The 140,444-nt window shown below is 47.1% G+C and overlaps 12 protein-coding genes and 5 pseudogenes across 14 annotated transcripts in view; 7 read left to right on the top strand and 10 right to left on the bottom strand.

The window, feature by feature from the left end:
• LOC136528050 (F-box protein At5g03100-like) overlaps nt 1-2,775 on the bottom strand; it is a 4,698-nt gene extending 1,923 nt beyond the window's left edge. For both annotated transcript variants that reach the window (XM_066520947.1, XM_066520948.1), the window contains exons 1-4: nt 2,536-2,775; nt 2,065-2,391; nt 1,197-1,303; nt 1-64 (exon numbers count right to left, since the gene is read on the bottom strand). The exon at nt 1-64 is cut by the window's left edge and continues 764 nt beyond it. In XM_066520947.1, coding sequence (XP_066377044.1) covers nt 1-64; nt 1,197-1,303; nt 2,065-2,386 — 493 coding nt within the window. In that variant the 5' untranslated portion in view covers nt 2,387-2,391; nt 2,536-2,775. The remainder of the gene's footprint in view (nt 65-1,196; nt 1,304-2,064; nt 2,392-2,535) is intronic.
• Nucleotides 2,776-2,917: 142 nt separating this feature from the next.
• On the bottom strand, nt 2,918-6,622 carry LOC136528051 (translocon-associated protein subunit alpha-like). Its single transcript, XM_066520949.1, has 8 exons — nt 6,430-6,622; nt 5,321-5,482; nt 5,081-5,131; nt 4,289-4,377; nt 4,040-4,117; nt 3,719-3,922; nt 3,290-3,361; nt 2,918-3,199 (listed from the first exon to the last, which is right to left on the bottom strand). The coding sequence occupies exons 1-8, from the start codon at nt 6,500-6,502 to the stop codon at nt 3,152-3,154; spliced, it is 777 nt and encodes a 258-aa protein (XP_066377046.1). The 5' UTR covers nt 6,503-6,622; the 3' UTR covers nt 2,918-3,151.
• Nucleotides 6,623-7,997: 1,375 nt separating this feature from the next.
• Nucleotides 7,998-11,032, bottom strand: LOC136526795 (uncharacterized). Its single transcript, XM_066519388.1, has 3 exons — nt 10,776-11,032; nt 9,764-10,636; nt 7,998-8,421 (listed from the first exon to the last, which is right to left on the bottom strand). Exons 2-3 carry the CDS (start codon nt 10,621-10,623, stop codon nt 8,250-8,252), a joined length of 1,032 nt encoding a protein of 343 aa, XP_066375485.1. The 5' UTR covers nt 10,624-10,636; nt 10,776-11,032; the 3' UTR covers nt 7,998-8,249.
• Nucleotides 11,033-28,990: 17,958 nt separating this feature from the next.
• On the top strand, nt 28,991-31,454 carry LOC136528179 (endoglucanase 18-like; annotated as a pseudogene).
• A 524-nt stretch (nt 31,455-31,978) lies between these two features.
• Nucleotides 31,979-32,935, bottom strand: LOC136528180 (uncharacterized). Its single transcript, XM_066521107.1, has one exon. The coding sequence runs from the start codon at nt 32,850-32,852 to the stop codon at nt 32,304-32,306; it is 549 nt and encodes a 182-aa protein (XP_066377204.1). The 5' UTR covers nt 32,853-32,935; the 3' UTR covers nt 31,979-32,303.
• Nucleotides 32,936-41,268: 8,333 nt separating this feature from the next.
• Nucleotides 41,269-59,381, top strand: LOC136527018 (novel plant SNARE 11-like). Its single transcript, XM_066519614.1, has 10 exons — nt 41,269-41,609; nt 41,863-41,955; nt 46,254-46,347; nt 46,426-46,463; nt 46,641-46,729; nt 46,940-47,019; nt 47,506-47,562; nt 47,662-47,754; nt 47,829-47,903; nt 59,165-59,381. The coding sequence occupies exons 1-10, from the start codon at nt 41,536-41,538 to the stop codon at nt 59,240-59,242; spliced, it is 771 nt and encodes a 256-aa protein (XP_066375711.1). The 5' UTR covers nt 41,269-41,535; the 3' UTR covers nt 59,243-59,381.
• Nucleotides 52,183-53,505, bottom strand: LOC136529766 (uncharacterized mitochondrial protein AtMg00820-like). Its single transcript, XM_066522837.1, has one exon. The coding sequence runs from the start codon at nt 53,009-53,011 to the stop codon at nt 52,421-52,423; it is 591 nt and encodes a 196-aa protein (XP_066378934.1). The 5' UTR covers nt 53,012-53,505; the 3' UTR covers nt 52,183-52,420.
• A 6,659-nt stretch (nt 59,382-66,040) lies between the features above and the next one.
• Nucleotides 66,041-69,769, top strand: LOC136527017 (probable serine/threonine-protein kinase PBL19; annotated as a pseudogene).
• Nucleotides 69,770-77,600: 7,831 nt separating this feature from the next.
• On the bottom strand, nt 77,601-78,779 carry LOC136526551 (ethylene-responsive transcription factor ERF053-like; annotated as a pseudogene).
• Nucleotides 78,780-78,944: 165 nt separating this feature from the next.
• LOC136526549 (separase-like) lies at nt 78,945-111,534 on the top strand (annotated as a pseudogene).
• Nucleotides 98,237-99,493, bottom strand: LOC136528388 (uncharacterized mitochondrial protein AtMg00810-like). Its single transcript, XM_066521345.1, has one exon. It carries the CDS (start codon nt 99,491-99,493, stop codon nt 98,237-98,239), a length of 1,257 nt encoding a protein of 418 aa, XP_066377442.1.
• LOC136528626 (uncharacterized) lies at nt 104,240-105,308 on the top strand (annotated as a pseudogene).
• Nucleotides 111,535-111,920: 386 nt separating the features above from the next.
• Nucleotides 111,921-112,915, bottom strand: LOC136526548 (uncharacterized mitochondrial protein AtMg00810-like). Its single transcript, XM_066519180.1, has 2 exons — nt 112,473-112,915; nt 111,921-112,134 (listed from the first exon to the last, which is right to left on the bottom strand). Exons 1-2 carry the CDS (start codon nt 112,913-112,915, stop codon nt 111,921-111,923), a joined length of 657 nt encoding a protein of 218 aa, XP_066375277.1.
• Nucleotides 112,916-120,795: 7,880 nt separating this feature from the next.
• LOC136529003 (FCS-Like Zinc finger 1-like) lies at nt 120,796-122,146 on the bottom strand. The gene is made up of 2 exons (XM_066522022.1): nt 121,586-122,146; nt 120,796-121,370 (listed from the first exon to the last, which is right to left on the bottom strand). Exons 1-2 carry the CDS (start codon nt 121,792-121,794, stop codon nt 121,139-121,141), a joined length of 441 nt encoding a protein of 146 aa, XP_066378119.1. The 5' UTR covers nt 121,795-122,146; the 3' UTR covers nt 120,796-121,138.
• A 5,458-nt stretch (nt 122,147-127,604) lies between these two features.
• Nucleotides 127,605-128,382, top strand: LOC136526753 (uncharacterized). The gene has a single exon (XM_066519334.1). It carries the CDS (start codon nt 127,649-127,651, stop codon nt 128,225-128,227), a length of 579 nt encoding a protein of 192 aa, XP_066375431.1. The 5' UTR covers nt 127,605-127,648; the 3' UTR covers nt 128,228-128,382.
• A 161-nt stretch (nt 128,383-128,543) lies between these two features.
• LOC136526752 (ras-related protein RABA3-like) lies at nt 128,544-130,339 on the top strand. The gene is made up of 2 exons (XM_066519333.1): nt 128,544-128,673; nt 128,789-130,339. Exon 2 carries the CDS (start codon nt 129,568-129,570, stop codon nt 130,240-130,242), a length of 675 nt encoding a protein of 224 aa, XP_066375430.1. The 5' UTR covers nt 128,544-128,673; nt 128,789-129,567; the 3' UTR covers nt 130,243-130,339.
• A 133-nt stretch (nt 130,340-130,472) lies between these two features.
• LOC136526751 (uncharacterized) lies at nt 130,473-136,211 on the bottom strand. 2 transcript variants are annotated; one of them, XM_066519332.1, is made up of 6 exons: nt 135,702-136,211; nt 135,304-135,604; nt 134,572-134,730; nt 131,529-131,824; nt 130,930-131,058; nt 130,473-130,820 (listed from the first exon to the last, which is right to left on the bottom strand). In XM_066519332.1, the coding sequence occupies exons 1-6, from the start codon at nt 135,900-135,902 to the stop codon at nt 130,812-130,814; spliced, it is 1,095 nt and encodes a 364-aa protein (XP_066375429.1). In that variant the 5' UTR covers nt 135,903-136,211; the 3' UTR covers nt 130,473-130,811. The 2 variants fall into 2 exon arrangements, with proteins under 2 accessions (XP_066375429.1, XP_066375428.1); XM_066519331.1 differs by having other exon boundaries at nt 130,473-131,058; nt 135,702-136,207.
• Between the last annotated feature and the right edge of the window lie 4,233 nt (nt 136,212-140,444).

The raw sequence follows: 140,444 nt of genomic DNA, 5'->3' as shown, positions 1-140,444 counted from the left end.
ACACAAGGGCAGCACGGGCAGCGTCTCGGAGTGGCATTAGGGAATGAATATGACGCCATATATCCTGCATGCACAAGCATGGGCTAAAAGTTAAATTTTGGTAACGATAAACAAGTTTAGATTGCAGTGGTGATTTATTCACACTATAGGGGCCACACAACCCCACAACTAAAATCAAATAAAACTGACATCTAACAAAATCCCGTGAAAAAAATGCTACCTCCATCCCTTAATATTTGATGTTGGTTAGTTCAACATCAAAAATCAATGGAGGGAGGGAGTATACCTACTACTAATGCCTGCTGCTTAAAACACTGCTACCCAGAAACAATATAATGACCTCTAAAAATATTGTCTTATTAGGTTAAAAAAAACAAAATGTGTCTTATAACAACCTGTCAACCTCCTGTTCTCCTACAGGGAAATTTCTGTAACACCCAACCCTCATTCGTCTTAGTTCTATCGATCACCAAGGCCAAATGAAGCTGCAGCACATGTTATATTTGTTGGCCCCATACGTAGACAACGATTCTTCAGCCACCTGGGGGCTGATTTGGTCATGAGCACAAACAAAGTTGGAAAAAGTAATGTTGGAGAAACATTAAGCTTGGTGACAGAGCAAGCTGCAGAGGAGCTCGTATGGACATACTGATGCAGCCACGGCAATATGTAGGCTTAGAAAAGGGGAGGGGGTCGCATGCGGAGGTTGTCGACAGTGGCTCGATCTGCCACTAAAGAATCCCTTCTAATCCACAGGTAGTTAACTAGTCGTAGCAAAAGAAGCATATCTGATAAGAAAAATTGCAACAAGACGCCTACAGGCTCTACTCCTTATGACATACTAATGGCAGTTTTCTGCTAGAGGGTAAACTGGTAAAGGCTGGACAAAGTAGAGGTGTGATGTAGTATAGCACAGCTAACAAAGATGACATTCATCGGTTCATGAGATTTTACAAGCTAGCACAGATCCACGTGTTTATACAGTTAGAGCAGCCATGGTGATGTTTCTTTACTGCTTCAAATATATCAGTGGATAGTCAAATCCTTGATTCCCCACCCAGCCAACTTAAATGTAGTATAAACACTCATGTATATCCAGTAAAGTTACCCAACATGTTCCACTGTAAAGAAATTGCAATGCACTAGTGTCCTCTAGTTATCTGCATATATGGCTTCCATTATCAGCATTACCGTACCTCTGGGAGGTCTGGTCCTGAATATCTCATTTTGTTTCCACCTTTTGGACTGCCATTATCCTTGTGGCTAGATCTCTTCCCATTACCAAATGAAGAAACCAACCCATCTGCAATTAAACACATCTTGGTTATGACAATAGAACAAGAAAAGCACACTGATGCATATGCAGGTGCAATTTGTTTGTCAACCAAATGTTGTGCAACTAAACAGGCTTCATAACCCATCACTTGTGTCAGAGTATGTATGCGTTCTTGGAAGAGATTACAATGTTTCCCAAGTTTTATCAGTTATGTACAGTCCAAATGAACACTGGAGTGGAGTGCACCAACCAGGGAGATGGTGAACCCTAGCCCCAGCCCCAGCCCCCATTGCCCTCCTCCCAATTCCCAGCACCAATCTTATACTGAGCCAAACAAGGTATTGGCATCCATGCTACTTTCCCCGCATGGCCACAAATCTAATGCAATGCTTACTCGCTGTAGTGTTTGGTTGGATACTGAAGAGCACTCTATAAAAAGTTACTATGAATACTGGATGCATGTTTTTTTTTCCTTCTTGAAATCTCCCGGGAACCAAAGTTTCCAATGGAGCCTCCTTGTGGTATTTAGAGTCAAATGAAAACATCAGCTAGCTAGCTTATAGAAGAATATAGAGGAAAGGGGCAGTCTTTCTATGTATCAGCAAAATAATGTTTTGCTGGGCTCGGATATATAGATGTAAAAAAATGTGTTTGGTCTCCTAGTAGGGAAAAAAAGAGTCTAACTTTGTATCCACCAAAGTAAGGATTTTTTTGTTGTTGTTGAAAATGTGCCGTTACAATTGGAACTGTAATGGAAGGAGGGTTTACAAGAGGTGGAGAGGGCTTACTAGGGTCTAGAATCTGGCCAGGCCGCCGACGCCGCTCCCATTGCTGCCGCCGCCGCCGAAAGGAAATGAGGTGATTTAGAGCCAGCAGCCCCATGAAAGGACGATGGCTGGGATTGAGACGGCGGGCGGGCGGGCCGGCCGGCTTCCTGGCTCGCGCGTGCTCAGAATCCTGGCTTCGCCCAGCAAGGTAGCACGGGTAGATGACGAAGAGTCGAAGACCCCAAAATATTCGTGGGGGTGCATATGAGAGGAGAGAGCAGAGCAGCGGGGACGGACGGGAGGTTTCAGGATTTTGCTTGATTCCGTCCCGTAAAATCACCATTAGAGCTGCCCTTAGAAGTTAGAAATCAGTCCGGAGACAGTAAATAAGGATTCAAATAGGAGTAAATAAAGATCCAAATAGCACTTCAGTTTTTTTTTAGATTAATAGCAATTTAGGATTAGCTCTAGTGGATTCAAACAGGTCATTACCTGTTCAAGTTAAGAAAACAGCCGTTGGCAGGCCTATTTCCTACCCGTCTGTGCTTATTGAGGTCTATTTCCTTCCCTTGTTATTGAGGTCATCCGTCATCCTAGTCACTAGTCAGTGAAGGAAGTACTCAAGTCTGTACATTGAGTTCAGCCTGAAAAAAGGAAACCCGTTTGCTATAAACATTTGCTGACTTTGCAATAACGTTTGAGATAATCGACTCGCTGGCTTCGCCTAATGCCATGCGTGACGCAACCATGCAAACCGATGGAGAACAAGCACAAGGAACGCACAAAACAATCTCGGCTTGCCAGGCGGGCTTTCGGCTACACAACCCAAAAAAGGAAAATCCTGGGGTGGTCATGACAGAAAAATGTGAGCATAAGATCAGAAATCCCAGCGGCAACAGCATATACCTTTTTTAACAAAATTTTGTTTGAAGAGAAGTTCCATGTAAAGTACACAAGGTCGAAAATGGTGTCAACAAAGATGCTCGACCACGAAACTACAGTTTTCAGCACCTCCTTTCGCATCTATCTTTCAGCAAAAGTCAATTGTGAAGGGCTACCCTCAAATGCCTCATTCTAGATCCTCAAGGATTAACTAGTCTGGAGAGCCTCAGGTCTGCTTCTTCTTGGATTTGCTTCTCTGCGTAAACGAAGTGCCCTGCAAGGTAAAAGAGGGAAGGCGTGTCAACTCGTCACGGTCTCATTTCATGAAAGAAGTTTTACCCCAGTTTAGTGAGCAAGAACTTACCTCCAGCCACTCATCGATGTTGGCATCAGTTGTTCCGGTTCCGAGCTCCACCTTGGGTGCCTTCTTTGTTTTCTACAAGATATTAGTTAAAAAATGACTTAAAGAGAGCGATATACAAATCAGTGCACGCAATGAATTTGGGTATTAATCAGCGCCAAAACAAGTTGATGATAACTAAATACGAAAATTATGCACCACACAGCATTAGTGTATGATTTCAGTCTGTAGGGGTGTGTAGTCCACCTCTAGAGTAATATTCAACATTACCCCTTCAAGTAAACTTTTGACTATTGAATGTACTGGGATTCAGGTAAATCACAAAGAAACAACCTGAATTACCACCTCACTATGGTTTATTGAATGCTGAACAGCTTATATTTCCTGAAGAAAGGTACAGATTACACTACGAAATTTAGAATACAGGATTACCTTCGAGAGCTGCTGAACCTGGCCATATGCCCACAATCCAAAGAGACCAAGAAGTGCAATTCCAAGGGTGATGAGGAACACAGACTCAACACTGAGTAAGCCTCCAGCCTCAACGACCTCAACAGTGCCATTGTAGAATACATTCTGGTACGGGTGCTGGTCGATCTCATACACTATGTAACCAACCAGATCATAGGCTCCAGGCTGCAAGGGCACAAAACATTAGATATTCATGGTAACAGAAACTGATGCATTGAAGGTAAAAGACACATGAATATCGTGAAATGAAATGTTTCAAAGGTAAAAGAAAATTTAACACACCTGCAAGAACTTGCTCACAACGAATTTATAGGGGAAGGTTGCTTGCACAGAAACAGGAACTGATGCATTGAAGAAATTCTGTAGAAAAAATAAAACAGGTGATAAAAAGTTGTTAATATCATTTAAAAAAGTGCCACAGTTAATTCAAAAAAAAACTGGTCAGATGATGTATATATCAAAAAGTGCCACAGTTACTTCAGCAAGAATAAAAGATGACAAACAATAAGGAGAATAAATTTCTTTCCTAACCTGAACAGTAAGGTTCTGGCCATACATACGATGGTCAAAAGGAAGATGGAGAGTTGAATGAACAGCAACAACATTCAAAGTTGATTCACCTGTAAACAGTGTAAGCAAAGGATGAAAAGCACACACAGGAATTAGCATGGCAACGAAATAGTGAAGGCGATAAAACCATAAGCCCAGAGTACCCAAAAAAGTGTTTTGGGGTGTGTGTGTGTGTGGTGGTGGTGGTGGGGAGATGTGGTTAACTTATAATATGACCAACTAAAAGTGAAAGTATACAATTAAATTTGGGATGAACAGTATAGAAACATCCATCGAACAAAAATCAAACTGGTCTTTTAAGGGCCAACCATGCCTTGCAATCTATGTTCTCCATTTAGTTCAACTACAACCAGGTTTCTTTCAATAGTGACAACAAACATGATGACTACACAAAACTAATAATATACAAACTAGCTGGCCAACATCGAATAACCAAATCGATTTTAGAACCTCATGCTACCACAAATGGAAATGAACATGAACCTGCACTGAGTTACTATGCATTAACAAAACAATACATAGAACACATAAGCATGCAGTTAACAAATTCTGCATGAACAAACAGATGTAAGCAAAGCCCAAAGCAGCTACAAAGCCTTTTGGTCTCAGTCAAGTTGGGGTAGACTAGAGATGGGACTCAACATGAGCCACCAGCAAAAAGGAAAAGTTGTATAGTATATAAATGGGAATTAATGCCAATTTGCTATAGAAAGAGAAAAGAAAGAAAGAAATGGGAGGGAAAATTATGGTTACCGTCATTTTGCAGACCAACTAGTAATTCAGTTTCTTCACCTGCTGGTACAACTGCAACAAAATAAAAAAGGTAGGCATTATTGGTTACTGTGATCATGAGATATACTATATATAATTAAAGGAACATCACATGCTGCAGGTATTCATGGAGTCCAGTTTAGAGTTTATCGCAAGTGATAACTACAGAGACCATGGTGAATTATAAGATAAATAATGGATGCTACTTGAAAGTATACTCACTTTTGCCAGCATTTTTGGGGAAGACAACTACTGTCTCTACACCAGGAGCAGGGGTTAAAGGTCCATCACTGGAAACCTGTGTATCATCACCCACAATACCTAGATCAGCCCCTTCAACAACCTCAGCTGCAGCAGCATCTTCCTCCGATTCAGCTCTAGCAACTGTGCAAAGGGGAGGAAAGCTCAATTCAGTGCAAAAGACATGGTAAGGAAGGAAGGGTGTATGCGGAGTTGTATCAACTGTGGATATGGACAACATGAGACATTTGTTAAACAAGATACAGAAGATAAAACACATTCTATTTGCCAATTCAATAGTTTTACCAATGTTGGGTTGAGCAACAGGATAAAGCATACTTGCAGAGACAGTAACTTTTAGCATTAGCAACAATATCCACTTTGAGCTTCAGGCATAATAAGACCATTATAGCAAAAGTGAGTCAATGATAGAACAGAGACAGAGAACTTATCCTAGCTGATTAAAAGACATGTGGTGCAAGCAGTTCATCATGATGAGTACTTGAAATTTAAACCCATGCTACTCACTTTAATTGTCTAATGTGAACGGTGGCTGCAGCTTCTACTTTCATAAGCATTTGTTAGAGTCGCATAGGATTACTAAAAGGCACTGATGTTGTATTTTAAAAATTTTACCAACTGAAAAATTACAGTCTGCATGACAGCAATGAAACCTTATCGAGAAATTCCGGAAAATTGCAATAACAGCCAATCCTCAGACGATTAGCTAGCAACATGCAAGCACAGATTCACCCAATTGAGGAAGTCAGCATCACATAAACTTCGCCCAAAACTCTGCCAACTAACGCTCCCCAAGACCCCCCAACCCGTCGCATCTAGGACCCCACTCTGTACATCCGACCAACGCGTCCAACCCCTTCAAAACCACCGATCTACCCCCCAACCCAGCACGCCCCCGCAAGTCCCAATCCGCAGCAGCCCAGCCGAGCCCAATCAGTTCCATTTCCGCGCGCCGGAGAAGCGGCGCACACAGATCTAGCGCGGAATTCACGACTAGAGGCCCCACCCCCGTGGCGGATCTGAGTGGCGGGAAGCGAGGAAGAGGGGGAGAAGCGGCGGTTGGCTGTTACCTCGGGCGGCGAAGGGGGAGGCGGCGAGGAGGAAGGCGAGGAGGAGGGCGGTGAGCCAAACCCTAGTCGCCATGGATGGATGGCCGGTGCAGATCGGATCGGATCGCGCGTGTCTGTGCTTGCGTTGCGTGCGCGAAGGGATGGGCGTGCGCGGCGCGGGAAAAAGTAGTTGTAGCAGTAGCAGTAGCAGTAGCAGCCTAGCAGGACAGGACAGGAGACGAGCCAGTCGCCGCGTGAGCACAGCGAAACGAGGTCCACGCACGCAGTTGGATTAGGAAGCCGTCGCAGACAGCTGCTGCCTTTGGGTTTTCCTTCTCCTCGTGTTTGTTACTGGTTGTGTTCAGAACACGAAAAAAAAATCTACTTTCATGAGTTTTTTTTTTCGAAATTAAACGAATCCCTATATAAATTCATGCACGATTTCTATAAAATATTTTGTCCGAACAGGGGATTATGTTCCTAATCCTGTCACCAGGCCATTGTGTACTCCTATTTTATACAACTTCTGTAAAACATCTTCTACATAGAGTAAAAATACAATCAAGATGAAGTGGTCTAGCCTAGCACCTAGATACTATGTTTTAGGACTTGTTTGCTCACGTATCTAGCTTAATCCATATGTGTTGAAGTGGTTTTGGGTGAAATTTAAACTAAATTTAACACCAACCCACTCCGATCCGCGTAGATTGAATGAGGGTTGTGGACAGTGGCGGATGCACGATGCGGGATAAGGGGGGCTAAAACAATGGAGATGTTGTTTTGCACAAAGATTTAATGGTGAAATCAAGCTTTTGCTATAGTAATTAAGCTTGAAATCAAAAAATTAGGGGGAGCTGGAGCCCCCCCTTTGGATCCGCCGCTGGTTGTGGAGAGAAGCACGGAGAAAAAAAAAAGTTATAGACCGTAGAGAAGAAAAAAAAAACGTCGTTAGTTCCTAGTTTCAGCTCATTTTCCATGTAAATAAACAAATTATTATAAGTTGTAGCAAGCAGACCCAGAGCAGGCCACGAGAAATGGAAGATAAAGCAAGACCCAGAGCTCTGTGATCAACCGAATTGTTTACTTTTCAGGGTTCAACAGCATTGCACTCAATTAGCCTGTTCGCTTGTTGGTTTCAGCCAGGACTTATCAATCAGCCAACAGCGTTTTTCTCTCACAATAAATCAGCACCAGTCAGGCTTATCAGCCGAGAAACCGACCAGCGTACAAGCTGAGAAGTAACTCAATAACTCACATTCTCAACCAGTATTGATCAAATGGTGTGTAGCCTAATGTCACACATAATTATAACGTTGGGTACTACATATATAGTGATACAGGAGAACACAGAATACCTAAATTTCAACCTTACTATAGTTACTGCCGGAAATTAGTTTAGCTCAATCCACCGTAGCAATTCTCACCCCCAAAAAAAAAAAAAAAAAAAAAAAAAAAAATGCACAGCTTCACTGCGGTCCACCAATATCATCTTAGGGCCATCGTTGACAGCAACCTGGTTAAAATAGTATCCGGCTAAGGCAAGCACAAAGATACTTGCAGTGAGGTTTTGCGAAGTTAGACAAATGACATCCGGTACTCTACACACCTTGTTCATCATGAAAAAAAAATGTCAGAGTTACAATTCAGCAGAGCATCACACCTAAAGAAACAATTGTTTGCACCAAGAATTACAGCCATGAAACTCAGGCCGCGGCATGAGTTGTATCCCACGGCATCTCTTTCTTTCTTTCTTCTTTCTTTATCACAACAATCAACAATGTAACTGTAATTTGTAAGGTACATCAGTAGGATGAGGGCAGCCGCCTCAGGCCCATCGCCTGCTAGTTGTGGTGATTCAGCGCCATAAACTTGCACTGCTCACTCATCGCCTGGAGCTGCGCCTCCTTCTTGTCAAGCATAGCGCGTAGCCTCACATTCTCCTCCATCACTTTATGGACTTCAGCTTCTTTCTGAGCTTTCTCACTCTCAAGCTGGTTAGTCTTGGCAACTAGTCTGTTCACAATGACAAGGAACTCAATGTCAGAATGAGTACAGTTGAAGAGTTAAAATTGGATGCTGTGTAGCAGAATATAAACAGACTTGCCTGCCAACAGCTATACAGACTTGACTTCGTAAAGTAAAAACTAACAGTTTGGAAGACAAGCCAAAGTACCAAAGCATGCTCTCCATTATATCTAGAAATGTGTTCATGCACATGCAGCAATACCATGGACCTTGCTTTAATGAGGTTTAGAGGAGGAGCATTTCACCAGACTTCTCTGGAGAATTTATGACCACAACAACCTGACTACACCTGTGTCAAGCACCAAAAACAAAGAAAAAAAAGAAGAAAATACACAGAAGACAATGAAGGATCATATGATCTTTTCTTTCTTATCCCCTAGAATGTGACTTCTATTTTTTTTCATCTTTCATATACATGTTCTCAACTAGATGACCAGTTCTGCAAGTGTTAGCAGAAGCTTATTAAATGTAAGATCAGAAACTAAAATCTATCAGGTTCAGAAAGCAGTAGTTTTGTATCGTATCCAGATGCAGACCAGTAAAAGCAGGTTGTTAGACTATCATCCAAATTTGTATGCCTTTAGGTGTGCATCATCTTGATCCTTGAACTAGTACATTTTGGAAATGTGGAGCAATCTTGTTACAATAAAAGAGAATGTGGAGCAAGAAGAACTGGATATGCTACCACATTACCTTATTTTAACACCAGATTTTCTGGGTGTTGACAATCAGATCGAAGAGTATCAATTTTATTAACCATGGAGAAAATAGCATCAGAAATTATTAACCATGGAGAAAACGATGAACATGTGTGATGCAGAGAAGACAGCTGAAGATGTTTTGAGTTCTATGCCCATAGAGTATAGACAATGAGATATTTGCTACTTAGCAAATAATAGGGCTAAGTTGCTAACATAAGCAAGCCCTCTGGGCTGTTGGAAGAACTCATGCCAAAGATTGATTATAAGACAAAAAGAATTAGATACCAATTTATCATTGTGAATGTGGAAAAAACTACAGTTCATGCAGTGTCATTGCGCGTTCTCCTAAACTTCATCAGGCCTACAGAGTCACTAAAACCATCCTGTGTAGCAGCTGCATCATACCGAATTCCTATAATGGCAATGTTTCCGGAATTTTATGTAATGAAAGAGTAGAAACCTCATTGTTGAAACTCTACCTAATGAAAAATGAGACTAAGTAATATTAAGGCATCCAACCAGACCATTTCTTCAAATTCTAGATTGTTCTCTCCCGGTAAATTAGAACTTTGGCAATGCACTCATAAAAAGAACAATAACTAAACACAGCTTGACGGTTGCAAAATTACCTGTCAAAGAGTTTCTCCATTGTTTCAAATTGCTTTTCTGATGAGAGAAGAGTTTCTCTGACACTAACCAGGGTGCTAACATAAGTTCTCAGCGACTCGAAATCCTGCTTTACCCGACTAAGCTCCTGCTCATTTTCAGCGGCGCGCTGTCTCTGTCGAGTGGTCTCCAGCACCATATCCTCAACCCTTTGCCTCATCTCATTCAACATCCCATTCGTACCCACCGCAAACTTCTCCATCTCCTCGACTTTGGCAGACATAATCTCGACCTGCAGCGTCTTCCTCCTGATCTCATCCAACCCCATCCTCACCTTATCTTTCTCATTAGCTGCTTCGGACTCGGCCACAATCACCCTCTTCACAAGCGACTCCATCACATCCGTCACCACGCGGATGGATTTGAGAATGTCGTCCACATCCACATCCCCTCCAGCGGCATCGCCGTGCACAGGAGCAGCAGCAGCACCCTCCGCCGCCGTCCCGTCACCAGAACCTCCCCCGCAGGGCGCAGGCTCGGCGCTGCCCTTGGGCCAGTCCGCCAGCGGCACCCCGTGCCGGTCGACGTACCCGACGCCCTCCTGCTGCCTGATCCCGCAGGAGGTGTGCGCGAGGTGCGGTATCGCCATGATCCTCACCTTGGACTTGAGGTACGCCAGCAGCGTGGCGATGGTCTTCACCCTGCGGCACAGGTGGTCGAGCTCCCTCCGGGAGTCGCCCTCGGAGCACCGCATGCCGACCTTCACCTCCACGAGCCGCTCCCGCAGCGCGTCCACCTGGGACTGCTGCTGCCGCAGCTCCTCCCGCCATTCGCACTCCCCGGCCGGGACATCGCTCCGATCGGGAGCGGCAGGCTGCTCCATGGATTTGACGCCCCTGGGGAAATGGGGGGAAAGCAGACGCGAACGCGCTTGGAATCAAATCGAGAGCATAAACGGATCTGCGCACGACGAATTCGACCCGGCGAGCGTGAATTCGCGCGGGGAACGGGAGGGATTCATCAGAGGGGCCGTACCTTCCGACCGGAGGCGTAGCACGCGGTCGCCGGCGCCCGGAGGCGGCGGATCGGGTGGGCGCCGGCGCCGCTGCGGCGGCCTGTGGTGTGCGTTCGCTTTCTTCGCGCTGGGGCTCAGCGGCTTCGCGACGCTACACGCTAGTTGCTCCTCGTCGTTATCAGCTCATCGCCTTTCCCCTTCCTCCACCCACCCTGATTGATTGGGTTTTGCGCTTCCTTGTTCCTTCTCTTTTCTCTTCTCTTCTTTCTTCTCTGTGGAGGAAAATTCAGTCTGCTCTTCATTGGTCCCCTCCTCTTCGATTTGGAGGTACCTACGTCACTCTCTGGGCCCTTGTGGGCCTGATTTTTTTTAGCACTCCTTGTGGGCCTGATGATGATGATATTTAGTGATGGGCTTCTGTGGACACATTCACGGGTTTTGCCTGAAAATTATAGGGCCTCCTTCAAAGCCATCCGAAATCTTCAGGAAATTGTGTCCACGGGGGGAATCAAAATATTATTACATAATTATTACTCTCTTTATCCCCTCAAAAAAACTTATTACTCTCTTTTAGTCCAGTTTATAACATCTGGTATGCTCTCGTTGTCCTTCCAAATATCCTACTGAAACTTGTGTGACTTTTTTGACTTGCTAGCTTTGGGAAAATACATCAACACTATGTATTCAAATAAATGCACTATCAAGTCATGTTTTGTGGATACTAGAATTGAATTAAACCGGTCTAATGCGGTGTAGATATCGGTGGGTAACTTGTCTGGCTTAGAACAAAATTAAAATGTACTATAATTTAGATTTACGGTAAATTTTGCCAAAATGTGAAACATTAACAACGAACCATTTGCTTTTACGTACTCACCTAGTTTTTTAAGTATATGGGACTTGAATAAGTTAATTATTTAGTTTTTGAACTAATTACTTTATTCTAAGCACAATATAGGTTTAGAAGCGGAGGGAGTAATCGGTTGAACAACAAAAGTTAATCCTAGAGGCGACCCTGTTTGGAATTGCTTGTTTACACATTATGCTACTCCCTCTTTTCCAAATTATAAAGTCACTTTGATTTTTTAGGTATATCGAATTTGCTAACATATATTATGTCTAGATATGTAGCAAATTCGATATATCGTCAAAAAGGTCAAACCGACTTATAGTTTGGAACGGTGGGAGTACTTTTTAAGATATTGACAATGTCAAACATGTTGCTTCTGAGATGACTTAAAATCTAGAACTTTTCCCAAAATGAAATATGAGGCAATAAGATAGAGAAATGAAATGTGAGGCAACCTTTTGTAAGGGGCGAAAGCATCTAGGCCCCTAGTTGGGTTTCGGTGATTAATGACAATACGTAATTACTATGACTAACGTGTGTTTTGCAGAGGCAATTAAGTTAGGTCATGGTAATGGAGATTGATTGGGCAATCATGGTTGTCATGCCCCTACGATGGAAATCGTTTCAGTTTTCAAAGGATGGACGACAAAGTTAGGATGGACTAGTTCTAAGTGTCGTTTGGAGTTGGAGAGACACTTAGAGTAGTTTAGGACTTTGTTTTTCCTTTGGCCGTACTATTAAGGGGTATGGATGGGTAGCTTGATCTAGGTTAGTCTAGTGAGTTAGGTGTGGTGCACACTTGTCAAATCTAGCACTAGGTAGCTCCTAAAAACCCTTAAATCAATTGGAGCAAACTTCATTCATGTATGATTGAGAGTTAGAAGTGAATGAAGGGTCAAATACTGACCGGACACTGGTTCCTGTCGACGAAATATGGTCGGCAGTCTACCTAGGGGTATGCCCAAGGTAGTAGATTATCGGCAGACAGATGCACAAGCCACAAACAAGACGGTGACACAAGACAGACATGAAGTTTTATCTAGGTTCGGCCGCCAAAAAGGTGTAATACCTACGTCCTGCGTCAGATTTATATTGTTGTATGTTAATGACAGATGTTTCTTAGAGGGGTCCCTTGCCCGTCTTATATAGTCCGGGGGCAAGGTTACAGATCTAGAAACTAATCCTAGCCAGTTACAATTGCCATACGTGACCGGATAAGGATTCCTATTCTAACCGACCAGGATCTTGCCTGATCACCAAATCTGCCTTGACTCCTTACGCGGGACTCCAAACAGGTTGGCCGAGCCGCGCGTCGTCTTTTGGTAGACCGGACCCACCGATCCGGGCCGACCCAAGCTTAGCCATAAGGGTATAGGGGTTAATACCCCCATAGCTAGTCCCCGAGCACCATGTATTATGCTACGACACGCCATTTTAACCTTCTCCGATAAGTAAGGCTTGAGTCCTTGACATCTCTGACCACCGTTGTCGCCGGAGAAGTAGGTTGTCCGAAGAATGTATGGTGCTCTTAAGAAAAAAGAAAAAGATTTCTATCCTGGAAAGTGTGCCCACTTGTATTTCTGAAAAGAAATGTAAGTGCGTCTTGAAGCGTCCTTGATCATCAGAGGCATAGGGGTCGAAAACAAACACATTCACCACAAGGTGAAGTGTGCCCACTTAGTCCCTGAGCCTGGTAGTAGGTGACGTAGGCACGTGGTGCTAGGGTCCAAAAAAGAATTCCTAGTTAAGTTGAGAACCCAATTGCCGTATAAGCAATACGAGATGCACCGGCAGGTGCATCGTACCGATGTAGTCCCCGAGCTTGCTGGAAGGCGAAGTATGAGCCTTGTAGCAAGGTCTAAATAAATGTCTCGGAACTGGATGTGAGTACAAATCACATGTAGCCGAGGAGAACAATCTCCGAGCAGTGGTCGGGACAGTCCCCGAGCACGATAGTAATCCTTACAATCAGTCAAAGCGTAGGGATCGATTAAATAAACACATTCACCGCAAGGTGAAGTGTGCCCACTTAGTCCCCGAGCTTGTTAGAAGGCGAAATATAAGCCTTGTAGCAAAGTCTAAATAAATGTCGCTCAACTATATGTGAGTACAAATCACATGTATCCGAGAAGAACGATATTCGAGCAGTGATCAGGACAGTCTCTGAGCACATTAGTAGTCGTATCAGTCCCCGAGCATGGTAGTGATCGGAGCAGTCCCTGAGCACGGCAGTGGTCGGAGCAGTCCCCGAGCACAGCAGTGGTCTGGGCAGTCCTCGATCACGGCAGTGGTCTGGTCCTTCCTTGAGCACAAAACATGTAGCGAAAAAACGAACGCCGCTTGTATTATTATTTGGTGTATTTATTTATCTCTTTACTCTGTCAAGTCTAATCTGACACGTCTGGTCAAAAAAGCAGATGGGTATAGCACATCACTCTGTCTTCTTTCTCTTTCTGGCAAACAGTCGCTTGGCACCTGTATGGAGGTGCGTCAGTGTGGGGCCCTCTCACACTATCAACGAAGAGGCGCGTACACTGGTAACGAAGGGGCGCGTTTATTGGCATAGATCTCGAGGTTGTGAAAACAACCATCTGCGGCGCGTGCGCACGTCTCCCAAGAATCTCAGGCGGACAAAACGACGAAGCTCTTGGTTATTTATAATATAGAACTGGTAAGTTACTTTTTACCGATCCCCATTGTCATTCACCACCGCAACCTTCTCCTTCCTCTTGCTAAACCCTATTCCTCCGAAAATCATCATCAATCGCCCCTCCACCGCATCCACCCCTTTAGCAAGGGCAGATTAATGGCGAAGAGAGACGCCCAGAAGAAAGGCAGAGTCATGGCGAAGGAGTGGTGGAAGACAAGGAGCAATGAGCAGACCATCGAAGACCTCGTCACCATAGGAGTGCTCCACAACAAGGCCCTCGAGGGATGGCGTGCGCTAGAAGGAGAAAGCTTCCCCGATCCACAACCAGGTGAGATTGTGGTTTTCGAGGATTTCTTCAAGCGGGGTTTTGGGGTTCCAGTGCACCTTTTCCTTCAGGAGCTCTGCTTGTATTATGAGATTGGGATTTGCAATCTGCATCCCAACTCAATTCTTCTTGTCTCCACCTTCATCCATCTTTGCGAAGCTTATGGTGGCTTCCAGCCCCATTTCAACCTCTTTCGCCATCTGTTCTGTCTGCGGAAGAAAGGGAGCAGTGGCTCGAAGATAGCCGGAGGCGTATACCTCAATCTGCGTGACGGTATGAAGGCCCAGTATTTGCACTGCCCCTGGAACACCTCACTGGACGAATGGTACAAGAAGTGGTTCTACATCCGCGAAGAGCCAAACACGATCACCCTGTGCGATGTGGGGTTGATTCCAGAGAAGAAGAATAGCTGGTCGAAGAAGCCTGAGCACTTGGAGCAGATCGCAGAACTGCTCGGGATGATCCCATGGGGAAAGCTGGATGGTCCAAGCGTGGTCGGGAACTTCATCAACCGAAGGATCCAGCCCTACCTGAAGAGGGTACATCCTGGCTTCGAGTACTAGGGGAGCATAGATCCAACGAGGACCGAAAAAGAGGCGCTCAACAAGATAGAAGTCAAGGCCAGGATTGGGGAGCTATTCAACCTAGCCGATCCCAATTATGTCAGGTTAAACGACATCGAGCACGCCTTCAAGCTGGCCCGACCTCCCCCAAAGGTAAATGATGCTTCCTTGTACCTGTAGAATTATGTTGTAACAAAAAATTGACTGTTGTCTCCTTTATGTTTCCTAGAGTAATGGTCGTGACCGGGCAGCAGTGTTCGTGTCTCCGCCCCCTGGTGTGGATTGGCCACAAATTGCCGGCCCAACCGCCCAGACCAATGCCAGGACCAAAGACGTCGACTAGGCGGTACTTAGGGTTGGGGAGGATGCAACGGCCAGGGCTACTGGCAAGCGGCTGGCTACCAACAAACATCGTCAGGCCATCTTCCCCCTTTCAAACGATGAAATAGAGGATGCGGACATCTTTCGACTCGTCCCTTGAAAGAGGAGGAGACAAATGGGGTCGATAGAGCAGGGTGGCTCCTCTATGCCAGCAGTGATCGCATCACCGACCACTGCAACACAAAGGACAAGCGGGGGAAGTGTCGAGCACCAAACCCCGGTGCCAGTACCGGTCGTGGAAAAAGACCCAGTGGAACCCGCCGAGCACGTGGAGCAGACGCGGTCGAAGAGATGCTCCTTCGCCATGTCATTCCCTGCTTCCAAGCTATAAGTGTCTGTAACTTTGATGTAAGCTTATAATTTGTATTGAATACTATTGTCTTCTAAACTTTTCTCTAGTATATTAGGTCGGCGTCCACCGAAAATCCCGACCAGCTAGCCGGGTGTGGCACGGCTTCGCCAGTACTGGTGGAAAGAACTGCTCAGCAGCCGGCTGTGGAGGAACCTATAGAATAAATTCTGTCAGAACCTCAGCAGATGAGTGCCCAGACGACAGTCCCTAAACAGCTGGTCGAGAAGACAACCGAGCAAAGTACAAGTGCTTTGAGCACTAACACTGCTAAGGCGGATACCTTGGTGCCAAGGGAACCAGACCAAGCCGAGGAGCAGCAACCGGAGTTGGCACAGAGCACGCTTGCCGATGCTACAGCTCGTGGGAAGCCATAGTGGTCGCGGAGACTACAGACTCCAGACCAGCGCCGCCCCCTGAACAAGAGGCCGAAGAGGACGAAGTCGAAGAGATCCTGGGCCGTCCCTAAGACAAACGACAACATGTATATGTGTCGCGCTGGTGGAACAACGAGTGGGTTATGCATGAAGAAATCCCAGAGGTCGAAGAGACCCTAAAAGTTGAACGAGCGGCAAAGCGTCTGGTGACAGAAGTCTAGGTATGTTTGGCTTGACCACTTGACCCTGTTATGTAGTCGAACTGTCTGACTTAGCTTGTTTATATGCAGGACTTGATGAAGACCGCAAAGTACCGAAAGAGGTGCTTCGACCAGATTGAGTGAATCACGGCGAACAATAGAGAACTGGCGGCCGAGGTGGAACGCTTGTGCCGCCAACTTGAAGCCACCGACCAGGAGAGGACAGAGGGAGAGGCACAGAACCAGAACCTGGTCAGTCAGCTTAATAACAAAGAGCGGGAAAAAACAAGTAAGTTGTCATTTTATCACAGCAAGTGTATGACATGTGTTGTTGCGTTGTTGGTAGTGACAGCTGTAATGTAGGCTTAGTAGCTGAAGTAACCCACCTCCAAGAGGAGAATAGCCGTGTGACCGCAGAGTGTGGTCACCTGAAGGAGGACAATGAGAAACTGGCGCGCAACCAGTCTCAACTCTAGGACCACACCACCAAAATGAAGGAGGAACTGAAAAGTAAGTATTCTAGACCACCTTTCTCATTCTGTTGCCCGCCTTATCTTGTCGTGCCGTTACATTTGATGTCTTGTACGGTGTGCAGTTTTAAAAGTCAATGCCAAGAGGCATCTAGAAGCCATAATGAAAGAGCGTGACGGCTGGAAAGCACGATGCCTCGAGGCCACCGAGGATCAGGACACATGGAAGAACCGGTGCCAGGAAGTGGCAACTGGCATTTTGCCCGTCCTTGACCTTATCGACCTAGCGCTCACAGAGGAAGAGCCAAGGACGCCCCAGCTCGGACTGGTCGAGAGATATAGACAAGCATGGGGATGGTTCCAAGAGTTCATGAAGGAGGCGGGTGAGTACACGGGGGCCCATGTGCTAAGCATGGTGCGTGCCCACTACCCCTTGATCGATCTCAAGCGCCTGGAGGCTAGATACCCAAAGAAGGTAGACCCAGACAAGGCGGAGGAGCTTCAGATGGCCCAGCTAAACCTGTAGTCAAAGATAATTGGTGACATTAACCTGTGTGGAGGTGGGATAGCACCTATACAGGGTACGCCATCAACAAGTCAGCTGGAAACGCCATCAGTTGCAAGCCAACCGACGAAGCCTGCGGTCTCGACCAGCCAGGCATCGGTGGGGCCATCCCCTTCGGCTCGACTAGCACAAGAGTCCCTGAGACTCGAGTAGGACATCAGAAGCAGCGAGCAGTAGGTGTCGCACGCCCCGACTAGCCAATGTAATAGGCTTAGAGCTGTAGAAGGAGGACATAGTTGTGTTATTGTAAACTTGGGCCTCTTTAGGCAAGCTTATAATAACGTAACTGTATATCATTATAAGCTTGTTTGCTTTGTATAAAACGTATTTAAGCTTGAAACTTATATTGGTGTAACTAAGTGAGAACATGTTAACATTCTGTTTAGTTGTACCATTTTGCTCGACACATCATCCCGAAAAGTTTGTGCGGCCCTAGTTTGCCATGTGGTCGGAGTGTGAGGTGCGTGACCTGTGCACACGTAGCCGCGGACAAGTCAAACCAAGGGGGACCTACCGATCACCCATAATGTAGAGAGCGGATCCCATGCACGTGTTGAGAGGAATCGGAGACAGGTCCTGCTCCAAAAATCGTAGAAGGAGTGGTGGTCGACTTTTACTGGCTAAGTTAGAATAACCATAAAATTCAAAGTGACACATTAGAGTGGTTGGAGAAATCATAATAGCTTTATTGAAGTAAATCGAAAGTACAAGAGGGGTACATATCTCAATAGTTAAGCATAGAAACATCTAAGCTTGTCGATGTGCCACGAGTTTGGTACGTCCGTACCGTCCAGGTGAGCTAACCTATAAGACGTTGGTCATGTGACTTCCTTGATCATGAAGGGCCCCTCCTATGGGGTTGCGAGTTTATGGACACCAGCTTGGTTCGTCTTCCACTTCAGGACCAGGTCCCCGACCACAAAGAACCACTCTTTAACGTTCTTGTTGTAGTACCTACGCAAAACAGCAAGGTATTTGGCCGTACATACACAAGAATCGAGCCGCTTCTCTTCTGCGCTATTCACTTCTAGCTCCCATACTTCATTGGCCTTGCCTTCGTCGAAGTTCTCTACCCGTGCTGATCTGAAAGTTATATCTACAGGGAGGACTGCCTCAGCGCCGTAAACCATAAAGTATGGTGAGACGCCGGTGTTACGACTGGGCTGAGTTCTAAGGCCCCAGACCACGACTGGTAACTCTTTGAACCATCTTTCGGGAGCTTTGTCATTTTCTCTATACATCCTCTTGTTCAACGCATCCAAGATCATGCCATTTGCCCGCTTGACTTGTCCATTAGCTCTAGGGTGCGCCACTAAGACGTATTTTACTACTATGCTCCTTTCATTCCAGAAGTCCCAAAAAGCGTTCCCGGTGAACTGAGTACCTAGATCAGTGATGATGCTATTAGGTATGCTGAAACGATGGATGACCTAGTTAAGGAACATGATAGCCTTTTCTGAGGATGCCTGTATCAAAGGCATGTATTCTATCCACTTAGAAAATTTGTCGATCAGCACAAAGACGCATGTAAATTTCCTTGGAGCCGGTTTGAAGGGCCCGATCATATCCAGTCCCTAGCATGTGAAGGGCTAGGAAGCTGGTATTGTCTGGATCTCATGTGCTGGTATGTGGATTCTCTTGGCGAAGAACTAACAACCCTCATAGTGGCGGACTAGCTTCTCGGCGTCGGCTACTGCTGATGGCCAATAGAACCCTACTCGGAAAGCCTTACCGACCAGCGTTCTTGAGGCCGCGTGGTTGCCACAGGAGCCAGAGTGGATTTGATCTAGGAGATGTTTGCCATCCTCCTGGGTTATACACTTCATCAAGATTTCCTCTTTTGCGTTCTTGCGCCATAGCTTGCCATCGACGAGTAGGTACTGCTTACTGCGACGTATCAGGCGCTCGTTTTCTATCCGATCAGTGTAACCACTGCCATCTATTAGGTACTTGATGAAAGGTATTCTCCAGTCAGACTCATGAGTGGTCGGAGGCGGCTCAGTGGTGCTCGGCGTCGGAACCGTAGCCACCAATTATTGGTCTGGAGGCTTGTCTGCCATGGAATCTTCGTCTTCGATGGAAGGCGTGAGCAGGTCTTGGATGAATACGCCATGTGGGATTTTGGCTCGGGATGATCCTAACTTGGACAGCGCATCCGCTGCTTGATTCTTGTCCCGAACCACGTGTATGTACTCGATGCCATAGAACCTGCCTTCTAGCTTTCTAACAGACTTGCAATATGCATCCATCTTTTCGCTGGTCGTGTCCCAGTCCTTATTAAGTTGGTTGATGACTAGAGCCGAGTCTCCGTAGACATAGAGACATTTAACGCCAAGCTCAACCATAATGCGTAGACCATGTAGGCATGCTTCGTACTCGGTGGCATTATTAGACGCTAGGAAATAAATCCTGAGAACGTACCGGAGCTGCTCCTTGGATGGTGAAACGAAAAGGACTCCTGCTCCCGCACCATCAATGTTGAGAGAGCCATCAAAGTACATCGTCCAATACTCGTCGGATCCCAGAGAGGTAGGCGTGCTTAAGTCTGTTCACTCAATGATGAAGTCAACAAGTGCCTGAGACTTGATTATAGTACGGCTTGCAAATTCCAAGGAGAAGGGGCATAGCTCCATTGCCCATTTAACGATGCGCCCATTCGCATCCTTGTTGCTAATGATGTCTCGCAGCGGATACTCAGCCATGACCACCACATGATATCCGTCGAAGTAGTGTTTCAACTTTTAGGATGTTATCAGTATGGCGTAGATCAACTTCTGAATCTGTGGGTACCTGGTCTTGGACTCATTGAGTACCTCACTGATGAAATAGATTGGCTGTTGTACCTTATAGACATGGCCGGGCTCATCGCGCTCAACCACCACGGCCATGGAGACCACTCGATTAGTAGCCGCAATGTAAAGCAGGAGTGTTTCGTCTTCTCTTGGAGCAGTGAGGACCGGAGGTGATGTAAGGTATTGTTTCAGCTGTGTGAAAGCAGCGTCTGCTTCCTCCAACCACTCAAACTTTTTGGATGCTTTGAGTAGTTTAAAGAACGGTAATCCTTTTTCACCTAATCTTGATATGAAACGGCTGAGGGCGGCCATGCATCCGGTAAGCTTCTGAACATCCTTCACCTTTTTGGGCGGCTTCATGTCCAAGACGGCTTTGACTTTCTCTGGGTTAGGGCGTATGCCATCATGACTGATGACATTGCCGAGTAATATGCCAGAAGGAACACCAAAGATGTATTTCTTTGGGTTTAACTTCCACTAGAACGTGTTAAAGGCTGCAAAGGTGCATTCTAGGTTGTCAATAAGGGTATGTGCTTCCTTGGTTTTGACAACTATATCATCAACATAAGCCTCGACGAGGTCGTCTTTTATCTCGTCTTTGAGGCAAGCTTGTATAGCGCGTTGGTAGGTAGCCCTGGCGTTCTTGAGCCCAAACGACATGGTCGTATAGCAGTAGGCGCCGAAGGGCGTGATAAAAGATGTCTTGATCTGGTCGTCCTTTTTAAGAGCGATCTGGTGATAACCAGAGTAGCAATTGAGAAAGGAGAGCAGCTCGCAACCAGCGGTTGAATCTACGACCTCGTCTATGCGAGGTAAGCCGAAGGGGTCCTTAAGGCAATGTTTGTTGAGATTAGTGTAATCAACGCATATTCTCCATTCATTATTCTTTTTGCATACAAGAACCGAGTTGGCTAACCACTCCGGATGATACACTTCTTTGATAAATCCGGTTACCAAAAGCCATGTAACTTCTACCCTAATCGCCTCCTTTTTGTCGCGAGCGAACCATCATAGCTTCTGCTTGATAGGTTTGGCCTTGCCATTGACATTCAAGGAGTGCTCGATCAAGCTCCGAGGTACACCGGGCATGTCAGCAGGTTTCCATGCGAACACATCCATGTTGCTCCTCAAGAACCTAACGAGCATGTCTTCCTATTTGAGATCTAGGTTGGCCCCGATAAGGGCCGTTTTGCTAGGATCACCGTCGACCAGCTGGATCACCTTGTGCTCCTTGGACTTGATGTTCTTGCGTGGAGCCTCGAGCTCCGGGATCTCCAGGTGGTCGGTCGAGGTCTTCTTGGCATTGAGCATGGTCTCAGCCATGCGAATAGAGAGGTCATGAGCCTCTGCTATTTTGAAACTATCGTCTTCACAGGTATAGGCTACATACACGTTGCCTCGGAAGGTTAGAACTCCTTTCTCGGTAGGCATCTTGAGCACCAGATACCTATAATGAGGTATGGCCATGAACTTGGTAAGCGACGGTCGACCAAGAATAGCATGGTAGGTGCCATCGAAGTCAGCGACCACGAAGTTGATGTAGTCAGTGCGGAAGTGGTCTGAGGTCCCAAACTACATAGGTAGCATGATCTGTCTGAGAGGTGTAGAGCTCTATCCGGGGAGAACACCCCAAAACTGTGCCTCATACGGCTTGAGGTCCGCCTGAGCTATCTTTAGGGCGGGCAGACTGTTCTTGAATAGTATATCGATGGAGCTACCACCGTCGATCAGTACTCTGTCAAACTAAACCTTGTTGATACAAGGATTGAGGACTAGGGGAAAACGCCCTAGCTCAGGTATTGCGGCCCATTGGTCCTTTCTGCTGAAGGAGATTTCGTGGTGAGACCACGGAGGGAGCCGCGGATCGATGAGGAGGTTGTCGGTGTTGGCCACGTTCAAGCACACACGGGCGAGCAGCTTGCGTTCTCGTTTGGTCTCGATAGACACTTTGCCTCCGATGATGGTGTGTACGTGATCGTTTGGCTTGACGTACTTGTGACGAGGGTCCGCATCGTTGTTGTCGTTATCCTTGTTGCGCTGTTCCCCTGCGTTGTTAGGCTTATTGGACGTATCCGGAGCCTATTGACGCGTGTAGATAGACTTGAGAACACGGCAATTCTCCATGGTATGGTTTGACTTAGGATGGAGCTGGCAGGGCCCTTTCAATGCTTTGGCGTAGTCGTCTTCATAGTTACGACGTCCGCCACCCTTTTTAATGGTGTTGATCTCACTGTCGTCTTCCCGAGCATGCTTGCTCCTGTAATCGTCACGGCGGTTACGTCGCTGATTACGTTGGTTGTGGTGGTCACGGGAGTCGTTGCGTTGGTTGCGGTGGTCAAAATTGTTGTTCCGACCACGGTTGGCGTGGTAGGCGTCACGGTGTGGGGGGTGGTTAGAACGTGGAACCCTTGCTGCTTCTTCAATAATTATCTTTTTAGCATCGTCGGCGTCTGCATATTTCTTAGCGGTGGCCAGGAGCGCTGTAACCGATTCAGGTCTCTTGTAGAGGAGCTTATCCCTTAGGGCGTCGTGGAAGCAGAGGCCAGTGATGAAAGCCTCGATTGCCTCATTGTCGGAGATTGATGGGACCTTGATACGCATCTCCGAGAAACGCCGGACGTACTCGCGCAATGGCTCATCTTTCTGATCTCGAATCCATTGTAGATCATATTTGTTTCCCGGTTGCTCACAAGTTGCAATGAAGTTGTCGATGAAGGCTTGCTTGAGCTCCTGCCAAGAATCAAAGTAGTTCATCGGCAAGCTGACCAGCCATTGGTGACCTGCATGGCCAACAGCGACTGGGAAATAGTTAGACATGACGTGCTTGTCAGTCATGGCTGATCGGCACGCAGTTTCGTAGAGCATGACCCATAATTCAGGGTTTTCCTTGTCGTCGTACTTCTGAAGTTTCTCGAGCTTGAAATTCTTGGACCATATGACTTGGCGAAGGTGTGGAGTAAACTGTTTCAAACCCGACGGGCCGTGGGCAGTGTCATATTCCATACGGCGATAACTTTCGTGGGATGCTCGATCATCGGCTCTCTGGTTGATGCGAGCGCGTAGATCGCGTCCACCGAGGTAATGACGGAGATCGTTATTGCCATCGCGGCGATCTCGATTGCCATCTGGATTAGCCCTATGACCGTGGTTATCGCGGCGATTGTCGCGATTGTCTCAGCGGTTATCATCCTGGATGTCGCGGCGGTTGTCGTCCCGACAGCGGTTTTCATCCTGGCCACTATCATGGCCACCGTTTCTGCCTTGACGGTTGTCTGATGGGTCGTTGTTGCGCGAGCCACGTTGGTTGAGTGGCTGTGAGCGACTTGGGTGCTGGCGGCTGTGGCTTGACTCGACTAAGATGGATGGAGCCCGGGCTTGGTTTACAATCTCTGCGGTCTAGGCCATAGCAGCCGTCAGATAGGCTTGTATTTCATCACGAACTGCTTGGGTTTCTGGGGTGTTGGGTAGCCGTTGCATTGTCGCCATAGCGACGGCTATGTTGGCGCTTAGAGTCCTGATGACCTATTTGTCCCCCACCCTGTCGAAAGCATCGTTGAGGTCACGTGGCAGGACCCTTATGCATCATGCCTCCTGGTCTGCTTCAGCTTCAATTTGTCAGTGATTAAACCGGTCAATATTGCTAACAACATGGATCAAGTCCCCTCGTCTTGGCGGGAAAGACAGGAATTGTGAGAACCCCGGGGCATGGTTTGGGATATCTAGATCATATTTGACGCCTTCATCTTCGTGATGCTGAAGCTCGGTGTGGACAGATGTATTAGATACGATGCCAGACGAGGAGCTGGAGTCGCCCTCTTGGACTGTGTGGATGGATCCTTCTTGATAATCTTCAATCCGGATCATGTTGATGAAGTTGCGTGGCTTCGGCCGAGATCGGTATATAAAACATAGATCCAAGCGGCGTTGTAGGTTGTACGCATAGCTGGAGGCAACATTTCATAGGCCGTAGGGCTGGACCTGGTGGTTCTCCGTCGAGGCTTCATACTCGGAGAGCCGAAGACCCGTCGCGAAGGCTGGCCGGCGATGAGTGGAGCGCCCTTTAGGAGTAGATATGACCACAAGATCTGTACCAAGTCGTGTAGGACGACTGGTCCGAGCTGGTTGGATAGATCTATTGTGGGAAGCGGTTACCTGCTCATTAGGTTGACTTTGAATCGTACTTACCAGAGCTAGGGTTTCAGCGAGTTTGGTGCCAACCCGATCGATGGAGTCGAGTAGGTCAGTGTCGTCGATCTGCTTCCCTTTGTAGCGAGAAAGTGGATGACGAGTTGTCGGTGTGGCTGAAGATGATGCAGGCGTGGTCGGAGCCAGATATACCATGGTCAGAGCCGTATCCGTCGTGGTCGGAGCCGTATCCACCATGGTTGGAGCTATATCTGCCGTGGTCAGAGCCGTAGCCGATGCAGGTGAAGCAGTGGTCGGCGTAGACTGAATCCACGCCTCCTTTGGGGTCATGGCGATGAAGTCATCAGAGCCGGTGGTCCAGGTGATCTGGCCAATGGTGAACGTGAGGCCGTTCGGCGTAGCCATGGAGCCAGAGTTGATGACCATCTTGTTTGCTTGGAGAGCAGTACGCACACCTTCTACCTGGCGCACCACTGTCGACAAAATATGGTCGGCAGTCTACCTAGGGGTATGCCCAAGGTAGTAGATTGTCGGCAGATAGATGCGCAAGCCACAAACAAGACGGTGACGCAAGACAGACAAGAGGTTTTATCTAGGTTTGGCCGCCAAGAAGGCGTAATACCTATGTCCTGCGTCAGATTTGTATTATTATATGTCAATGAGAGATGTTTCTTAGAGGGGTCCCCTGCCCGCCTTATATAGTTCGGGGGGCAAGGTTACAGATCTAAAAACTAATCCTAGCTAGTTATAATTGCCATACGTGGCCGGATAAGGATTCCTATTCTAACCGACCAAGATCTTGCCTGGTCGCCAAATCTGCCTTGACTCCTTGCGCGGGACTCCGAACAGGTTGGCCGGGCCACGCGTCATCTTTTGGTAGACTAGACCCACCGACCCGGGCTAGCCCAAGCTTAGCCATAAGGGTATAGGGGTTAATACCCCCACAGTTCCGGCGTGACCGAACGCTGGCGCAGAGTTCAGTCAGTTCATTTGATCAAGGTGAAATCGTCTGGCGTGATCGGACGCTGAGAGGTGAGTGACCGGACGCTGGGTGCCAGCATCTGGTCGACTCCAATAAGGTTCCAATAGGGAAAATCATGACCAGACGCGTTCGGTCACAACTTAAACACTGGAAGTCGGGGAGAACTGGCCGGAGCGTCCGGTCACCCCGCAGAGGCACATAACGGTTTATTTTGAACACGGGTGTATAAATACTTCCTCATTAGTGAAGGGGGTACTTTTGCTCATTCCAACAGCTGAGAAACACCCTTGAGAGTGCCAAGAAGAACAAGGTCCTAGTGAGGTGATTGAGATTTGAGAATCCAAGAGTGAGACCTCATTAGTGAAAGCAAGAGTAGCAAAGTGTGTATCCACCCTTCTCATTAGGCTTGTCGTGGTCAAGTGAGAGTTCGTGCTTGTTACTCTTGGCGATCGCCATCACATAGACAGATTGGTGGTGATTGGGAGCTTGGTGATCATCCGGTGGAGCTTGTGGATGACCCAACTCAAGTTGTGAGCGGTTGTGGGTGATTCAACGCGACAGAGTGTCAAAGAATCAACCCGTAAAGAGCACTTGATCCTTGCACGGATCAAGGGGGAGCTACACCCTTGTGCGGGTGCTCCAACGAGGACTAGTGGGGAGTGGCGACTCTCCGATACCTCGATAAAACATTGCCGTGTTCCTCCTTCTCTTTTTACTTTGAGCAATTTAATTCTTCTCTTTTTACTTTGTACAGTAGAACATTAGAAACACTTTCTAGGCACAAGGGGTGAAGTTGGGCTAACCGTAGGGTTTAATTATTGCAAAGAAATTTAGAATTAGTCCAATTCACCCCCCCCTCTTGGGCATCTTGATCCTTTCAAGGGGAGCCAAGATCCGGCCATGTAAGCCAGCGTGGGAGATGTGGAGGAGAAAAGCCATTATGCCATATGGTTAGTTTTCTGGATCGAGCTTCTTCAATAAGTGGGTGTTATCAAAAGTTGGCGAAAAACTAGTTTCTCTTAAAATTTAAGCTTTTTCAAACTGAGTCTCTATAGTTTTTATATATACTGGTAACAGTTGACGTTCGAATATCCTGAACAAACCGTAAAGAGTTGCTAAATCACATGCGTCTAATTTTTACTTTCTTTTCAGGCAATGAACATCATCCACCTAATCTAAATCCTATGATCAGTAGTCATCCTCATTCTTAAGACCGAACACCCTTCTCTCTTGCTGTTAGTTCATCTTCGCTTTGAGGCACCTATAGGATAGGATATGTGCTATAGTAAAAAACAAAAGAAAAAAAAGTTGTACTCCAGTGTCACTGTGGGCCCTAGCTAATCTCAACCGCACATAGTTTGACGGTGAATCGTCTCGTTTAGGTGTCAAGATTCGTGCTCGTGCGTAACTGCAAGTCTACAACTGCAAGGTGGCCCCTGGTGTTGCCATGCACCCCAAAAAAAGGAACCATAAGCAAAGCAACTGATCTGTGATCGATCGAGGAGACGGTCATGCACGGACGGAGCGCAATGGGGGCCAAACTAGGCTCCGGCCCCCCTTGTCCAAAACAAAATTCCCAAATATTGTTCAGCCCACGAAGCCCAATAGCAAGATAGCCCAACAACGAGAGCAGAATAGTTGAGCAGAGTGCCTGACTCAGTGACTCGGGGACTCGTCCGAGACTCCGACCTCCACCGCTCCGCCAGTCCGCCACGGTGTCGCACCGCGCCACCGCCGGCCCTAGCCGAGCAGGCACCAGCACACCAGCAGGGGCAGTCGCTCTGCCTCTCGACTCGTCCTCCCTCCATCCGGCGGTCCTGCAGGGTGTAGGCTGCAGCGCAGCAGCAGTGGTCGCTGGCTCGACGCCTCGTCGGCTCGTCATCGCCAGGTTAAGTTTTCTTCTTCGATCTCCAACTCCAATCTTTTGCTCTATTTCTTTTTCAGGTGGTTTTGCTAGATGCTTGGTTGAAATAAAGAATAACTAGATGCAATTTTTTTATTAGGTAGCAACAATGGTTCATGTGAAAATTGCGTCTCTCCATTCTTTTTACAAAAGAAAATGAGATGAATCAGATGTTGGGGAAGAGGAAGATCAAGCTCCTCCAATGCTTCAGCTAGGTGATTTGGAACCCTAAAGGCAAGAAGGAAATGAGGAAGCAGCAGCAGCTCAGTTAGATGAATTGGATCATCTGAGGCAAGGAGAATAAGAAGCTGCAGTTGCAAATGAGTTAGATGATTCAGAGCAACAAAGACAAGAAGTCTAGGAAGAAGCAATTGGAATAGCAGAAGAAGAAGATACGGAAGGAGCTGAAGCTGAGGAAGAAGAAAATCAAAGAAATGAACACATCATGTTTCGAGGCATTGAATTCTTGGAGAGAAATCCTGCATTGCGTCCACAAATTTGGCAATATCCAAATGACCAGAGAGATCAAGTGCGGCGAGCATACTTGCAGTTAGGTCCCATGCAACCATTATTGAAGAAATGCTAGAAATAACTGAACAACTTGGCCAAGCTTTACAAAAGAAATCACAAGATATAGTAAATGATATTCGCCTTGTGCAAACCACAAAAGTACTTCTTGAGAAAATGAGATCTCATGATGGATGGGAAACTTTTTTTTATCAAGTTGTTGAGTTTTGCAAGAATCATGACATTCTTATTCCAAATATGGAAGAAACATACATTTTTGCGTGGTGGACGTGCTCGTCGTCAACCTGAACATTTTACTAAGGAGCGCTACTATCGAGTGGAGGTATTTCGTGCAACCATTGATACCCAGTTGGCTGAATTAAACTTGAAGTTCAATGAGAAGGTGATGGATCTTTTGTCCATTAGTGTTACACTTGTACCAAGAAATGGATTTGCAGATTTCCAAACAAAAGAGATATGCAGAATGGTTGAGAAGTACTACCCGTTGGATTTCAATCAGCAAGAAATGATTGGGTTAGAGCGTCAGCTAAACCATTTTATTATTGATACTTCTACCAATGAAGACATGAAAAATATTTCTATCTTGGTGAACCTATATCGAGGCTTTGTTAAGACAGGACGTCATAGAATCTTTAACTTGGTTGATAGATTGATTTGTTTGCTTGTTACTCTCCTAGTTTCAACAGCTACTGCAGAACATATTTTCTTTGTCTTGAAGATCGTCAAGACAAGGCTGCGCAACAAGATAGAAGATCAATATCTTGCCAACAGTTTGTTTGTTCAGGTCAAAGGTGAAATTATAGAACACTACACCTATGATGATATAATCTTAGATTTCAAGGATCCGAAGAACAGAAGAGCAGACTTTTAGGATTTGATAGTCTTATGACGTTGGACACATATTTTGACATGGCTTGTTTAATAGTTTGTGGTCACTTGTATTTTGTGAAATGTGACCTAGCTATAAATATATTTAACTAGCTAGTTTTAGTCCATAACTTGGTTAATAGTAGTCTGACAGTCTCTGTAGTCACTTTATATGTAATTAGTTAAATTTATCATAGTATATATGGTTTTATTTCTGATCTCAACATATTTCACTTGTGTTTTTGTCCCCCCCCCCCCCCCCCCCCCCCCCGGCGGCGGCACGGGCACGTCCTGCCTGCCCGCGCGCAAAGTTGGTTACCCGGCCCATTACCTGGCCACGCGCGCGCACGTACGTGGCGGCTACCCATTCGTTACCGGCGCGCGTGGATGGTCGGTTGATGCAGCCGAGGGGATCGTGCCCGGCCGCGGATGGCCGTTGTTGTCCTCCTTCCTGTCGTCGTCGTCTCTCTCGCGGTCGCGCCGCGCCTCTGAATAATCGGCGATCTGGTGGTGGCGGGGAAGAGCTCCGCGGCGGGCGACCAATAATGGCGCGGCGGTGCTGCGGCTGCAGCGTGCGGTGCTGCTGCTGGCTCCTGGTGCTGACGCTGCTCGCGCTCACGGTCACGGCCGCCGTGGTGTTCGCTCGCTACAAGGACGGCGGCAACGTCTTCCCCATCCCTGGCGTGCCGGACCCCAAGTACGCCGAGGCCCTCGCCGTGGCGCTCCGCTTCTTCCAGGTCCAGAAATGTACGTGCCAATCAATGCCGATGCCATCCTCCGTCGACCTCATCGAATCTCTGCATCATCTAATGTCTTGATCGATCGATGAACCAGCCGGGAAGCTGGTGAACAACACGATCTCGTGGCGAGGGGACTCGGCGCTGCGCGACGGCGAGGAGGCCAAGCTGGACCTGTCCAAGGGCATGTACGACGCGGGCGACCACATGAAGTTCGGGTTCACGCTGGCGTTCACGGGCACCATGCTGTCGTGGTCCGTCCTCGAGTACGGCGACGCCATGCGCGCCACCCAGCAGCGCGACGCCGCCATGGACGCGCTGGGATGGATCATGGAGTTCCTCGTCAACGCGCACCCCTCCGACGACGTGCTCTACATCCAGGTGATCGACATGGTCTCGCATGCATGCGTCCCTACGATCTCGCATCTCATCCTCCTCCTTCCTACAGTCCTGGTCACGTCCAGGTGAATCGGATCGATGCTGACACGAACCTGACCTGCTGGCTGGCCGGCCGGCAATGTCGTCATTAATTGATCAGGTGGGCGACCCGAAAGCGGACCACAAGTGCTGGGAGCGGCCGGAGACGATGTCGGAGAAGAGGCCACTGACGAAGATCACGGCGAAATCCCCCGCCAGCGACGTGGCCGCGGAGACGGCGGCTGCCATGGCCGCGGCGTCGCTGGTGTACAAGCCCGCCAACGCGACGTACGCGTCGTCGCTCCTGGACCACGCCGAGCGGCTGTTCGCGTTCGCCGACAAACACCGGGGCTCCTACACGCGCACGTTCCCGAGCTCAGCGCCTACTACAGCTCCACGACGTACCAGGACGAGCTCCTGTGGGCGGCCAGCTGGCTGTACCACGCCACTGGCAACCACAGCTACCTGAGCTACGCCACCGGCAAGAACGCCGACGAGTTCGCCGACCTCGGCAACCCCAGGTACTTCAGCTGGGACGACAAACGCGCCGGCACCGAGGTAGGCAAATCTTGTTTACTTGTAATTGTAACTTCTTTCTTTAGATGATGAAAAGAACGTTCATTCTGATTTGAAATCTTTGCAACATTTTGCCTTGAATGCACGAACTGCAGGTTCTCTTGTCAAGGGTGAGGTTCTTCGCTGCAGATGGATCTGATGCCGGACAAGACGAGGTGCTTGGGTCGTACAAGGACACTGCCGAAGCCGTCATGTGCATTCTCCTACCGGAGTCGGACACGGCCGCTTTCAGAACAGAAGGTAACCGAAATGTGCAGAGCACACGGTGATTTTGGTTGGTAAATTTTGTAGATTTGACAGCTGAAGCAACCGTGCAACCTTGTAGGGGGGTTGCTGTACGTGGCGGAGTGGAACTCCCTGCAGCACCCGGTGGCGTCGGCGTTCCTCGCCAACGTCTACAGCAACTACATGGCGACGTCGGGGAAGTCGGGGCTGACCTGCAGCGGCAAGAGCTTCACGGCGCTGGACCTGCGCAAGTTCGCCAAGTCGCAGGCGGACTACGTCCTCGGCGACAACCCCATGAAGCTGAGCTACCTCGTCGGCTTCGGCGACAGCTACCCGCAGCGGGTGCACCACCGCGGCGCGTCCATCCCGGCCGACGTCGACACCGGCTGCGACGACCAGGAGTGGCTCAAGTCGCCCGAGCCCAACCCGAACGTCACCACCGGCGCGCTGGTCGGCGGGCCGTTCAAGAACGACTCGTTCGTCGACGACAGGGAGAACGTGCAGCAGAACGAGCCGACTACGTACAACAGCGCGCTCGTCGTCGGCCTGCTCTCCGGCCTCCTCTCCACCGCCCCCGTGGCCAAGTCCCTCTCGTGATCCGGCCTGTTTGCTTCTTTCTAGCTAACCGACTGTGAATGTAAATGTGAATGTGATCCGGCTTCAACAGATGTAGTACGTCTTTGATTTGTTCTTCTGACAAAAGCAGCCAGCAGTCACTGCTAATTAATTACTATGGAAGTGCTGATGTCAAACTGTTCAGTGAGTGTTAAGTGCTAGGATGTCGTGTTAGCATGGAAATTTGCATAAGAAAGGGTAGAAATCACAGGAAATTACTTCTAGTTGAACATTTGCTTATGTAGACAAACCTCTGTGCTGTGATCTGACTACAACTGATGGAGTTTATTCTTCTGACTAAGAAGTTAGCAGACACTACTAACTGTAGATGATATATATGGAACTGCTGATGTCATGCTGATCAATGAGCGTTAGGTTGTTGTGGTAGCATGGAAGAATTCAGAGATTTGCATAAGACAGATTTAAATAGAAATCACTAAGAATTACATCTAGTTGTCCATTTGCTGCCCATAATGGGCTTTTGAACTCAAATTCTGTTCTGAAAATTTCTGTCTTCATTACAAGAACGGCAGCAGCAAGACCTCTTGATCTCAGTTTCTAAAACTCAATTGAAGAGCATACCGAAATGGATTTCTTGCCTATACAAAACCAAAGTAATGGAAGAATTCAGAGATTTGCAAAAGAGATATATAAATAGAAATCACTAGGAATTGCATCTAGTTGTCCGTTTGCTGCCCATGATGGGCTTTTCAACTCAAATTCTGTTCTGAAAATTTCTGTCTTGATTACAAGAGCGGCAGCAGCAATGCAGCATGGCCTCTTGATCTCAGTTTCTCAAACTCAATTGAAGAGCATACCGAAATGAATTACTTTCCTATATAGAACCAAAGTAAATCAGGAATTCATCAGTGCCATGCCTTGAAGCTCCAAGAACTGCGCATCTGCAATTCACACTGCCAGCAAAAGATCGAAACTTTTGCACCAAAATTCGCGCCCTCTTCTTCCTCAATAGTTCCATATCTTACCAATCCGCTACGCTAGCTCTACCTAGTGCACTCTCGCGTCGTCCTCACGGCGAGCCGCCGAACACGGCGGTGGGCGGCAGCGGCGGGGCGTCGAGCTGGTAGAGGCCGAGCGAGGGGCCGACGAAGCGGAACAGGATCCAGGCGCCGACCATGATGAAGATGGAGGCGTAGGCGAACTTGTTGAGCCAGAAGAGCAGGCCCTTCTCCCCGACGTAGAGCTCCGTGGCCTTCTCGCCCACGCTCATCTCCTCCCACTCCTTCCGCCTCTCCTTCTTCTTTGGCGCAGGAGACGACGACGACGACGCGGCGGGCTTCCTCTTCGGCGTCACCACCACCTCCGGCGGTGGGGAGTCCAGCTGAACTCGGCGGGCCTGGTTCCTCGCCTTGAGGCGGTCCTTGACGCCGGTGGGCTTGGCAGCGGCCGGCGGAGAGGTCCCGGTGGCCGTATCCGCAGCGGGGGTGGGTTCGCCGGAGCTGCCACCGGATGCGGAGTTGCGGATGGAGACGAGGCGGCGGCGAGGGTGGAGGAGATGGGGCTTGGAGGGGCGGTGGAGGAGGAGCGGGAGAGGGGAGGGGAGGAGGAGGTGCTTCATGGCGGAGATCGTCGTGGTCACTGGTCTGTGCAAGTCTGGAGTTGGTGCCGTTTTTTTGTCGATGAGGTTTGGGTGGCAGGTGGCTGCGATGGCAGCCGCCAGTGGATGGAGCATAGACGATGATTTTAAAGGCAATAAAATATCTTCGTGCTTTTGTGTTTAGATTTAAAACCAGTGCATACCATGCAAATTTCTCACGCAGAGGTGGCGAGAATTTAGAGATTTAAAAAAAAATTGGATAGGAGATTATTGAAACAATGGTGAGTAGCTAGTGAACTCTCTTGAGGGTTAATGACAACCTTCGGAATTTCTCTTGATAAACACATGTTGTACATGCTTTAATTTGTTTTTGTGACCAATCTCGTTCTATGTGACATGTGATCAGCAATAAGCAGCCTATTCGGTTGGCTGGTTCGTATCGTTGCTGATTCGTGAAGAAGTACTGTTGGCTGGTTTGTGTGAGAGAAAAATACTCTTCTGGCTGAAAATTTACGATCGTTTACGACAAGCCACAGCCAAACGAACAGGTTGAAGAAACCAAAAAAAAAAAAAGCGCAGCCACAGTCAGTCATCCGAACAGGCCAACTGGGATGAGCAAATGAGAGAGAAGGTGCAGTAACCCAATGTTTAGTAACCCAATGTTCAGCCTGTTTGTTCGATCGTATTTGGCTTATAAGCTCTGACTTATCAGTCAACGAACAATATTTTTCTCTCACACCAAACCAACCAACAGTACTTTCAGCCATGGCTTATAAGCCAAACCAGCCCAAACGAACAGGGCGGTTATAGACGCGCACTCACCCTATGGCCAACCATATGAAGCGTATTTGGCCAAACATAGAAAGCAAGCGGGAACGAAGGTGTTGATGAGCTAAAGAGTGACCGTTTGATGCGAGTGGCTTAGGTGTTCATGATATGAAAGAACGTCAAATTGGCCCTGCTTGTTTGGAGGAATTTAGAGGAATCTGGATGAATCTGGAGGAATTTGTGAGAGCATGAATAGTGTTTTTCAACCAGCCGAACGGCGCCATTATACAGAGCGTGATACATTCATGACATGAAAGAACGTCAAATTGGAGTTAGAAGACTAGAGGCTAAACCAGCTTGGTTTGTATTGGTGGCTAATGATGTGGAATTTAATGGATTTTTATGGGCAGTGACAGTGTGACACTAGAGTAGGCGACCAAATGAATCTCTCTTTGAAAATGGATTTTAATCAAAGAGGCCCAAATCAATTATCTAAACACTAAAAATAATTTATCCTATGTTTTTCTTTAACTTTGAGACAGGCCATAGACGTTTAGTGAAATCTATAAGGGTCCATTTGGTTGTAGATATTAGAGGGGCTAGAATTGAATTGGGTTCAATACCAAAGCAACCATGGTATTGAAATGGCCACAATTCGAATATTATTGTTTGGGTGACAATTGAATTGGGTTTTGAAATCCTAGCAAGTAGCTCAAATCCGTTTCCTGTTTGGATGCAAAAGCATGGAATTGAAACACTGGGTAGCTTGATATTGGCCATGGTGGACGGAGGTTGGCACCGACCACCACGGCGGGCCATGGCAGGGCGAGCTCGACCACGGCCATGGTGGGCGGATCTCGGGCTCGGCAGCCGCGGCCATGGGGGAGCTCGATCCTAGCCAGGCGGCCAGATCTCGGTAGCCGCAGCCATGGGGGAGATCGACCCCGGCCATGGCGGGCGGATCTCGACGGGCCATGGCAGGGAGAAGAAGAGGCACGCCGACCATGGAGAAGAAGGGCTCCGCCGGCCATGGACTAGAAGATGCAGCACCGGCCATGGACTAGAAGAGGCAGCGCCAGCTATGGAGAAGAAGGGTCGTGCCGACATCGGGGAAGAAGCGACGTAGCGGGGAGCGCCCTGCACATTAGGGTCGCTGGCGTTGGGGGCACCGGGGAAGTAGCAGCGCAGCGGGGCTCCCTCCGCATCGGGCCCCCGTGCATCGGCGAGCGCCGGGGAAGGAGTCGGGGGCCTCCGTGGTCCATGCGTCGGGGCACAGTGGAGGAGTCTAGGGCTTCCGTGCGTCGGGGTGTTTCTGAATGCCGCACAATACGAAGGCCTTGGGCTTGGTATTGGAGATGAAGAGGCACAGGTATAGCCAATATCGATTGGTATTGGGTTGGAATTCTAATTCTGAATTCTTAGCCATCGAAAAAGTGGAATTGGTAGGTTCACAATACCAATCCAAATTAAAAGTGAATCAAGCCCTTTAGTGGGTTTTGGATGATTGAATAACAACGTGATTAAAGGTTTAACCTCTTTGCTAAGTGTTGGACAGGAAATGGGTTATCTCACAGGTAATTGTTGAAAGCCAAAATAATGTGTTGTTGTATATGTAATCTAGTTTAAGCACAAGACAACAATGCAAATGTAATTATGCAAGGCTTATTTATTGTGGGATTTCGGTAATTCTTATGAAAGCAAGCTCATTGACAAATGATTAATGAGACATGAGGGATTGCATATGGAATGGTCTCACATTCTAAACCTTGCTACATTCAAAGATATCTATACAAATGATCTTAATGAATGATTCAACACCAAGTGTGACTTGATGGCTTGATATGGTGAAGATAGCAAGGAAAGGCTTCGAGGTACCAAGCAAGGTTGAAGGGTAAGCGACGGCTTGACGACCGAGGAACCTAGCTAGGGTGAAGAAGAAAGTACTTGCATTTAGTTGAGGTATCAAATCAAACCATGACGATCACATTGAAGTGGAGAATAAAAAATCTTGGATGAATTGTTGGAAGAGACTTGACGCATTTGAAGTTAACTCACATTTGTTGAATGGAATCAAGTCACATGTTCAAGATGGCTATGCTCAAGGAGAAAATCAAAATTGACATGTTGACACCCTCACTTGATGATGATTGAAAGTTATGGCATGTGGTTCAAAGGAAATCAACTCGAGCGATTCAACTTCAGTTTTCATTTGATCTTGAGTTAATAGGTATGCTGTACTATTAAGAGGGATGCATCATGTTGAAAGATACTTATTCATAAGTGCTCAAGCCAACCTATGTGAAGTTCGTGTGTTTGCGAGCCAAAAGAGCTAACCTATTTTTTGCTGAGTCTGGCAATAACTGGACATGTCCGGTATTTGTCCAGCCAAAGCAACCTTTCTCGGTGTTCTCAGTTTGGTTCGTCGGGAGTTCCGGCAAACATCGAGAGTTCCGACGCCTCACACGCGCCACTGACTTAGTGACCGTTGGCGGTGTGCAGGCAATATCGGACGTGTCCGGTATTTCAACGGCTAGAAAACGGCTAGTTTTTGAGTGGGTCTATAAATACCCCAAGCCTACACCTTTGGAGGCTGTTGATTCTGCTGACTTTCAGACATGTTTTTGAGCTTTGAGAACACTCTCCAACCCTCTCTTAGTGAGTGATTGATTCAAACTTGCAAAATCCATCTTGTGGGTTGAGTGAGATTCAAAATTTGAGAGCAAGCCACCCTTGAGCGCTTATGTATATTTGTCGATCTCGTGATTTGCATTTGTTACTCTTGGACTCTTCGGTCCTAGGCGGCTAGGCGTCGCTGGAGAGCACCCAAGAGCTTGTTGTGTGCCTCGAAAAGTTTATAACGATTCGATTCCACCGCCGCAAGGGAATGAATCAACTAGTGGAAGGAGAAAAAGTTGTTGGAAAAGACTCCGGCTAGAGTGGCCTTTGTGGTCCTCTAGAGCTGATCTTTGTTGGGTTGCTCGTAGCCCCATCAACAGAGAGTAGGTCTCGATGGAGGCCGAACTTCGGTAAAACAATTCTTGTGTCTCGATCTCTCTTTTCACTTGGCATTTGTGATGTACTTGTGTTACTTGAGCGTGTTGACAGGTTACTAAGAGGTGCCAGCAACTTGGTTTGAAAAGAGAAGTCAATCAGAGCAAATCGGGAGCTGATCCAGCAAACCCGTGAATACCGGACGTGTCCGGTTTTTGGGGCTTGTGCTATTTTTATTCCTTCTCAGTTCTAATCCTTGTGTTGCAGGCTTGTGGCTCCTAATTTTATTTATCACTTGTTATTTACTCAGTGGCTAACTCACGAGGGATTTATTTCTTTGATTAGGAGTTTTCAACCAACACTAATCGTTTTCGCATTTTGAAGGGTTGAATTTTAGAAACGCCTATTCACCCCCCTCTAGGTGGCATCCTCAGTCCTTTCACAAATCCAGAGGCCCAATATCTACATCCAAACGGGGTGTAACGATTGTTTCCTCATATGTATATGGATCATTTCTTTTCTTTTTCTCCTAGCTCTCACATGTCTCCTTCTCGTTGAAGCTCAAAAACAAGATTAACTTCCAATTTTGTTCCTCCGCCTCATTTCCATTTTCTTTTCTTCTTGTACCTTTATCTCCCACATTCATATTCTTCAAGCAGCGTGCACATTTGTTGTTGCCTTTTGTTTTTGTTGTTAGTTGTTCGTGTGTGTAAGAGGGGGCTTAATCCCCCTTAGATTTGTCCTGTGTTTGAACTTAGCCAGTACCATTGCGTCGACACTTTGGTTGTAGCCTCATGCATAAGATATATCCACACCAGCAGAAAAACCGCATAGCCTCAAGTTGTATGGCAATATGGAAATATTGCCGGAATGGGTCAAAATTCTCCAGCACATAGTGAAGTTGAGATTAGAGGTCACTGGAGTGCCGGAGCATGATGTTGTTACGGATTTTATTGGAAAAAATACAAAGCTAGAGATTCTAGGTCTATCTGGATCATCATTGCAGGGTGAAGAACTTTGTTTCCATCCTCAATAGACTGGAGTTGCTTTTAAAAGCACCATGGTACTGTAGTTGCTTTTAGAAGCACCATGGTGCTCACGTTTATAGAAAGAAGGATCAAATCAGTGAAGTTTGAACTAAGAGCAATGTCTCGAGCATTTGGAGGTTGCGGGTGGAACAAATAAGGAAATTTTCTTTTACTAGGTTTATGTCCATGTGTTGCAGCGAGAGAAAAAAAAGTTAAGGAAATTTTCTTTTACTAGATTTATGTCCATGTGCTGCAGCGAGAGAAAAAAAAAGTTTGTTTTTTTCTATTGTGGTTGGGTGATTTTTTTTGTTGGCACCTAAATCTGTACCTTTAACTTCCACGCTATTGTGGACCTTTATTGATGTTGGTGTTGGTTTACGTCAGAGGAGGGAGGGGGCTTACGACAAGGTGAAAAAGTGAACCGTGCACATTGTAGCGATCGAACCGTGTGTGTTAAACTCAAAATCGCATACAGCAGATGCATTGAACCATGGCGAATAAACAATCAGCTACTGCGTTCCGTGCATGTTCACAACGTTATTAGGACCGGACCGGAAATCGAACCGACAAGGCCATCGGTTCACTGGTCGAACCGTCTAGAACCGGTTGAACCGTCGGTTCAATTGTTTTGAACTGGACGAATTGAACCGGCCACAAAAACTTTGAACCGGTATATATATATATATATATATATATATATATATATATATATATATATATATATATATATATATATATAACTCTCCGCTCCAGTGCTCCACGAGCACTGAGTCTTATAGTACAGTAATAACAAGAATGTTGTACTCCAAAAATACAAGCCACGTACATCTAACTTGGTTATGACATATCACAATTCAAAAACCCAGCTAAAATCCACAATGAAAGATGAAAGTTGCAGCTAGCTCAAGCAACAGCATGCCGTATATATTTTGGTGAATGCCTCAGCATACAGACTACAGAGATATAGATACATAGAAGAGCTGGACCTCAGTTTGACGACGGCGGAGATGGGGGTGAGCGCTGACGACGGCAGGCACGGGTGCTGCGACGACGGCGGGGGCCAAGCTCGTCTCCTCGACGGCTGCGACGACGGCGCGGGCGGGGCACAACTGCCCCGTCGCTGCAGGATCCGCCCGCCAAGGCCGCTCCCTGCGCCGCTGCTCGCCTCGGCCGCGGCTCGCTGAAGCTGAATCCGCCGCCCCAGATGACTGCCTGTGCGCGCGCCGCTCCTAGGAGGCAGGACTGCAGGAGCAGATCAGCAGAGCCGCCGCCGCCGCCCAGAACGCACGCAAGCAGTACCACCGCCCAGAACGCAAGCAGCGACGCGAAAAGGATAACGTGATTTTTTCCTTCCCACAGCCGGCAAACAACCCTAAGGACCCATTTACATCAATGCCCCTAAGTAGATAAGGCTGCACTGAGTGCACAGAGGGGTATTTTTGGAAAAAAAATCAAAACCCACCGGTTCGCTAGGAACCGCCCGGTTCAGCGGTTCGACAAAAAACCGGCCGGTTCAACCGGTTTATAGCGGTTCGATTGCACAGACGGTCTGTGAAGTGAACCGGACCGGTGTAGGCTTTGGTTCGGTCTTTTACCGGTCCGACCGCCGGTCCGGTCTGGTCCTAATAACATGGGTTCACAAACCAAAACCTAAGCATCTCAGCCAAGTAAAAACTGACACGTAGAGGGAGGAATGAATTTTTACTTAGTTTTCTCATTGCTTTAGTGGAGTGGTGGGTCCCATCCACCGAACTCCACACTGTCAGCCTGTTCGGTTGGCTGGGATCTCGTAAACGATCGTAAATTTTTAGCCGGAACAGTATTTTTCTCTCACACCAAACCAGCCAGTAGTACTTCTCCACAAAACAGTAACGATCCAGCCTAGCCAAACGAATAGGCTGTGTGAAGACCGCACCTTCTGACACCCTGATAAGTTTGCAGAGCAAAATCGATTTTACATTGGAGCTGCCCTTATGTCCATGTTCAAATAGCTAGTACCATTGCATGAACACGTTGGCTGTATAGCCTGTTGCATTTTTAGATTTTACGAAAATTGAGATGCACGTTACGTGCTTAGACCCCCATTTACTCATGGTTTAACAAATAATATGTTTGAGCATAGGATACAACACTGTCAAAGTAAAACGAACCTTGATGTACTTGATCGTCTTTCAAGGGTCTTCTTATAATATGGTGGCTTCCCTAATACTAATTTCATCTGGCAAAGATTGGCATTCAAGCTTTGTCCTAAGTCAAACAATCTTAATATGTTTTACTAAGTATATATAGAAATACCAATATTTATGAATCCATACAAATATCATCAGATTCATCACAAAAACATTTTTTCATAGTAATTATAATTATATTTAGTGTTATATATGTTGATAATCTTCTTTGCAAACAACTTGTTAAGGTACCCTACCTCATAACAAAACTAGGGCGTCACTTAGACGAAGGTTGTGTGTGCGTGCTTGTGAAGTTTTGATAGGTAAGATCATACTCAACATAGTCATTGGTCTATTACAATGAAGTTTGACCCAACAATGGACATCGATGTAAGGGCTACTATGAGACCGATTGAGAGGAAAAGAATGATTAGGATAAATTACTAGGCTATATGCACTAAATGTTGCATCAAGTTTACTAGCTATACTATACTCCCTCCGTCCCATTGAGTTTGTCACTCAGGAACCAGGATTGTGAGGAGGACACGGTTTTCAAACGACAAACTTAATGGGACGGAGGGAGTAATGATCAAGAAACAACCATGGATATGAGGGAGTTAATGCTAAGCTGGATTGGTATATTCCAACAAGGCAATAGCACATGTCCATCATCATAAAAAAAATACCAAAACTTTGAGATTTAGGCCCGTTCGCGTGTCCTTAAATCTAGCTTCATCCACTTCTTTTTTTTTCATCCGGAACAGTGTTTTTCTCTCACAAATTCCTCCAGCATTCCTCCAAACCATCCAAATTCCTTCAGAATTCCTCCAAACGAACAGGCCCTTAAACTCACAAAAGAACACGAAACAAAGGGGATGTGAGAGCCAGACATTTCCTCGCAATTGGACAATTATATGTCCTCATTGATGTTGAAAAAAAACTTATCAGGCAAGTCACCTAATGTTATTCATATAGAGTTTCCATGAGTACTCTTACCTCTTCGTCAGTAACAAAATTCGAGTGCATAGGAGCAAGAATCTCGTAGCAATTCTAAGAGCATGTATGGGTTACGAGTATTGTTTGCATTTGGGTAGATAGTGTTGAAATAACCTTCTGCCGTGAGTGAGCCGTGAGGTGCTTCAGTTTCACTTCGGTACCGTTTAGTTCTACTTCATTTTGCAAAATTTTTTAAGATTTTCCGTCACATCGAATCTTTAGACGCATGCATGAAGCATTAAATATAAATAAAAAATAAAACTAATTACAAAGTTTAGACGAAATTCACGAGACGAATCTTTTAAGCCTAATTAGACTATAATTAGACACTAATTACCAAATAACAACGAAAATGCTACGGTACCATTTCGTCAAAAATTTTGCAAACTAAACACGCCCTTCAACTGAGCAGCTGCTTTGCTGCACCGGATGACGATCGTACGGACAGGATACTCTGACGAACGGACCTAGTCATTGACGAGTCAAAGGAGGGATGCCGGCTGCGAATGCGGATGTGTGAATCCAACGAGGAAGATCCTCCGTAAAGCGAAAGCAAAACCAAACAAACAAGCCAGAGAGTCTAGAGCCAAGGCGCGGCGTGCCTCCTCTCCGACTGTGGTGGGGTTTGGCAGGGAGCTCGAGGTTGAGGGGACGGGGACCTGATCCTTCTTTCCGTTCGGATTTCGCTTTCTCCCGTGGGGTCTCGGTTGCTGGTCCGGTTGCCCTGACCCGAAGAGGGAGGGGGAGGAGGACATGGATTTGGCGTCGGTTAACGAGGAGCTGGCCGAGATCGACGGGCAGATCGGCGACATCCTCCGCGCATTGCAGTAAGCTCACACCATTCGGCTTGCTCCGGTTTAGCTTGCTCGTAGAGTCGTAGTTTGCTTGTGCCGCCCACGCATGGTCGCCAGATCTCAGTTTGCTTGCTGCGGTTTCGGTAGTGGGCATTAGTTTGGAGACCCGATTGTTGACCTTTAGGGTGGAAGAAAAAAAAGGCTTGCGGGTTCTACTACTTGACCTCAGTAGAAATGGTAGCATATATAATGTGATTGGCTGATGCTTTGCTTGATTTGTCTGCAGAAATGGGTTCCAGAAGCTGGAGAAGATCAAGGATGCCAACCGCCGCAGCAGGCAGCTGGAAGAGCTTACTGACAAGATGCGAGATTGCAAGAGGTTGCTCAATCTCTTATTCTCTTCCATTCCCTTTCAGTACTACTCTATATAGCTTTTAGCATCGTCCCTTTGGTAACACAGAGAAGGTCGAAAGGCTAAATGCAAGTAATGCTGATGGAATTAAAGATGAGCAACGGGCCAGCACGGCACGGCCCGAGCCCGGGCCAGGCACGGCCCGATCGGGCTCGGGCCCTTTTGGCCCGTCGGGCCACCGGGCCGTGCCTGGTGGATGGCCCAGGCACGGTCCGTGGGCCGAATATCGGGTCGTGCCAGCCCGTGTAGCCCGTAGCCCACTGGTACATCGGGCCAGCCCATAGCCTGTTATACAGTAAACACTATATTTCAAACAGCACAATCACAGGTTCAAACTTCAAACAATCACAGGTTCACATATTCATATTCAACAATCACATAAACACCAGATGACAAAAGATTTAAGCTGTTTGTGCAATGCCGCCTCATTAAAAACCTTTCTAGGTAAAACTCACACCTCGTGAGATAAAACCCTAGAAAGAAAAAGAGTACGGCCAGCTCAATAAATTAAAATGTTCAAATTGTTCAAAGTTATTACAATCTAGCTAGCTCAAATGTCTCAACTCTCACAACTCACAGCCTCTCAGGCTCTCAGCTCTCAGCAGTCAACCATCACCAACAGGGCAGTAGTAGATGATCCACCAGCTTCATCATCAATGTACTGCTCTTTGAAGTACTCTTCTAGCTCTTTGTCCTCCACAATGTGCTGCCCACTGGCTTCACCTAGCTCCTAGTCTTTGACACAGATTAGCATCTCCACGCTGTCTGCGCCCAATCGCCGTCGCTGCTCCTCAATGATCCTGCCAGTAAGACTAAAGGTAGACTCTGAAGAAGTAGTTGATACAGGAACAGTCATAATATCTTTAGCCAAGGTACAGAGAACTGGATAGGTTAGTTTATGCTCATGCCACCAATTGAGGATATCAAAGTCATCATCATATGCCACAACATTGTCACTGTCAAGGTAAACAGTGAGCTCAGAGAGACCAGGAGGCACAATAGATCCTGCAGATGCACTTGAAGGACCAGAAGAAACTGATCCTCCAAAAATTTTGCCCCATGCCTGCTTTCTCTTACTTGTCAGTCCAGATGGATGGGTGGTTCTAGCTGGCCTAGCAGCACCAAACTTAGATTCATACTTGTCCTAGAGTTTATGCAACTCAGATTTAACCTCAGCAAAGTAATCAATGTAACTCATATTGTTACTTAGAGCAAGCAAGTCAAGCACATTTCCCAGACCTTTCAACTTAGCCCTTGGGTCCAGAATAAATGCAAAAGAGTATAACAGTGGTATATTCTTCCAATACTTAAGAAATTTATTCTTCATTGGCACAACTACAGCAGCAAGAGTATTATCATGTTCAAATTCATGCAGATGGGATGCAATCTCAAGTATGTGATGCAGTACCAAAGGACTAGTGGGGTAATAAACACCAGAAAGTACAACAGTTGAATCATAGAACAACTCAAGGAACTGCAACACCTTGTCAGCAATGTACCAATGTTGTTCATTCAATAGAGGATAGCCAGATTGAGAATTGATGAACACAGAAAACACAGATCTATATGGCATGAGATGTTTTAGCATAAGGTAGGTTGAGTTCCATCTAACATCCATATCCAAAGCAAATTTACGAGGCCTCATACCCTTAGCAATGCAGTAGTTTTTGAATTGTGCAATGCGATGATTAGATGAATTCAGAAAGTTAATTGCAGTCCTAAAAACCTCTATGTGTGGTTTAAGCCTTTTCAAACCAGATTTAACAATCAAATTAATTATATGACAAGCACATCTCTAATGCACAACATGATAGATCTTTTTACTAGGATTCAATGGATCAATATCATAACCCAAGTAACCAGCAAGCAGAGGACTCAAAGTAAGCATAGCAGATGTATTAGCAGATGCATTATCAAGGCTAACAGAGAAAACTTTGTCAAGTAGGCCCCAATCTCCAAGCACACCAGCAATAATTTCAGCAATGTTAATACCACTATGAGTCACTTCAATCAGTTTAAAGCCAATAACAGTTTTTTTCAATTCCCACTCAGAAGTAATGTAGTGAGCAACAACAGTGATATAATCTTCTTTAGCATTGCCAGACCAAATATCAGATGTCAAACAAACAGAAGACACACCAGGCATTACTTCATTTTTTAGGTGATGCAGTTTTTCATTGAAAAGCTTAGAAAGATCTCTAGATGTGGTGAATCTAGACACTCTCTTGTATCTAGGATTGTGAGCATGCTGAATGTAATCATCCCAAGCATCATTGTCAGCAATAGATAAAGACAGATCTAATCTAGCAATCAAACGGCAAAGCTCAGCTCTAGTAACATCAGGACTATATTCCTAGTTCCTATAAGGCCCATCAGGATTCAAAGCAAGCCTAGTTTGAACCAAATTAGCATGTTCTGTTTTCTTCTTGCATGAGATCATATGTCTTTTCAAATGACCAGTGCCATTAGCAGATTTACCAGACAAACGAGACTTACAGAGCTTACAAATAGCAACAACACGTACCTCACCGTCCACTGTCTCATTGATTTCATCAAAGTTAGCCCAGACAGGGGATCGGCGCTTACTAGTGGTGGACGAAGCCAGAGATGCTGCATCGCTGGTGGCCGCAGCACTAGCCGCTGCATCGTCTCGATTGGTCGGAGCAGCACTCCTACCGAACAAGAGATGAGCAGCATCTCCCATGTCGTCTTCGTCATCGGGGATCTGCCCTGTGGCCCTGAGCTCGTCGTTGATGGTTGGACCATCGTCACCATTAGCGGACTCAGAGCCGGCCATGGCAGATGGCACCCACCCAACCGGCACCGTCCCTCAACGCCTCCTGCGGCACCAGCTACACACCGGCGACCTGCGAACCAAAAACACCGAGAAATGGATTAGGGTTCGTGTGATTGCCTACTAGATCTAGGGTTAGGGTTAGGGTTAGAGGTACTTGCCTGCATGGAGACGGAGCCCGGCGCCGGAGAAATGGAAAAGAAGACGAAGACGAGACGGAGAAATGGAGATCCCAAGATCCGGTCAGAGAGAGACAGAGAGTCGAACTAGTCAGAGAGGTAGGGAGGAAGAAGTGAGACGAGGAGGGGGGAGAAATCAGAGAAGAGATCTCAACATCCGGCGTCGGCGGTCACCATCATCGCCGAAGACGGGGAAGATGAAGATGAAGGAGACAACAGTGGTGGGATTCGGCGAGGTATCTCCAAGATCCGGCGGTGGAGACCTCACCAGAGTGCAGGACGACGGCAGCGGTAGCCTGGGAGGTGGTCGACGGTGGGCGGCGGGGGAGACCGGCGGCGAGAGGCGAGGCGAGGTGGGGATTAGGGTTAGGGTTTCAGAGCTCAGAGGCGAGGGTATCTCCAAGATCCGGCGGTGGAGACCTCACCAGAGTGCAGGACGACGGCAGCGGTAGCCTGGGAGGTGGTCGACGGTGGGCGGCGGGGGAGACCGGCGGCGAGAGGCGAGGCGAGGTGGGGATTAGGGTTAGGGTTTCAGAGCTCAGAGGCGAGGGTATCTCCAAGATCCGGCGGTGGAGACCTCACCAGAGTGCAGGACGACGGCAGCGGTAGCCTGGGAGGTGGTCGACCGGCGGCGAGAGGCGAGGCGAGGTGGGGATTAGGGTTAGGGTTTCAGAGCTCAGAGGCGAGGGTCGCGGGCGAAGGCCGAAGGGCTGCGGGACGCGGGCGGATTGGCGGAGTGAGGGGGAACGGCTGCGGGCGGACTGGCGGAGTGAGGTGGGGACTGGGGAGTTATATAGCCCCTCCGGCTGCCGGGCCTCCACCGGGCTGGCGCTTGTAAAACGGGCCGGGCCGTGCCACCCGGCGGGCCGAGGCCTCAGCCCAAGCCCGGCCTGCTACGGGCTTTGGGCCGGCACGGGCCCGGTTAGGGTTCGGACCGTGCCGTGCTCGGATCGGGCCCAATAACCGTGCTTTAGGCCGGGCCTTTGGCCCACGGGCTGCATGCACATCTTTAGATGGAATGAGTACATAAGTTGCATTGTGGTGCTGCTTACCTCACACTAACATCAATATAGTTTTTTCTCCATAAAAGTCGTTTCTGTATCTCTTGACAAATATACTGCATTGTGTATACCTTGTTCCACTGTTTCCGCTGCTCATGACTACTTGCAGTCTCTGTATTTAGAATCGCATTAACAGGGCCAAACATTTGTTTTTAGGAAAAATGGAGACTTATACGAGTAATTTCAATAAAGCTGACATTTTGCTCTTTTTATTTATGTGTAATTATCCAGACTCATCAAAGACTTCGAGCGAGTTAGCAAAGACGAGGCTGGGCATACTGATCCGACGACAGCAAAAATGTTGCATGATAGGAAGCAGTCAATGGTACTATTGCCAAAACTGATTGTATGATAGATGTCATATGTGTGGATCATTTCCTAACTAGAATATCTTGTTTTGCAGATCAAAGAATTGAACTCCTACGTTGCTCTTAAGAAACAGTGAGTTTTGACCTGTCTCAGTACACCGTATTCTTGCAATGTATCCAACTTCAGCTTGCATCTGTAACAAATTGAACTCGTGCCACTAAATTATGCATCAGATTTATCTTTTTCAATGCATTTACAGTTTTCTGTAACATATCATGTTACTTACTGCAAATATCACTTGGGCTGCAGACAGGCAAGTGAAAACAAGAGAATTGATCTTTTTGATGGGCCAAGTGTTGAAGATGGCTTTGGTGAAGAAAATGTCCTGTTAGCATCAAGTAAGTGGCGACATCATGTCCCCTATAAGTTTGCTCATGTGAATATATGATTGTATGATCTCTTTCAGGTTCACAAACTAGGAATATATTAGGCAAACTTATTTCCTTTTGGTTGTTATGTTTACCTATTGAAACCTTTGCAAGAAACAAGCCTCTTATACAACAGATTTATACAACTCTTCAGATAACTGAGCAGTTTCTTTTTCTCAGATATGACAAACCAGCAGTTAATGGATCAAGGCAATCAACTTATGGATGAAACTGATCAAGCTATTGCACGATCTAAGCAGGTTAATACTTATTTATGACCTGCATCTGAGCTTATAGCATCATTCTCCTAGGAACAGCTGTTGATCTTGTTTAACAAGTTGAAAAATCTGTGTTCAGAAAGAGCTTTTGCATCACACATGATCCTTTTAAGATCTTTGTTTCTCATTATGCTGCTAAGATGCTGACATTGCCGTGTTGCCCCCTCTTCATCTTCCCTTTCCTTTTTTTCGGTTGAAGACGAGAAATATTTTTGGCCGCAGCTGTTTTGTGTATAGATATAGATAAGTTATTTTCCTCCTCTCCAGTCTTGATGCTTTGTGCTAGGTTTGGAATTGAATCCACTGCCGAAGTCCTCAATATTTATATTCCTCAATGATCCTAGCTTCCACGGAACAATTGTTGTTGACTCTCAAGTCTTCCCACAAATTGCTGTGCTCATGCCCTCTCAGCGGCAGTGTATTCACACTTCATTTCTTCTTGATGCTGATCTGTTGTCTATTTTGTAGACTGTCCAAGAAACCATGAATGTGGGCACAGAGACTGCAGCTGCTCTGAAAGCACAGGTATGTTTCTTTTCTTATTTCCAGAAGGTGCCAATTGTTCTATTATGCTGTCCAATCTGGAATGGTAAAGGCAATTTTGGGCTATTTCTTCTTCACCAGACAGAACAAATGAGCAGAGTTGTTAATGAGCTGGATTCCATTCATTTCTCCATCAAAAAGGCATCTCAATTGGTGAAAGAAATCGGTAGACAGGTAAATTCATCTCACAGTTTCTTTAGTTTATTAGCGAACTATATTCTTACCTATTATCAATTCTTTTAAAATAGGTTGCAACTGATCGATGCATCATGGCCATGCTTTTTCTCATTGTTGCTGGAGTCATAGCTGTAATAATTGTTAAGGTGAGTGCTTACCTTCTTCAGAGATTTTCTTACTCATCAATGATCTATCCAATATTGATGTGATTCAGTTAAAATGGCTTGGAAATCCTACACTTAGCCCCCTTTACATGATTTTACCACTCTGGTTTTTGGCCTTTTGGTTTGATGTGAAGTTTACAGAACTGTGGAAATTGAATTCCTCCTCAAAGGGCACTTTGTTCTTGTGGGAGGCCTTTTGGTTTGATGTGGAATTTACAGAACTCAGTGGAAATGAATTTGTCCTCAATGGGCATGTTGTTCTTGTGGGAGATGAACTGACAAAGTGGGCAAAATAGTTGCTCATAGTTGTCACCACTTTGCTCTGACTGAAATGTTTACAAGCTAGTTAAGAAATTTAGTGACAACGGGGCTAGCGTGTCAAACCATCCAACCATTCGTGCACCAGCACCTTTTCTTTCTTCTCTGTGGATAAAAATCATGCATACACTAGTTCAGGAACCTTTAGACACCTTATTTCAAAATAGAAGAGAAGAAGAAAAAGTGTCAGCGACCGATTCTTCAGACTTCTGTTAGCTAGCGTAGGATCTGCTCCTCCTCTTGTAACTCAACTGTGTAACTGCTAGTCGCTAGTCTTCAGCTGAGCCGTGCATGCAGGTTAGTTAGAATTGATCGGCTAGGAATGATCGGCAAGATGTATAAGTACATGTACACTGAACATCGAATGAACTGAGCGTTCTATTCTCTTACATGGTATCAGCTATCTCTCGATCCCACCTCCCACCCACTGCTTCCGCCTCTCTGAGCCATGGCGAGTCCATCCGGGTCTGCTGCCTCCTCCGGCTCCAACCCTTTCGCCGGACCTGCTGACCCCGCTCCACCCTTAGCCTCCACCCTTGTGCTACTTAACATCCGTAGCCATGTCCCCGTCGTGCTGTCTGCCGACGAAGGCAATTTTCGGCAATGGCGTTCCTGCATTGAGCTCACTCTCCAAAAATTTGGCCTCGTCAATCATATTGACGGCACCATCGATGCCGCTGCCATGATCAACGACGCCGAATGGCTCCAGATCGATGCTTGCATCGTTTCCTGGCTCTACAACACCGTGTCCAAGGAAATCTGGAACGATGTCAACCGCCCCAATGCCAACGCCTACTCCGTCTGGACTGCGATCACCGGCCAATTCCTCGACAACAGTCTTCAGCGCGCGGTGTACGCCCAGCAGGAGTTCCACAGCCAGGGCGACATGGGCGTCAGCGAGTACTGCGGCCGCCTCAAGCGCCTCGCCGACACGCTCTACGACTGCGGCGCCGCCGTCTCAGATACGGCCCTCGTCATCAACACCCTGCGCGGCCTGAACAACAAGTTCAGCCAGGCGATTGCTGTCCTCACCACCATGTCTCCCCCACCCACTTTTCTCTACACCAAATCATACCTTCTGCAGGAAGAGAACCGCATCCGCCACTCTCTTCAGATGGACCTAGAGGCCCAGCATTCTCGGATCAAGACCCGGCGTTCACCCTCCATCCGCCATGGCGACACTCCCGGCGCCATCGCCATCACCTGATGCCGCCTTCTACGCCGGCGCCTCGGGATCGCTGCCAGCCGGCCTCTACTCCGCCCTCAACAACATGTCCCTCAACAACACCAACGGTGGCGGCGGCGACTGGTTCCTTGACACGGGAGCCACATCGCACATGGCTTCCAGCTCTGGTATTCTCAGTTCCTCCTCAACACCCACTGTTCATCGTCATATTGTTGTCAGCAATGGTCAGTTCATTCCGACTGAATGCACTGGGCACGCCACCATCCCCACTCCTTCTTCCTTACAATTACGTAATGTGCTCATTGCTCCTCACCTTGTTAAGAATCTGATTTCCGTTCGTGCTCTAACCCGTGACAATTCCATCTCTGTTGAATTTGACCCATGGGGCTTCTCAATCAAGGATCTTCGCACCAAGACGGTACTGCTCCGATGTGATTCTTCCGGCGAGCTCTATCCACTCCGCCAAGTCAACAACACATCGACGCGTCCTCCAGCTACACTTGCCTCCCACGACAGCAGTCTCTGGCATGCGCGACTAGGTCACCCTGGCCATGCCGCGCTCCAGCGACTCTCTCGCTCCATTGGTTTTTCCTGCTCCAAGTCTAGCCGGCATACCTGTGATGCCTGTCGCCGCGGCAAACACGTACGGCTACCCTTTAGCGAGTCCAATAATGTTTCCCAATTTCCCTTTCAACTTTTGCATTGTGATGTATGGACCTCGCCAATAATGAGCAATTCTGGTTTCAAATTCTATCTTGTCATTTTGGATGATTACTCACATTATGCCTAGACATTCCCACTACGCCACAAATCCGATGTTCTGCCTACCCTCATCTCCTTCCATGCATTTGTTCGTACACAGTTTCAGGTACCCATCATGAGCTTCCAAACCGACAATGGCTGCGAGTTTAACAACTCGGCCTCCCGCGCGTTCTTCGCCACGCATGGCATTGCTCTTCGGCTCACATGCCCATACACATCACAACAAAATGGTCATGCTGAACGCGTGCTCCGCACACTCAACGACGGCGTTCGCACACTGCTGTTTCAGGTAGCCATTCCCCTTACCTTCTGGCCCGATGCTCTTGCGGCCTCCACCTATCTCCTCAATCGGCGACCGTGCCGACCTTGTGACAACTCGACTCCCTTCGAGCTCCTCTTCGGCACGGCACCTGAGTACAACCATCTCCGGGTGTTTGGGTGCTTATGTTATCCCAATCTCGCGTCCACTACACCGCACAAACTCACGCCGCGTTCAGTGCGCTGCGTTTTCCTTGGCTATCCCCTTGATCAAAAAGGATACAAGTGCTATAACCTGGAAAGCAAACGAGTTATTGTCTCACGTCACGTCTACTTCGTGTTAGTCGCTGAATTCTCACTCTTGGTAGTAGGAGAATTCTTACTCTCATCGAGAGAGGATGACACTAGGAGTTGAGGCAATTTTCTTGTCTATTTCTCACACAAGCTCACACAAATGCCATACCAACCTGAGGGGTTGGGGTTACATATTTATAGGCTGCTAGCCAGCCAAGCATATGCCAAGATGCTAGTCTAAGATGCTAGTCTAAGATGCTAATATGCTGTCCTAGCTAAGATGCTGTCCTCTAGTCTAAGATGTTGTCCTCTAAGATGCTGTCCTCTAGTCTAAGATGCTGTCCTAAAAATAGAAAAATAGCCACAAGAACCATGACCATGTGAGCATCATAGCCCCACAAAGACCAGCCACACATGAGACTTATCCATCATTCTCCTCCTAAGTCTTGTGCGTCGTCTTGTGGGAGAGTTGAACCATTCCGGTCCTGGAGCAGAGCTCAAGGAACTTGATCCTCCCAAGGGGCTTGGTGAGCAGGTCCGCAAGCTGGTCCTTGGTGTTGATGTAGCTCGCCTTGATGCTCCCTTCCTCCAAACAGCCTCGGATGAAGTGGTACCTCACTCGGATGTGCTTGCTGCGTTCGTGGAACACAGGGTTCTTTGTCAGGGCCAGAGCGGACTTGCTGTCCACCCTGAGCTCCACCGCTCTAGTGTCTCTGCCGAGGAGATCACCAAGCAGTCGAGCGAGCCAGAGCGCCTGAGTCGAAGCGGTGGAGGCCTTTATGTACTCGGCCTCGTAGCTGGACAGGGCCACCACCTACTGCTTGACCGACTGCCAGCTAACGAGGCACTTGCCGAGGAAGAAGAGAATCCCGCTCGTGCTCTTGCTGGTGTCGATGTCGCCGGCGTGGTCGCTGTCGTTGTACCCGACGAAGTATGCCGCCCCAGGGCACCTCGGGTAGTAGAGGCCGTGGTCGAGAGTCCCCGCAACGTAGCGGATGATCCTCTTCACAGCCTGCTGGTGCTCCGTCGTCGGTCGCTGCATGAGCCGACTAACGTAGCCGACGGAGAATGCCAAGTCCGGCCGTGTGTGGGCGAGGTAGCGAAGGCTCCCCACAAGACGCCGGTACTGCGTAACGTCCACCTCCTCCGTCGTGCTGTCGCGGCTCAGCTTCAGCCTCTCCTCCATCGGAGTGAGAGCTGGGTTGCAGTCGGTGAGCCCAGCTAGCTCAACGACGCGCTTGGCGTAGGCGGTCTGTCGAAGCGTGATCCCAGAGTCATCCTGGTGTACCTCGATTCCCAGGTAGAAGGAGAGAGGCCCCAGATCACTCATCTGGAAGGTGGCCTTCATCTCTTCCTTGAATGCCGCCACCTCCGCATCCTTGGTGCCGATGATCACCAAGTCGTCGACGTAGACACCCACTAGCAGGGCATTACCTCCATTGCCCCGTCGGTAGATGGCCGCCTCGTGCGGGCTTTGCTCGAAGCCCATCCCCTTTAGCGTGGAATCCAGCTTGGCATTCCACGCCCTCGGTGTCTGCCGCAAGCCATAGAGGGCCTTGCGCAGGCGGAGCACTTTGCCCTCCTTGCCGGGGATCGCAAATCCCGGCGGCTGGTGCACATAGACTTCCTCCTTCAAGTCGCCGTTGAGGAACGCCGACTTGACGTCCATGTGATGAACACGCTAGCCCTCCTGGGCAGCTAGCGCAAGGAGGAGTCGCACGGACTCCATCCGTGCCACGGGAGCAAAGGCGTCGTCGAAGTCGACCCCCTCCTGCTGCACGAAACCTCGTGCCACCAAGCGAGCCTTGTGCTTGACGATGACGCCGGCTTCATCCCTCTTCAACTTGTACACCCACTTAAGGGTGATCGCGCGGTGACCACGAGGAAGGTCAGCAAGCTCCCAGGTGCGGTTCTTCTCAACCGCATCCATCTCCAACTGCATCGCGGCGCGCCATGCCGCGTGTCTCTCGGCCTCTACAAACGACCGAGGCTCGCCGCCGTCACACGCAAGGTGCAACTGCGCCTCCAGGTCGTGAGGCACCGGTCCCGGCACCGGCTGGTCGCCGAGAAGGTTCTCCACCGTACGGTACCGCAACGGCTCGCCGTCGTGGTACGCGTCGACGCGCTCCTCGTCGTGAGAGAGCGGAGTAGCGAGCTCAACCGGGCCGTGCTCGAAACGAGCTGGTGGTGGAGTAGACGTGCCCGGAGTGGTGCCTGTCGGTGCTGGAGTGCGTGGCGTTGCCGGCTGCGGTGGAGCCGGCGAAGAGCTCATCGCAGCCGAGGTCCTGGCTGGAGAGCGTGGTGCTGTCGGAGTAGCAGGTGCCGGGGTCGGTGGAGGCTCGGAGACTGGGGTAGACGCGCTCGCCGAAGAAGAACTGCCTACTCCCCCAGCTCCCTCGAAGTGGACGTACTCGACAGTGAAGTCGTCGTACGTCGGAGCCGAGCCGTCGTCCACTGCCTTGTCCCACGCCCATCCTCGCCCTTCGTCGAACACAACGTCGCGCGTCGTGCGCACACGCTGTGTCTTCGGGTCGAGGATGCGGTAGGCCTTCGAGCCCTCCGCGTAGCCGATGAACACTCCCGGAGTGCTCCTGTCGTCGAGCTTGCTGATGTGGCCAAGCTCCTTGGCGAACGCGAGGCAGCCGAAGACCCGCAAGTGGGAGACCGCCGGCTTGCGCCCATGCCAAGCCTCGTACGGCGTCCTGCCGTCGAGCGCCTTGGTAGGCGAGCGGTTGAGGATGTAGACGGCCGTCACCACCGCCTCTCCCTAGAAGACAGCCGGCATCCCCCTCTGCTTGAGGAGGGCCCGAGCCATCCCCACAACCGTCTGGTTGCGCCGCTCGACGACGCCGTTCTGCTGCGGGCTGTACGTCGCGGAGTAGTGGCGCTGAATGCCCTCGTCAGCGCAGTACGACGCGAATTCAGCCGTCGTGAATTCGCCGCCGTTGTCGGTGCGCAGCACGCGCAGCTTGCGCCCGCACTCCGCCTCCGCAGCAGCCTGCGCGCGTCTGATGGCGTCCACAGCCTCTCCCTTGCTGCTGAGGACCATCACCCACATGTAGCGGGAGAGGTCGTCGACGAGCAACAGGAAGTAGCGTCGTCCTCCTGGTGTGGCCGGTGTCACCGGGCCACACAAGTCCCCATGCACGAGCTCGAGCCTCTCCTTGTCTCGAAAGCTCGCCCGCTGGGGAAAAGGGAGTCGCCTCTGCTTCGTCAACACGCAGACGTCGCAGAGCTGCTCCACATGGTCGAGGCACGGCAGGCCTCGCACCATCTCCGTGGCACTGAGCCGCTTCAGGGCCTCAAAGTGAAGGTGCCCGAAACGCTCGTGCCACTGCCACGCCTCGTCGTCCCGACGAGCAGCGAGACAGAGGGGTTGTGCTACCTGCACGTTAAGGACGTAGAGTCGATTTGCGCTTCTGGATACCTTGGCAAGAAGGCGACGACGACGATCCCAAATCCTCATGACTCCGTCCTCAACAACCACGCGCGAACCGTTCTCATCCAGCTGTCCCAAGCTGATGATGGAGTTCCTCAACGCGGGGATGTAGTAGACTCCGGTGAGCAGCCTGTGCTCACTAGACACGGCGGTGAAGATGATGGAGCCGACGCCCTTGATCTCCACGCCGGAGGCATCCCCAAACTTGACGGAGCCTCGGACGCTAGAGTCAAGCTCGGTGAAGAACTCCCGTCGACCGGTCATGTGATGGGTGGCGCCGGTGTCGAGGCACCACCCGTCAGTCTTGTCGTTGCCGGAGCTGTCGCCGAGGAGGGCGTGTGCTTTTGGCTCGTCAAGGTGGAGGAGAGCCGCTGCGGCCGGTGCCGCTGGAGGTAGCTCGATGCTGGCATGTGCCATGAACAGAGCCGGCTCCTCCTCCGCCTGTGCGACGTGGGCCTGGCCGCGTCGTGGCTGTCGACAGTCCTTGGCCCAATGGCCAAGCTGGCCACAGTTGCGGCAGGCGTCGTCTCGTGCCGGCTTGTGCCTGCCGGCGGCGCCGCCCTGGGCGCCTCCGCGGGCATCACCCTCGGCACGTCCTCGCGCCCCGGCTTGGGCGTCTCTGCGCGCCTTGCGTGGCTTGCCACGCTTGCGGCCGCCTGTCGCGGAAGAAGGCTCCCCCTTCCTTCGGTCACCTTGGCTGGCAAGCCACTGCTCCCGAATGAGGAGGAGCTTCCCGCCAGTGGTGATGGGCCCCGAGAGGGACTGTGGCTCATCGCTGTCGACGACCTTGAGGCGACCTATCGCCTCCTCGATCAACATCGTGGAGAGATCCAGCAGAGACTCGATCGAGCGAGCCATCTGCTTGTACTTCTCGGGGACGCAGCGGAAGAGCTTTTCAATAGCTCTCTCCTCGCCGTAAGTGTCGTCGGCGAACTGCACCATCTTCTGCAACAGAGTGTTGAGACGGAGAGCAAAGTCATCAACGTCCTCACCTGGCTTGAAGGCCAGGTTCTCCCACTCCTTGCGAAGTGCCTGCAGTGTGGACTTGCGGGCGCGGTCGCTGCCGATGCGTGCCGCAGCGATGGCGTCCCAAGCCTCCTTGGCAGTTCGCTTGCTGGTAAGCGAGAACTGCATCTCGGGCGGGACTGCAGCGATGAGAGCATCCAGCGCCCGTCGATCTAGGTCGTAGTCAACGTCGCCATACCGGACTGCCTCCCACATGTGCCGCACCTGGAGCTTTACCCTCATCACCGCAGCCCACTCGACGTAGTTGGTCTTGGTGAGGGTAGGCCACCCACCGCCGGGACCGACGTCCCTGACAACAGCCTGGAGCCCGTGGTAACCACGGTACCGATCCGGGGAGAGAGAGCCACGTTGCCTGTGAAGGCCGCGCTCTCCATCGACCCGTCGGTACCTATTCGGGGAGAGAGAGCCACGCTGCCTGTGAAGGCCGCGCTCTCCATCGACCCGTCCGCCACCATTGCCGTGCGCGCCTCCTCCAGGAGCGCCACCGGCGCGTCCGCGCCTGTCTGGGCTGCCGCCGCGCTCGTGGGCGTGCGCGGCTGCCCCAGGAGCGCCACCGCCGTGCGCGCCTCCTCCAGGAGCGCCGCCAGCGCGTCCACGCCTGTCTGGGCTGCCGCCACGCTCGTGGACGTGCGCGGCTGTCCACTGCGCCGCCCGCGCTCGCGCTGCCTCCCTCTCTAGCAGCTCGAGGTCCGCGTCGGCGGTGTCGTCAGCGGAAATGGAGCTGCCGATGCTGCCGCGCAGAGCCTCGACCTCCGCCGCCGCCGCACGCGCTGCATTCGCCGCCGCGCTGCTTCCGCCTCCGCTCTGGCTGCTGCCAGCTCCGCCGCTGCTAGCCTCGACGCCCTTGCCGCCGCCGCAGCGGTCTCTGCCGCTGCTCGCTCGCGTTCCTCTGCCGCGGCAAGTTCGGCCTCCTGCCGACGCCGCGTGCTCGAGGCGACCGAGCGCTGAGACTGCCCTGCGGACATGACGCGCTACCGGGGGGCTGCTGCGTGGGGAGAGGGCTGCTTCAGACGAGCTGGGAGAGGAGTGAACAGGAGCGGCCGGAGGAGCTGCTGCTGCCAACAGCTGGGGCTGTTGTGGGGCTAGGAGAGAAGATGAGCAAGAGATGCTCAGGCTACAGGATAATACGGCTCTGATACCAGTTGTTAGTCGCTGAATTCTCACTCTTGGTAGTAGGAGAATTCTTACTCTCATCGAGAGAGGATGACACTATGAGTTGGGGCAATTTTCTTGTCTATTTCTCACACAAGCTCACACAAATGCCATACCGACCTGAGGGGTTGGGGTTACATATTTATAGGCTGCTAGCTAGCCAAGCATATGCCAAGATGCTAGTCTAAGATGCTAATATGCTGTCCTAGCTAAGATGCTGTCCTCTAGTCTAAGATGCTGTCCTCTAAGATGCTGTCCTCTAGTCTAAGATGCTGTCCTAAAAACAGAAAAATAGCCACAAGGACCATGACCATGTGAGCATCATAGCCCCACAAAGACCAACCACACATGAGACTTATCCATCACTTCGACGAGACTTGTTTTCCATTTGTGCAGGACCAGACAACATCAGCACCGTCGGCCCCTCCTTGCGCGCCGTGCCTGTCAGACGAGGTTCTGATCCCAGTCGAACCAAGTCCGACTCGACGTCGTGCGCCAACGAACGCTCCGCGCGCCGCGGCCTCTACATCACGCAACAACCAGGCGCGCGGACTGACTCCACCGGCCTCACCCGTCATGACGCCGCCGGATGTGCCACCCTCATCGCCCGCGCCCACTGTGACGTCCATGCCTACTGCACCTCCAGCGCCCCCAACAGCGACCGACGATGTGCCACCGCCTCGACACCCGATGGTCACGCGCCGCAAGCTGGGATCCGCATGCCTAATCCCAAGTACGTGCACGTGGCTACTACAACGGCACCGTCACCACCACCGACTTCGGTCCGCGCCGCTCTTCGTGACCCGGAATGGCTGGCCGCAATGCAGACCGAATTTGATGCGCAGAAGAGCAACGGCACCTGGACGCTGGTGCCCCGACCTGCCCATGCCAGCATCATCACTGGCAAATGGCTGTTCAAGAACAAGCTGCAACCTGATGGCAGCCTAGAACGCCGCAAAGCCCGGTGGGTTGTGCGTTGGTTCTCGCAACGCCCAGGGGTCGATTTTCATCAGACCTTCTCACCGGTGATTAAGCCGACGACCATCAGGACTGTGCTTCACCTCGCGGCGACACGGCGGTGGCCAGTGCATCAGCTCGACGTCAAGAATGCTTTTCTACACGGTGACCTCGCCGAACGCGTCTACTGCCATCAACCTGTCGGCTTCGTCGACAAGGACCACCCTGACCATGTTTGCCAGCTCGTCAAGTCCTTATATGGACTTAAGCAGGCGCCGCGGGCCTGGTTCCTTCGACTTGGTGGCCAACTTCTTCGCATGGGCTTCACTGCGTCACGATCCGACAGCTCTCTCTTCATCTATCAGCACGGCGTGCACGTGGCGTACCTCCTGGTGTACGTGGACGACATCATCCTCACCGCCTCATCGCATGCACTTCTACGTCAAGTTGTCGAGCAGCTTCGACAAGCGTTCGCGATCAAGGACCTTGGTGAGCTGCACTTCTTCCTTGGCACACAGGTGCGACGTGATCATGCCGGTTTCCACCTCAACCAAGCCCAGTACACAGAAGACATTCTGGAACGAGCAAGCATGGCGAATTGCAAACCGGCATCCACGCCTGGTGAAGTCAAGCCCAAGCTGTCTGCCAAGGACGGCGAAGCTGCAACAGACGGCACGTTCTACCGCAGTATCACCGGCGCGCTCCAGTACCTCACTCTCACACGCCCGGACATTGCCTATGGCGTGAACCAGGCGTGCCTTCACATGCATGCTCCTCGCGACGTCCACTGGAACCTTGTCAAGCGGATCCTGCGATATCTGCGCGGCACCATCAACACCGGCATCACCATCTCGGCTACTCCATCGACAACAATGAAGGCATATTCAGACGCTGATTGGGCAGGATGCCCAGATACTCGGCGTTCGACGTCTGGCTACTGTGTGTTTCTTGGTGACTCACTCGTCTCGTGGTCGTCCAAGCGACAGACTACGGTCTCGTGATCGAGTGCCGAAGCCGAATATCGGGCGGTCGCCAACGCTGCTGCGGAGTGCTGCTGGCTCCGTAATCTCCTTCGAGAGCTTCACGTCGTCGTCGACAAAGCCATGGTGATCTATTGCGACAATGTATCTGCGGTTTACCTTTCAGAAAACCCAGTACACCATCGCAGGACCAAGCATGTCGAGCTTGACATCCATTTCGTGCGAGAGAAGGTGGCCCTCGGTCAGTTCAAGGTGCTGCCAATACCAACCCGGTACCAAATTGCCGATATCATGACCAAAGGCCTTCCAACGCCATTGTTCAACGAGTTCAGAGACAGTCTGTGCATTCGATCACCCGATGCTCCAACTGCGGGGGGGTGTCAGCGACCGATTCTTCAGACTTCTGTTAGCTAGCGTAGGATCTGCTCCTCCTCTTGTAACTCAACTGTGTAACTGCTAGTCGCTAGTCTTCAGCTGAGCCGTGCATGCAGGTTAGTTAGAATTGATCGGCTAGGAATGATCGGCAAGATGTATAAGTACATGTACACTGAACATCGAATGAATTGAGCGTTCTATTCTCTTACAAAAAGGAACCTTATACACCACGAGTGAGAAGATATGGTGTCGTATAAACCTCTGCAAATTTCTGGGTAGATAAGTCATTGGCAGCAGGCACACGAGTGAGAAGATATGGTGTCGTATAAACCTCTGCAAATTTCTGGGTAGATAAGTCATTGGCAGCAGTGTGCCTGCTGGAAGTCAAATAGCCCATAAAGACAGGCGGCAACGAAAAATACATATAGGATTTTCAGGCTTGTTTGGTTATTATTATGGCTGTTGACGAATGTTGTCCATACTGTTCCACTGCCAGATTGTGAACCCGCACAACAAGGACATCCGCGACATCCCTGGGCTGGCACCACCTGTCAGCAGGCGGCTGTTGCGATAGAGGACATACTTCGTGTAAAAATTGACGTGGCGCCTTGGCAGGCCCATCTGTATCTACATCTTGTAAAACGCTGCTCCAGACCTCCAGTCATGTGGCATATTTGTTGCAACTCTATCTCATGGGGCCCACTCCTTGGCTACACAGTGCGTGTATCTTCTTCTAGCTGGTCTTCCTGTTTTGCAAAAATCCAGCTCTGAACCGTCTTCTGTTTAAACCGTGACATGTGTACACAAGCAATCGATGATCACTGAATGAGTAATAACCACAACATACATACATGATGATCCGGCAATACATACTTGAACTGCAACTTTTGAATTGCATATGTTTATTTACTTGAAGCATACTATTTTTAACGCTATGTATGTGTAACTGAGATTAGTGATGTAGTTGGCCTTTTTTTTTTTTTAGAACAGATGTAGTTGACCTCGAGAGCTGCTCTAGAACCATGATGGTTTTGGTCTTGCACTAGAGATTTGATTAAGGTGCCTTTTCCATGCCCTTCTTTCTTGCCGGCAAAAATTCTTCCCCTTATCCCCTTTCCATGTGAAAAGCATGTTTTTTTTTATTTTAATTACGATGTCAAAAGCATGCACTGATCCGCCGACCAAGTCACTTCTATGTGAAAAGCTTTCTAGACGTGTAAGCAATCTTTCAGGATCGTGGCATGACCTCCAGTTTTGGTTGGCAGCACCTGGCAAATTCTTGGTCATACCTACAGTGTTGAACTTGGAGTAATGTATAGTAAGTTGTAAGGTGAGAACTGGGAAGGTACTGCCACACACAAGAATAGTGTAAACAGTGCTGTGAAGCCAAGACCTGTGTGTATTAGCGTCTGTTCTGTGTTCATCAATCCATAAACAGGCGTCTGTTCTGTGTTCATCAATCAATAAACAGGGGCACGTTCGTTTCGTTGAAAAAACAAACCAAAACATTGTTCCGACTGATTTGTTATGAAAAAAGCACAGTTGCGGTTGAAAACATAAACTAAAAAATACGGATTATAAGAGAAACGAACAGAGCCAGAGGATGGAAAGGAACAAGGCCAAGGACAGTAGCCATAGCCAGTAGGACGCGAACGTATCGCCAAGCCGCCAACCCTTGACGAGAGAATTGGCAGTCACCATGCATGCCATGGCCACCAGTGCAAAGTTTAGCATTTTTATTAGCGAGCGCATTACTCATGGTCATGGCGAGAGACGACAGGTCAGTCGTCGTCGTCCACGTTGGAATGGAACCCACCACCGTCACCATGCACCTGCACGCACGCATGAGTGCCTGTTCGATTGGCTGATTCGTATCGTTGCTGGTTCGTGAAGAAGTATCGCTCGTTGGTTTATGTGAGAGAAAAATACTGTTTCGGTCGGAAATTTACGATCGTTTACAATAAGCCACAGCTAAACGAACAGGCTGAGGTCCCCATTGTACACCTCCCTTGTTTTTTTTTATCAGTGCACCACTTGAGCTGATTCCCCGTCTAATCACCCACCACTTCATCAGCTGAGTAGTAATGCGCTTGTTCTAGCAGGGCAGCACTACTAGTGCCAAGAACACATGTCAATATAATCGACCTGTTCGTTGGTTGGTTTCTGGACTGATTTGGGCTGTCTGGTGCTGGTTTATTGTGAGAGAAAAACATTGTTGGTTGGCTGGTTTGGGCTGGCTGAAACCAACAAGCGAACATGCCGAATATGTCGGCTCAATCATGACACCTTACTGCAAGGACTACACTCGGCCTGTTCGTTTGTTGGTTTCAGCCAGCCAACAGTGTTTTTCTCTCACAACAAACCAACATCAGCCAGCCCAAACCAGCCCAGAAACCAACCAGCGAACAGGTCGACTATCTTCAACCAGCGCGACCCAAAATATAAGACATATTCGTTTTTTGGGTAGCGCTACAGGTAAATGGTTTTAATATCTATTTTTTATCTTCTCCGACAACGAGACCCAAAAAATAACCCTTTCTGTAAATGAGTTTTCAGGAGAGAGGATACTTAGATTTGGGTTATGCCTCTCCTGATATCTAAAATAGGTGTTCCATATAGATACTCTGTTTGAGGCTGATATTGGGTTAGAGATTCATTTTGAATTTGGGTTCCGCGATGGGTCTGCCGTGGGAGACAGGCTAACAAGTGTTCTTTGTGAGACCGTGTGAATCTGAAAACAAGGACGGCAGGGGTCGCTCCTCTTTCTCCGTCTCTGACCAGTTTTTACTTGCTGATGATGACAGTAAACGCACAAGCACCACTAATCTAATCTTTCTTGTCACTAAACAAGATTTGTTATCTCACGCTCGCGCTGTCACGCAGCTTGGAAAGAATGGTCGGTCAGATGAGACAGGAGCCCGAGACGAGACAATGGCCACGTTCGTTTGTCTTACGAGCCACCGTATGTTTCAGTGAAGAAATAGTATTTTTATCTCACAATAAATTGATAAACAGTACTTTTGACGATTGTGTTTTGTGTTGCTGGTTCTGGTACGAACTCATCAGTCTTACGTTTACCTGACCACTTGCTCTGGAATCTGAATGTGACTCGTCTGGCCAGTGGTCCACCTGATCCGGTGGGCTGCATTGGATTGTATGCCGGGAGCGGGGCCCACCGTGTTTGAACCGGCCAAGGATGAGGCGAGCTCCCGAGTCGAACGGATAAATTGTTCACCGGAGACTCTGGGCGAACCAGGAGCATGGACCTTTTGCTCGCAACTTGCACGGAAGGTCCTATCCTTGAGAGAATTCGTTAGTTGTCACTAAAAATTATAGCACTTCCTTCGTAGCTATTAAAATTTTCAAAATTCATTCACTACCATCTGATAAAATTTGTGTTTATCTAATTGTCATTTCCGTCACCAGCTGTTAGCAACACCGTTAGATGGACCACGGCAACGGGCGGCCCCTGCGCGAGTCTGGAGAGCGGTCGACGGCCGGCAGCGAGACGGGATGCGAGGGTTGGGAAGGATGTGGGGCATGAGAAGGAGCTTGGCGGCGTCAGCCTCTTCCGGCAGATCCAGGCGGTGTCGGCCTCGTCCTTCTGGCAAACGAACGGGGAGGGGAAGCCGCACGCGAGCATGAGTGCGGGTAAAGGGAAAGAGTCTGGGAGGGGAAAGAACCGGGCAGCGTTTGTCCCTTCTGGCGGATCCGGGCGGTGCGAGTCTTCTTCCTGCTGGTGGGCGGACGGGGATGGGCACACAAGCAGGGATGTGGGGGACTCCTCCTAGCCAGGGATGCATGCAGCGCGTCGACGGGGAGACGGGGGCGGAGGAAGTGGCGGCGATGGTGAGCACCGTCGTGGGCGCCCACCGCGATGCGTGCGTCCGCTTCTGCGACCCCATCGGTGGGTACGGGCGTGCCGATTGCCGCCCCTACACCTGCCCCTGCACAACCGCCACGGTCGTGTCAGCAGCCTGCTGGTAACCACCCGCGCCTGAGTCGGGTTGCGCGACGCACGGGGACGAGGAGGAGGACAACCCCGAGGCGCCGGCGACCATAACAAATGATAAATGGTGGGGCTCAGCTGTCAACAATTATAACTAAATAGGTTTTAACGGAAGTGGCAACCAGGGAAATTTGATGGCAGTGAGGGAGTTTTAAAATTTTTTATGATAATAAAAAAATTGCTATAATTTTTAGTGATAACTGAGGAATTCTCTCCCTCTCCTATCACCTGACTGCGCGGGCTCCGTCGTCGGCCTAGTACGTTCCCCTCCCTTGTTTTAAAGAGCAAGCAAGCATGCACAACTGTGGTTCTAATGAATGTGACACGTCTGGCAAGTGGTCCCATGGTTGACTCACCTCATTCGGTGATCAGATTAATGCTTCATCAGACTGGAGCCTGGTTTAGTTGGGTGAAATTTAGGAATTTGGCCACCGTAGCATTTTCGTTTTTATTTGGCAATTAGTATTCAATCATGAACTAATTAGGCTTAAAACGTTCATCTCGTGATTTCCAACTAAACTGTGCAATTAGTTTTTTTTTTCCGTCTACATTTAATGCTCCATGCACGTATCGCAAGATTCGATGTGATAGCTACTACAGGACTTTTTGAAAAAAAAAATTAGAACTAAACCAGGCCTGGACTGCACGGGCGCAACCTCGAGCATTGATGGACCCTACCTTTGGTTGCAACTTGCACGGGAGTAGAGTGCTCCTGTCGTTTTCGGTTTTCATGCCACAAGTTTAACTCGGTTTGTAGAAAATATGTACAACACTTATATCTCTAAATAAATTTATTAAAAAACTAGATTCAAAGATCTTTCCGATACTAATTATGTACCATAAATATTAATATTTTTATAATATATATTTTATTAAAGTTATTTCTCAGAAAGCGAAAACGATAGATATTTTAGGACGGAGGGTACTCCGGCTACGGGAGTACTGATCTACGGCTACGGGAAAGTCTCAACTTGCACGGGGAGACTCGGACTCTCAACGATGGAGTAGCGAATTTTTCTGGGACGTGACCTCAGTAGTACTACCTCCCTCCACAGAAGATGCAACTACAGGATACGTACGGATCAAAATGTTCAAGTTTGATAAAATTTGTAGCAAATATTATTAGTATTTATGTCTTCGAATAAATTTATTATAAAAATATATTCTATAATTAATCTAATAGTAATTACTTTGTATCACAAGTGGTTATACTTTTTTTATATAAATTTAATCTGTCCACGTTTCCAACCAGCAGTGACAGTGCTGCCGCCGAGGTCAGCGACTGGGTGCCGTCCCGTCCCGCATCCTGATTCCTGCGAGGGCGCGGACGGCCGAGGCGACCCGTGGCGGCGGACGCGGCGGTGAGGCAGCGCTGGCGGCGTCCTGCTTCGGGAGTGGTATAGAGAGAGAGAGGAAGAGAGAAAGAAAGGGAGGTGCATACGTAAAATTCGAGAGTTTCGCTTGTTGGCTGCTTCGCCAGCTCGCCGAGAACAGAGGGGACCGGATGCGGATGGACCCAGCACCCATGTGCTGCTGTGACTTTCGAGTTTGACCCGCGCAAACAACAACAAAAGGTCGCTCTCCTCTCTCTCTCTCTCATTCTTCGTTCAATTCCAATGGCTGTGCCCTGTGCTGCAGTGCTAGTAGGGACACACGCGCGAAAGGTTTAAACCGTTTCCCTCACCTTCACGTCGGCAACCAACGGCACAAATCTTGTCCCACTGGCCACTGTGACAATTGGCACAGCACCGATTGAAGTCGTCGTATGTGACTTGCGGCGGGGGGCACCCATTTCCATTTTCCACCTCGATTCACTTTCGCTCGCTCTGTTCAAGTCACCGTCTTTTAGGTGTGAAATTGGAGACAGATAGACATAGACCCAAAGAAAACCAGTGTTCCATTCCTGTCCCGCTCATTGTACCAGCCGTCTCACTTACCACTCCTGCGTCCCAGAAAAAAAAACTACATATCGTTTGTTTTCTTAGTTTATCTAGATTTATAAAAAAAAAACACAGCCTCCATTGCAGATACCAGTCAGCTTATAAAGTTGACCTAAGTCAAATCAAACATTTTTAGGTTTTGCTGAATTCATAAAAAAAAGCATCAATCGACGTGTTCGCTTATGCTGAAATATTATGAGAGAAAAACATTATTACATGGCTGCAAAGTAGTGTTAAATAAGCTCAAGCGAATAGGACGTACGTTCATCCAACCAAATCTGTGTTATTAGGTAGACCATGGGTCAGGTTAAAAAAAAAGGTAGACCATGAGTTATATTTTCACGATATATTTGTCTGATGCCATGCATGTTGGTGTTTTTTTCTTCTATAAGGTCAGACAAACTGAAAATTATTTGACTTAGGGCAACTTCACAAAAATGATTTGTTTTGCGACAAAGAAGTATTATCATTTTTATCAACATTTGTACATAAAACATATTTATCATAGAATTATATATTCCTCTATTAGTCTAATAATATTTATTGCAAGGATATATCCAAAAAATACCTATGCATACTCTCTTCGTTCCAAAAGAGAAATAGAATTCTCGCTTGCCAAAAAGTCAAATAGATCAAATGCCTATAAAAATATAATATTATTTGTGATACGTAATAATATGTTGAACTAATCATGTAATATAATATCATAACAAATATATTTGAATTATAAACTGTTGGCACTATATTTTTGTAAACCTAGTCAATTCTGATATTGTTTGAATATTCAGAAATCAAAATTTTCATTCGTTCCGAGACCGAGAGTATTTGGTTGAACTTTAAGGCCTCTTTGGAACATGGGATTCTCAAAACATAGGAATAGGAAAAATGCAGGATTACAGGTGCATGTCACTTGCAATCCTACAAGAATTGGAAACATAAGAATTAGAAGAGAGGGATAGACACAAAGGAAAGTTTCCAAAAGGTTGGACCTCATGTTAGATTTCCTAAAATTCCTATGGATTGAGCCATTCCATAGGAATTTTGTAGTGGCCAATCCTCTGTTCCAAAGAGCAACATAGGAAAATTTCCTATAGATTTAGAATCCTATGAGATTCCTCCGTGAATCCTTTGTTGCAAAGGGGGCCTTAAAAGTAATCTGATCCCCAAAAGCGAGACGGGAGCAGGTGGCATCAGAATTCAGAAGGGCGGTTGTGAAGGCACGAGCCTTTTGGGCCTGGGGAATGTGGGCGTTGGGGTTTGGACAGGTGGCCGCTGGGCGGTGGCGCGCGCCAACATCTCATTGCCTCTCCTCTCCTCTCCTCTCCTCCCGACGCCCTTCACTTGTTCCCTCCCTCCGCGCACGAGTCCGTCCTCAGCCCTCACCGCGCGCACTGCCGTCGCCATCACGTGTGTGCGTGCTCGCTCATTTCCTTGCACCTGCCGGGCGCCGGCTGCCTTCGTCTAGGCCGCGGGCGGCGGGCCTCTTTCTTGTTTCTTCCAGTCCGGTCCAACCCTCCTCCTCCCCTCTCACCTCCCGGGCCGCCGCTTCCTTCCCTCACTCGCTCTCCAGTCTCCATCCTCATCTCTCCTCCTCTGAGATGTGAGCCCTCTCCTCCCCGCTTCGTCGACATCTCCTTCCCTTTTTCCATGGGAAGCCACACCATTTGAGACAGCTCCTCACTTCTTCTCTCCCCCAACGAAATCCTCTCTTTTCTCCACACCACACTTGTTCGTCATCTTTCCTCTTCACGGTCAGTCGGTCAGTTGACGATTACGCACGCGAGTCTCGTCAATTCCCCAACCAATTCCAATCCCAACCGGGTACACTACAGCGACGCAACTGCCAATTTTTCTTCCAACAAACCCGTCCGTCCGCGTGCCTCCCTCCTCCGCCTCAAGATTCTCCGGCAGGCTCGTCAACCCGCGCTGCAGCGGACGGCCCGCCCGCCCGCCGGCCTCGTCGTCGGATGGGGTGCTTCGCGTTCAAGAGCGGCGGCAAGAGCAGCGGCGGGTCCAAAGCTCAGCAGCACCCGCGGCCCGGCGCCCAGACGCCACCGGCCAAGTCGGCCCCGGCGGCGTGCACAGCAAGACCAAGGCGTCGGCGGCGTCCACGCCCACGCGGACCATCCAGGAGCTGTCGGAGGAGCGGGGCGCGCAGCGGCTCCGGGTGTTCGACCTCGACGAGCTCGGCAGCGCCACCAACGGCTTCAGCCGCTTGCTCAAGCTCGGCGAGGGCGGCTTCGGCTCCGTCTACCGCGCCTTCTTCCGCTCCGCCGCCGGCGCCCACGTCGTGCTCGCCGTCAAGCGCCTAAACCAGCGCAGCCTCCAGGTCTGCTTGCTGCCTGCTTCCTTCCTTTGCATCTCCTCTCTCTCTCTCTCTCTCTGCAAGTCTGCATTATTTGGGCTTGTATTTCTCGTGCCATGTCAAAGGTTGTTCATCAGAAAGCGCGATTTTTTCTGTTGCGGATCAATCGGAGTTCTTAATCACACTTACCAAAGCAGCAAATTTGTGGATTCCCTACAAATTTACAGAGTAATTTGCACTTTAGCATTTCAAAGATAATTGGCAGTTTCATCAGATTTTTCATTCTCCAAGAGATGTATAGTATTATATATCAGAAAGGCTAATGATCAACCGGTTCATTTGCTGGTCGTTATCAACCGTTTTGTTTGGCCGTGCGATGCGGAAGCGTCGGCCTCACCCGCCTGCGATCATGCTGGCGCATGCGTGCCTGCGATGCGTCCGTGTGCGTGTCCACTCGGCTTCAGCGTCAGGCAAGCAATCATGCCGGTGCCTGTGTCCCTTTCTAACACACGAACGCGAGCACGGAACACCCTGCGACAATCTCTCCTCTCTCACTTCCTTGTGTGGATTTTGTTTTTTTAATTTCGGAAGAATTTGTGAATAATTTGATATATATTTCTCTGACGTCTGAAACTCATAGAAATAATTTGTAAATCTTTTTAAAAAAAATTGGTATATATTTGTGTTATTTCTAAATTACATCACTCATTTTAATAAATTATACGGAAAAAATCATTGTAAATATAGTAATAAGGTAGTGTAAATATAACTATAAGACAGTGTAAGTGTATGAGAAAAATTTGCTTGATGGGAGGGGCAAAAATAACCAGTTGTTGACTAGACATTTCCTTATATATTGGCTGAAATTTCTCAGGACCTCCTGTCCACAAGATGGCCAAACTCCGTGGATTTGTCATTTCTGGTGTATGAACGTTACAATATTTTACTAAAATCATTATTTTTTGGTGGGTGCACAAATAGCCGAGATGTGCCAGCGTTAAGACTTTGTCCCCTGATTTGGATCTAGACCTAAAATCAAACTCGGAAGGTTGTTGGTTTGCAGTGAAGCCAATAGCTAACTTGAGCTTCATGACAATCTCAAACACATAAATATTTGCCTGGATAGCTTCAAAGAGAATATTGTTCCAACCAACCGGACAAGGACATCCACACATGTCATTTTCAATGGGAATCGTAGATTGGGCCATGTGAATATTAGTATAAGTCAACCTATGATCAGCGTCACGCTATAAACAATGCTCCAAGTCTTATCACACTCACACCAATAATTAAATACAAGGACACAGAGAGAATTTCCTGAACGTTTCAATTAAATAAAAGTATATGAAAACAGTTTCACGCAAATCTCAAGTGTTGACCTGTGTTCCTTAATAAGTATGCTTATTTATTTTCAAGGAATAAATAGCAGTTCATTAGATATAATTATCTATTTTTAGGGAATATAAGTATATAACAGTTCACGAGTTTCTTTTAAATAATCTGATTTCAGGGGCACAAGCAGTGGCTGGCTGAAGTCCAATTCCTAGGTGTTCTTGAACACCCGAATCTCGTAAAGCTGATCGGCTACTGCGCAGTGGATTCAGAAGCAAGCAAGCACAGGCTGCTGGTCTACGAGTTCATGCCCAACAAGAGCTTGGACGACCACCTGTTCAACCGAGCCCATCCTCCCCTTTCATGGAGACTGAGGCTGCAGATCATGATCGGTGCCGCACGGGGTCTGGATTACCTCCATGAAGGAGTACCAGAAGTTCAGGTCTCTTTCTGGACCAACAATATGCATTTTCTGAAACTCGGAAGCATAAACTGATTCATTCAATTGCAGTCTGCACGACAGGATATATACATTCTTTGAAACTCTGAACTGAACCACATTAAAACCATGCACGCAGCCTTTTTAGATGAATTTGCCTGCAAATTTTCTGAAGAATACAGAGACTGTAATAAGTGGTCAATATCTGATCCAGTCTTTTGGTGTGGCAGGTGATCTACAGGGATTTCAAAGCGTCCAACATCCTCCTGGACGCCGAATTCAGGCCAAAACTGTCGGATTTTGGCCTGGCAAGAGAGGGTCCAACCGAAGGGAAAACACACGTCTCCACCGCGGTGCGTTCACCGCCGTCCACGGCCACCGTGTCTCTTGCATTGCCATTGCATTGTGTGCTCGCATCTGAAGCTCTCAACTGACTGGCTGTGATGGCTCAGGTGGTGGGGACGCACGGGTACGCGGCGCCGGACTACATCGAGACGGGGCACCTGACGGCGAAGAGCGACGTGTGGAGCTTCGGCGTGGTGCTGTACGAGATCCTGACGGGGCGGCGGTCGCTGGAGCGCAGCCGCCCCGCGGAGGAGCAGAAGCTGCTGGGGTGGGTGCAGCAGCACCCGCCGGACAGCGCCGGGTTCCGGGCCATCATGGACCCGCGGCTGGGCGGGCGGTACCCGCTGGCCGCCGCGCGTGAGGTGGCCAGGCTCGCCGACCGCTGCCTCGGCAAGAACCCCAAGGAGCGGCCGGCGATGAGGGACGTCGTCGAGGAGCTCGAGCGGGTGCTGCAGATGGAGCCGCCACCGCCGCCGCCCGCCGACAAAAAGAAAGGAGGCGACGGCAGACTGCCGGCGAAGAGGTGACGGCGGCGGCGGTGTTGCCGGAATACGGCTCCGGCGTCCCGTTCTGGCCCTCCGCTTGTGCTCCAAATTCCGAAGTTTGTATGTATAGGAGGTATATACAGCAGGAGGAACGAACAATTTCTGAACAGGCTATACTAGATGTGAAGATCGATGGTGAATTTGTGATTTCAACACGGAAATGAAAAATCAGTAAAAATTCTCATACCCAACATGTGTTGCAGACGTGCATGAGGGGTGGTATGAGTGTGATGTGTGCTAACTGTTACTCCCTATCCAATTTTTTAAAACCGACTTCTGGACTTGTCTTAAAACAAACTTCTGAACTTATCCTAAATCATTTTTTAATTTAACTTTTTTATAGAAAAATAGTATATGTTTTCTTATTATATTATTTTACTATGATGATATGATAGGTATTGGTACTCTTTTTATATAAAATTTGTCAAATTTAAAAAAGTTCGATTTAAGATAACTCTGAGACTATGCGTATCTCGAGTGGTAAGGAAAAATGGTAATGGAGTGCTAGTGTCGTTTCGTATATACTTTCTTCATACAAAATTGAAAGCCTGTTTGTGATTTTATAAATACATATTTTTTATTATATATTTAGACATAGTATCTAGCAAAAAAACTATAGCTAGAAAAGTCGACTTAGGCCCAGTTTGGATCACGGGGAGAACACAGGAAAAATGGAGGAATGCAGTTCCTTTAGTTGTTGTCACTATATCTAGAAAAGTCAATGACTTAGGCCCAGTTCGGAGAGCCTGTCTGGAACGTAGGAATTTTATAGGAATTGTATAGAAATTTTACAAGAACCAGTTCATTTTTACAGATAAAACGCAGGAATAGAAAAAAAATCCCTTGTGTTCCAAACAATGTCTCAATGTTTGGAACAAGGAAACCCGCATGGGACTTTCCTCCAGGACGTCAAGGAAACCTGTACTTTCTGGAGGAAACAAAAAAAAAAATGCACTCACGGCTAATCGAAAATTTCCCTGCAGCGGTCGCGTGCGTGGTTGCATGCTCAAGCACCAATCAAGCTCATAGAGCATAAGGTCACTGGTCCATGGCACACATGCAGCTCTGGATGAAATACGTCCGTGGACCGGGATCCCACATGCAAGAGGGCATTAGGATAAAACACGTGTAATCAGATCATGTAAACTATTATAGTAAGTCCTAACATCTTCTATTATTCACCTTATTCCCAGATTCTTTGTTATAGATTCCTATATTCCAAACGGCTTCTCTAGTTCCTTTCCTGGGTTTTCTATTCCTCTATCTTGCTACTATCCTTTCCTGCGTTTTTTCTCGGTACATTTGTTTTCTATCCTTTGTTTCAAATGTACCCTTACAGTTTAAAACAGAAGTACTATTTTGTGGACAGGATTCTTAAAAAATCATTCTATTTTGGAAGGAACTGAAGTGGTCTCAAAGTTGATAGATGCGAAAAGGAAAAGGTCTACTTTGTCTCCCTCAACTATTACAAAAGTCAGCTTTTCTCTCCCTGAACTAGAAAACCGAACATAACTCCTCCCCCATCTTTTCAAACCGGACATATGATCTCCCTGGCTGTTTCTCTATGTGGTTTTCTCTTTTTCTTTTATATTTATTTCAGCTAAATCTTTAAAAATTATAGTAAATTATAGAAAAATCATAAAATATAAAATCCAATTTTGTTATGATATGTTATGCTTTAGTACAAAATTTTTGCTCTAACTTTATATCTATGTTTTTCTGTGATTAATTTATAGTTACAGTTTCTGTGGTCCTATTGTGGTGAATTTTTTATGGTGGACTAATCATTGTATGCTTGAGATGTAGTAAAATTCATGCTCTTTGGATCATGTATGATTGAGTTATAGATTTATTCAGGTTTATACTCATTAAATAGTTAAAAGTGTGTAAAAATAGAAAATATGTGTTCTCTATGTAATATTACTATTGTTATATCTTATGAACACTTAACATAACATAATCATGTTGTCACATAGAAAATTACACAGAGAAGAAACATTTTCTATTTTTATACACTTTTAATTATTTTAAAACTATTTAATAAGCATAAACCTAAATAAGTCTATAACTCAGTCATACATGATTCAACGAGCATTACATTTTTAGTACATCTCAAGCATACATGATTAGGCCACCATAAAAAATTCACCGCAATAGGAGCACAGAAATTGCATCTATGAATTAATCACAGAAAAAGCATAGATCTAAAGCTAGAAAAATGGGAATATTGTGTTCTTGTCCCTACTTTGATGTCCAATTGTGATTTTACCATCGTTTTTGTCATCGTTGTGATTTTACCCCTACTTTGTAACTACTAAGGCTCAATTTACCCTTACTTTTAACTCTGTTAGTTGTATCTGGAATAAAAAAAAATTAAAAACAAAAACCTTCACATTAAGACCGAAGGACAACAATACCCCTTATCCACTCATACCCTCCCCAATCCCTCATCCTCTACCATATCCTCTCTATCTCTCTCATTCTCCTCACGTCAATCCTCTAAAACCCTAGCAATGGCGTGGCATGGGGTGCGGCTGGGCGGCGTGGGCATAGGGGTGCAGCTAGGTGGCTCCTTGCGCCACGCGATGAGGGCACGGGCATGGCCCCGAGCGGCCAGGCCCCGTTCGTCGGGCGAGCAGGCGCTCGGGCGTCGGGCGGCCATGGTGTGGGCGGCGTGGGCGTGGGGTGCGGCTGGGCGGCTCCTTGCACCGCGGACGAGGGCATGGGCGTGGTCCCGAGCGGCCAGGTCTCGTTTGTCGGGCGGGCAGGCGCCCGGGCAACGGGCGGCCAGGGCCCAGCGGCTGGGCGTGGGGGTGTGGCTAGGCGACGACGAGGGACGGGCGCGGCCCCTAGGCTCCTCCAACTCCAACTCCTCCTCCAACTCCTCCGCCTCTTCCAACCCCGTCGTGCAGTCCATCATCGCCTTCGCCGAGGTCTCCGCGGGGCGAGGCTTCATGCGCGGCCTATAGGCCGATGGCGCCGTGCTCTTCTGCTGGCCGTCCACGCCCGCGCCGCAGTGGGGGCAGCTCCGTCGGCTTTACAACGGTCCCGACCCGCTCACCGACCTCACCGTCGGCGGGGACCGGTTCCCCGCATAGGCCGACGGCGGGTTTCGCTCGCTCATCTCCGGGGACGGCTTCACCTGCGCCGTCGAGACCAACGCGTCTTCCCGATGTTGGGGCCCACAGGGTAGCGCGGTGCAGGCGGGGCTCGCCAACGCGACCGCCGCGTCGTACCTCGCCGCGGGGGGCTCCCGAGCATGCATCGTCCTCGCCTCCGGCGCCCGCTTTGCTTGGGCGCAGACGACGTCGGCGCGGCGGCGAACGCCTCTGCCACCAGCGCGCTGCCAAGGGACCTCTTCGGGTACGCCCTGGCCGTCAGCGACTCCCACGCGTGCGCGCTCCGTCGACCCAACCACATCGCGGTGTGCTGGAGCCTCAGGGGGCCCACCACCACCCTGTACGAGCCGGCGCTTGGGATCTCCTTCTAGTTCCTCATCGCCGGCGGCAACTTCACGTGCGGCGTCGCGTCCAGCGACTACAGCGTGTGCTGCTGGTCCGCGGGCGCCGATGCCGCACCCATGCCACTTCTGAAGATCCGCCTCGGCGTCTGCGCCAGCGACGTCAGCTCCTGTGTACTGCTGTGCAATGATGCTGCCAATTTAAAAAAAAACAGGGATAAAATCACAATGTATTCAGATAAGTAGGGGCAATTTCGCATGGACAAACTTATCCTTACTGAGCCTTTTTGACATCATTAACTGCTATTCATGGAATAGGGGTAAACTTAAGCTTCGTTTTCAAAAAACATGAGTAAAATCACAACGATGACAAAAGCAGGGTTAAAATCACAACTAGACGTCAAAGTAGGGGCAAGAACGCAATAGCCCCAAAAAAATTTTGTACTAAAACATTCCATATCATATGTTTACCGTGTAGACTTATTCACGTGGAGTCCAACAAAATTAAAATTAAAATTTTATGATTTTTTTGTAACTTACTATGATTTTTTAAGGATTCAGCTAAAATAAGTATAAAATAAAAAGAGAAAAACCACCTAGAAAAACAGCCAGGGAGCTCTTATGTCCGGTTTGAAAAGATGATGGAGGATTTATATCTGATTTTCTAATTTAGGGAGGAAAAACTGACTTTTAGGATGGTTGAGGCCTCGAGAGACAAAATAGACTTTTTCCATGCGAAAACTCCCGATCTATGAGAAGGCCAGTAAAAAGCCCAAAGGCCCAGCCCAACCATTCATCCTAGTCGCGTCTCCATCCCATGGGCCGTGGGCTCGGCTAGAACTGCAAGTTCGCAACCCCTCGTCGGCCGCCGCCGGCACCTCCCCATTCTGCTGCTACCTTGCCGGCGAAGGTCGTCTCGTGCGGGCACCGGCAGGTGGCAGCCTTTCTCCAATCCTCAGTCCCTCTGCCTCCCCAACCATCGCCGCCTTCGGTCGCCTCGTCTTCCCCAACTAACACCTCGCGGTGGCACAGCAAAACGGAGGTGGGCTCGCTCGGCCTTTCTCTATCTCGGATCTCCTATGCAACCTTACTGAGCAGAGAGCCGTGTGAATTTGTGGACCGTGCTGCTAGCGGCTGACCCGACTCCCATCTCTCCCAATTCTCAGCGGGCGATGCAGGCGAAGAAGCTGACCCTGCTGCAGACGGTGGCAGCCGCGGGAGTCTTCTCCGCCGTCTCCTTCTGGTACCCCGCAATCTCCCCTCCTGAGGATTCTCGTTGGTTCGGAGCATTCTAGATCTCCCGCGCCATGCCTCTTGTGCTGCAGGTATGGCTTCATGTTTGGAAGGGAGTCCGCGCGGCGCGAGCTTGGTGGCATCATAGACGACCTCCGCAGCAACAAGTGTACCACCACCTCAGCCGCTTCCTCGGAACCCGATGCTCAACCCAAGCCGTAGTGGGGTATGGTATTTTGTTCCTCTTTTGCTGTGCTAAATCTAAATGTGCTCAACCTTGTCTCGTGGATCCTGCTAGGTAGTAGATGGAATAACTAGTCTTGGAGATGTCAGGTTTTTTTTTTTGCTACCATAATATAATGTGTTAATTAATGTGTATACAGGTTGAACATCAATTTTTAGACTGAAAAAACAACTTAAACCTACCGCAAAAAGACTAGGAAGAAACAAGTTAAAGATGCCTTTTTCTCTGTAGTGTGCTCATTTTTGTTTTCGATAATATGTGTCCATGGAAGGGCGGGCATGGTGCAAGCGGTAGAGTGTTACCGCCTGTGACCGGAAGGTCCTGGGTTCGAGTCGCGGTCTCCTCGCATTATAAGTGAGGGTAAGGCTTGCCACTGACACCCTTTCCCATACCCCGTACAGAGCGGGAGCTCTCTGCACTGGGTACGTCCTTTTTATAATATGTGCCCACGAGGGCACATCATTTCATTTTACTCTTTGAGACGAACCTGCTTATTATAATATCATGCCTAGACAATCTAGTGAGGTTCCAGGAAGCAAATCTCTGGCTGGTTCATTGCCCTGTTTTGAAGCCATGGCAGGCAGGATTCACTGCCACGTTGCCTTTTCAGAACCAATCGATATAATCTCACACTAATTCTAGCTAGTTGTGCCACATTGCCTATTCAGAACCAATCGATATAATCTCACACTAATTCTAGCTAGTTGTCTGGTAGAATTTTCGAGGACTGAGGATGGCAGGAGACCAGTGGACAAAATATCGCATACATGAAAAATTTAATCCAGCAGGACATTATTGTTAGGGAAAGCATGGGAATAATTGGAGCCATGGCCCATGGGGGTAAGATCACAAGCCCTCAAGCTTCTATACAATCTGTACGGTAGCCAAAGAACTAAACTAAGGTAGTAAGATGGCTGGTGATGATGATCCTTGTGGCACTGGTGTTAGCACAACGAATGTCCTAGTCATAGAAATCACTGATTGTTCATTATATGTTAGGTTCTATTCAGTCTTGTTCGTATCACCGTGATGTTTTTTTAATCTCTCTCGCACAAATAGCACGCGTGCATGCGGACTTACATGGTGAACCACCCCCCCCCCCCCCCCCCCCCCCCCCCCTTCCTTCTCTGCAGGTCCAGGTCTGCAATGCGAAGAACAAGATTGTGTGATGATCATAAATGATTTGATTAGCTATTAGGGGCCTGTTTGGAACGAAGGAATCCAAAACGCAGAAATAGGAAAAAACGCATGAATAAGGTATGATGAAAAGTGAAAAACTACGGGATTTCAAAACACTGGAACAGAAAATTTAGGCTGTTTGGAATGTAGGAATTCGTAACATAGGAATCATAAGATTTAGGCAAATATGAGTACTGACTACAACTCGTTTTTTTCCTCCTCTTCTCACACGCGCTGTCTCAGCCTTCCGTGAAGGAAAAGAAAACCTTGGATGCGAGTGGAGTTTTTTATTCCTGTGAAATCGCTAGCAAGCTACAGCATTCCATAGGGAAGGGATTACGTGAATCCTCCGTTCCAAACACTCACTTCTACTTCCTTTCCTCTGTTTTCCGGTTCCTACGAATTTCCTTTGAAAACCCTCCAATCCAAACAGGCCCTAGAAGTTTTCAGCAAGGAGAAAGATTGTTAGGGGAAGGTCAAAGGAATCAGACCTATATTTTGTAGGTTTCTGTTTTAGGGAGGCTGCACTTTGAATTTAAAGAAATGAGAGATGATATCATTTGATATGTGCCGTGACTACTGACTACCAGTTCTTTCTCTTATCAACAATACACTGTACACCAGTCTTCAGGCATAGCCTTGCTGTTGATGCATCGTGCTCTTGATTTGTGATTACTTTCTTGATGACGTCACTGCTTTACTGAGCTCATCATTACACTGTACACCAGTCTACAGGCATAGGCTTGAGTACGTCTTGTGGTTATGGAAAACCTAAACAAACCAAGCTGCCATGGGGCACTTTTTCTAAATTTGGATTCTTTTGTTTGTGGTTGCCTGCACAAGTTTTTTTTTTCTAGAACCAAAACACCGTGAAACCCATGTCCATATACTTGTGAACCAAAGCGGCAGATGGCCCAACCGGCGCACCAGAGCAGCGTTGAAGCTCGCTGCCTCCTCCCAATTGCCATCACTGTCGCTAACCCAGTGCACCATTCCTGAACCTTCGCGAAGGGCTCCGGGGGCTGCCTCTCCCTCGATCCCTCTCGTCTTCCTCGGCCCCGGCGCGGCCGGAAGCTGCGGCGACGGACCCGGTTGCCCTTCGTTGCCCAAGTGGACGGCATCCATGCGGTGCTGTACGCTATACGGCCGTCTCGGTGCATCACACCGGAAGCCGAAAGCGCTCGCCAGCAGCCTGTTTCCTTCCACACGGGCCAGGCTCCGAGCACCTGCACTCCCATTGGGCCCGGCCCAGGATGCACTATACTCCTATCCTTTCCTAATACTTCCCCCTCCTAATACAAATTTCCCCACGCCGCCACGCGGCTCCTCCGCTGATCGCGCACGGGAATGCAGGCTTTTTACATATTTACCATTATTACGATCGCCACTTACAAGAATCGCACTCTTAGAATGACGCTTACAAATTTAGCCGTTTTAGTTCGCGCTCCTTTCATTTTTACCACTTTCGCCTATGTGGCACGTCAGCTCGTGCTGACACGCTGGCACCGGCACGAGAAATGACCCCGCTGCCCTCGGCCATCTTCTCCAGATGTAAGAATTCTGAAGTAATCACAAAACTTGATGCACGCACAACTTGATGCCTGACATTTCAAAGCAATGCATGGTGGAAACCCTAAATTGTGTATGAAAGGTAAGAGTACATGGAAATAAATCACATATAGTACAACGTACATAAACTGATCAACATAATTTTCCCAACACTAGGAAAGTAGGAATCCATAGCTAAATTAGTGACGAAGCCATTTCACAGGAGATAGTGGGGACGTAATGTTGCAACAAACTGAAGAACACATTGAAGAGTATAGGAAATGTCTAAACACTACTCATTTGTGTGATGCCGCAAGTTGTCTAAAAAAACTGAAACCTGCGTGCATCTCTATCCTACTAGGTAGTGCTATTTCTGCAAGTAATCAACGTGCAAGAAAAAGAATGAGATCAGCAAAGGTACTTGGATGTGCTGTTTAGTCCATGAAGGTAGGCGAATGAGGAGACTGTGAGTGCAGTGGGGAAGAAGAAGAGGCAGGTGTTACCGGGACGTGATCGCATGACATGTCCGTCCCGGTTGCCGCCGCAGTTGTCGCTGTGTTTATGCCGGCCTCATCACCGGCGAAGCGCCCGTGATGGAGAAAGAGGCCGCGAGTGCTATCAATGTCGTAGTCCCAGAAGGAGCTTCCTGGGCCCCACGCGCTGAGCCATGCCTCGTCGGCCGGACCCCACTCGCTGCCAGCAGGAGCCTCCGGCGAGTGAATCATTTGACCCGAGTCTGGCAAGGTCGTCTCACCAGAGCTGCCTTCTAGCCACGACGATGTCGCAACAGTAGGCTGTGGCTGCTTGTCCGACGATCCTTCTGCGTCCGGCGGCGTTTGCTGCGTGTTTTCCTCGCCAGGAGTCTGTGGAGGCGACGACGACGACGTGGAGCCCGACGGCGCTCCGGGAAGTTGAGCCGCGCGTTCTCGCCGCGGAGCTTGAAGGCCTCGCGGTCGTAGGCCATGGCGGCGTCCTCGGCGGAGTCGAACGTGCCGAGCCAGAGTCGCGTGCGGTTCCGCGGCAGCCTGATCTCGGCCACCCACTTCCCCCAGTGCCGCTGCCGCACGCCGCTGTACAGCTTCTGAGGCGGCGGCGGCGGAGCGCGCAGCAGGTGCTGGTACAGCGAAGGCAGGACGCCCGCGCGCGGCCAGCCCGCCGCGCGGGCTCAGGTTCAGCGCCTCGCTCCAGTACCGCAGCAGATGCTGCTGCTGCTGCGGGCCCTCCGGCAGCAACAGCTGCGCCTGGTACAGTGGTACTGAGTCGGCGCGCCGAACGATATCATCTGCTGCTGGCGCTGCAACGGCGCTTGATGAGCCTGCTGCTGCTGTGGAGACTCCGCCGGCTGTGATGACACGCTGGCGGAGTGCTGCCACGGCGGGAGCTCCAGCCGCGGGGCGCTGCCCACCGGCGTGGAGGAGGGCTCGTACGCGAACGGAAACAGATGCCGCGCCGAGGGCGGCGACAGCGTCTTCAGGTCACTTGGGGAGGAGAACAGCGTCTAATTGAAAGACGGCCGGGGGCAGCGGGGTCATTTCCCGTGCCGGTGCCAGCGTGTCAGCACGAGCTGGTGTGCCACATAGGTGAAAGTGGTAAAAATGAAAGGAACATGAACTAAAACGGCTAAATTTGTAAGCGTCATTCTAAGAGTGCGATTCTTGGTGATCGTAATAATGGTAAATATGTAAAAGCCCCCGGGAATGCAGGCCACCGCCGCCGACCTACTCGCCGCCCTCTCGTCCCCGTCGCCGTCCTCTCACGTCGGCCTCTACTCCCGCTACGCTGCCTACCTCCAGCCCTTCACCGCGCACTTGCCCACCTCGGGCCAGACCGGGCGGCGACCGCCGCCGCCGCCTCCCGACGCGGCGACCGCCCTCCGCCCCCTCGCGAAGCGCTTCTTGCCGTTCCTCAGCAGCGCAGTACAGCTCCTCCCGCCTCTCCTCCGCGCGACACCTAATAGCCCGCGCGACGCGTGCACTGGCGACGACGACGACCTCCTCGGCATCTACGCCCTTGTCCTGGACTGCCTCGCGGCCGTGTCGCCCTGCCTCGCGGGGAAGCCCTACGCCGTGCTGCCTCGAGTCGCTCGGTCGCCTCGCGCGCGCCGGGGCGGAGGCGGCCGCCGCACTGGACGCCCTCCGCTCCGCGCTCTCTCCGCCCACGACGACGAGCACCAGGTCACGGCGGCGCGCCGGCCCTGAGAGTGTCGGTTCCGTTATTCTTCAATTCAGGACCCTGGCGTCGTTGGGGAGGCTGGTACGGACCCTGATGTCGCCGTGCTCGGGGTCGAGCTCACCGTCTGCCTGGCTAATTGTGCCAGCAAGGGGAAGGTGAAGCAACCCGCCACTTACGAACGTGTTCTTGTCCTCGTTGAGCAGCTCCAGCCATGGCTTCGGTGAGATCGCCAACCTCGGTTTCGGATTTTCCGTATTCAGTAAACAAGACCCTTACGAGGAGCTTATACATGTTTTTGTGCAGGATTCTGGCTGAACACGTCAGTAGGAAGTACCTCACCCTGCTTGTCGATGCAATGGCCCGGTGCAGCTATTTCCTTGTTGCCGAGTCTTCGTCATTCAGTGCTGATCTGGTGCATAGATTCTGTGCCTCTACGTTAGAGCAACGCGTGAACGCGCAAATGATTCAGCATTTGCCGGCAGTATGTGTCACGATGCGACTGATTTCCTTTTGCTATTCACCAAATCAGTGTGCTATATATACTAGCTGGTTAACTGCGACATTATGTTTTTTTCATTCCTTGTGGCAGGTTGCTCGCAAGATTTGCTCTTGTGTGGATTTGAGTTGGGGAGGGAGCGCAAGGCTTTTGCTTGATCTGTTAAAGTGTACCACTGATTCTGTTATGTGTTTAAAGGTAAAAATCCAATACTTCATTTCCATTGCTGCAACTTGAAATTGTTAAAATTGATACGCAATGTTTTCCAAACGGTAAACAGTCTTTACACGGTCACCATTCGTTTAGCGTTTAGCACTAGTAGAGAAATAGGTTGTAGTCCCAGTTGGGAATTGGCTTTAGTCCCGGTTTCCCAGCCGGGACTACGAATCCGGGACTAAAGGTCCTGGTCTTTAGTCCCGGGTCACGTAACCGGGACTAAAGGTCCATCCTCAGGAGAAAAATAAAAGAAATTATAGAGAGACCTCTCTTGCGATGTGTGATATTCGAACCCATGACCTCTTTCCTCGCGCATAAACTCCTTACCAATTCAGCTGTACACCACATGTGACAGGGTCCTGAACACTCTCCTTTTGAATTGACCTGTGGGGTACCTTTAGTCCCGGGTGTAAGACCTTTAATCCGGGTTGGTGACACCAACCGGGACTAAAAGGTCACCCTTTAGTCCCGATTGGTATTACCAACCGGGACTAAAGGTGGCCTGCTGCGAAAGCGTGCCAGGACAAGGGCCTTTAGTCCCTGTTGGTAGCTCCAACCGGGACTAATTCTTCTTTTACTCCCGGACGCAAAAAATACCAAGACTAAAGCCCAAAATCGAAGCGGATGAAAGGTCATTTCTCTACTAGTGTAGCCTGTTTACACGGTGTTTAAACGAAGTTAAACGGTCTAAACGGTTTTGTACTTTAAAAAAATACATATAATTATATATGTGCATGTAAAAAATCAAGTATTCTAGCATTTATATATATTTATCTGAGTAAAAATTAATTATTTTGGTATGTATATATATTTATGCATGTGAAAAGAACCAAATATAGATATTTATGCATGTAACATATCAAGTGTACACATTTATAAATATAATAAACTTAAATATACAAATTTATCCATACAAAACTGAACTAGATTTACCTCGTGTTCGCCTAAACGACCGTTTAAACAACTGTTTAGCCCGTTTAATGCTGTTTATCTCCGTTCCGTTTAGGCCGTTTAGGCAGTTTTTTCCGTTTTTTGACCGTTTAAACGGTCAACCGTTTAATTTCCGTTTACCCCCTAAACAAAACAGTTTACCACCGTTTACTGTTCGTTTAATCCGTTTAGGTTAACACTATTGATAGGACCTCTAGGTGCAGATCTATCAGGTAAAACTCAACTTAGATAGAGAACTTGCTAATATACCTTGTCAAGCGCAGTCGTGGCCATGGCGCCGCCAACGAGGTAGCAGCGACGTGGCTGGGGTAGCTGACGCCCCCGCGAGGGTGTCGAAGGTGGTAGCACTTCCCGTCGCTTTTAGCGTTTCCTTGATCGGTAGGGTTAGGACCATGGTGGGGTTGTGGTGGCTACCATAAATCTCGTATCCTGAGCCCTGGCCTCCACCTTCATTTTATAACGCTGCGCGATGGGGGCCCACCAACTATGAGGTGGTTTGTGCGCCCCCGATCAGAGCGCAAGATCAGGGCCTAGCCCCGGTCGTTGGACCGGGCTGGCTGAGATCAATCCTAACAATCTCCCCCTCAATCTCACCTTATTTCTTGAACTTTAGATTTAAACTTAACACTTAACTCGGTACCTATTTCGTTATAGATCAGTGTATAGAGCGTGCCTCATCATGACAGTTAATACCGTTAGATTAACAACTACAATACACTTTCCTATTTTGAAACAGATCTTTAAATTATTCTAGACCCTTAGTATCTAGAAATCATAAACTTTCCCGTAAACCCATGTTAACTGTGTGTTCTCTAAATGTACTAGGTGGTAAGCCTTTGATAAGTGGATTCGTAAGTACTTGCTTGGCACTTATTTGCTCAAATGCTTTCAAAATGATTTTGGATTTTCTCCTTTATAACATACAACTTAATGGCAATGTGTTTGGCAGCGCACTTGATCTGTTGTCATAGGAGTGAATTACTTTAAATGGTCATTGCTGTTGTCTACCATTGTTAATTTTAGGTATAAATTCCCTTAACCACTTTTGCCTGTTCCTCAAGCCTCATAATAAGCTATACTATGGGTATGCATTATTGATAATACCACAACTGTTTCTTTGGAGCTTTTCCATAATAAAACTCTAACTGCGAGTGTTAGTAACTACTGTGGATTTCTCTACACATCTTGCCAAAGTTTAACATTTATACCCACAATTATTTGAGAGTACTTGTTCTTCCTTACTCAGCATGAGGCCTTTAATACTTTGCAAAATTGCAAGACATTCTTAATTCTATTCCAGTGATCTATATCTAGACTAGACTTTTGCCAAAATATCCTAGATATGTGAACTACGTCAGGGTAAATTCTTACTTGTGCACTCATAAAGCTTCCAACAGCTGAAGCATATGAAACCATGTTCATTTGATTGATCTCATATTGGTTCCTGGAATACTAAAAGTTCCCAAATCTATTACCCTTTACTATAGGAGCAGACGTAGTTTTACTCGCATGCATACTTTATTTCTTTAGAATCTTTTTTAAGTATGCCTTTATGATAGTCCTAATATTCATTTTTCTTCTATCTCAGTGAATTTTAATTGCTAGAACGAATGACGCTTCACCGAGATCATTCATATTGAAACTTGGAGACAAGAACTTATTCTTCTCCTATATCAGATTAACATCACTATTAGCGAGTAGGATGTCATCTATACATAGGATGTGGAAAATGAATTTTCCATTCTTGAACTTTGCATAAATGCTATTATCCTTTTCATTCTCTTTAAACCCAAACTTTCTTATTGTTTTATCAACTTTAAATACTACTGTCTAGAGACTTGTTTTAATCCATAAATGGATTTTTGTAGGAGGCATCCCATACGTTCTTTTTCTTCCATGATAAAACCTTTGGGTTGTACCATGTAAATGTTTTAATATAAATCCCCATTGAGGAATGCCATCTTTATATCCATTTGATGTAAATCTAAATTGTAATGTGCCACTAACGCTTTATGATTCTAAAGGAATCCTTACATGAGACTGGAGAAAAAACTCTCATTGTAATCTATTCCTTCTCTTTACGTAAAGCCTTTTACTATAAGTCATGCTTTATATCTTTCCACATTCCCTTTGGAGTCACATTTTGTCTTGTAGACCCATTTACAGCTTACTGTTTTGACTCCATTAGAAAATTATTCTAGGTCCTAAACATCGTTGGTATTCATCGATTTCATTTCATCTTCCATAGCTTCTTGCCATTTAGACGAGTGAATGCTTCTCATGGCTTCTTTAAATAAGGTGGAATCACACTCCATTTGAATTTATTTACTAACATAGACTTCATAGTCATCAGAAATAGCTGATTTTCTAATTTTTTGAGACCTTCCAAGGCCTCAGCTACTGGCACTTCATTCATATGGGACTGTTGTAGCTCTTCATAACCAAGAGTCAATTGACTCTATAGGCTCCTGTATAATAAGATCCTTGTTTACATTATTTATCTTCTTTGAAGAGCTAACAACAAGTGTGGTATAAGCCATACATCATCAACAGGTATTAAGAAATTTGTTGCTCTTGAATCACTGGAGTGGACGCGTAGTCCCACTTCTCTTCAAGTCTTAGGTCTCTACATATCATGCTCTCTCAGATTACCCCATCTTCTATAAAGATAGTGTATCTTTAAATTTCTTATTTGGGTTTTGTAAGGAAAATGGACCGTAGGTCTATTTACTTTGGATTTTGGTGTTTGATGACCAACACAACCAAATTGGACTAATGAATTTGCAAGTGATTATTTTATAGTTCAATAGGATACAAGACGTGACTTGGACGAAGGCGACGTGATGATCCAATGATCAACACCATAAGCAAGACCCTAGTAGCACAAGAGAAGACCCAAGATATCAAGCAAAGTCCAAGCACGAAGATAGGAACCAAGCCATATGCAAGATCGTGAAGAAACGAGCTCATAGAGGTGACCGGACGCTGGCGAAAAGCAATTGAATGCTCTAATCAAGAGGCTCGGCAACAGGCGTCAGCAGCAGCGACCAGACGCTGGACCAGACATTGGCGGTAAATCGACCGGACGCAGGACAACAGCATCCGATCGAGTACAGAAAGGTTTCAGAGCGGCGAAATTACGACCGGACACGTCCGGTGGCATATGACTGGACGCTGGCAGCGTCCGATCAGTTGATCGTAGCTCTAACGGTTGAGACGATAAGACGCGTCCGGTCAAGACTTGATCAGCGTTCGGTCAGTAGCAGAAAAGCAGGATTTTGTCCCCAACGACTAATTTCTTAGTGGGGCTTATAAATATAACCCCTAACTGGCCAAATGAAGTGTGTGGAGCTAAGGAAACATATCAAGAGTGTTGATACACCATTTTAGTGATCTCCACTTGCATAGTGCTTAGTGTTTCATTAGGTGATTAGCATAGGTGCTTTGCAAAGTGCTTAGGTTGATTAGACCACCGCTTATACGCTTGCTCTAGGTTTAGGCCTAGTGCTTAGTGAGGTTTGCATACCTCTTACCACTCGGTGCGTGCGCGCATCATTGTTGTACATCGGAGGGGCTTGTAGTCTTATGAGATCACATCAACCGCGGTTGTGGTGTGGCCGTCACCGTATACCAGAGGGAACAAGGCCCGTGGCATTTTGACCAGAAGCTTGATAGTGAAGACGGCGGGAAGCATCCGGGAGAGGCTTGCCGGAAGGCACGTTGGAGACCCACTTGCGTGTGGGGAAGGCCCGAGGCTATCTACGGAGTTACCCGACCGGAAGCTTGGCCCTTGCGAGGGATTCCTTGCGAGGGGCTCCAACGAGGACTAGGGGGAAGCTTGCGTGCTTCTCGAAATCTTAGTAAAAATACCAGAGTCGTCGACGAGAGTTTGCATATCTCGACCTTGCTCTTTAGCTTCCGCATTTATATTGATTGTATTACTCATTTTACGGTAGAAATAGCAACACACTAGCAAAACCATAGTTGCACATTTAGATAGGTTATCTATTGTATAGGTTTTGCTAGGGTTAGAAAAAGAGGCTATAGTTTAGAGTTAGACTTTTAAGTTGCCTAATTCACCCTCTTCTTAGGTGTCACGGTCCCCTACAAGTGGTATCAGAGCCAGTTGGCTCAATTTGGACTTTTGGCTTAACCGTCATTGAGCCGACACTTTTTAGAGTTTATGGATGGATATCTCTAGGCCTCCGTACTTTGACGGTACTTTCTCTATTATAAAGCTAGAATGGCTTGCTACCTTGAGGCGGTTGATTTAGGAGTTTGGAGAGTCACTCATGATGGGATGAAACCCCTTAAGAATCCTAATAAACTCACAAAAAGTAAAGAAAAGGAAATACATTTCAATGCTAGAGCTAAGAATTGCTTGTTTGAATCTTTTAGCATGGATGTGTTTAACCAAGTGTTCATTTTAAATACGGCACATGAAATTTGGTAAAAACTCCAAGAGCTCCATGACGGCACATCTAATGTCCATGAGCAAAAACATTGTCTAGCTAAACAAAATTATGATTTCTTTATAATGAATGATGATGAGCTTGTTCGTGATATGTATTTTTGTTTGAATCTAATTATCAATGAGCTCCATTCAATAGGATTAACAAAGCTAGATGATACGGACATCGTGAGGAAGATCATCTTCGTGCTACCACAAAAGAAATATGCAAGCATAATCACCATCCTTCACAACATGGAGAACTTGAGCACCATGACCCCGGGCATAGTCACCGGCAAGTTAGTGGCATTTGAAATGTCATGTAAGATGGGTCAAGATGAAGCCTCTTCATCAAGCAAAGGCAAAGCTCTCGCATGTAGTGAGAAAAAGAAGATGAAGGACAAACAAGTTGAGACAAGCTCAAGCTCAAGCTCCTCAAGTGAAGACGAAGAAGATGAGGACGACGATGATGATGATGATGAAGATTCAAGTGAAGATGATCAATCTTCCTCCTCCACCTCCGACCTTGATGAAGAATCAATCAAACTAATCAACAAGGTGGAGAAGACGATCCAAAGGCTAAATGTCAAGGGTGTGCCCATTCAAATCCAAGATCTCATTTTTACCAATCAAAGAAATGAGCAAAGAAAGAGAGGATGCTATGGATACGGTGAGTTGGGGCACTTTGTGAAAGTTGTCCAAACAAGCCTACACCTAAGACAAAGAAGAAGGCATGCAAGAACCAAGCTCTCACATCAATAAGGTCATGGGATGATTCTTCAAGTGAAGAAGAACACCATCACAAGAGGCGAGGGCACAAGCAATCATCATCAAGCTCTTCTCATATGTGCCTTATGGCACGAGGTAACGAAAGCTCATCCTCTAGTAAGAGTGATAGTGATGATGAAATGCCTTCTTATGTTGAAATTGTGTAACAAAATCTTAATTATGCTAAAGTTTGCACTAGTCAACAAAAGAAGCTCGAAAAATTAAAAGAAAAGCTAGATAGTTCACAAGAAGCATATAAAACTTTGCTTGAACAATATGAGAACTTTGCTAATCTCAATGTTGAACTATCTATTAAAATTGAGCAACTTGAGGCTAGTGCAAAAACAAATGCATGCACACTCAATAATGAGCAACTTGTAAAGAAAAATGCAAAATTAAAAGAAAAGTTAGCTAGCTCACAAGATGCTTATAAATGTTTGCTTGCTAAAATAGAAACCGTATGCAAACATTATGATGAGCTAACTAATAAAGTTGCTAATCTTGAAGCCGTTAGTACAACCCCTACCAAGGTATCTAAAAACAAAAGTTCTATCTTTAATATGTCTAAAAAGGATGCCTCTACTTTTTGTAATGATTTATGTTTAGAATCATCTTTGTGCAACCAAGTTTGTGTTGAGAAAGTTGTAGATACATGCACACAAGAGGTTGCAAAGGAGAATGAGCAACTCAAGCAAGAAGTAGCTCGCCTCACCAAGGACTTGACTCAAGTAAAAGGCAAGACAAAGCATGCCCAACTTCATCAAGATAACACCATCAAGGAAGTGAAGAAGCTTGATGAAGGACAACTCATGGTTTGTTATGTGTGCCACAAGGAAGGTCACAAGTCCTATGAGTGCAAGGTGAAGAATGGGGGAGGAGCAAAGAAGAAAGAGAAAAAGCAAACAAGCAAGCTCTCCAACACCTACACCAACAAGGTGGACAAAAAGGCCTCCACACCTTATCTCTTGAAGAAGAAGAAATATGACAAGGTGGTGGCCATCAAGGTGAACAAGCAAGCCAACAATGGGGTCAAACGCTTTTGGGTGCCAAAGGAGATCATTTCCAACATGAAGAGCAACAAAAATGTTTGGATCCCGAAAGGGAAGTGAGAAGTCCAATGAATTATGGGAAATTTGGAGACTTGGCAAAGTATGAGTGCATTTAATAGGGTGCATCATGATGGACAAAATCATTGTCAAGTAGGTTAGTGAATACTATGGACCCAAATTCCCCTTCCCATGATTAGGTAACTAGATTCAATTTCCTTCAAGTAGTATCAATTTGCATTTCTTATAAGTGGTATTTCTTACAAATTGGTATCTTTAAGCATCTAGTTACTTTTTATACCTATGTTTGTATTTGCATACTTATATCTTTTGTCATGCATACACTAGGTATATCTTATGGTAGGCTTGCTCGGTTTTATTCTTAACCCTTAGAGCAAACCTACATGGTTTAAAATTGTTTAGGAGCATGACACATAGCTTGCCTTACAATTGTTCATCTAATATGTGCTAAAGTCTAAATTGTAGATAATTTCTCCGAATATCACCTTCGAAAATGACTCTCACATTCACGTGATGTCATCTTTCAAGTGGTATTTTTAATTCTAAAATCAATGTGCATGTTTCCTATAAGTATTTCATACTTATGTGCACAAATTTAGGGGAGGTTAGTCTACAAGTTGGATACTTTGAGACTAACACATTTTTCAAGCTTATCATGTGTGTAGTAGTCTCATTGCAAGGAAAATGGAGTCCCCAGAGTTAAGCATCATACTTCAAATATCCACCACCTATTTCAAGTGGTAGAAATCAAATTGGTTTCCACATGTGGTATTTCTAAATCGATATCATCATGTTGATTTCATTTTTGATATTTATATGCTTTCTCCATGCATTTTATAGATTAAATTTCCTTGAGCAATAATTTACCAATTATGCATATGCTTTGCCTTCTACAATTGTATGCATATATTTAGGGGGAGCTTAATCAATATAATATGAGAGTCAAATTTTGTGACCTATTTCACTCTACATACAAAGAATCACAAAGTTTGACCCTCTCTTGTACTACTAATGTCTTCCTTTTCGGTGTTTGATTCCAAAGGGGGAGAATTTGGAGGACCAAAAGCAAGCACTAATTTGTAGGACCAAAAGCTAGATCATAATAATTTACAAGTGGTAATGGTCTATAAGTGATGTCTACAAGTGGTAATGGTCCGAGAAATAGAGGATAGTGGATTATGGATTAGCCTATGTAATGAGGAGAATTTGTGGCTTAAATCCATAATACCACATGGGGATTTTAGCAAGGGCAAGATAAGTGTTCAAATGGTATCTTCTAGTCTTACAAGTAGTATCTTTTAGCATCATATAACCTTGCCCCTTGTATTGCATCCTAGCAAGTAGATAGTTTTTAAATTCCAAATTTTTATTATTTGCTTGCTTTGATCGTGTTGCCATCAATCACCAAAAAGGGGGAGATTGTAAGGAAAATGGACCCTAGGCCCATTTACTTTGGATTTTAGTGTTTGATGACCAACACAACCAAATTAGACTAATGAATTTGCAAGTGATTGTTTTGTAGTTCAGTATGATGCAAGACGTGACTTGTACGAAAGCGACGTGATGATTCGATGATCAACACCATAAGCAAGACCCTAGGAGCATAAGAGAAGACCCAAGATATCAAGTAAAGTCCAAGCACGAAGATAGGAACCAAGCCGTACGTAAGATCACGAAGAAATGAGCTCACAGAGGTGACCGGACGCTGGCGGAAAGCAACCGGATGCTCCGATCAAGAGGCTCGGCAACAGGCGTCAGCAGCAGCAACTGGACGTTGGACCGGACGCTGGCAGCAAATCGATCGGACAGAGGACAACATCATTCGATCGAGTACAAAAAGGTTCTACAGTGGCGAAATTGCGACCGGACGTGTCCGATGGCATATGACCGGACGCTGGCAGAGTCCGATCAGTTGATCGTAGCTCTAACAGTCAAGATGATCGGACGCGTCCGGTCAGGACGTGATCAGCGTTCGGTCTGTAGCAGAAAAGTGAGATTTCATCCCCAACAACTACTTTCTCAGTGGGGCTTATAAATACAACCCCCAACCGGCCAAATGAAGTGTGTGGAGCTGAGGAAACATATCAAGGGTGTTGATACACCATTTTAGCGATCTCCACTTGCATAGTGCTTAGTGTTTTCATTCGGTGATTAGCGTAGGTGCTTTGTGAAGTGCTTAGGTTGATTAGACCACCGTTTATGCGCTTGCTCTAGGTTTAGACCTAGTGTTTAGTGAGGTTTGCATACCTCTTACCACTCGGTGCGTGCGCGCACCATTGTTGTACATCGGAGGGGCTTGTAGTCTTGCGAGATCACACCAACCGTGGTTGTGGTGTGGCCGCCACCGTGTACCAGTGGGAACAAGGGCCGTGGTGTTTTGGCCGAAAACTTGATAGTAAAGACGGCGGGGAGCATCCGGGAGAGGCTTGCGGGAAGGCACGTCGGAGACCCACTTACACGTAGGGAAAGCATGAGGCTATCCACGGAGTTACCCGACCGGGAGCTTGGCTCTTGTGAGGGATTCCTTGTGAGGGGCTCCAACGAGGACTAGGGGAAAGCTTGCGTGCTTCTTGATACCTCGGAAAAAATACTGGAGTCGTCGATGGAAGTTTGCATGTCTCTACCTTGCTCTTTAGCTTCCACATTTATATTGATTGTATTACTCCTTTTATGGTAGAGATAACAACACACTAGCAAAATCATAGTTGCACATTTAGATAGGTTATCTATTGCATAGGTTTTGCTAGGGTTAGAAAAAGAGGCCATAGTTTAGAGTTAGACTTTTAAGTTGCCTAATTCACCCCTCTCTTAGGCGTCACGGTCCCCTACAGGTTTAATCTGTTAAAACCTCATATGACGCTTTAAGCACCACCTTAATATCTTTGAGACTCGTCTAGTATGAGTTCTGGCTGACTACGCTATCTTTCTATTGGAACGGTAAAAGGTCTAGGAATTTAGCTATTTCTCTGCTTAGGGGTATCATTATTGTGACCGTTGTACTCCTCCGACGGTCACATTCATCTTAATTAATCTTTATCTCACTCTTAATAGAGAGTATCTTTCTTAATTGATCTTTATCTTATCTTTCTTAATTGATCTTTATCTCACTCTTAATTGATCTCACAATTCTCCCCCTCGAAATATGGCATATTCTTTCTACCATAATTTTGAAAACCATTTAGAACTCTTGTGAACGAGGAGATATTTATGTCTTACTTCATTCACATGACTATGTCAAGCAAACAAAGTTATTTTTTTAATTCGTATGGGAGTACACTTTCCTCATTCCACTTCGAGAACTTAACAAAGTCCTTAGCAATACTTCTGCAAGTCATGCTCGCATGTTTTCTTATGTTTTGGTTCGTATGCAACTTCCTTTTGTCCTTAAACTCATTTCATGTCAAAATGATCATACAAGGAAGGATTTGAATTGTTATTCAAATAATTCATTTTCTAATTGATGTGCTTAGTTCAGTTGATAGATTCAACCTGCCAAGCCTTAATCTTTCCCTTTCCTTTCGATCCATGTCTAATGACTCCATCTTAGTGGCCATATTATACATTCAAAGATGTGCATTCCACCATTACTAGATTACTCCGCAACGAGCTACTCAATTATAGTGCCCACATACGTTTGTAAAGAGTCAATTAACCGACTCTCCACCTTCTTAGGATTTAGCAATGGTGTGATTTTGGGATTGCTCCCCTTATGGCTGCAACGCATTGAGTGCTTAATGACCATGACACAATAGAAATGTAGGGTCAATATTAGGATAGCATAAGGGCTATCCCTGAGACTTCTCTTGTTGTGCGGGATACACGAAAAAACACATAAGTCATCACAAACTTCTCCCGCCATGCGAGATAATTCCCTATAAGGGACATGAATACCAGAATTAGCTCTCAGGCCATAGGAAGTGTTTGAACATTCAATACATCAAACTTAGAAATAAATTTGAATACTCTGCAACATACATGTTTAATCCAACATTGGTCGAATTAGACATGCATCTGACTCATTGCAACTCTTATCATAATGATGGAGAATGTTACTATTTATGGTAACAAAAACTTCGTCATTACGACTAAAACATTCAATTATACTTCATTTTTCGAGTAAATCTCCCCGTTGGTTCCAATTTAATCAGAAAATTAATAAACTAATCAGCAACAGAATCTTTAGTGAGAGAAATCCTAAAAAATAGCAATATCATAAATACTCCTACAATATTTTTCTACATTAATTCCACATCACCGTTGAGCAGAAATAGAATTAATGTATGAAAAAACTCATGAATAAACTTATAATATTGTTATCGTCAATGTTGGATAGAAAAATAACAATATCATAATTAACTTGAAAAACATATAATTATTCTTCAAAATTAGATTTTCCTGTTGGTTCGAATTTAATTAGAAGATAATCAATATCATTGCAGCGGAAACATGAGAATAAAATACATTCTACTAGTTTAGGAGCATTTCTTGGTCCTTATCTATTGTCTGAAAAATTGATCACGTTGGTGCAAAATTTATTAGAGATTTAAACTTCAAACTTAAACTCATAAATAAAATTATAATATTGTTATCATCAACGTTGATAAGAAAAATAATAATACCATAATTTAACTTAAACAAATATGACTACTCCTCTAATTAAATTTTTCCGTTGGTTCCAATTTAATTAGAGGATTAAACATTAACATAACAGAAATGTTAAAATAAAATACATTCTTCTTGTTCAGAAGCATTTATTGTACTCACCTACCCTCTGGAAATTTTATCACGTTGGTGGAAATTGAGCAGAGATTTAAACATCCAAATTTCACTAAAAACCCATTCAAACAAATGCTTCTAAAAAAGGAAAACTTAAAAACTTTGCTACTGTGCAATGTGGTCCGGCCAAGGAATCGGCCCACGGCCCATCAGCGCGCGCTGCACGCACACGCGCTCCAGGCTAACCTGGGCCTGGGCTGGGAAAACACTCCCCTGCCTGGGCCGAAATGAGCCCGGTCGCCCTCCACCATCGATCTCCATCCGACGGTCGAGCAACATCTTCGGTGGATCAAAAAGCACCGGCTGTCCACCCCCCTTAACCCTGGATCATTTGCTTCCTCCTCCTCCTCCCACTACGCCGCACCAAGCACCAACAGCAGCAGGAACGGCCTCCCGTGGTGACTGGAGAAGTGTGGCACCGCCACAGGCCCCTTCGCTCGTGCGCGCTCCCTGTTGGGAGAGCGCACCGCCGTCGAGTGACCTCGCGTCGGCGCCCTAAGCCCGCGCGCTCGACGACGGCGATGTCTCCTTCCCACGCGACGGTGGTGGGTCAGGCCGGCGAGTTGCGGCTGGTTCGTCCGGTGAGAAACAAGGTAGGCCCCTGGATGCTTTCCCTCTAGGGTTTGGGTTGAAACTTGAAACTGAAAAAGTCATCTCCTTCTAAATTCTTCTCGATTTACTACCCCAAACTCTAGATCTACACCCTTGTACAACTCTGATACCAATGTTAAAACTGATAGGACCTCTAGGTACAGATCTAGCGGGTTAAACTAAATTTAGATAAAGAACTTGTTAATGTACCTTGTCAAGCGCAGTCACGGCCATGACGCCGCCAACGAGGTAGCAGCGACGTGGTCTTGAGTGTCTGAGTAGGGGTAGCTAACGTGCCCACGAGGGTGTCGAAGGTTGAAAGGTCCTTGTTTGGTTTTGGTAATTGAGTGACAACTTAGGTGGACTAATTGTGTTTATGTGAGATACACAGGTGATTAGTCCACAGGTACATGTGTGTGAGCAACATATGCCATGAAGGTGAAAATGGCTTGGAGATGTTGCAAAGCTCACACATGTGATGATGAAGGAGCTTAAATGCACATGAGACATGACATTGAGTCATGTGATCAAGGTGGAGAAGATCAAGACAAGACTTGGCTTGATGGACCGCTTGCAAGCGTGAAGGGCAAGTCGAAGGCTTTGGAGTGATGGACCGCGTGGCAGTGAAGCTTGAGCAAGACTTGGCGCCGATGGACGATGGCAACGGTGAAGAGCAAGTAGAGTCAAGATCGATGAACCAATATGATCATGTGATGATATGAAGTGGATCATATCATTGTTGATCATGTTGGTGCATGTGTTGCATCGACATTGAAGGAGATGGAATGGAATGCGCAAGGCAAAGGTATAACCTAGGGCATTTCATTTCACCGGTCATAGGTGTGTAGAGAAGTTTATGACCGGGTTTAGGATAGATGGCCGTACTATCAAGAGGGGCAAACTTGTTTGCATATCGGTCATCTAGTGCCACTCGAGTGATCTAACTTTGCATTGTCGCTAGGATCGAGTGGCGTGGCAAGTTGAGTGGCTAACATCCTTTGGGAAATGATTGTGAAAATGCTAACACACATACACATGGTGGTGTACACTTGGTGGTGTTGGCACATTTACAAAGGAGGTGGTGTTTGTAGGGGTGAGATGGGTTTGGGTCCCTCTCTCCCTCTCGCCGAGCTTGCGAGGCGTGATTCGGCGCTTTCGGGAAAATGGAATGTCTATTTTCTATTGCGCCGGATGCAAATTCTTGGTGATTAGCACATTGGTGCAAGGGTGAAGAAGTTAGAAGTGAAAACGAGTTGGTCGCGAAGATGCCGGCGTCGGTCAACTGATCGGACGCTGGATCTGAATGCACCGGACGCTGGAAGGCTGCGTCCGGTCAGGCTGACGTACGGTGACGCAGTAGCTGGAGTGTGACCGGACGCTGGCTGCGTCCGATCACGTTCGACCGGACGCGTCCGGTCATGCTCGGGAGCTTACTGGAAACGACCGGACGCTGGGGGTTCAACGTCCGGTCAATTAAGTGCTGCTGCGTCCAGTCAAGTCAAATGACTGTTGGAACCGGGACACGTGGTCGTCTGCGGGCGACCGGACGCTGAGGTCCAGCGTCCGATCAACACGACCAGAGCGTCCGGTCGGCCCGACCGTTGCCCAGTGAAGGAGTAACGGCTAGTTTAGCCCTTGAGGCTATAAATAGAAGTGGCCCTCGGCCATGGCTGGTGTGGAGCACCTCAAGGGACTTAGTGTCCATGCTTGTGAGTGCTTGGGAGCCCTCCATCACACATACTTGATAGTGATCATTCGATTGTGTGAGTGAGCGATTCTAGTACGATTGCATCGTGAGGTTGCATCGAGTGACACTAGGTGATCGAGTTGCAAGCCGGTGGTGCTTGTTACTCTTGGAGGTTGCCACCTCTTAGACGGCTTGGTGGTGGTCTCCGTCGAAGCACGCAAGAAGCTTGTGCGGCGCTCCGGAGAAGTGCTTGTGAGGGGCATTGTGCTCGCCCCGCGGGAGCCGCGAAGAGCAACTCTAGTAAAGCGTGTCATTGAGCTACCCTCACTCAAGGGGTAGGTTCTTGCGGCGCCCGACGTGCGGGCTTAGCGGGTGATGCTAATTAGCCGCTGAACCACCAAGTGAGCGGTCGACACAACGGGGACTAGCGTGTTGGCAAACACGTGAACCTCGGGAGAAAAATCATCGTGTCAACCTTGTTCTTCCCGTTGGTTTGCATCCCCATTACACAAGCTTGCAATTACTTTTATACATATTAAGCTTGTGTAGTTACTCTTGTAATTAGATAGCTTGTGTAGCTTGCTAATTACCTTCTTGCTTGTGTAGCATAGAAGTAGCTCCCTTGCGTGGCTAATTTGGTTTTAGTAACCTTGTTAGTCACATTGCTTAGTTTGTGTAGCTAAATATTTGTGCTCTCTAATTAGGCATTGGATGCCTTGTTATTGAGCATTGCTAGTGAGCTTAGTTAGCTTTGTGCTTTTGCTTACTAGCATGTGTAGGAGCTCCCTTGTTGCTTAAGGTACTAGTGACATAGGTTTGTCTAACCTTGCTCCTAGAATTGGTTAGGTGAGCTCTAGCTAGCCCGGCACCTTTGTTGCATAATTGTTATCTTTGCAAGGTGCTAGTGAACATATATAGTGGGGTATAGTCTTGGCTAGACCGATAGTTTTAATTCCGTATTTGTATCAGTTAGCCGACGCGATTAAGTTTTAGAAAAGACTATTCACCCCCCCTCTAGTCGCCATCTCGACCCTTCAAAGGTGGTATCACTTCCCATCGTTGTCAGCATTCCCTCGATCAGTAGAGTTAGGACCATGGTGGGGATGTGGCGGCTATCTTGAACCTCGTGTCCTGAGCCCCTGCCCTCACCTTCCTTTTATAACGATGCGTGACGGGGGGCCACCAACCATGGGTTGGTTTGTGTGCCCCCAATCAGAGTGCAAGATCAGGGCCCAGCCCCGGTCGTTGGACCGGCCTGGCTAAGATCAATCCTATCAGAAATCTGTTGTAATTTCTCTACCATCTAGTTTACTGATACCATTTAAATGGTATTCCTAGATGGATTTTACTCAACTTACTCTGATGAAAAGTATAAGTCCATTAGTACACCAGCATGGTCTCCAACATATCTTGACTAGCAATATTAATAATAGTATATTATGTTGAATGCAAAGAATTATATACTAATGGACCTATGGGGGTTGTGGTTATAATGGTCTGTTCTTTCTCTCTTTAATACAAAAATACACGTAGCTCTCCTCTATGTTCGAGAAAAAAAAAACATTTCAAATATATGTAGGGTTAGGTTCTTTTACAGACGCGCATACATAGAGAAACATTCTTCAATATTGAATTTGAAAAAAATGGCTGTCTCTATATGTATTTTTGTTCAACAAGCGAACAAACTTACCAAACACTGTTTCTTTCCATCTTATCTTATATATGCTGGATTACAATTTGCTTTGACATGTAGGCTGACCTTGTTCAGTAGTATGTTATTCTGTTAAGACTCATATAGCATCGAGTCTTAACTGTGAGCATGAGTTACTTATATTTGTTGTTGAGATTGAATCTTCCAGTTACGTACAATTTGGTTCTGTTTAGATAATCTATGTCTCAGTAATAGATCTGTTTGCAGTTCTGAATGTCTGATGAGCTAAGTCATTTTCTAGACACAAAACTTAGTCTCACATTAGATTTCTAGTGTACCTATCGCTCTAGCCTATGCGCCTCATATATTAAGTGCTCCAACAACTCCATGTAGTCTTTCCCTTTCCATAATGGGCCTTTTACTATCAAGACGTCATTACATGCTGTAACATAATGCCAACTTTTTTGAGGCTGACTTACCAAAAGCTGTAAATGAGTTTCTTGTATTTGTGGCATATGTTTCTCAGTGCTTCCTTTCTGTAAATAGGGACGGACGTCTTGGCGTTTCTGAACTACTCTATAAACAAGGCGGTTATTTCTCTGAGGTACATGCTGCATTGTTTTATTGGCATTGAATTTTCATTAAGAATGCCATACTAGTTCTAGAATTGTTTCATGTAACACAATATCTTTCGATGTTCAGGTTTCCTCTCCTACTGCCTCAGTGCTTTTCCTTTATGCTACTGGATTATACTTCAGTACCCAGGAAATGGAAAGTCATGAGCGCCTTTGTGTATCTGCACATTTTCTCTATGATGAAAAGTATATAAAAACTTTAAACGAAGCACTTAGCACTCTGGCACAGTTCTTTGATGTTATCAATGGAAGATCCATTACACTAGATGGCTCTGCAAAGGAAAGTTCATTGATGCACCCGGTGTCATTCGAATAAGAAGCACATTTATTCTCAGTCAAATGATAATATATCTCTCATGGCATATTTGGATTCTTTAGAGTTCGTTTGCAAGATTCTATTGCAACATACAAATGCAGTTTGGAAGAACTTCTCTGAAGGAAAAACAATATGTTCTTCTGGAAACTTAGCCTATGTCTTAACAGCACTGAATCAGTTCATTGATTCCAGCCTTACAGCTTATAGGTAGGTTTGTATGGAAGAAGTATCGGCACTGTAATAAATTCATGCATGTGAGGAAGTTAGGGAATAATGCTTATTGCAGTTATTATGGATGTATTGTTGTTGGAACTGGCAATTATCGCTTCTTTCACACGCTGTTCTTTGTGCTGTAACAGCTGTGCAAAAATGTCAGAAGGAGACAAGGAGAGATTACATGAACATCGTGGAACCTTACTGAATGTCCTTGTTTCAGCAATCAAAATTTCCTTTGATACTACCAAAGCTGTTCAGGTAGCATAGTTGCCTTTTTTTAATATTTATGTTTGAGCCTGATCAATTTAGACTGACAGGCCATTACAGATCGCCTTTGCGGCTTGTGCACTAACAAAAACGCTGGTTTTGGCCTGCAAGTGTTTATGTTGAGAACTCTTTTTATTACATCTGCACAGGTAAAATTGCTTGAATATAGTCCTGTATGGATGCTGTTTGTGGAAAATGGCTGCTAAATTACTTTCTGTTATTAATTTTCTAGGACTGTCCCTATTACCTGTTAATGCCTTCTATTTTCATACAGAAGAGTCTATCCTTCGTCTGCCTTGCCATTTCAAGCTCATGGTTAATGTTTGAGGAGCTCAAATTTTTAATATCTACACTCAACAACATTGGCGTGACACTTTATAACATTAGACAGTTTGAGGAGGTACTTTTTCAGAGTTGACGACCTTCTTTTTATAATATTCTATTACTATAAGATTGAATACCATTGTTACTGCTGTAGGCACCAAATGTATTAGAGGTTTGGTGCCAAACAGTATGGGTGTACGTCTGACGATCTTACTGCAGACTATCAGCAATAACAGAAGGGAATGGAATTACTGAAGTCCTGCCAAAGGATACATTGAAGGATGTAGAACAACAAATCTTTTGGGAACTCTAGAACTCTCTCTGTCTTTCCTTTTTCACATAATAATTTACATAACATAGTGGGCTCTAGGTCCATGGGAAACTATAGACAGCCCAACACTCCCCCTCAAGATGGGTGATATCTATCTATCATCCCCATCTTGCTACACGCTAACTCACACTCTTTTACACCCAAACCCTTTGTTAGACAATCAGCTAATTGTTCTCTCGAAATTACATGACTCAACTCTAGTGTACCCTCGTCTATCTTCTCCTTGATAAAGAAACGGTCAACCTCAACATGTTTAGTTCTATCATGTTGGACTGGATTATTGGCAATGTTGATAGCTGACTTATTATCACACCAAAGCTTCGAAGCACCTTTTCTTAGTACATTTAACTCTGATAAGAGACTCCTTATCCACAACATCTCACAAACAACAAGAGACATAGCTCTATACTCTGCTTCCGCTGTTGAACGCCATACAACAGCTTGCTTCTTGCTCCTCCAAGACACCAAGTTCCCCCCAACAAAGGCACAATATCCTGATGTAGATCTTCTATCATCAGGGCAACTAGCCCAATCGGCATCACAATAACCATCCACATTCAAATGACCATGACCCCTGAAGCAAAGTCCTTTTCCAGGACAACTCTTCAAATAGCGTAAAATTCGATATACCGCATCCAAATGTCCACTCCTAGGATCATGCATATATCTACTCACAACACTCACAGCATAAGAAATGTCACGCCTTGTATGACATAAATATATCAATCGTCCAACAAGCCTCTTGTACCTTTCTTTGTTCACCGGGTTACCTGATTCAGCACATAACTTATGATTGGAATCAATCGGTGTTGATACAGGACGACATCCAAGCATGCCAGTTTCACTAAGTAAGTCCATAACATACTTTCTTTGCGATAGAACAATACTCTTTGGATTTCGTGCAATTTCAATACCAAGAAAATATTTAAGTTGACCAAGGTCCTTGACCTCAAACTCCCTACTTAGATTCCCCTTGAGACATTTGATCTCTGCTTCATCATCACCAGTAATAATGATATCATCCACATATACAGCCAACACAGTGATCTTGCGCCCAAAATGTTTATAAAATATGGTATGATCTCCATTGCATTGTTTGTATCCCATTGCACATAAGGCACGTCTAAACCTATCAAACCATGCCCGTGGAGATTGCTTGAGGCCAAATAAAGACTTCTTTAGTCTACATACCTTTCCAACCATCTCGGGCTTAGAATAACCAGGTGGAACCTCCATGTACACCTCCTCTTTGAGATCACCATGCAAGAAAGCATTTTTTACGTCTAATTGATGCAAGGGCCACCCCTTGCAACAAGTTCTCACCGTACTCATCTTTGCCACCGGGGCAAATGTCTCATCATAATCAATGCCATATGTTTGGCTATGACCCCTTGCAACAAGTCAAGCTTTGTAACTTTCAACCTTACCATCAGGAGTTTGCTTCACAGTGAACACCCATTTACAGCTTACAGCTTTCTTTCCTGCAGGTAATTTCACAAGGTCCCAAGTTTTATTCTTTTCAAGAGCTCTAAGCTCCTCCATCATGGCCTCACGCCACTTGGGACCCTGTTTTGCTTCTCTCCAATCTCTAGGAATATATGCAGATTGTAATGAAGCAAGGAATGCTCTATATGCAGGAGACAATGATTCATATGAGACATAATTACTTATGTCGTGCTCAAAGCCATACCTTGCTAGAGGTTTCCCAGCGGTACTCCTTGCTTCCTTTCTTAGAGCAATAGGCAAACCAATGGAAAGGTCGACTTCTTCTCCCCCTGTTTCAATAGACTGCTCAACCTCATCATCACCAATTTCAACAGCACCAGCTGAAGAAGGTTGCTGCTCCACCAATTGTGGTTGCTCAACTTGCTGCTCCACAGACTGCACATCAGCAGTTTTCTTTCTTCTAGTATAAACATGCACAATGCCTAGTTTTCACCTTGCATCCATGTTATCAATATTTCTATTTCCTTGCCTTTCATTCGCATTAGAATTATTCAGATAGACTGGAATTAGTCCGCTGATAGCTTTTGTTGCCCTTGATTGATTGTCTTCCTTCTCTTGTAATATGTCCATATCATCCACTCCTTCTCGATCATCCACACTCATGCTTGGATCACCAAGCTCAAACAAGGAGTTCAGATCAGTCTTCTCCCCGTAATAAGGTTCAGATTCCCGAAATGTCACATCATACTAACAAAGAGCCTTCGTTCTGTAGGACACCAACAAGTATACCCTTTTTGACTTGATGAATAACCCACAAATATACACTTAATTGCTTGTGGATCCAACTTTCCCACAGATGGCCTATGATCCCTGACAAAGCAAGTGCACCCATATAGCTTCGGTGGAACAGTAAACACATTCACTCCTTGTAACATCTCATAAGGAGTTTTCCATCCAAGCAATCTAGAAGGTGCACGATTAATCAAATATACGGCTGTCATCACGGCCTCACTCCATAGAAACTTAGGCACATTTATAGTATACATAAGTGAACGTGCAATCTCCAAGATATGACAATTTTTCCTTTCAGCTACTCCATTTTGTGGAGGTGTATCAGGACATGTTGTCTGGTGCAATATTCCATGAACTGATAGAAAATTGCCAAACTCATTGTTCACATACTCTGTTCCATATCAATATTGATTCCCAACAAGTGAGCAAAAATTCCGAAAGCATTGAAGTACTTCACTCTTGTGTTTCATGAGATATATCCAGGTCATACATGAATAACAATCAATAAAGGTCACAAAGTACTTCATTCCACTAATAGAGGTAACAGGGCATGTCCACACATCAAAGTGAATAAGCATAAATGGAGATAAGCTCCTTAGACCCCTGCTTACATATGTCGATCTCGTATGCTTTCCATATTCACATGCATCACACACAAGCTTTCTCTTGTCCACCTTCCTCATCATCTCTGGGACCACTTTTACCATAGTATCAAATGATAAATGGCCTAATCGACAATGTTGGAGCATCACTTTAGCTTCATCATCATTCATACTTACTGTTAGTGCAGCGCCCAAGAACCTGTCATCTTTCTTTTGGTCTAGGAACCATAGCCCACCATACCTGATGCCAATTCCAAGTTCTTTTCCCGTCTTCTTGTCCTCAATGATGCAATTTTCCCGATCAAAAGAAACCCGACAGTCCATTTGATCAACTAAAGCACTTAATGATAGTAGGTTAACTGGAAAGGAGGAGACATGCAAAACCGATGACAGTGTAATTGATGGAGAACATTTTACTGAACCAACACCTTTAATAGGTTGGCATGTTCCATTAGCTGTTTGAATAGTCTCACTATGTGTGGATGGATATGCACTATATGATTCAAACTCACTAGATGCACCCGTGAAATGCCTAGATGCACCTGAATCAAGTATCCAATTTGCATAAGATGTACCTTTGTCAGGACGAGCAAGATTGATGAGATTGCCGAGCATAGTCGCCTTTTTATTTTCCTTTGGAAACTGGCTCCCCCTTGAGCTTCCTTGCAATTGTTCCATCTTCTCCTTCCCATTTGAATCTTCTGTAGCTGACATTAGTTCAGAAGTCCTCGCCAAAAATAATTGAGCTAGCTTCACAAGTTCCTTAGCGGTGAGGATGTCAGCCAACTTCTCAAACATCTGCTCAATCCTTCCACTTTCTGCCATTGCTTAGTTGCTGCTATCACTCTACACAGTAGTAGCAGTATCAATTTGTTCCCTCAGTAAATCAGTGGCTTAGCACAAGCCGCAACTTCTCTCTAACCTCTTCCACCAGCTAGCAAATCCAATCCCCTTTCTTTTCTCCTTCAACCTCTCATAAATCTTGTACAATATGGACTCAATTTGAGCATCACCACACTGCACCTCCTCTTCCTCAAGCACTCAAACCTCCACTAGCTAGCAACAGCACAACTACAGTATGCTCCAACACAGCTGCTGAAATATCAAATCCACAGAGGTGCTCCCTCACAGGTCGACAACAATTTCTCCCTCACGGTGCTCTCCTCTATTTTCCCAAATCAGAAGAAGCACCAAATCCACCCAGGATTACCTTCGATTGCAGTCCTACCACTGCCAAGCAGTAAACTGCCACCAAATTTCTCTCCTATTAGCAAAACCAGCGCCTTTCTTCAGTCCCTGCTCCAATCCTCCTCCTTACCACTCCCAATCAGTACCCAACCATAGTGACTCCCTGTCTACTCTTGAGCAAGCAAGCCACCACCAGAAACACCACTCTTTCTATCCCTTCAATCCACAGCTCGAGCTTCCCTTCTTCCTGATGGAGGCTCGAGCTTCCCTGCTTCCTGATGCAGAGCAAGCAAGCCTGTGTTGCGCCTTTCTACCGTTGAGGACTGCTGCCTGCAGATCGACCGTCCGCCGTGGGCCGTGGCCAACTTCCCCAGAAGCAGAACACTCGAAAATCAGACTTGTGGCTGCTCTTTCTTCACTGCATAGCAGCCTACTCCGCCTCGAACTATAGGAGTTGCTCCTAATACTCACCAATGTCTTCCTGCAGCACCATCGCTCGATTTGGAAGCTCCCCTCATCGATTCCAATCAGCTCCGCCAAGACCCTTCTTTGCCTGCTCACGCACACGCCGTTCCCACGAGCAGTGCTGCAGGAGCCCTTTCTTGCCTGCTCGCACGGTCTCACCACGCCGTAGTCGCTGCGACGGTCGCCGCCGACGTCGCCCAGCCAGGCTCTGACACCATGTAGAACAACAAAGCTTTTGGGAACTCTAGAACTCTCTCTGTCTTTCCTTTTTCACATAATAATATACTCCCTCCGTCCGTGAATACAGGGCGCCATTCCATTTTCACCGAGACCAATAAACGAGTTTAATGCTGTGGCTTCCAAGGAGAATGCTTCGGCTCCGCGTATAATTAATTAGCTGTCGCATATGCGTGCATGCATCAACGGCAAGCCCATTCACTCTTCCGCGCGCCAAAGCAACGGCTCGGACTATTCCCTTGCCCTGCGCTGCATGCATGCAGATGGATTTTCTTTCCCGTTGGCGCGGCAATGAAACTGCAGCACGGCGCGCGCTAATTTCACTCGCATGTAACGGAAATTTCCTTCCTTGGCGCGTGCCTGTTTAGTCCCTTGGCGCGTATCAAATTTTCATTGGCGCTAATGGAAATTGATTTACATGTGGCGCCATGGCCTGTGCCTCCGGTATGTTTCTCCTATAAATAGGGGAATGCTTATTCACAGTGGACACCACACATCTTACTCCTCTACTCATAATGTCCGGTCTAGATTTGAATCAGCCTATTGATTGGGATGAAATTGAGGAATTTGAAGGAGGCGTACTAGATTTGGACTATGATTTCCTTTGGGACCCCGGCAACGAAGGTACTCATGGTTTCCATTTCTATGTTTCGATTATGTTTTCATGTGCGTCTTTCCAAGTGTAATATTTCAGTGGCATCGCAGGTGATGGCGATGACGACAAGATCTACAACGACGCAGCTGACGGCACGGATGAAGCTGGAGTTGAAGGAGAGGCCATGGCTCAACCTGAAGCTGGAGAAGCATACAACGGTGTACACGCCATGGACCAAACTGAAGAAATGGACAACGGTGCACATGCCATGGACCAAAATGACGCCGCTGCCGTTGAAGCATTCGATTCAGGTTAGTACCCGATGGACGTTCTGATGCCGGCTTCAATGTTTTTTCCATTTATTTTTGTTGCTGCGTGCATGTCCCATGCACGTACGGCTGTTTGAACACGAGCATGTTTTTTGTGTGTGTAGGCACTCCTAACAATATCAAGAGGAGGAGGCACTACCCTCCTGACATAAAAAGGGTCATCTATGCAATGTGCTTAGAAAGATCAGCTCCAGGCATGATGAAGGAAGGAGTAACGAAGTCCGTTGCTACTAATATGGGTGTTCCGTGGAGAGTTGTCCAGCGCGTATGGCGAGATGGACAAACTGGTGGTGGAATTTTAGCTTTTGAAAACAAAAAGAAAAAATTTTGTGGTCGAAAAAAAATTCCATTTAACCCAGAAGCCATAAAAGATGTGCCGCTTAGACAGCGTCATACCGTTCGTGACCTAGCCAATGCCTTGCATATGCCAAAGAGCACTTTGCATGACGACCGGCTCAAAGAAGGAAAGTTTAGGCGTCATACAAATGCCATAAAGTTCACCTTAACAGAACAAAACATGAAGGAACGTGTGCGATTTTGCGTAAATATGCTTGATAGTCAAAGCATACCAGATGATCCAACCTTCAAATCCTTATATAATGTCATTTACATAGATGAGAAATGGTTCTATCGGACAAAGAAAAACCAAATTTATTACTTGGCGCCTGGCGAACAGATCCCTCGAAGAACTGTGAAGAGCAAAAATTTCATTGAAAAGGTGATGTTTTTAGGCGTGAAAGCCCGCCCAAGATTTGAGAACGGCGTATGCACATTTGATGGCAAAATAGGGATTTTTCCCTTCACTTACTTGGAGCCAGCCAAGAGGAAAAGTCCCAACAGGCCTAGGGGTAAGATGTTTAATTTTAGGTTCCAGATTTAAATTAGGATTACTCTGCTAATCTTGGTTACTCCACTAACGTGGTTGTATGTACAGGAAGTCAGGAACCATGCAGCTGAAGGCCATGACATCGGTCACAAGAGATACTATCCGAAAGTTTCTCATTGAAAAGGTCTTGCCAGCCATCAAAGAAAAATGGCCTGCTGAAGAAAGAGGACGTCCTATATTCATCCAACAAGATAACGCGAAGACGCATATTGCAGTTGACGATCCCGATTTTTGTCGTGATGCACAAGCAGATGGGTGGGATATACGGCTAATGTGTCAGCCACCCAACTCTCCGGATCTTAATGTTTTAGATCTGGGATTTTTCGCAGCTCTGTAGGCATTGTTTGAGAAGTCATCTCCATCAAACATCCAAGAGATTGAGTCGAATGTGATAAAAGCGTATTTAGAATATCCGGTGGACAGGTCAAACCGTGTGTTCCTAACACTACAAGGGTGCATGATAGAGATTATGCGTGCAAAAGGAGGGCAACATTATGCTATCCCTCATATGAAGAAGGGAACATTAGAGAGAATTCAGCAACTTCCAATAAGGCTTCGAGTAGATAAGGAAATTTATCAAGATGCAGTGAATTTCATCGTTGTATAGCTTAGTGTTTCACAAAAATGTACTCCTACTGCATGTAACCGATTAGATTAAAAAAACAAGAGTACACCATCGCTCGTTTCGCATCACTTGTGTAGTTCAGGAAAATTAGGGAAGATGATTTGAAACATCATTGGACAGACAATCGCAAGGGCTTTCTCATCCTTTTCTGCTTCAGCAGCAACGTGTGCAGCAATACTAGCTTCTTCTTCGGTGTCCTCGAATGAATCTGGAACACAGGTGTCCCCGAGCAGCGAGTCTGGAACGTACCGAATGCTGTCGGAGTCGGTGCCGTGATCGTCACCGGCCGCTTCACTTTCGTCCATTATTGTGAGCGGATGAGCTCCACCAGTGTTGGACAGAGCTCCCGCACGGCGGAGCTCCACTTGCTGACGGAGACGGAGCACTCGCGCGCGGCCAAGCTCGGCCTGCGCTTGCCGTCGCATGCGGATGGCGCAGACACGGAGCACTCGAGCACGACCGAGCTCCTTCTATGCCCTCCGACGCATGCGCCAAGCAATGGCGAACTGCTGCCTTGCCTGCGCCGCAGCAGCCTTCGCGGCCGCAGTCACCTCTGCCATCTTCATCGCTGCACAAAAATGTTAGATTCTGCACTAGTCTCACAGAAGAAGATGCTGCTTACTCATGCAGCGAGAAGATGGCCACTAGAGAAAAGAGGATGCATCCAGAGAACTTATAGTGCTTGCCTTCGTATAGGAGTAGTACTTCTAGTCTCGCTCGAGAGAACATGCATGCGCTGTGAGTGTAACGGCCAGCTGCATGCAGCGTGGGAGCCAAGGAGAAGGGCGACACAAGTTAAATGCTGCATGCACGCGTGAACTGCCGCCGAGCCGCCGCTGTCCTGTATTCCCGGACTTGAAAAAAAAATAGTTACGCCCTGTATTCACGGACGAAGGGAGTACATATACACCAACATACATAGTGGGCTCTAGGCCCATGGGAAACTATAGACAACCCAACAAAGGATATCATTGTGGATGCATTTATGAGGATTGCAAAGATGGTTGATGTTCTCCATAGATGTGGCACAAAAGTTAAACGTGAGATTGTTGTGAAGAGCCAATTACTGTTGGTCGACGATGACATGTCTGAGTATTTGAGTGGTTCTTTGGCACTGATCAAATTGTGGGTTAAGGTAATAACTATTTTACTATTTGCAACACTTCATTGGCATGATTTCATTTATTCGTGTTTTTGAAACTATAGACTATATACAAAGATTTTGAGTATGCTCAAGACGGGGCTGGTGCTCCACTTCTCTTTGACTCCCTTTTGGCATACCCCTCTCCCTTGTCAAAGAAGTTGTTAGGCTTAATTGTAGAGCAGGTATTCTATTTGGACTAACTATGGTGCATCTTAATTGTTTTGTTTTGAGGCTAAATTCTTTGGGCAACATTGTTCTTTTCAGGAGGAGTTAGCATTTGGATCAATGGAACCTCAAGGTACAATATTCTGTGCTCAAATGCAAATAAGGATCTTTGATATTCTCTTGGATGAAATATACTCTTCAGAAGAATATTTTTTGGAGAGATCAAGGGTTCTTATTAGAAAGGCAGGTGTACTTCGTTCATTTGGTATGCAAAACATAAGCAGCTGCCTTCTTATTAGAAAGGCAGGTGTACTTCATTCATTTGGTATGCAAAACATAAGTAGTTGCCTCGAATTTTTATCAAAAGCCATATCGTTACTAGCGGTGAGTTTGAATCACTTGATACAGTTCTAATTTATCTAGAAAAAAATATTTACGATTAATTTTTATTCATCAAATCAGCAAAACATCGCTTCGGATTTCTCTCAAAGAAATTCAACTGCGATCAATCAATTGGCTATTGCACACTGCTTATATGCACATTGCGCTCAGGAGGGCAATGATGATAAGGAGAAAGGCAATGATGATGAGGTGACTACTGAAGATACTAGCTGTGTTCTCGTCTTAATGAAATAATATGCAGCTCTCCTGGTTTGTTTGAGAAAAAAGATACTAGTGTGTTTACTAAGTATATTATCCTTACGAGGTCACTCACTTGTACATCTAGTAAAATGTTGCAACATATATGTGATGTTTTTTAATGGGTGTTATGTGTGAATAGGAGGTACTTGGTAATGCTAGGAGTGCACTTGGCTGGTGGGCAAAGCTTGAAACTTCTGACCATTCTTCTCCTAGTGTGACCTTTCAACAGCTATCCAAAACTGTCGTGCCATTTGTTTGTTCTATGATTGATTTGATGGCAATTAAGGTAAGTTCATGATATATTTTCGACTTATGAGGTTGAGTGAGATGCAAGTACTTTCCTTCAGTAACATAATTATGCATATTTACTCTGCCATCATAGGGATGTTTTAAGCTTCAACTTGACTTTTGCAAGCAATTGATAGTGATATGGAAGAAAGAAAGCTTATCTCATGAAAATATATTTTCCTTCTTGTTCACAAGTGGGCGCCTTAGTCATGCATGCTGTCATCTCCCAATGGACCCAGAAATTGTTTCTAATCTCGCACAACATTTTTCTATTGATTGCTACTGTACTGAATTTTGGAAGAACTGTTTCAAGGGACAACATCCTTCTCTATCTATGTTCCTTTAGAGGATGTTTCTCACTGACTTATTTTTTTCTCAATCATATGAACATTTAAATGGAACGAAGTTCAGTTTTAATTTGAGTGTTGATGAAGTCAATAATGTTGCATCATCTCTTGTTTCTGAAGTTCTGTTGCATCACACTAAATTAGTAACCATTGTCTCTGATTTATGTTTTCAGTTCCGAATCCTATTTTAATTTTGCAGGTTACTTCAAGTGGCAAGTCAATCTTCATAGCTGGCTATCTATATTATGATTTGTCAGAAAAGTTTTTATCAGGAGGCCATATTTCTCAGGCAATGACAACAATTTGGCCTTCTATATTTAGTTGTGAAACACTAGTGCAAAATCCTTTGTGGTTATGAGTTAATTCTAGATTGTGGAGTTGGTTAATATTTTAGCTTGCATGTAGTGGTAACGCCCAATGTTTTTTTTTCTTTTTATAGTCCTTTTCGTATGGAAAAGAAGCCCTCAATTTGCGCAAGAAACTCCTAAAAAGGGAATTCAATCTTAATTTGGGCAGGATTGGAAGCAGGGCAAGCCAATGTTGTGGTGAGCAAAGTTATGTGCCCCTCGAAGCATGGGGACCAACAATAACTAAAATTTGGCCTGATTCCACCAGATCAACCAGCATGAAAGAATCTTTGCTTACTCCATGGAATGTACTTAGATGCTATCTTGAAAGCACTTTGCAGGTATGGTCTAATCTACTGCAGTTGTATACAAATCTGGCACTCTGGCACTATCGCAGCAATTTCTTTATGTATGATGCTCATTATTTGATGTATTCAGGTTGCTATGATACATGAATTGATTGGTAATGCCGCTGAAGCAGAAGTTCTGTTATAGATAGGAAAAGAGATATCTCATTTCCATAGGGTACCAGTTCTCCATATTGCTTTTACGTCATTGCAAGGTATAATATCACATTTCATTTTGTTGGCCGCTTTCTCTATTGGTCCTTTTGTCTCACATTACCTGGATTTATTTTAGGTCAATTGTACTATAAGCAGTAGCTCTAGGACAAAACTGAGAGTGAGCTTAAATATGCGCAGGATTATCTTGCAGAAAATGACACATTCATTTCATGCAAACTATGTAGTCTGACTCTAGATATATCACTTGACATGAAAGATGGAGATTTCCAGGAACAACTTATAGGCAATTTGTCTAGTGCTTTATGCATGTACCTGTCTGCCATTGAGAAATTGGACAAGACTTAGTTTCTTGAAGGAATCTCTGATTACCATAAACCTGGTTGCGACAAAGATTGTATTGCCAAAACCAAGTGTGAAGCTTATAACCATGGTAAAGAACCATTAAGTGCAAAGGATGATGTTTTACCCACATGCATCTGTGTATTGTTGAGACAAGCATCAATTGACCACTGCAATGAGCAAGCGATATTAAATTCTTGAACAAAAAATTCTGAAGCCAGGCCACCATTGGATTCCAAAGTCAAGAGTGGATCAAGGTATCCCTTATGTTTAGCTAAGGAACAGAATGTGGAGACTCGTGTAAAAACTAGTGAACTCTCAAGTAAATAGTTTGCACATGGGGAAGGTGAAAACGTTTTACTACAACAACAACAACAACAAAACATTTAAGTCCCAAACAAGTTGGGGTACGCTAGAGTTGAAACCCAGTAGAAGCAATCAAGGTTCAGTCACGTGAATAGCTATTTTCCAAGCACTCCTATCTAAGGCTAAGTCTTTGGGTATATTATATCCTTTCAAGTCTCCTTTTATTGCCTCTACCCAAGTCAACTTCGGTCTTCCTCTGCCTCTCTTCACATTACTATCCTGGCTTAGGATTCCACTACGCACTGGTGCCCCTGGAGGTCTCTGTTGAACATGTTCAAACCATCTCAACCGGTATTGGACAAGCTTTTCTTCAATTGATGCTACCCCTAATCTATCACGTATATCATCGTTCTGAACTCAATCCCTTCTTATATGACTACAAATCCAATGCAACATACACATTTCCACGACACTTATCTGTTGAACATGTCATCTTTTCATAGGCCAACATTCTGCACCATACAACATAGCAGGTCTAATCGCCGTCCTATAAAACTTGCCTTTTAGCTTCTGTGGTACCCTTTTGTCACATAGAACACCAGATGCTTGACGCCACTTTATCCACGCTGCTTTGATTCTATGGCTAACATCTTCATCAATATCCCTGTCTCTCTATAGCATTGATCCTAAATATCGAAAGGTATCATTCCTAGGCACTACTTGACCTTCCAAACTAATATATTCCTCCTCCCGAGTAGTAGTGCTAAAGTCACATCTCATATACTCAGTTTTAGTTCTACTGAGCCTAAAACCTTTGGACTCCAAAGTCTCCCATCATAACTCCAGTTTCTGATTCACTCCTATTCGACTTTCATCAACTAGCACTACATCGTCCGTGAAAAGCATACACCAAGGGATGTCCCCTTGTATATCCATTGTGACCTCATCCATCACTAAGGCAAACAGATAAGGGCTCAAAGCTGACCCTTGATGTAGTCCTATCCTAATTGAGAAGTCATCCGTGTCTCCATCACTTGTTCGAACACTAGTCACAACATTGTTGTACATGTCCTTAATGAGCCTGACGTACTTTGTTGGGACTTTATGTTTGTCCAAAGCCCACCACATAATATTCCTTGGTATTTTATCATAAGCCTTCTCTAAGTCAATAAAAACCATGTGTAGACCATTCTTTTTCTCCCTATACCGCTCCATAACTTGTCTTATTAAGAAAATGGCTTCCATGGTTGACCTTTCGGACATGAAACCAAATTGGTTCATAGAAACCCACGTTATTGCTCTCAAGCGATGCTCGATAACTCTCTCCCATAGCTTCATAGTATGGCTCATCAACTTAATTCCCCAGTAATTAGTACAGCTTTGAATATCCCCTTTATTCTTGTAGATCGGTACCAATATACTTCTCCTCCACTCGTAAGACATCTTGTTCGATCGAAAAATGTTTTAACAGAGATAAATTGTAAAAAGGATGTATCTTGGAATAATGAACTGCCTTTTGATGCTTTGATTAGTGGTAAAGCAAGCTATTATCTTGATGGTATTGATTGCAGCAAAGATGACATATGCGATATGATTGGATGTTGGAACTGTCTATTGGTTAAATCACTCTATTCCTGTTCCATTCAGAATATTTTGCAGTTCAGAGTGAATTGTGTTCACGGCGCTACCTTTTGCCGCTACTGTTAAAAAGAGGTACATTATTTTTAGTTTATGTTCTTTGTTATGTGTAGTTGTGGGGTTATCATTAGCCACGAAGGCTATCAACTTGCATGAATTCAAAGTATAAATCACACCCTTGGATATGTTGTTTACTTGTTCATTCATATAGTTGCTCGGTTCCTTGTTTTTCCTTCTGCAGCTAGAGCCTTGGGAGTTCACGGTGGAAGACATGAAGTTCACAATATTTATTGGCAGTGCATATCACTATTGTACTTCAGATCACTTCCAGAGGGTTGTTATAGAACTTATGGGCCTCATCTAATTTCACTAATTATGAATGGGAGTATTGATGATTATCTTCCTTTAGAGCATGCAGAAATACTACACAGTTTGAGCTTTTTCCCTAATAAAAGGCTCCCTTCCTGAACAGTCTAGGTTATTCCATTGACTGCCCATTATGCGTGACTTTCTTGTTAGCCCGATTGTATCTCATATTCAGATCTGAAACTACCAGAGGACAGCTTAACCCTTGGCCTCTTGGATTGAATGGAAAATGCAATGGCCTATTTTTACAATGACACTCCCTTGCCCTTTATAGGCAAAGGGGACTCTCACTCGCTACAATATATTCCAACCACTAAAGTGGATGCTGAGCATATTCCTAACACTAGGCTTGGAAGACAAGGAAAGTAAAAAGTACAGGAAAAGTAAGATATAAGTGCTTTAGCACTAGGCTTATCTATCAATCTCCCCCTAGCCTTGTGCTGAGCACTAGAGGTGATCTGCTGTAGCCCAATCCTCTCCCTCATCTCCTAGAACTTGGACTTCCCCAGTGACTTGGTGAGAATGTTAGCCAACTGATCAGTAGTGGTAATGTGGCTAGCCTTGATGCTTCCGTCCTCCAAGCAATCTCTGATGAAGTGGTACTTGATGCGGATGTGCTTGCTTCTTTCATAAAAGACAGGGTTCTTGGCCAGAGCTAGAGCAAACTTGCTGTCCACCTTCAGCTTAACCACATCCCCCTTTCTGCCAAGGAGCTTTGCTAGCATCCTTGACAGCCACAGTGCCTATGTTGCGGAAGTGGTAGTGGCGATGTACTCCGCTTCATAGCTTGAGAGGGCCACCACCTTCTGCTTGTTGGACTACCAGCTGACCAAGCAATCACCGAGGAAGAACTTCATCTTGGTTGTGCTCTTGCTGGTATCCTATCCACATCGCCGACAAGGTCACTGTCGCAGTAGCCGATGAATCGCACCGTGTCGGGGGCCCTTGCATAGTGAAGACCATAGTCGAGGGTGCCCGCCACGTAACGTAGGATTCGATTGATGGCCTATAGATGCTCTATCGTCAGCCGCTCTATGTACCGACTCATGTACCCGACAGCGAATGCGATGTCCGGCCGAGTATGGACCAGGTAGCGCAAGCTCCCGATCAGTCGCTGGTAATGGGTTGGATCGACCTCCTCCGCCGTGCTCTCTCGACTTAGCTTGAGCTTCTCCTCCATTAGGGTGTGGGTCAGATTGCATCCTATCATGCCGCCGAGCTCGAGGATGCGCTTGGCGTAGTGGGTTTGGCGGAGAGCGATCCTAGTGGCATCCTGGCGCACTTTGACGCCGAGGTAGAAGCAGAGGAGGCCAAGGATGCTCATGTCGGATTCCTTCTTCATCTGCACATTGAACACCTCCACCTTCTGCTCTTTAGTGCCGATGATAATGAGGTCATCGACGTAGACGCTGACTAGTAGAACATTGCGTCCGCTGCCCCTACGGTACACCGCCGTCTCATGCGCGCTCTGCTTGAAGTCCATCTTCTTGAGTGTGGCATCAAGCTTTGTGTTCTAGGCACGTGGTGCCTGGCGCAGGCCATAGAGTGCCTTGTGCAGACAGTACACCTTCCCCTCTTGAAAGGTTCTTGTTTGGTTTTGGTAATTGAGTGACAACTTAGGTGGACTAATTGTGTTTATGTGAGATACACAGGTGATTAGTCCACAGGTACATGTGTGTGAGCAACATATGCCATGAAGGTGAAAATGGCTTGGAGATGTTGCAAAGCTCACACATGTGATGATGAAGGAGCTTAAATGCACATGAGACATGACATTGAGTCATGTGATCAAGGTGGAGAAGATCAAGACAAGACTTGGCTTGATGGACCGGTTGCAAGCGTGAAGGGCAAGTCAAAGGCTTTGGAGTGATGGACCACGTGGCAGTGAAGCTTGAGCAAGACTTGGCGCCGATGGACGATGGCAACGGTGAAGAGCAAGTAGAGTCAAGATCGATGAACCAATATGATCATGTGATGATATGAAGTGGATCATATCATTGTTGATCGTGTTGGTGCATGTGTTGCATCGACATTGAAGGAGATGGAATGGAATGCGCAAGGCAAAGGTATAACCTAGGGCATTTCATTTCACCGGTCATAGGTGTGTAGAGAAGTTTATGACCGGGTTTAGGATAGATGGCTGTACTATTAAGAGGGGCAAACTTGTTTGCATATCGGTCATCTAGTGCCACTCGAGTGATATAACTTTGCATTGTCGCTAGGATCGAGTGGCGTGGCAAGTTGAGTGGCTAACATCCTTTGGGAAATGATTGTGAAAATGCTAACACACTTACACATGGTGGTATACACTTGGTGGTGTTGGCACATTTACAAAGGAGGTGGTGTTTGCAGGGGTGAGATAGGTTTTGGGGGAAATGGTGGTGTACACTTGGTGGTGTTCGGCGCTTTCGAGAAAATGGAATGCCTACTTTCTATTGCGCTGGATGTAAATTCTTGTGGTTAGCACACTTGAGCAAGGGTAAAGAAGTTAGAAGTGAAAACGAGTTGGTTGCGAAGATGCCAGCGTCGGTCAACTGATCGGACGCTGGATCTACATGGACCGGACGCTGGCAGGCTGCGTCCGGTCAGGCTGACGTACGGTGACGCAGAAGCTAGAGTGTGACCGGACGCTGGCTGCGTCCGATCAAGTGTGACCGGACGCGTCCGGTCGAGGTCGGTACCTTACTAGAAACGACCGGACGCTGGGGGTTCAGCGTCCGGTCAGTTGAAGCTACTGTGTCTGGTCAAGTCAAGTGACCGTTGGAATCGGGACACGTGGTCATCTGCAGGCGACCGGACGCTGAGGTCCAGCGTCCGGTCAACACGACCGGAGCGTCCGGTCGGCCCGACCGTTGCCCAGTGAAGGGGTAACGGCTAGTTTAGCCCTTGGGGCTATAAATAGAAGTGGCCCTCAGCCATGGCTGGTGCTGAGCACCTTGAGGGACTTTGTGTCCATGCTTGAGAGTGCTTGGGAGCCCTCCATCACACACATACTTGATAGTGATCATTCGATTGTGTGAGTGAGCGATTCTAGTGCGATTGCATCGTGAGGTTGCATCGAGTGGCACTAGGTGATCGAGTTGTAAGCCGGTGGTGCTTATTACTCTTGGAGGTTGCCACCTCCTAGACGGCTTGGTGGTCTTCGTCGAAGCGCGCAAGAAGCTTGTGCGGCGCTCCGGAGAAGTGCTTGTGAGGGGCATTGTGCTCGCCCCGCGGGAGCCGCGAAGAGCAACTCTAGTAAAGCATGTCATTGAGCTACCCTCACTCAAGGGGTAGGTTCTTGCGGTGCCCGACATGCGGGCTTAGCGGGTGATGCTAATTAGCCGCCGAACCACCAAGTGAGCGGTCGACACAACGGGGACTAGCATGTTGGCAAACACGTGAACCTCGGAAGAAAAATCATCGTGTCAACCTTATTCTTCCCGTTGGTTTGCATCCCCATTACACAAGCTTGCAATTACTTTTATACATATTAAGCTTGTGTAGTTGCTCTTGTAATTAGATAGCTTGTGTAGCTTGCTAATTACCTTCTTGCTTGTGTAGCATAGAAGTAGCTCCCTTGCATGGCTAATTTGGTTTTAGTAACCTTGTTAGTCACATTACTTAGTTTGTGTAGCTAAGTATTTACGCTCTCTAATTAGGCATTGGTTGCCTTGTTATTGAGCATTGCTAGTGAGCTTAGTTAGCTTTGTGCTTTTGCTTACTAGCATGTGTAGGAGCTCCCTTGTTGCTTAAAGTACTAGTGGCATTGGTTTGTATAACCTTGCTCCTAGAATTGTTTAGGAGAGCTCTAACTAGCCCGGCACCTTTGTTGCATAATTGTTATCTTTGCAAGGTGCTAGTGAACATATAGAGTGGGGTATAGTCTTGGCTAGACCGATATTTTTAATTTCGCATTTGTATCGGTTAGCCGACGCGATTAAGTTTTAGAAAAGACTATTCACCCCCCTCTAGTCGCCATCTCGACCCTTCACCTCTTCTCCGACGACGGCATAGCCAGGTGGCTGGCACACGTAGACCTCCTCCTTGAGATCACCGTTGAGGAAGGCGGACTTCACATCCATGTGGTGGACTTACCACCCTTCTTGAGCCGCCAGCACAAGGAGGACATGGACTGACTCCATGCGCACCACGGGGGCGAAGGCATTGTCATAGTCGATCCCCTCCTGCTGAATGAAGCCACGCGCCACCAGCCATGCCTTGTGCTTGATCACGGTGCCCAACTTGTCATTCTTAAGCTTGAACACCCACTTTAGGGTGATAGGGCGATGGCCGTCAGGCAGTGGCACCAGCTCCCAGGTGTGATTCTGCTCGATGGACTTGAGCTCCCGCTCCATCGCCGCCTGCCATGTTGGATCACCCTATGCCTCAGCGTAAGTGGTTGGCTCACCGGCGTACGTCAGATGAAGCTAGGTGAAGAGCCTCTCGGGCTGGTCTAGTGAAAATTGGTCGCCGAGGATGCTTGCCATGGTACAGTATCACAGAGGCTCATTGTCATAGTAGGTGTCTAGGCGGTCTTCATCGTCCTCCAGCGGTGTGGCATACTCGACCTTCAACTGCCCTGTGTGCACTGGTGTCGTAGCGGGCGAGGTAGAAGACACCGAGGAGGTCGGTTGGTATGCTGGAGAGATCGGCTACGATGATGTAGAGGTAAGAGAGGTCGGCTATGGTGCTAGAGAGGTCAGAGCTACTACCGATGGACTACGACCACCGTCGATGGGCTGCCAATCTCCCTCGGATTTGGTGATGGCGAATGAGGTGGAGTTGGTGAAGAGGTCAGCACTGGTGATGAAGACCCATACGTTGATGAAGATGCACCTTGTGCTTCCTCAGCACCTCTAGCCCACGTGTACTCAACGGTGAAGTCACGAAGCGTGGTCACCGACCTGTCATCCACCGCCTTGTCCCATGCCTAGCCACGTCCTTCATCGAACACGATGTTGCGTGCCACGCGCATGTGCCGTATCGCTGAGTCAAGCATGCAGTAGGCCTTAGCCCCCTCTCGTAGCCAATAAAGAACCCCGACGAGCTACAATCATCGAGCTTGTCGATGTGGTTCAGCTCCTTGACGAAGGCGAGTTGGCCAAAGATGAGTAGATAGCTACGCCCATGCCAAGCCTCATACAACATCTTGCCATTGAGCGCACTGGTCGGAGAGCGGTTCAACAGGTGTACGACGGTCATGCCACACTGTTTGAGGAGCGCACGCGCTGCTACCACCACCGTCTGATTGCGACGCTCGACCATGCCATTCTGCTGCGGTGAGTAGGGCATAGAGTAGTGGCGTTGAATCCCCTCATTGGCGCAGTACGCCATGAACTCAGCTATCGTGAATTCACCATCGTTGTCCGTGCGGAGCACTCAGAGCTTGCGGCCACACTCCTTCTTCGTGGCTGCTTGGTGGCGCTTGATGGTGTCCGCAGCGGCTGCCTTGGAATCAAGCAGCATGGCCCACATATAGCAGGTGGCATCGTCGACGAGAAGTAGGAAGTAGCGCCGATCTCCAGAAGTGGCCGATGACACTGGACCGTAGAGGTCGCTGTGCACCAGCTCGAGCTGCTTGGTGGCGTGGTAGGAGGCTTGACGCAGGAAGGGCTGGCACTTCAGCTTGGTCACCACACGGGTGTCACAAAGTTGCTCGACGTGGACGATGCAGGGCATGCCGCGGACCATCTCCTTCTTGCCGAGCTGCTTCAGGGATTCGAAGTGAAGGTGCCCGAAGTGTTTGTGCCAGCGCCATGCCTTATCATCCCAGCGCGCAGCTAGGCAGAGGGGGTGCACCACCTGTACATGGAGCACATAAAGGTGGTTGCTACACCGGTTCACCTTGGCGAGAAGACGGCAGCCTCTATCCTAGATGCGTAGCACGCCGTCCTCAATCTCTACCCATGAGCCATTCTTGTCTAGCTGCCCAACGCTGATGATGGAGTTCTTTAAGGCCGAGATGTAGTTCACCCCGGTGAGAAGACGGTGCTCCCCTGTCTTGGCCTTGAAGATGATCAAGCCGATGCCCTTGATCTCGACGGCGGAGGCGTCACCGAACTTGACAGAGCCCTTCACGCCAGAGTCCAGGTCGAAGAAAAACTCGCACCGACCAGTCATGTGGTGCGTCGCACCGATATCACATGTGGAGATATCATGGTTTGTAAGCATCGTACGTGACAACGTGCACGAAATCTTCTGAAATTTTTATCATAGCCTCCACATATGATATCACGACATCTCAACAAGTTTCATGATTTTCGAACTTCGTTTGCTTTTTATAGAGTTTATAAACACTTCACACGCAATTTCGCGGACATGTTTCGTGAACAAGATGTCCGAAATTTCGGGTCCGTTCCTGGATACGGCCTCTCATAACACTCACTAACATGACTATCAATTTTCGAATCATTAAACTCCATTATTCGTACCACGTGCAGTTCAAATTTCTAATTTCCGAAAAAATTCAAGTAAACGAAATAAAGTAACTAAATATAACAAAAAGCCACAAAAAATCCACAAATTGTAACTAGGAGTTCCTGGTGCTTTAAAAAGGCTGCACAAAAAAATTAGAGGCCAAAAACAAAAAAACAAAAAAAACTTTGCCGAGTGCCGGGGCATGGCACTCGGCAAAGGGTGTCTTTGCCGAGTGCCAGCCATCAGGCACTCGGCAAAGAATGTTTTAAATTTTTTTAAAAAAATTTCCTTTTTGTCGAGTGCATCCACAGGAGCACTCGGCAAAGAAATAATAAAAAAAATTAAATCTTTGCCGAGTGCCGTCCAGGGGGCACTCGGCAAAGTATTTTAAAAATAAAAAAAATTCTTTGCCGAGCGCCAGATCTGAGACGCTCGGCAAAGAATTTTTAAAAAAATTTAAATCTTTGCCGAATTCCAGATCTGGGGCACTCGGCAAAGAAATTAAAAACAAAAACAAAAACAAATCTTTGCCGAGTGCCTAGCCGCAGACACTCGGCAAAGAAGGCCGTGGCAGGGCGCCGTTTCACGGGCAGCCTATGCCGAGTGTAGAGATTTTGCCGAGAGTCTGGCACTCGGCAAAGAAGTCCTTTGCCGAGTGCCCGTGTTTGCCGAGTTTCCGGCACTCGGCAAAGAAATCTTTGCCGAGTGCAGCACTCGGCAAAGAAGATCTTTGCCGAGTGTCCAATTTTTGACACTCGACAAAGAATTTTGCACTCGGCAAAGTCTCTGTTTTCAGTAGTGCCAGCTGTCAGTGGGTCTGAAAAAAGCCAGCGTTAAAACCGTCTACTCCTGGAGCCTTGCTTGGCGCCATCTGAAAGAGAGCCTCCTCCACTTCCTGCTCAGAGAAAGGTATCTCCAAAACAGGCGCCATCTCCGCTCCCCTTTTGCAAGCTTGATAGGCCCTCTTGTCCTTCTCATGGTGGTGGTGAGCAAGGTGAGGGAGCCAAGGGGGCACATGACTCACTCGCCCCTTTTTCTTGCAGTCACACTCGAGCTCTTGGAATATCTCCAAAGGCATCATATTGTTTGCACTATTCGCATGTTAAGTTGTTAACGTCACACTAAATTTCTAGTCTAGCCCGGAAGCATCCACGATCGAAGACGACGGATTCTCGTACGCACTGCATCCACTTGGATTCAAGGCCTGTTACAATCATGGCTTTGGTCTCTCTTAACTTTGTGTTGGGCTTTCATTGGCTAAACTCATGAGTCACTAGGGATTTTTTGTAGTTGTTATGGCAACATGTAACTTTGCTTTTGTTTGACACAGGAAAAAATTATGAATTACCTCTTGTAAGTTGTTCTAATAGTATGTACTAATGGGTTGTTTAAGATTGCTGTCCCAAAAAAAGCTCCTAAAATCGCATACCTATATGGGCGTATAGTCGGCTGAATTTTGGATTTCCTCTGATTTGTTTGTAAATTTGGATCCCGGAAAAGTAGTGCTAAGGGTGTGCTTGGATCATTGAGTGTTTTGAAGGTAGTGTTACTCCCACTTGCTCATATATGTCTGCTCATTTGCTCACGGTATTCAACATGGATCATTTCAAGGTCAAAAGTGCATTGGTGCGGTAATTTGTTATAAATTGTAGTGTCTGAAATCATTGCACGGTGATGCATCACGTTTTGACCTGCAGATCAATGAAACCTTCTCTATAGTAGTACCTCCGTCATAAAAAAAGATCTAGTTTTAGGTATGGTCAAATAATTTCGTGACTCTAAATAGGACATATTATCAACATATGCATGACTCTAATAAATATATTATAATATTTCATGAAGAATCTAACTATACATATATTTAGTTTGATTTTGCTCATATTAGTATATTTTTAAAATAATTCAAATTTGGTCAAACTTCAAATCAGTTACTTATTAACACTATTCTAAAATTGTATTTTTGTTGGAAAAGATAAGTAGTTTGTTTGTGGAACCTGGTGGACTAATAATGGTCAGTGCAGAGATGATGATATATGCCAAGGGAAGAAATATGTGCAACTAGAAAACATTCACACTTGTTCTGCCAGTGTCCTTGACTGTGACTTAAACACTGTGCACTGCCCCTTTTTCTTTCCCACACAAGGACATAAATGGCTGGTGAGCTTTTGCTTTTTCATCAGTACCTGTGATTGCTGCAAAGCAAAGGAACATGATGCTTAATTATAATTATTATTATTATATAATGCGCCGCCCTTGTGTATTGCTAGCTGCCACTTCTTGCAATTAGTTTTAGCAGGAAAACAGAAGCAAAAATTGTCATCAATCAGAAGACAGAAGCGAAGGATGAAAAGATGAGGCGTCTGAAATCTTTCAGCCTAATTAAGCCCTGAGAAGAAAAAAAAGGTTAGCCAGGTAGTACAAGTGAGATTATAGGTGTTTAGGACAAATAAAGGTTAGGATTAGCTGCCGGAATAATGGAAGACTAGTGTGTGTGCTCTGTGCATGTCGTGGCACCTCAACCATATCTCCTGTTAAGGGCCGGTTTGGTTTCTATCACATCGAATGTTTAGACACATGCATAGAGTATTAAATATAGACTAATTATGAAACTAATTACATAACCTACAACTAATTTGCGAGACGAATCTTTTAAGTCTAATTGGTCCATCATTTGACAACATAGTGCTACAGTAAACACGTGCTAATGACAGATTAATTAGGTTTAAAAAATCGTCTCGCAAATTAGCCTCCATCTATGTAATTGGTTTTATAATTAATCTATATTTAATGCTCTTTATTACTAAACATTCGATGTGATATGAATTTAGGAGCGACTAAAGAACCAAACATTCGATGTGATATTGTTCTGAATTTCTCATCCGTCCATTCAAAAGCAGTCACATCGATCGACCTCATGGCAAGAAAAAGGCGCAAGAAATGAAATAAACAGTAAAACGAAGACGATGAAATGAAGCGAGAAATTAAAGCTCAAGAACACATGGTAGTAATTAATCTTTTAATTTAGTACTACTGATTTTGTACATGTAGGTAGCTAAGTCATCACAAAGCTTGGTTATTCGTTTCTACGTAGCGTCCAGATGCATGTCGTCGTTCGTCGTCAGTCCTGCTGCAACTCATCCATGGCGGCAGAAAAGAATCACCTACTGATCCCGCGACGACACGCGCGCACAGGCACGATCGGCCTGACCATCGGTACAACTGCATGCACTGCAGGGTCCTCGCTGCTGCACGAGCAGGATGCTCGAATAATCTCGAGTGCCCGCCGCCTGTGGCTAGGTGTAGGTAGCTAGCTGGCGGCCACGGGCGGGTTGCGCGCGGCGAGGTTGGCGATGGTGGGGCGGCGGCGCATCACCGGCGGAGGCCTGGTCGACGCCGCCGCCTCAGCTGCCGCAAGCGAGGAGGACGACGACGCGGGCGCGCGCTGCAGGAGGCGGTGGCGCCGCGCCGCCGCGTGGAGCGCCTCGTCCATGTCCATCTGCTCGTCCCTGCAGTCCTCGCTGCAGAACGCCGCGTCCCCCCTGCGTCGTGCGTGGGCGCACGAGTCAGCACTCAGCACACGCGGGCCGGGCGCGCCATAACCAAGACACCGGGCACACCGCACGCCATGGCTCCATGCCTCCATGGACCATGCCACCATGGGGTGCGTGTGTGATGGAACGCACAAGGAATAAGGACTAAGGAGGGGATGAGAGTGAGGAAGACACCGATGGCGCGATGGCACGCACGCACGTACTTGTACATGAAGACGTCGCGGTCGCAGGCGATGCTCTCCTTGCAGAGGTAACAGGACTCGAGGTAGTGGAGGCGACGACGCGCCACGGCGCCGCCGGCGCCGGTCGGCCTCATCGTCACCCGGTAGAACCTCGTGCCCACCTTCACGTACCCCTCCTCGTCGTCGTCGTCCTCCATCGCCTCCGCCGCCGTGACCTTGGTCTCTTGCATGTGCGCGCGTGGACACCAACGACAAGCCTCTCTCTCTCTCTCTCTCTCACACACACTCACTCTCTAGCTACCAAGGCAGCTGCTATAGCATGGTAGTCCCCTCCCACGCTACTCGCCTTGCACGCACTTCCCAGAGAAAGAAGCTGCTTGTTAAGCTGCCATCTCCATGCCTTGCTTGCAGTTGTCTGGCTCTCAGAGAAGACGGTACAAGAGAATAGAGAAGACGATGCTGATGCTGGCCCCTAGCCTACTAGGTACTATGGCGGCATGGCGGCGATGATGGCGCCCAACAAGAAGGCGTGTTCTTCTTCCTCTCTACCTCTTCTTCTCGTTGGTTCGGTAGACGGAGCTGCCCCAGGAGGAGGCTATATATACAAATGTTTTAAATCTCCGGCTATAGCTGTTTGAGAATGATTTAGCTAAGTTTTTGTATATACAAGTTAGGCTTTAACTGCCGCTATATCTCGTTACAGTCGGCTATAACCTGTTTTGAGACATAGAAAGCTAAATGTCTATTTAAAACCTTGTATATACTTATATATATATATGTGTGCGCGTGCGTGTGCGGCTTGTCTGCACGCGCGCTGCGTGCCTGCCATGCTTGGGGTCGGGTTCCTGAGGTGTGTGTCGTTGCAACTCGCGCAAGCAAAACCATGGGTGGTAGGGGCAGGAGGGCATGGGCGGTGTCATGGAACCTGTTGGCGGCGCATGGCTGCCTGCGATGCCTGCCTGCCTAGGGGGGATTAATGTCGTATATGTAAGCTAACCTGCAGAGCAGCAAGTTGATACACGCCTGAATTAAAGAACGATCCATCTTCCATTTCAAAAGGAAACGGGATCAGACTCGACGAATAATCATGCATTGTTTACTGATTGAAAGATTTTATAATTATTAGTACACTCTCTCTAGTGTATAAGAATATGAACGAAGTCTATCGTTCTAGGGCCAAACATTGGCATGCAGCGCGTTTAGACACGTCATGTCTCTTGTGGCATCTCCAACATATAGAACCACCTCTATTTCCATACGATGATCGGTAAAAAAAATGCAGCCCAACTACTCTTCCATCGTTCCCATCACACCACCGATAGATCCTCGACCCACACATAGTCCCGGTTTTTTAAAAGGGACCTGGGACTAAAGGCCGTGATCTTTAATCCCAGGTCACAGAACATGAACTAAAGCCTATTCTTCGAACACAATACCTCTTACCTCGCATGTAGCTTTCTTACCAACTCAATTGCATACCACATGTGACAAAGTCTTGTGCGCTCTTCTTTTGAATTAACATGTGGGGGACCTTTAGTCCCTGGTGGAAGACCTTTAGTCCGGGTTGGTGACACCAACCGGGACTAAAAGGTCACCTTTAATTCGTGTTGGTGACACTAAATGTTTGAGGACATTTAGTCCGGGTTGGTAACACCAACCGAGACTAAAGGGTGGCTTTTAGTCCCGGTTGGTGTTACCAACCGGGATAAAAGGGCCTTCGGTGCCTGTAATATTTAGACCCAGGACTAATGCTCTCATTAATACCGAACGCCAACACAACTAAGACTAAAGGTGCAAACCGAAAATCGTTTCTCTACTAGTGACGGGCATGTTCGCTTGAACTTATCAGCCAGCTTATCAGCTAGAATCTACAGTATTTTTCTCTTACAATAAAACAGCTTCCGCCGGCTTTAATACCGGCCGAACAGGCCCGACACCTGTCAGACTGTCATGGAGCCTCCCCGCTCCGCTAAGCTTCGCCACTCCCCCCTCCACTCTACCATGCCTCGCCACCGGAGGAGGATGAAAAGCTTGCGGTGAATGGGCTTGACATCTACCATCCTTTCTCCACCGGCACGCCCTGTCTACTGGTGCGCCAACAGCTCCTCCCATGCCACGTGCCATAGGATCGAGGCCACCCGCTTCTCCACTTCCCGCCACCTCTCAACCATGCTCTGTGGCTGCTCCTCCACGCCAGATCTAGTGAGGATCAAACCATTCGATAGGTTGTAGTTGTTTGTCGCCATCGAAAAGGAGGTGTGGCTTCAACAAGCGAGAGGCCAAGGACGAATGCGACACCCTGAATCTGGCGGAGCTCACAACTAGGGAGTTTGACATTGGACTTCCTACGGGCCGGAGTAGTAATGGTGGGAAAGAGAATTAAGGATGGGGGTGGATTCCATGCATGAGAGCAGCTTCTCTATGAGCTAGATCGATCAGGGATAGGACCAGTATAGAACCGCCCACTGGGAACCACTACTACACAAATGATTTTGTAAGGCAGTGCACTTTTATTAACCGAGGCGGTCATAAAGTTCAACCACCTCATAAAATGCCTAGGGATTAACCAAGGCGAACGATTTTATTTACGGAGGCGGTCAAAAATGTCCGCCTCAGTAAAACGATTTACGGAGGCGGTAGAAAAATGACCGCCTCCTAAAATCAATTTACCGAGGCGGGCCTCCCAAAAATGGATCCATTTTAGGAGGCGGGCCTCTTAGGAGTTAGGGTTTGAAACCACCGCACTCATCACTCGGTTTTCCTCACCTCAGACGCACGCATCCCTCTCTCTCCCCCATGCATCCGTCTCTCTCTCACCACACAAGTAGAAGCGCCTCCCTCCCTCTTCCTCAACCACGTGTGCCAGCGGCCATGGAGCGCCGGAGTAGCAGGCAGACGACGGCGCGCAGGTCTCCCTCCTTCCTCCTCGGCGCGGGTCTACTCCCCAGCGGCAGCGCGGGTCTCCCCCCCCCCCCCCCCTCGGTGCGCGGGGCCGCATCTCCTCCCTCAGCGCGCAGGGCGCCACCTCCCTCGGTCTCTCTCTCTCCGAATCCAACCGGTTCAGGTATGGCTCTCCCCATCTTCCTCTCTCTTCCCCTCTTCATGTCCCTCACTCCACTCTCTCTCCCCTTTGTAGATCTAGGCGACGGATGACGCCGGCAGATCTGGGCGGACAACGGACGAACCAGAGCCGGCACGGACGGCGGCGGTAGGCGGGACTCTGGAGCCGTCACCAAAGCTGGAGCTAGCTCTAGAACCTGGATTTATTTTATTTTATTTTTTATAGCCTGCCCGCCTCAGAAGCAGACATTTACCGAGGCGGACTATTCGACCGCCTGCATAGTTTCTTGATTTACGGTGACCTTTCAATGGCCTCGAAATGTAAAACGTCCACCTCCATTAAGTTTTCTGTACTAGTGAACACCCTATACGTACATTTATTTTCACGCCACAAATTAATACTAAGTGGCCAAAGAATAAATTAAAGAGAGTATTAGGGCATCAAAGAAAAGAGAGGGGATTGGAACATCACTCCTACCATCGCGACAGATGATTTCTTTTTTTCTTTTGAAAGGGGAGAGCTTAATTATAGAAGGTCAACATGATTACAATCACAGGCTAAAACCACCGACACGTAGATCGAGATGTCATTAGCAACAAAAATATATGAAAGCTCTTTCCTACCAAACTGACACACCTCAAGGGCTATCTCATTTGCACTCCGATGAGACTTGGCACGACAGATGATTTCAACTCAACAAAATGATGTCGGAAAGAGGAGAGCAGTGAACAATCAAGCCTGTTCCAGCTTTTGAAAGACAAATTATTAATCTACTATAGCAGTAGTTGTTGGCAATATAGCAAATATACCAGACGGAAGTATAGCAAAGATATTTCATTTTGTGTGGGACCTAAAGATTCTAAATGGCACCAGTGTCCGTAATTTTGTACGCTGAAGCTCTCTGCACGGTGCGAGATGTTCATTTTTCACAATAGATCCATCTTCTTTCTGGCACCGGTACTAGCCCATTGTCAACTCTATCAACTTAAATCTTGTTTCCACTTAACTAAAACCAGCTCTGCTCTATACACTATGTCATGGAACAACTTCAAAAAAAACATGAAGTTTCTGGAGTATCCTTTAGGGGCTCCAGAAAAAACCTAGAATTGACCCTCAACTCTACTTCTTTTCCTTGGAGCAGAGTCTGTAAAGCTAATAGAGCTATCCCTGTTTGACTAGCGAAATTGGAAGCGGAGCTCAAAAGAGTGGAACGAAGCAGTCCCAAATAGACCTAACCTAACCCTGCATGAAGAGCGACAAGTAGATCTAAATGTCTGAACATATCATTATTTAAATAAACACCTATGTTCAATGTCTTGTGGCGAAAATAAAGAAATATACCATGATTCGGGGTGGTATAGGTGCGGTGCACCTTAAAATCTTGTTTGGCTAGACTCAACACATACGAATTGAAGTGCATATGATCCAAACAAGTCATAAGAAAAGTCTTCGAGCATGGTTTTTTTTTTTTTTGTGTGTGTGTGTGTGTGGGGGGGGGGGGGGGGGGGGGGGGGGGATTTCCTCTTGTTTTTGTTTCGTTTTGTTTGTTTCTTTATCTGTGCATTTATGCCTTCTCCCTATATAATATGATGAATGATTGTCTTGTCCGTTTAAAAAAAACATTGCGATGTTGCTGCTTCATTGGTTCTAAAAAAATACAATTTTATGTTTAAAACAAGGTAGACCGCTTTAAAGTTTGACTTATAAAAAATAGTGTCGACATTTATAGCTTTATTGAATAGATTAAGTATGAAAAATATTTTAATCCCATGATTCTTATTCGATATTATGGATGATAGTATTTCTTGTAGATTCAAAAGAAACTTTTAATTGTTTGTTTTCTACAAACAAGATCAGGTTATTTTTTTTTTCTTGAATCAAAGGGAAGATAAAGTGCATCTAATGGCCAACTAAGTGTAACTCAATTGGTCAAGTTCTCTATGGCACAACCCACTCATACCTAAGTTCTCGATTTAGGTGAGATTCGCCGTCTAGCTCCTGCAGTGCACGTGTTTATAGGAGCAAACAGAACTACTCTAGATTTTGAAGGGGGGGAAAAAAGTGTATGCAGTGAGCACTCTGACTGGATCTGCATGCTTCGTGTACCTTTACCATGTCGGCGATCGGCGGCAGGATGACATGGGCACGTGATCGACCTGCCGAAGCCAACCAAACCGTGGAGGATCGGAGTCCGGTGGGCTATCCTCTGGAAGTGGAAGGAAGAAAGCCCAGCCAGCCCACGGCATTCTGTTCCAGCCTGCCGCGGCCCACCGCTGAGGAGGAGGCGGCGCCAGTAGCCTGGGCGTTCGGGTTACCTGATTTTTTCGGGTCGGGTAATTCAAAATTCAGGTAATGAAAATTGATACCTGATATTACCTCCGAAAAAACACTATCCATAAATTCGGATACCCGATAATTCGGGTTCGGGTTCGGGTATTACCCGATATACCTAAATTTACAGAAAACAACAAACTACACTAAATTTCAGTAGCAATCTATACATAATTTCAGCAGCAATTTGTATAGAATTTCAATAGCAATTTATAGAGAATAATATATTACAGTCACTCATTCAAATAGATAGAATTATATTCTAATAAAGTGATAAGTTAAATGGTTCAGCTAACAACACATGATAAATACAAAGACAAAAACAAATCTTTGAGTAGTTCGGGTAGTTTGGGTACCGGGGGATATTACCCGAATTACCCAAACTAATTTCGGGTAATTAAAATCGCTATCCGAATTTGGGATCAGGTACCTCGGGTTCGGGTAATTCGGGTTTGGGTTCAGATAATTCGGGTACGGGTAATGGGTATCGGATATTTTACCCAGTCGGGGCGCCGTGTGCGTGCGTGTCCGCCTCCTCCACCACGTCGTCCCCATCCTCCCCTCCCGCGCCCGTGCGGCCGTGCCGTCGTCGGGACCCACAGCCCGTGGCGTGGCGCAAGCGGGGGCCACCCCAAGCAGAATAACCGTGTGGCTGTGGCTGTCCTCCTCCTCGTCTCCCCCAGCACAGCACAATGGACGCCGCCGTCTCCCTCTCCCTCTCCCTGCCCCTGCACCACCACGCCCACGGCGCGCTCCCGCTCCCGCTCCCGCTCCCGGCGCCCAACAATCACCACTACTGCGCGGTCCCGCTCAGCCACCACCCCTCCGCCGCCGCCGCAAATGCGCCGTCGTCCAAGGCCCACGCCCAGGCTCCTCCCGCGGCGCGCCTGAGCCTCGCCGTCGCCGCGCGACCCCGCTCGTCGTCGTCCCCGGCGCTCGCCCCAAACCCGGCCCCGGGCCCGCCCGCCGCCCGCTCCTCCAGCCGCGCCGCCACGGGGTACGCGGCCGCGCTGGCCGACGCGTGCGCCCGCGCCGGCACGCTGCGCCGCGCCGCGCGCCAGGCGCGCGCGCTCCTCCACTCCCGGCCAGGGCGGCGGCTGGAAGCGGACGCCGACGCCGCGGTCGCGGGGCAGCAGCTGGACGCGCGGGTGGCCGCGCTCGTCAGGATGCTCGTCGCCAAGGGCAAGACCGCGATGGTCGCCGAGGCCCTGGCCGAGTTCGCCGCCATCTGCGACCACCTGCTGCCGCACCAGCCGCGCCACGCCTACTAGGCCTGCTGGTTAAGCTAGTATCCCCGTCAGACTGAACATTTGTATTCGTCAAAACACTCCACGACCACGAGCATTTGTACTTGTGCATGGCCTTCGTTCGCCATGAATACATGCTTTGTGCTCTGCTACATGCAAATTCTGTCTAATGGCGCCTAGGGAACGTTGTGTTACCATTGATTATTAGTACTACTTTATTAGTATATGGAGATTCTTCCATCTTATATACTCCAGTATTAATTAAAACTAGCATTTCTTCTAATATGTCAACACATCTGAACATCATCACATTGTTCTTGTTCAGCAGCAGTAGCTGGCATCGGCAGCAACTGCTGAAGCTTTTAGTAATTGGTCGGTTTGCTTGGCTACAAACCACTCCCTGATTCCCTGAACCACCACGCTTTGTTTTCAAGCAGTTCGATGATCACGCCCTGGAGTTTCTAAATGAGGTAAGATCAACTGCCTGCGACGAACAAAAGATACTGGATCCTGTACTGACCTATATATATCTGCATTATGCATACTGACAGTCTCATCATGCTGATGATGAGTCGTTTTAAGCAGGGCAGGACAGCAACTGGAAACCAAGGAACCAAGATTGTTAAGAGGGAGAGACGTAATCACACTGCTAATTATAATCATAATGTCTTCAGAGTAGCAGTTGAGGATTGCGCATCAAAGTCGATTTCTGCTTCAATTTATTCTTCAGGTCCACTTGCAAACCTAACCGCTAATATCATATAAGTACATGATTAGGTTAAGAATTGCGTAAGACATGATATCTGCGTATCGCTGCTTGCATTGGCCGATTCCCGTCTGATATATGCTTGCGTTTGTATATGACTAGAGAGAGAGAGAGAGAGAGATCAACCTGTTACGTACGATAACTTGCATGTATTTTGATTGGTATTATCTTCCAGACTTCCACCGTCATTTATTATTTGTAGCAAAACCCAAGTGGATGGCGATTGGAGTGGTAGCAAAACCCATATACATGTACCAAACTCGCTGTAGGACTAGTACAAACGTCCACCAAGTTAAGTAGTCTTGCTTTAATCTCTATATCAGCTAGCAGCAGTCTCCATTATGAAAGATGCTGATGAGCACCTCCAATAGCAAGAGCGATAGCAACCTCTCCTTGTCTCCCTCTCAACCACTATCCTCTCTATGCATGCCAATGTCATCACCAGCACATATATGTTTATGCATATACACACAGATGACATTATATAAGCATATATATATATCTCATCTAATACAAGCTAATAAGAGCGAGACGGCCGGAGAAGTCATTTGCTGCAGCTGCAAGCAGGATATAGGAGTAGTAGTAGTGTGTAACGGAGATGGAGGAGGACTACGTGTTCAAGATCGTGGTGATCGGCGATTCGGCGGTGGGGAAGACGCAGCTGCTGGGGCGCTTCACCCGCGACGAGTTCTTCCTCGACTCCAAGTCCACCATCGGCATCGAGTTCCAGACGCGCACCGTCGACATCGCACGCCACCGCGTCAAGGCCCAGATCTGGGACACCGCCGGCCAGGAGCGCTACCGGGCGGTCACCAGCGCCTACTACCGCGGCGCGCTGGGAGCCATGCTCGTCTACGACGTCACCAGCCGCCGCACCTTCGACCACGCCGCGCGCTGGGTCGCCGAGCTCCGCGCCCACGCCGACAAGTCCATCGTCGTCATGCTCGTTGGCAACAAGGCCGACCTGGCCGGCGCCGCCGGCCAGCGCGCGGTGGCTGCAGACGAGGCGGCCGCCTTCGCTGAGGAGCAGGGGCTCTTCTTCTCCGAGGCGTCCGCGCTCAGCGGGGATAACGTCGAGCGCGCCTTCCTCACTCTGCTCCAGGAGATCCACGCCAACGTGTCCAGGAAGACGCTGGAGGCGGCACCAGACGAGGCCACCGCCGCCGCCGCCGACGTGCTGGCTCTCAAGGGCACCAAGCTGTCGCTCGCTGATGAGATATCCATCATGGAGACGAGCGCCTTGCGTAGAGCAAGAAGCTGCTCCTGCACGTGATGGTGGTGCATGCATAATTGCGTATACATACAACAGCTCATGGAAATTCAATTTAGAAATATATATTTCGCAGAACAGTCTGCTTCCACCAGCGTTCCTCGTAGTGTCGACTAAGTTCAAACAGTTTGTGCTTCGAAAGAAATTTTCTTAACAGAGATAATAAAAGATAAAAGGAACGTTATACATGTATTATGTAAACAATAATCAGACCAAACAAAAATCGAAGCACGTTTGGGAATATGATGAGACTGAAGGGCCCCTTTTGCATTATGTTGTAATTCGCTACCCTACAGTAGTTAAACTGAAGATAAAATACAAGGCAACCAAGACCAATTGTTGGCCACACAACTATGGAGTTTTGAGTTTACGGCCACAGGGGCATGAATTTTGAATGATCAACTTAAACACCAGGGCACACATGCCAATTTGCCAGCTGCAGTCAGCTTCAAAAAAACCAGGTGCAGCCTCGCCACGCAAAAAGAAATTATACATATGCTGAACCTCTGCAAGCTGCATAAGAAAACCTAATGGTATCGACGTAATGCCTGCGTTTACTCCACTGTAGATTTTCACGAGATCTAGCAAAAGGATTTAGATTTAAGGTGACGAAGGCTCTTGCGGTTCTGACTGACTGTTCTGAACTATTCGAGACATCAGCTTTGATATCTCAAAGATTGCGTTCTGTACCTGATCGTCTTCTGAATCTGTCGGCCGAACCCACAAGGGTGACTGTAGTCCTGAACTTGCAGCCTTCTTGCCCTTTCTAGACGTTGATAAGGCTCTCTCCAAGTCGGATTGTCTCAAGGGTCTAGGTTTCTGAAACAGCAGTAGGAAGAGAAGAACTAAAACCAGTGAGACTAGTAATCAAACTTTACTTCTTCACTACCTTCCAACTACAGACAGATAACCTAAAGTCCAATAACAATTCTATCTGAATTTTATCCACGAATCCAACATATACAATCGACATATTCCAAGGTAACAATCAACATCATTATGTTAAACAGATTATAGAAAACACTGTTGAGTTATCAGAAGTGAATTTGCATTCTAGTTTAGCACTATGTCAAAGAAGCCTCGACCAAGGCATTTTCTTATAGGTTGAGAAAAAGGACAACCCAGGAACACATGCTGAAAGCAGATCCCCACAACTCGGTGTGGGGCGAGGGTGGTGTGTGTGTTATCCATGAGTTCTAGTTTAGCCATGAGTTTAAACAATGATTTTTCAGAAAACAGCATGAAATCCTGTATAGCTCCAGGTTATGTGGAAACAGAAGAATACTCACATCTAATTTCCTCCCGTTTTTCTCACTGTCCAATAGCTCCCTGATTGGGTAGAATGCTGCCTGCTTGCACAGTTCTAGAATGTCTGACCCAGTAAAGCCCTCACACAATCTTGCAATGTGATCGTAATCAATATTAGGCTCCACATTTTCTCCCTTCAACACAACCTGAAGTATCTTGCTCCTTTCACTCTGAACAGGAATTCCAATTTCAAATATCTGAGTAAAGCGCCTCAGGATGGCCTCATCTAGCTCAGATGGCCTGTTTGTAGCAGCCAGGACCATCACACGAGCATTCTCTGAAAAGACATACAAGTTATCATTAAGTACTGATCAGTACCATATTGGAAGTGAGTTCGTACAGTTACCGTAAATAATTTACATATCCACATGTCAAAATAACAACCATTCAGAAAGATATGCCACCAAGAAAAATCTCAGGTGATAACCAGTAAGATATCAAGCAAATAAGTATATATTTGTATTGACTTCTTATGTCCGCCTTAGACACATAAATTCATGCAGATGAGAAAAAAATTGTTAAGCAATCCCTATATCCACGTGACCAACTCATTTATTTTTTGCTGAAGTACTGGGGAATCATGCTGGATTAGGGACTCATTTGGTTATTGATGAACAGTGTAAAAAGCTACGTGTTAACCTTTACATATTAGTATGGATCCAATGAACAGCGTAAAAAGCTACGTGTTAACTTGGGGCTCTTGGTGGGTTTCAACTCTAGCCTACCCCAACTTGCATGGGCCTGAATGGCTATGTTGTTGTATGGATCCAATGCAGAAAGAACACATGTCTAGAATTAGTTACTTTTAACAGGCAAAGGCGGAAAGAAATAGTGGGGAGTCATGCTGGATTAGGGACTCATTTGGTTATTGATGAACAGCATAAAAAGCTACGTGTTACCCTATACATATTAGTATGGATCCAATGGAGAAAGAACACATGTCTAGAATTAGTTACTTTTCACAGGCAAAGGCAGAAAGAAATAGGGCCCATGCTATGGAAACAATTTTTCCATTTGTTTCCATGGTTTGTTGAAGCTGCAAATATTTTCATGACAAAAGTCTGCCCTACAATGATTTTGACAATTTGCATAGGGAGGGGGGACCTTTCTTTTCTATCGAACATGCAGGAGCGCTGTATTTCATTTCATTTAAGAAGATTATTACTCAACTGAACAACACCAATGACACAACACACACACATCATGAAATAGTTCCCGCTAGAAAGGGAAGGGAAGGTGCGACCATAAAAGCTACTGCGATAGGCCTTAGGCAAGTTCACCATTACAACAATTAATTTCTCCTAAAAAGGTGAAACATAAATACACAAAAATTAAGAGGAAATTGTCTTGTTTTACAAGGAACAATGGATAGATAAACTGAAAACATTTGTTGTTACTAAACTACTAGTTTGCTTTCTGTGGATTTTACACGGTTTCAGCATTAAAAATTCTGAAAACATGGTATTACTATCACAGTAGTATTGTGGTTAGAGTCACAAGCATGTGTGATGTACGGATATCTCGATGTCAATAACAACGCTAATCTCATCAAGACAGTACGGACAAATAATGTGTTCCAAAGCAGATTATTCTCATATAAACTAGCACCAATTAATGTACGCTAGTTGCTCCCTGTTCATTAGAGACGGAGCCAGAAATCATTTAATGAAGGGGGCAACTAGTAACAATTTTGCAAGAGTGTGTGTGTGTCCCCCTGGCCACCACAAGGGTCCTTGTATTGTCCCACATGACCAGGCATAAAGACAATGAATGTAAGTACGACCAAGGGATATCTAAACAAAAATGTGATAACCGGGAGATAAAAATACCCACGGTAACCATTGCAATCAGACCACTGGCCAGTCCCCAGGGGAAAAATCATCACAGTAACCAACCAGCAACCAGTAATGTCAAGGCTGCAAGAATCTCCATAGTCCATGCAGATATACAACAGAAGTCATGATATTACTAAACCTATTTACACATCTATGGATATGTCGTGGACTCCTTTGTGGGCCAGACTTATAGGCGCAAAAAGAGGCCTTCCCAGGCAAGTTAGGCGCATGCAGAGGCCTTTCCAGGCAAGCAGGCGCACCGCGCATGCAGAGTCCTCCAGTAATATAGGGGGTAAATTAGAAATAAACAGTATCCTAGATTGATTTGTTTCGTGATTTCACGAAAGCCTCATCTATAAAGGCTGATAGTTTGTATTAGGGAAGATTTATCGAGAGAAGAAGAAATTTCCTAGGGTGGGGGGTTCTCCTTTGATCGACTGAGCTCTGGGACTCCAGAGGCTATTCGGTCGATATCCCCTCCGCTCTAATCCCAATTCCCTATCCCCTCCGCTCTAATCCCAATTCTTGTGTGCCTCTGCTATCTCCCCTGCGCTCTCCCCATCACCAGCGCCATACCGGGATATAGTTGGCATTATAAACTAGCTCAAATAGAGCAAATAAGAAACACAAACTAAGCCAGAGCAGTGGTGTAAACGGGTTTGTTAAGAGCAACGGAACATATGGCCGGTGTGGGATTATTATTCCCACAAGACTTAAAGCACACGTCTGTCTTTATAGACTTCAATCATGGAAGCAAAATGAAAGTGGTGGCTGCTGTGGGATTATTATATTCACACAAAGCACAAATCTATATCTGTTGCTTAAGTCTCTGGAATGTCTAATTTAACAAAAACAGGGAGAGTGCATCTTATTTTAAAACATGAAAAATGGAAAAACCCATTGCATTATTCAGCAATAATATGCAGTAGGAAGATTTTATCGATAACAAATGGAATGATGCAAACAAAAACAAACAAGGATGGTGTTGGCAATCAAGATTTATTTACCCTAATAATGTTCTATCCAGGGTGCTGATTTGTAGTAGGGTTATGCTGCTTGCATGCTCATAAAGAATTATTGCAACTATACCATAACAGTAAGCAATGTTTCACAGGTTCACATCGTTGTCAACAAATGTATGATGTAACATCAACTTTCATGGAAGCAGGTAAAGTATAAGAGGACTCACGATCGGTAGTGAAGCCATCCCAGAGGGACATGAACTCTGTCTTCATATTAGTCATGGCTTCATGGTCGGTTGTCCGTCGTTGCCCCAAGAAACTATCAACCTCGTCAATGAAGATAATAGCGGGCTGGAGCTTGTGAGCGAGACTAAATACAGCAGCCACTGCCACAGCAATAACATACCAACATCAGTGTATAGCATAGACCCACAAAAAAAAAACAATACAATTGGCATCAATTCTAATTCTAAATTAGTAAATACGTGGACAGCTAAATTAGCAATGCAACTCAATGCAATATAACCGCTGCTGCAACAGCAATAATAACAAACTACAAACATAAAAGAAGCAGAAACTTCTATAAATGGTAGGGATTCAAAATCTGCGGATTTCTATAGCATCCTGACACAAAAACCTATGCAATTGCCATCGTTTGTAGAGCAAGTAAGTTTCTAGTGGGTAGCTGGATTAGCGATGGGACTAAAAATGCAGCTGCCGCTGCCACAACAACAACAATAATAACAGATAAACATCGGTTGATCAGTGTATGGCATACGCAGACAAAAGGAAAAGAAGAATATGGCAGAAGACTACTATAATAGGTATGGATTCAAAACCGCGTATGGCATACGCAGACAAAAGGAAAAGAAGAATATGGCAGAAGACTACTATAATAGGTATGGATTCAAAACCGGTGGATAATTGGATATCCGGTGCACTAGAGTATAATCGCTCACCGAGCTTCTGGGCGTCCCCGAACCACTTGCTCATGAGATTGGAGATCCTGACATTGATGAAGACGGCACCGGACTCCCTGGCGATGGCCTTGGCGAGCATGGTCTTGCCTGTGCCGGGCGGGCCATACAGGAGGACGCCCTTCTGGGGGCTGAGGAGCTTGCCGAAGGTAAAGAGCTCGGGGCGGCGCAGGGGCAGGATGACGAGCTCGTAGAGCGCCTGCTTGACCTGGTCGAGGCCGCCGATGGAGCCGAACTCGACGTCGATGCTGTCGGGGTTGATGACGTCGCACGCAATCACGTCCTGTCGGTGCCAACGGAGGATTAAGGCGAAGTGAACCCTAGATGGGGTGGCGGGTGTGGATCGGAGCGGGGGAGGAGGAGAGGAGGGAGGGACGGACCTCGTAGGGCGTGGTGGAAACGAGGGGCCGGCCGAGGCGCTTGGCGATCTCCTTCTTCTGCTGCTGCGCCTTCTGGGAGGCGGCGCGGTTGGGGTCGAGGTGGCGGAGGCCCGCGAAGAGGACGAGGCAGCTGAGCGCGGCGCTGGCGGCGTACAGCACGAGCTCCTGCACGAACCGCGACGACTGCTCCGACGACCTCATCGCCCACCCTCGCCGCTGAGGCTTTGCTCCCCCGTCCGTCCCGCGGATGCCGGAGCGAACACGGTGATTATCACCTCTGTCTGGCTTGCGGAGGAAGAAGGATGGATGGATGGATTCGCGGGGGAGGACGGGGGAAGGGGATGGATTGGATTGGATTAGTGGAGGGGGCGGCGCGAGCGGGGGAGGGGGAGGGGATTGGATTGGATTCTGATTACTGCTTGTGCTTGCAGGAGGGGTTTGGGCAAATTGGGAACTCGGGTTGCCTTCTTTTTTTTCTCTCTCTTTTTTCTGGATGGATGGATGCTTCTGGCGAGAGGAGGAGAGGATTACTGCATTAGATTAAGGGTGTGTCTACGGAACACTCGGGTGTTTCAGGGGGCATACGACACCCGAGTGACACATCCTCTAAAATCACTCGATTGCAACAAACAAATATAATCGAGTGCCATATCCCAGCCAAACACAGCATGACACCAAATCGTGCTGCAGAATGCGGCCCAACCCGTTGGAGTCCCGGACACCGCCCAGCATGCGGCCCAACCCGTTTACATTTCCCATCCACGGTTTCAGCCGAGCCAGTGCGCGGTCCAGTCCAGCCCATAAGCCAAATTGCACCGCGCGCATCCCCAGCGTGGGGGTGGCAGCGTGCGCTAGTACGCCGCAGTTGAGTGGCAGCTCGTCCTGCAATAAAACTCGCTTGGAATTGGATAAACTAAGCCGTAATGCTACTGTTAAGATGTCCGGAAGGCCGAACGTTTCGCTCCACTCACTGTCGTATACGTCGTTTGCCTAAAAAAGCAAAATTAACTCCCGCCCGCCTCGTTTCGCTCCACTCCCGCCCTTACCTCTTCCGCATTCCTCATCCCCTGCCACGCACCAACGTCCGATGTCCTCCCCTACCAGGAGCCCCCAACGTCCAGAGATCCAGCGGCCATCTCCCCCACCCCCGCGAGATCCTTGGAGCAGGAGCGAGATCCACTCTCTTCCGACGAGATCCGTGGAGGTGGTGCGGCGGTGTTGCAAGGGAGTGGGCAGCTCCCCTCCACCCCCGGCGCGCCGCCCTCCACTCCGCCGGTGGCGCCCTCTCTCACCTCGGCGACTAAGCTCCTCCCACCCCCGGGCGGCCATGGCGCTCCTCGCCCTCTATCCCCACCGTCGCCGCCGAGCCAAGCCCGATACCGATGGCGTTGGTGGCGGTTGTGCTCGTGCGCCACCGCTCGCCGCCGGCTCCGACCTCGACGGCTGGAATCGACCGGCCCAGGCTTCCCCTCCCCTATGATGCAAATGCATGTTTCAAGTGTTTTAGTCGTTTCAAAGGTACGTTGCAGTTGTTTGTTATGGATGTTGCAAAAGTAGATCGGAGGATGTTGCACATGTTGCATATGTTGCGAGTGTTTCAAAAGCATGTTGCAAGCGTTTGTTCAAAATGTTCCATCTGTTTTCAGACATATGTTGCAATCATTTTTAATCTGGATGTTAGATATGTTGCAACAGTATGTTCTAAATGTTTCAGCTGTTTCAGTCTTATGTTGCAGTAAATGTTTTTCATGTTGCAATTGTTTTATCTGGATGTTGCATATATTTCACACACATGTTGCAAATGTGTGTCCCAAAGGTTTCATCTGTTTCAAACATATGTTGCATTCAGGTGTTTCATGTTGTAAGTGCAGACCGTCGGCGTTGATGTCCATGAGAGCGGGTAGGGCCAAGCCACGGTCACCGACGCGTGGAGGAGGTGCAGGCCACCGCCGGCGGTGTGGGCAGGAGGCACGGGCGACGTGGTGCTATTGTGCAAGAGGCGGGGGCGAGTCTTCCAGGCAGGCTGGAAGAGACGGGCGCTGCTCTGGTGTGGAAGAGGTGGGGGTGAGTCATCCGAGCAGCGTGGGCAGCGGATCTGAAGCGGGTGGTTCGGATGCGAGCGCGGGAAATGGAGCTAACGCGGGCGACACGTGAATCCGAGCGGACAGAGCGGAGCAGCCTCGGGCGTCAGAACGGACGCAGGTGTCCGGACGGGCGCATGCGTTCGGGAGCTAGTGTACCACTGTATAGTATGTATTCAAACATGCTTAACGGTCTTTTTGGCGAACAATGTTACCTAGTTGCGATAGACTTAGGTAACCAATAACTCCAAATATGTTTTTTCATCTCAGTTCATAGTAGTCTGCAATGCTTCACACCTTTGACTCGGTGGGCACGACAGACTCGGCTGCTGTTTTTTTTCTTTTATTTTTTCGATTATTAGTACGGTTTGTACAACCAATCGGCAGTGATAATTAAAATTAACACTACCATTTTCACTATCAAGGGCGAAAACCAGCAATGATGAACACTTTAGAGCTAGCGGTGATGACATATATGCAGTAGTGAAAATTAGCCCCCCTTTGGCAGGGCTCATCGAGCAGCTTCTTGAGCGGCTCATGGTGAAGCCCTGCCAAACGCTATAACTCAAAATGGCTCACGAGGAAAAGCCAGGAGAAGCCCCGCCTTTTCCGCTCTCTAGGTTCTTCCGCCGATGAGAAGCCAAAAATAGTGGCTCATACCGGCTCATTCCTCCACCCAAAATACTAAAGTATGCATGTGCCCTTGCTATTTCACAGAACTTACAACATTTGCCATCAGGCAAGCCTGCGAGCTCGGCAGCAGCATGGAGGCGGCGGCGGGGGTGGTGGCCGGCGGACGCCATGGCGGCCGGCGGCGCGTGCGGAGCCCACGGCCGGGCCGAAGCTCAGCAGCCGAAGCGGAGCATGGCGGTGTGCCGAGGCCGCGGCCATGTTGGATCTCGGTGGCGTGCCGAGGCCACGGCCATTGCGGAGCTTGACTGCGCGAGCGGAGGCGGCATCCATGGCGGAGCTCGGCGGCGCGGGTGGAGCACCGGCGGCGCAGACCCCTGATGCGCCAGCGGAGAGCACGGAGGTGGGGGCACGGGTGGTGGCCTGGACGCCGCCCAAGAGAGAAAGAAGGAAAGAAAGGCCGATCGGATAAGGAGAGAGGAGGGGAAAAGAAGGGAAGGCCGATTGGATAAGGAGAGAGAAGGGGAAAAGGAAAGAAAATGAAAAGGAAAATGAAGAGAGAAAAATGAAAAAGAAAAGAGAAAAAAATGAAATATAAGGGTATTTTGGACATTTGACATCTTCTTTCCAATCTGAAAAGCCAGAAGAAGCCGTTTTGCCAAACGTTTTCGTACAAAATAAGCCAGAGCCAGAAAAAGCTGCTTTTCCATGCGAGCCAGAGCCAGAGCTGTTTTTTCATGAGCCAAAGCCGTGCCAAACGGGCCCTTAATTTTAAAGCTACTGTTTGTAGTTTTAAAAGTTCACAAAACCTTATCTAAAACATGTTTCTTTGACGGAGCAGTAGCAAGTGTAAAGCTAGTGGAACTCGATCGTCAGACTGAGACAGCGTTGCTTTCAAACTTTTCAAGCTCCATCTCGATCGAGCTACAGCCAGTACTCACGCTACTTCAATGTCCAGAAGAAAGCTACAGCTAGTACTCACGCTCTTACCGGACACACGCCCCAATCCAAAAGCGTATCCGAAGATGTCATCGGCAGCATCGTGCGCGCGTCGACTTTTATTAAGCTACATACCATACCGATGCAGAGAGCAGAGACGAGGCCGACGGCCGTGGCCTTTTTTCAGGGGCATGACTCATGAGCGAGGATGAATCTTGTTGTTTCACACAGTTCACACCAACTCTTACCGACGTACGTACGGAGTACTCCTTTCACAACGACGTACTTCGTTCTCTGTCTCAAGAGGGGTGTGCATTTAAATTTAATCAAACACAAAGTGGTATTTCAAGTTTAAAACAACATTTATAGAAAAGTAACAATGATTATAGTTTCAAACATGTATACTATATATAAAAAAATAAAAAATATATTATATGATGAATCCAATGTCAGTTATTTGATATCATAATATTACTTTTTTTTAAAATAAAAAACATATATGTTTGAATTAGGACATGTTTAGTAGAGCTCATCCTGCTTCAGATTCTCTATGAAAGTTGATTCTCATGCTGACAATGTTACTCCATGCTTTCCTAGGATAAACTCTATTAATATAGTGATTACGTGCCTCAAGTGAATCCGGAGAAGCTACTTCTTTCAACTCCTAGCTTCTTAGTTTATCTTAGAAAATCACTTCATAAAATCAATAGAGAATCATTAGTATTTGGCTAAGCTCTTCTTAGATTCAATCTGAAAGCTCTACCAAACAAATCCTAATTAAAAGATGCACTATTTTTAAGACCCTGTTCGACTTATCCCATATTCGACTTGTTCGACTTCTTTTTTCAGCCGGAACAGTGTTTTTCTCTCACAACAATTCGGCCAGAGCAGTGTTTTTCAGCAAATTTCAGCCAAAATTCTGCCAGCCGAACAGGGTACACTAGTCCATTCTAATTTATAATACTTTGAGAGACGCCGACGTTCAATTTGTGTCGGCAGTCGGCACCTACACGATGCTAATAACGAAATGTGATGAGTTGATGGTCGGTCGATCCATCCTCGATGGAAACCAAACTTGGACTTAGCTGTGTAG

Source organism: Miscanthus floridulus, chromosome 19, assembly GCF_019320115.1.
Source record: "Miscanthus floridulus cultivar M001 chromosome 19, ASM1932011v1, whole genome shotgun sequence".
Taxonomy (NCBI): domain Eukaryota; kingdom Viridiplantae; phylum Streptophyta; class Magnoliopsida; order Poales; family Poaceae; genus Miscanthus; species Miscanthus floridulus.
Note: the sequence above shows the minus strand (reverse complement) of the source record. Positions and strands in the feature narration are given on the sequence as shown.

Coding starts and splice junctions, on each gene's coding strand:
- LOC136527018 (XM_066519614.1), top strand. CDS start 41,536: ATGGATTTGGCGTCGGTTAACGAGGAGCTGGCCGAGATCGACGGGCAG. Junction 41,956..46,253: donor AAGATGCGAGATTGCAAGAG/GTTGCTCAATCT, acceptor GTAATTATCCAG/ACTCATCAAAGACTTCGAGC. Junction 47,904..59,164: donor TAGCTGTAATAATTGTTAAG/GTGAGTGCTTAC, acceptor TTCCACTGCCAG/ATTGTGAACCCGCACAACAA.
- LOC136529766 (XM_066522837.1), bottom strand. CDS start 53,011: ATGAGCTCTTCGCCGGCTCCACCGCAGCCGGCAACGCCACGCACTCCA.
- LOC136526795 (XM_066519388.1), bottom strand. CDS start 10,623: ATGGAGCAGCCTGCCGCTCCCGATCGGAGCGATGTCCCGGCCGGGGAG. Junction 8,422..9,763: donor ATGGAGAAACTCTTTGACAG/GTAATTTTGCAA, acceptor CATTGTGAACAG/ACTAGTTGCCAAGACTAACC.
- LOC136528180 (XM_066521107.1), bottom strand. CDS start 32,852: ATGAAGCACCTCCTCCTCCCCTCCCCTCTCCCGCTCCTCCTCCACCGC.
- LOC136526751 (XM_066519331.1), bottom strand. CDS start 135,902: ATGAGGTCGTCGGAGCAGTCGTCGCGGTTCGTGCAGGAGCTCGTGCTG. Junction 134,731..135,303: donor CGGGGACGCCCAGAAGCTCG/GTGAGCGATTAT, acceptor TTGCTGTGGCAG/TGGCTGCTGTATTTAGTCTC. Junction 131,059..131,528: donor AAAACGGGAGGAAATTAGAT/GTGAGTATTCTT, acceptor CTGCTGTTTCAG/AAACCTAGACCCTTGAGACA.
- LOC136526752 (XM_066519333.1), top strand. CDS start 129,568: ATGGAGGAGGACTACGTGTTCAAGATCGTGGTGATCGGCGATTCGGCG.
- LOC136526548 (XM_066519180.1), bottom strand. CDS start 112,915: ATGGACTTCAAGCAGAGCGCGCATGAGACGGCGGTGTACCGTAGGGGC. Junction 112,135..112,472: donor GCTGTCGGGTACATGAGTCG/GTACATAGAGCG, acceptor GCTCCTTGGCAG/AAAGGGGGATGTGGTTAAGC.
- LOC136529003 (XM_066522022.1), bottom strand. CDS start 121,794: ATGCAAGAGACCAAGGTCACGGCGGCGGAGGCGATGGAGGACGACGAC. Junction 121,371..121,585: donor CGCGACGTCTTCATGTACAA/GTACGTGCGTGC, acceptor CGCACGACGCAG/GGGGGACGCGGCGTTCTGCA.
- LOC136528051 (XM_066520949.1), bottom strand. CDS start 6,502: ATGGCGACTAGGGTTTGGCTCACCGCCCTCCTCCTCGCCTTCCTCCTC. Junction 5,132..5,320: donor CCCCAAAAATGCTGGCAAAA/GTGAGTATACTT, acceptor ATTTTGTTGCAG/TTGTACCAGCAGGTGAAGAA. Junction 3,923..4,039: donor TTGTGAGCAAGTTCTTGCAG/GTGTGTTAAATT, acceptor GTGCCCTTGCAG/CCTGGAGCCTATGATCTGGT.
- LOC136526753 (XM_066519334.1), top strand. CDS start 127,649: ATGGACGCCGCCGTCTCCCTCTCCCTCTCCCTGCCCCTGCACCACCAC.
- LOC136528388 (XM_066521345.1), bottom strand. CDS start 99,493: ATGAGTACGGTGAGAACTTGTTGCAAGGGGTGGCCCTTGCATCAATTA.